At 35.9% G+C, this 144,179-nt stretch overlaps 1 protein-coding gene across 6 annotated transcripts; it reads right to left on the bottom strand.

The window, feature by feature from the left end:
- Window positions 1–38,562: 38,562 nt before the first annotated feature.
- Tnip3 (TNFAIP3 interacting protein 3) lies at window positions 38,563–101,478 on the bottom strand. 6 transcript variants are annotated; one of them, XM_021236444.2, is made up of 14 exons: window positions 101,325–101,385; window positions 95,834–95,954; window positions 91,482–91,567; window positions 72,740–72,826; window positions 70,140–70,220; window positions 68,458–68,523; window positions 67,042–67,182; window positions 64,468–64,596; window positions 59,678–59,797; window positions 56,468–56,593; window positions 51,882–51,932; window positions 50,911–51,009; window positions 48,083–48,143; window positions 38,566–39,942 (listed from the first exon to the last, which is right to left on the bottom strand). In XM_021236444.2, the coding sequence occupies exons 4-14, from the start codon at window positions 72,803–72,805 to the stop codon at window positions 39,911–39,913; spliced, it is 972 nt and encodes a 323-aa protein (XP_021092103.1). In that variant the 5' UTR covers window positions 72,806–72,826; window positions 91,482–91,567; window positions 95,834–95,954; window positions 101,325–101,385; the 3' UTR covers window positions 38,566–39,910. The 6 variants fall into 6 exon arrangements, with proteins under 6 accessions (XP_087049376.1, XP_021092103.1, XP_087049373.1 ...); XM_087193247.1 differs by lacking the exon at window positions 91,482–91,567 and having other exon boundaries at window positions 101,325–101,478; XM_087193249.1 differs by lacking the exons at window positions 91,482–91,567; window positions 95,834–95,954; window positions 101,325–101,385 and adding an exon at window positions 84,044–84,194.
- Between the last annotated feature and the right edge of the window lie 42,701 nt (window positions 101,479–144,179).

Raw genomic sequence — 144,179 nt, forward strand, 5'->3', positions numbered from 1 at the left:
ATCCCCTGCACACTTGTAACTTCAACTTCCAGGTTGTAACAATTTCACATTTTCCTTTTGAGCTCTATCCCAGAGCTTGTGACTCCCTTCACAGTTGCTACCAGTGTGGGTTCTTAGTGTTCTCGTTTTGTTTTTTAGTTCTTTGATACTGGTTATATTAAATTTTCTCTTTTAAATAATAGGTATGGATTCTGTCCTGATGGATACATATTATTTTCTTTTTTTCCGTTAATTTTATTGGTACATTTTAGGTAAACAATATGATGACATTCATTATTGGGAATTTGTACCTTGACATGATATATCTTGGTTCTTATTTTTTCCCCATTCCCCTGCCCTCCTACATATTATTTTTTGTATGAAATACATTTAAATTTTTAGGGTTGGTTCCATTATTATGGAAGAAATTTTGTTAATAAAATGCTTAAAGAGTTTACCAAATAATTAAAGAAGATTTAATGCTAAGCTTTCCCAACATCTTCCAGAAAACAAGAGGATGGAACACTCCAAAATCATTTTATAAGTCCAACATTCCCCTGATATTCAAGCCTGACAATCACACTCCAAGAAAAGGAAATTACAGGCAATAACCCTAATGAACATACATGAAAAATTCTCAACAAAACACTAGCAAATTCAACAGCACACTGAAAGGATCATACACCATGATGAAGAGGGATTTATCCTTGGAATGTACATTCCCTGGCATGTATGAATAAGCAGATCAGTAATCACATTAACAGAATGGGTTATAAAACCCATGAGAGTTTTAATAGATGCAAAAAAGTTTTGATAAAATTCAATATCATTTTTTATAAAAAAATTTCTCAACAAGTTAGATATAGATATAATGAACATAGCTCAATATAATCAATGACCATTTGTAACAAACCCACAGCTAACATTATGTACAATATTAAAAAGCTGGAAGCTTGTTCTCTAAGATCAAGAACAAAACAAAGATGCTTATTCTCAATATTACTTATATGTAAGACTGTGTTGGAAGTTCTAGCCAGAGCAATTAAGAAGGAAAAATAAATAAATGGCATATAAATCAGAAAAGAAAGTGTTTTATTCTCTCTGTTTGAATACTTGATTTTATACACAAAAAAATCCAAAGACTCCACTAAAAACTGTTAGAACTAATAAACAAATTCATTAAAGTTTCAAAATACAAAATCAGTAGCATTTCTACCCACTAACAACAAACTATCCAAAAATAAAGAAAACAATACCACTTATAATTGCTGCAAAAACTAAAACAAAAGCAAAATAAAAACAGACAAATGAAAACACTCCCCCCTAAAAAAACTAGAAATAAATTTAATCAATTATGTGAAAAATCTATATACTGAAAAACCATAAGATATGAATTAGGCAAATAGAAAAAGAAACTAATAAATGGAAAGATATCCTATGCTCATGGGATTGGAAGAATTCATATTTTTAAGATATATATACTGCCCAAAGTGACTTACAGATTTCATGGAATTTCTATCAAAATTCCTACAACAAAAAAATAGAAAAAACTGCCAGAAATAGGAAAAACAACTATCCTAACATTCATATGACACCACAAAAACTACTGAAAACCAAGAACAAAGCTAGAAATATATTACCTGGTTTCAAAATATACAACAAAGCTACAGTAATCAAAGCAAACTGGTCTGTTATAAAGACACACAAATAGTTATAACACAATGAAAAGCCTAGAAATAAATTCATTCAATGAGTGAAATAAATTTATCTGTGGCAAAAATGCCAAGAATAAGATGGCCTGTTCAATAAACAGTTTTGGGAATATTGGGTATCCATACACAGAAGAATGAAATCAGACTCTTAACCATACCACATACAAAGATAAACTCAAAATGGATTAAAAAGTTGTATGTGAGTTCTGAAGCCGTAGAACTACAAGAAAAACACATAGGGAAAATATTCTTGACATAAGTTTGGGAAATGAATTTTTTTGGATGTAACCCAAAAAGTGGAGGGCAAAAAATAAAATCAGACAAATGAGATTGCATCAAACTAAATGTTTTCTGCATAGCAATGGAAGCAACCAAAAAATTGTAGAAACAGCCTATGGAAAGGGAGAAAATATTCACAAACCATATGTCTGATGAGTTAATCTTCAAAATACACAAAGAATGCAAATAATGCAATAGCAAGAAAATAAATAACTTGATTAAAGAGTATATAAAGGACTTGAAGACATTTCTCAAAGAAAGGTGCTCAAATGGCCAATAAGTGAAAAAAAATTAACATCATTAATTATCAGGGAAATGTAAATCTAATCCACAATGAGATGTTACCTCAAACTAGTTAAAATGGCTATATTTAAAAAGACAAAGGATAAATTTTTGGCAAGAATGTAGAGCAAATGAAACCCTTTTTCACTGTTGAAGGAACATAAATAAGTACAACTTTTATAGAAAAATTGTATGGAAGTTCCTCAAAAATTAAAAATAGAACTATAATATATGTATTGGATGCAAATCCAAAGGAAATGAAATCAATAGGTCAAAGAGATGTAGCACTCCCATGTTCAGTTCAGCATTATTCTCAATAGCCAATATATAATCAAATTCAGTGTCCATTGATAGATTTAAAAAATGTGAACTGAACACACACAATGAAATACTATGCAGGCATTGAAAATAAAAGTAAATTCTGTCATTTACAACACTGATGGGCCTGGAGAACATTATGCTAAGTGAAATAAGTCAAACACAGAAAGACAAATATGGCATGATCTTATTTATATGTGGAATCTAAAAAAGTTGAACTCACAGAAAAAAAGAATGGAAGCTGGGCACACATCTGTAATCCCAGCATTTGGGAGGCTTAAGCAGGGAGGTTGCTGTGAGTTTCAAGCTAGCATGGGCTACATAGTGTTTTCGACCAGCTTGGAATACATAGTGAGACCCTGTCTCAAAAAACCCAATGTAAATAAAAAATAAAAATAAAATTTTTAAAAAGAAAAAAGAATGGGATTGTGGTTACCAGGGAGTGTAGGTATGGTGGGAGAGTGGGTGGAGGATACGTTGGTTAAAGGACGCAAAGTTCCAATTAAATAGGGTGAATAAGTTCTGGGGATCTGCTGTTTAGAATGGTGGTTACAGGAAATAATGATGTATTTTGTACTTGAATGTTGCTAAGAGATTTGGTCTTAAATATTCATACCAAAAAGAAAAAGTATATGAGATGATGGGTATGTTATTTAGCGTCATTTAATGATTTTACAATGTCTATACATATATCAAATCATCATTTTATACATGGTAAATATATACAATTTTTATTTGTTAATTATACCTTGATAAAGCTGTGGTAAAATCTGATTATAAAGTAACCGAGGTGATAAAATAGTAACACAGAGTTAATCTTCATCAATTTAAGTGTAGTCTTAGATATTTAGGATGTATCTACCTGAAGGTTCTAAATAATATCACCTTTTAAAAAATGTTGTGCTTACAACACTTATTTGAAGCACTTTCAAGACTTGGTAATACTAAAATCACATATTAAACATTAAAGTAGACTTTTCACCACATGGTTTGGAAGAGCTTCGTAATATTGCCATTTTTAGTTAATCTGCCCAATATTCTCATTAATATGATGGGAAGTAAATATCACACATATAAACCAGACAAAGATTTAGTTGATTTCAAGATACTTCTTTCAAGCAGAGAAAGCAGAAAATCCAGATATATCATTTAAGTCCAAATAAATTAAGAACAGGCATGTGGAAGAAAAATATTTACTTCCAGTGACTGCGGCTTCAGTGGAATGTGTGAGAATAGGGACCATTTAGTTATTAAGGTTCCGAGTAGAAGATGCAGCATCACTGGACCTCCTGGAGCCCTGCGTTCCCTGAGGGGGATTATGGCTGAGAATGATGGCTTTCTCAGACCTGGGACAGAGTCTCCAATTGAGTGATTCTTACTCTTAATCGTAAACATAGTTAACAGTGCAAGCAGGCCAACTGTAGGTGTCAGCCGTGGGTGTTGCTGACTTCAAAGGTGTGAAGTAGAGCCTTAGGCTGGAGGAAAGTGTGGAAGGGGCAAATGGAAAGTTTTATAAAAAGTTACATAACAGCTTGCATATACATAGAAAATCTGTGAAGGACAAATAAGAAAGGATTACATCTGTTGTCCCTAGGGAACATACCCGAGGGGCTGAGGCACCAGCATGGGACACAGTTGCCTTTCACTGTCTATCGACTTTTGCAATTACACTTTTTGAATTCTGTACAATCAACTAAAACTTAGGTTAAAAACAAGATCTCCTGCCTTCAATCTCAGTGTTCTTTCCATCATATCCTGCTTCTTTGGGTGTGATGAGGACCACGAAACAGATTGAGTAGAAAGAAAAACCTACTTATTCAAGAGATGCCATGCTGTGTGCTATACAGCTTTATAGGTCTGGTAAAAAGATAGCAATTGCTGCCACAGAAATGTGCAGATCAAAATATAGACCCAAAACTCCATGCTACATGAATTAAACAAATATATAATAAATAATGATAGTCCAGGCCTTAATTCTTTATATGCATTATTTGGTATATTTACTAGGATTACCTGGAATAGATAGGTATTATGACAGTTTTGAAGATGGAAAAATTGAGGTACATATAACCATATAACCAATGGATTAGGTTAAAAAAACAATAAGGCTCTGCTTGCTTTCAAGTTGTTTTGCCCAATGCCCATTGTTTTTAAAAGGCACCAGGCTGGTTGCTCAAGTGGTAGCATGAGTGACTAAGAGAGCAGCAGCTTTCCCCAAAACAGAGATGTGCATCATGGGGTCCAAAGGAGAGAGGAAGGGGGGAGACAAGACAAGTATTATGAAGATTCTATTTCAGATGAACATTGTTAAAGTTGTCCAAGAAAAATGTCATAAAGGTTCGAAGGAGCAAGTAATCTTGGCCACCTTTAGATGAGTGAGTCTTGGCTTCATAAAAAAACTAGGATGTAAAACAGACACAGAAGAACTACTAGGGACTCATAATGTAGAATAGATGTATGCAAATGTTTTTATGACTGTCTGGTATCTGTAGCATAAATTATAGTTTAAAAAATACTTGTCCATTGCCTTCTCTGATCAAATATTTAAGTCACAGGGTCATTTTGGGCATTGCCAAGATTCTTATTTCTAAATCCCCTGGGGTGAGGGGCAGTGCAAAAAAAGGAAATGATCCCCCATAATTTGCTGAATGAATGAATGTGAGGTGACAGGAAGGAAAGAAAGAAAACATGAGAGGTCTATTCCTATTCCCCAATGTTCTATCATTTTGTCTTGGCTGAGCTCCATCTTATTATAATGATCATTTAGTGCTTGAGTGTGATTAAAAAGCTCAACACGATTAAGTCACATAGGAATGCCAAAATAACATTTCAGTTTTCTGTACCAGCCAGCTCGAAGTTCAAGGGGAATATTAGGTTGGTTGAATGGCAGGATCCAGAACTCAAGCTAGCATAGATCCTCTTTCCTCAGTCAGAAAGATTTCCAAACTCTGCTCCCCAGGTATTTAGATCCTTAGAAATGCATTGAGGATTCTAAAAACAGCAAAGATTTAAATTACCTGAAAGATCCACTCATTGATTATATCTGTTTTAAACACTGAGGTTTCAGATAATATTTCCTTAATATATTTTTTCTATTTACAGTATCAGGTTTAAAATGTACATTATTGAAATACATTCTAGTTACAAGACAGAAATTCTGAGCCAGTTGGAGCATGTTTCATGCACACTACAAACATGGATATGTGAGTTGGTCAGCAATGACATCCTCCATCTTCTGCTACTTAGGTACTGAGTACTCTCTGATTAAGCCACACAGCTAATTTATTTCTGTTATGTGGTTAACTATTTTGGGCAATTAAAAAAGATTCTATTTTATGTGAATCTGTAAACTGAACTGAAAAATTTCCTTCAATTTGTGAATGCTTAGAATTGTTCGGCACAAAATAAAGTGATTTCTCCAATATTTCAATATAATATATGTTAAATAAATTCTCCAATATAAATGTCACGATGTGTAAATACATAAGAGGGATGAATATACATACTTTGCTCTGAATAATCCATTTATTCTTACCTTTGTAAAAGACTAGAAGATGACCTGAATATGGTAATTTGGGTAGACTTGTCCATCTATGTATATATGAAAATATAATTTGATAGAGTTGTTCTTCTGTTCTGTAATGTGACTTATGTACATGATCATGTTACTGATGTGCTTAGATATTATTGTTATTTTATAGGCACATGGCAAAAACCCCCCATATCTAAACACCATTGAAGGCCTTTTTCTGCCCAATGTGGTAAGCTTGATTACTTTTAAAAACTAATCATATATTATATATATTATTGAGCACCCAACTTTTCAACAGTTTTGCTATATACTAGACACTGTATTAAAGACTGTGGTTATGGCTGTGTGTCAGATAGATACAGTCCCTGTATACTAATTCATGAGAATACAGGTGCATAAACAGGCAGAATCAATTAAGTATGATTTATAAAGTGTGGGACGCTACTGAAGATACATAAGATGAATACTGGATACAAGTGTGGTAAGTTAGTGATATTCTGGAGGGTGACACTTGTAAATCCTGGGTCATAGTAGATGAGAAGGAGTTGGCCTTGTGTAGGATTTGAGAGGTGGAGGTAAGAGTGATTAAGACATAGAAAACAGCATATGTCAAGACCCATGGGTGGAACAGTCCATGGGATATTGAGGAAACTCAAAGAAGTTAAAAGAAGTAGAAGGTTGAGTTTGAAGAGTGTGTGACCATGTGAGACCAGAAGAGTGAGGAGCATTCAGTTTATGAACACTGTTATAAAATGGATTTTGCCCTACAAGTTATTAGAGTGATTGAAATATTTAACCAGGGGAATAATCTGAATTGCATTTGTCCAGTGTATTTTACCTTCAGGGTGGAAAATGGATTACCAGAAAGCAAGGGCTAGAACCCAGGTAAAGAATTACAATTGTCTTAACCAGAGTAATAGGAAAGAGGTTGGCCAGGAAGGAGCATATTCAAAAGCTTTGCAGATGTTTGCTTAAAATATGTAGACTAAGGGAAAGGAACAATTAATAGAAGATACTCTGGTTTCTTATTTGGGAAACATGATGAATAGTATTACCTTTCAATGCAATGAGGAGCAAAATATTAGCACCAGATTTGGATGGAGGGAAGGAATGTGATGAAGTAGTTTGGTTTAAGACACAATTGTACTTTAGATGCATACAGACTATCCCAAAACAAATTACTAGTTGGCTGTATTATATGGGTATAAAGATCATGAGAGAAGTTTAGGGTGAAGATAAAACAGAGGTACAAATATCATCAGCCTAATGGTATCTGAAGCCATGGATTATGAAAAAATGTGTGAAGATGTCCAAAGACAGAACACTGACCAACTCCATATTTTAAGAGAGGATTTTGAACATAAGATGTCCAGGAAAATCACAGAAGCTGAAGGGAAGAGGGTAATTTAAAGAGGAAAAAATTGGTATTTGTTGATGTAGAGAAGTCAGATAAGGTGAGGTCTGAGAAATGCCCATTAGATTTAGCAAGCAAGTCATTGGTGTCCCTTGTGGGAAGAGTTTCTCTTGAGTGCTGCGGATGGAAGCCAGATTGCATGAGTTGAAAACTGAGTGCAAACTGGGACTGTGGTGACAGCTGTGTAGAAAACCATTTCAAGAAGTTTGGCTATTAAGAGGATAAAAGAGATAGGGTGAGAGTTGAAAAAGTATATCAGGTCAAAAATGTATTAGGAGACATCTGAACATGTTTATCTGTGAATGGAAAAAGCCAATAAAGATAAGAGAACAGTGGGAGGAGGTCCCTCAGGGGAGAGGAAGGGGGATAAAGGATCTGATGCACTGGTGAGCCTCAGCCTTTCCCAGGAAGATGCAGCCCCTGCACATCACAGAGGGAAGGAGTGATCATGGGCCAGGAAGACACAGGTTGGGTAACTGAGGCAGTGTAATAGGATACCATCCCCCTTTCAATCTGAGGAGAAAGAGAAAACATGCAAAAAATTCTATTACTCAGTAGAAACTGATAAATGTCATAAAGACATATAAGTCAAAGGCACTGAATGGTAGATTAAAGATTGGAAATGCTTCTGTTTGGTGATGGAGTAGAATCTTATCAAAGAGATGAAATCTGAGATTTGTCTAGAAATATGTGGAGAGCTTGGAGATATAGGTCTTATAGTCCTTTATAGTAAAAAGAATAGTTTCAGCAAAAGGAAAGTATCACTAAAGTAAAGGTGGTGGTTAGGGAATGGTGGATAGGTAAGATTTGAATGAAATGTGATTTGTGGGATCATAGGTAGTACATCTCAAAATCTAAGACTGAGCTGTTATTGAGGAATGCCATGTATGTCAGATCAAGGAGTTTGGATTTGTTCTCAGCACAGAGTAGGAAGTTATGAACTTTTTCTTAATATTTAAAAAGTGAAACATTTGGAAATTAGAAAGATATAACAACATCCAAAAATAAAGACACAGAAAATGTAAGCATTTGTTAGATGTTGACTAATGAATGAAGGGGTAATTGGATGGAGAAACAAAAAAGGAACACAAACTGTCATTCTCACACTGGAAGCAAAGGCTTACATTGTCTGGGGTTTACCATCTAAGGGATGTGAGCAGCCAACATCACGTGGAAGCAGTTCCATGTGTTCTGTTTAGGCCACACATCAGCACTGTGTTCTCATTTCTATAACAAACTGGTCAACGGTCCTCTAGTAGACTAATATAGTCGTCTAGCTTTAAGACTGGAAAATCGATTTCTAGACTTTTCAAAGTACAAAGATTTTAAAGTAAAATTTGCAGAGTGTGAATGAATTTTGTACTTGATATTAAATCAAAACCTAATGTTTGAAATTTCATTTTTACAATTGACCTAAAGAAAAATGTTACATTTCTATGTGGACCTTAGTTTATTTGCAAAACTGTGCTAAGTAAATAGTGAAGGAAGACAATTTCTCTCAAAACTTTATATAGAACCTGTTGTTCAATCGTGAGAACTCTGTAAAGGAACTTCAAATAAATTTAATTTTAAAGTTTTCTCTAGGCTTTTATAGAGCAAGAAAAACAAAAAAAGAGCCACAGCATTTTTAATGACATCATGGTGAACCATACTTGCTTTTTCAAATGCATACCACTGGACTTTCCAATTATTACCTCAAAGAATGTGCGGAGAGGCTGACAGACTTCTCCTTATCAGTTGTTGAAAGTGTTCATTTATGGGGCAATATGTGGAGGAAGCATGTCATTAAGTTGAAGGTTTGAAGCTTCTGACTAAAATGCTTTTATATTGTAGTATAAATTTGCTTCCTCAGTATTATATTAGCAAAAGATATTGTTAATATTTAATTCCAAAGTCACATAATTATAAAATATAAAATGCCATAAGAGGTATGTAAATACTTATACATATATTAGTCATAATCACTATAGTAAAAAATAAAAAAAATTACTAAAGAATTTGTGTTAAGTATACTAAACTAATGAAGAAATTTGTATACTCATGACAGCAATTGCAAATAAGAATGGAATGCGGTTTGCAACTCTACTATGTCATGTGCATTAGATAATAGTAAAATATGCACTTTAAATAGAGTTGTGTGTACTGAGAAAGAATGTGTGAAAACACAATGATATTGTTTCTTTGAGAACTTGACAGAAATGTGGAAAGATATTCATATTTAATCTTTGTGTATATTTTTCCACAATTGAGTTTTTTATTTAATCTTTTTTCCAGACATTTTATGTTTAGGGTTTTATTTAAACTTCTGTGAATTTTTATTTCTGCCTCATTAAGCAAAGGATTTTGATTTTAAAACATTTTTTAAAGTAAAGTACTTTTATTAAAACTATGAAACATACAAAAGGTTTAGAAGACTCAGCAACTAAAACAGTTTAACTAAAGTCTTAATAGTGAGCCAAAGACTTTCAGAATATAGTCAAATGACATGCACTTGAAATGTTAATGTCATTTATATAGAATGAAAAAATTAGGAAAGAGAAGAAAAGAGAATTATTTATCACTTTTTATGATGTAAATTTCATTGGGAAATTTTTTGTAATAGGTCGTCATTGTCTTTTTCTTTTGAAACAATAGTTCCATCTAGTGGACATTTTAATTAGAACAAAACTTTGACTAAATGTTTAAGTTTTTTTTCTTTTACCAAAAGTTACATTAAAGGAAAAGAAAAAAACAAAATAGCAGAGATAATTTGTTTAAAATATGAAATTTACAATAAACAAGACAAATCAAATTAATAAACTGAAAGAACAAAGAAAAGTATTTGCCTGAAAAATTAAACACTTTCATACATTTAGGAATGGACTAGAAATTTGGTAAAATTTTGGCTAAAAAATTTGTAAAAACATTGGTGAAAATTTATTACATAGAGTCAAGGTAGATAGTTCAGGCCCTGGAGTCTGTCATCAGAAGCAAAATACAACTTGTTTTTAAAATATAGTTGGTACAAAAACTTTCAAAAAACTGACTAGTAGAGATTACTCACTCATATATTCATTTTAGCATGAGGATTTACTGGGCTTCAATCAGGTACTGGTTTTTTTTCTAACACCTGGTGGTACTAACAACTTCTTATGTTGTATAATTCAAGAGGGATCACTTATTAATAAAGAGGTAGTAGTCTAAAATGAGCCACTAAAGAGATCAAGAAAAACTTGACTTCTGATAATGGTTCTAATTTGCAACACAATAGCAAAATAGACAATCAATTCAGATGTTTAATTCAAATAATAGGCATCATGATGATTCTAAAATATTAACATTGTTGGATTTTTAAATTGATTTTGTTGAGTGCTGGTCCTAACTACATTACCTCTAAAAGAATACTGAAGTCCGACAATATAAGTTGCTGAACACTAAAGTAACCCTGAAATAACAGTTTTTATTGTTAGCCTACTTATCATGAACTTAAAACCCAAAACTTCTATGAAATAGATCTAGAATTAATTTTATTTCAGAAGACCAAATGGTCGATTGGAATGTCTTTGAGTTTTATTTTGGTTCAAAATCAAAATGGTTAAGCTCTTAGCAAATGTTTACAGATGTATAGATTGGGTTTTCAGCTGCAAGAGTGTTTGGATTGCAGCAAGATGTTTCTGGGTCTCTTCCTCTTCCACGCCTGAGTGGTGACTGGGTGGGCTGGCAGTACACAAACCAAGCCCGTGCATAGTCCTAGTTTACATCTGTACCCTGGCATCTCTGTATCTCTTTTGCACAACTTCAGGTCAATTTCAGGGCTTCCCAGTGATATTTCTGTGTTTAGGCTTATGAGCTAAAATCTCTCCAAGGATTCCCATATACCTTTTGGGTAACAAAATACCATTTTGCAATTATAAAACTGTAGTTGGTTCATATGATTCTTGAACATCTTCTATATAAGCTTCAAAAGTTAAGAATTCTTATCCTCTCACTGGATGAACATACCATTTAAGTCCTTTTATGCATATGAGCTACAAAGCAATTTAGACATGAAGGATCTTAAATTCAGAAAACATGTTACCTAATGATTTTTCTCCACGGTAGAATGTACAACATAGATCTGAAGGTAAATCTGATAGAACAGACCTTTGGAGAGTAAAATGTCAAAGAGGTAATAAATTGAAGGATGCCATTTTGATCGATGTAAGCAGTTGGAATAAAACTCTTATGAGCTGTCAGGGGAAAAAAATAAAAACCCAAACATGGGTGACAATGGGATGGTGAAAGCAGCTTGATTGTATTTAAATATCTAGTGGCTGAAATGTGTGGCATTTTGGAATGATAGAAATGAATAGCAATGATTATTCTCTTGCTGTCAGACATGATGCTACCTTCCCCACTGCTCTCTCACCCATGTGCATAGCATTAATGCCACAATAACTATTATCAAACCATTTAATGGATGGAGAAGCTGAAGAGCAGAAGAGTTAAATTGCTTACTCAAGTTCACACAGAACACAGAAGGCAGAAATGGTGCTGGCTGCTGACTTCAAATCTGAGGATGTTCTATTTCACCAGCAAAACTGTTCTTTTAACTTTTAGAAGAAATGCTTATATTTAAAACACATAAAAAGATGCTCTATGGAAAGTAGCTCAAAAACATTGAACTATTCTGTATAGTAGAGCTTTACTGTTCAACACAGTCTGTTCATTCTAGCCACAAGGTGGGAAAAATCCAAGTGTACATCAACAGATGGTCAAACAAAATGAAGTACTTACATGTGGTGGAATATTATTCAGTCTTCAAAAGGAGTGATCTTTTTTATTTTTACTTCATTTGTTAAGTTATTTATTATCTGCCTCTCCCACAAGATTGTAAAGTTCATAATGACTCGCTCATCATTGTACACAAGTATACAATAAAAAGTACCTTGAATAAATAAAAAGTTTGTGAAAAACACATAATCATTTTCTAATTTTAGTAGGAAAATAATGATATATAACCTGCACATAAGGGCAAATTTCTAACCTCTTAAGGACAGGTTTAATCTGTGTTTCTGATTATATGTAGACCTAGAAACAAACACAAACACAGCCCTTGACAAATCACAATAAATTTTTAAATTGAACCATGAGAACACAAAACATCCAAAGAAAAAGAAATAACATGTTGCTTAAGATAAATAATGAGATATCTTTTCTGAGCATGGGTATTTGAAATGATCGGAATCTTGTACAAAGCAGTCCATAGCCCTCTGTGCAGCTGCCTAGCCCATGCAGTGACTTCTCTCTTCTTTGCCTCTTTGCCTGCTTGCCTGCATTCCTTCTTTACTTCCTTCCATGTGAATTGAGCCTCTATTGCTGCCTAATCACTGTGCTGGGAACTAGAAGATTGTAGCCCAGAAACAGCTCCTATGCGCAAGAGGTGTAGCGTAAGTCATGGAGAAAGCCAGGAAATTGAATGATTTCATGCTGTGTATTAACCTCATTGCACAGCAGCATGGAATCCTGTCAGGACACAGAGCGGGTACAGCCCACAAAGATGGAGGCTGGGGAAAAGCTGTTTGCAAGGAGAGGATGTTTGATCTTATTCAAAGGAATTCATTTAGTCACCCAATCAAAAAACATTTACTGAGGACCTATTATGTGCCAGATGCTCTTCTAGGAGGTACCAGAATCATCGGGATGATTTGATTAAACAGACTGCTGCTTGCTGTCCACTTCTTTAGACAGATCAACAAATAATGGGGCTTGGGGGTGGGCAAGCAGCCCCATGGATCAGGTTGTGCAGCATTGGCATGAGACAATAGCATTGGGCCAGGTTGCGGTGTGCAAGGGGGGCTGGAAATTCAGCCCAGACTGCCTCTGTCAAGCGTTGAGAGCTGCATCAGCCTAAAGGATGGACCACCTACCCATGTGGTCTACCCAGAGGGGCTATTTTGTAAAACTGCTGTATGAGTGTGTCTTTCTATCACTGTTCTGCCAAGAGGGACCTTGTCACTTATACAAAGGCTCAAAGTATGGCAGAGATTGGAAGATAACATTGCAGGGGGATTGGTGGACAACTGGAGATGGCTCAGTATGTTCAAGACAAATAAGTGATGGTAAAGATATGGCTGCGCACCAGTCAGCCTGACTGCTGATCTCTTCAGTGCAGCAACTTTGGTATTTTCCTACATATAGAGTTAAACTTTTCCACTTACAGTGGAGGGGATGGTCCTTATCTCATCCTGTCACTGTGAACAGCTCCTCAACTTGCTTATTTATAAACCCAGTGATGCTATCAGGTATTAAATAGATGCCAGAAAGAGGCAAAAGTAAGGGACTCAAAAGATGGTATACATAAACTAATAAAATAATGGCTTGGGTAGAAGATAGTGAATGAGGGAGAAGACCACACAGGACCAAAAGCCTCACAAAGATGACTGAAGGCCATTAGTGGTCCAAATATGTACTTTGGGATTAATGTGAAAGATGAAAAGAAATTGCCAGCACGTCAAGTTAGTAGATAATAGAAAATATTTGAATGTCTATATTTAGAGTTGACCTAAGAGGATTAAAAAATGTGTGCTTGAGAAGGAAGCTGATTAAGAAAGGCCGCAGTGTGCTAGGACAAGTTAACATTCTGAACAAGAGCTTTAGCTTTGGTAATGAAGAAAATGAAATACTTTGACTGAGGATGTAGCTCAGTGGTAGAGCCCTTGCCCGGTGAGGGCAAGATATTGGATTTGATTCCAACCAACACACACACACGCACACATGCCCATTTATACACAGAAAAATCTTATGGATTATGATTCTTATTTTTAGCAATATTTTATTTAAAATAAGCACAACCTGTTGATTATTTTATGGGAACAATGCTTATTGTATGCATCTATGGTGTTTTCATTCACTTCTTACTCTATAATCATTTACTCTTTTTTTTAACAGGGTTTCCCTTCAGAGAATCTGATGAAGGTGTTAAAATGGATATAAATATGAACAAGAAAATACTGACATGTCAGCATTTTTGTAGTAAAGAGAAAAGATTTTTAAAGGGTATTTAATATCTTTTATATCATATTGATTATACTATGTGTTTGAATTGTGATTAAAACAACACACAGCACATGAGAGATTGTTTAGTGAACACTATGGTGCTTTACTAAGACTTTGAGTAGTATAATGTGCCATACAGCCTCAGAGGGATTACTAAACAGATCAGTAGACCTCCTCTCTTGAGTTCCTGATTCAAATTCTGGGGATGTAGACTGAGAACTTTCATTTCTAACAAGTTCCCATGTGATGGTGATGCTTCTGGGCCGGGGGCCACACTTGGAGAAGAGTTTGTACCGATAACATCTTTTCTTACAATGAGGAAATGAGCTTTTAAAAGGTAAATCTTAAGCTTTTGGACATACAAAGCGTAGTGGCACAGCCACTGAGTTAATGTATGCCCTTCTTTGCTGCTCAAAGATTGACAATTTTGCTCACCAAAGATCCCATACACTAAATGACAAGTGTGATACAGTAGCATTTCAGAAATTCCCCTCAATAGAAGAAGGTTGATCATAATGTTAGGCAAAGCTGATATGATAAGGCCAAACAAATAGAGGATGTGAAAAACATAGACAAGTCTGAGTTTTCTGTTAAATGTTAACAAGATAACCAGATTCTCCACAGATAAATTTGAGGGCATGTGCACACTCTAATCATGAATCAGAGAAAAATTTGTGCTACTTATGTCTTTGAACATGGCACTCTGCATTTGAAGAACACTCTCAGTTGGAAATAGGGACAGAAAGAATAGAAAGAATAGAGGTCCTGGTGTTGTCTGCAAGCAGGTCTGGGAACCCATATGGACCTTTCTCAAATCAAAAGAGCTACCACTGTGATGCAGCAAGTTACCTCTCACCCATGCATTATTTGAACAATTATTTCAGCCCTTATAGATTAAGTGGTTTATTTAGTCCCAAATAAATCACTGAAATAATTGGAAATGGAAATTGCTCTTGTGCTCCATCTTCCCTTCTTTGACTGCTGAGCATACACTTTCAGTAAACAGGTTTCACCCAATGATACGATAAATGATTCAGGACTTCAGTGAAGTGCACTCATATTAGTTTAGGGGGTTCCAGTATTTATCTGTGAATGTCCAAGTTTTTCATTACTCTATATTATTCATGGATTGATATATTCATATGTAACTTTCAGTTTGCAAGCTAATTTGAGAGACCAGTAGGTGATGGGGTCTTATTTTAAATGGGAAAAATTTGGTATAACACTGTTGGGTCTGAAAATAAAATCATGTGGACACTGAATAAGTACCATAGGAAAACATTACAGTCTTATTAGAAATGCTATTGGAAGTAGCTGTGGAGAGAGGGTGGAGCTTGGTTCCTTTAAGAGGAAGGTTGGGACTATTGAGTTAGCTCTCAGCTTCTCTCATTAAAAGAGACTTAAATGAAGACTCCTGACTGCGAAGGGGAGGCCAGCCAGGCTGGGTGAAGGAGGAGGCTTCTGCTAACAAGCCTGGTATGGGGGCTTACACAGAAAACTAGCACAATCGACTTCCTTTGTTGTTTCTACATGGACTGATGTATGGGGGAGAAGGCCCTGATGTGTTAGTTAGGGATATTCCTAGAAAAGGAACCAGATGGTAAAATAAAGACTAGCTGAGATCAATGTGGCATAGTCTATGTAGCACCCTTTAGTATGGCTCTGTCTTACTGGGAGAAGAGAAATCTGTTTGTTCCCCTTCCAGTTGTATGCTATGCTTGTGCCTTGTGAGTGTCTTGAATGTGCCCATATAAATGCAAAAGGCAAAGACCAATGTAGAGCATTATTTAACTGTACACACAAAGAGACCTCAATTAGCCCTCTTTCCATGATGTCAGTATTTTCATGGTGCCATTCTGTACTCTGCATATGGGGTAGAAGTAGGTAACCACAAAACCCCGATGAACTGGTCAGGAAAGAAACATACTAGTCTCTTTAGTCAAGCAGATAGTGTTCTTTTAAGCACTTTTTGAGCTCAACACCTTATGTTCTTAGGGCCTGAGTATTTAGGGCTTTTCAAACATGGAGGATTTCCTTGTTCCTCAGCTTATTGCCTACTATTTAACCTTTAGAGAGTGTGCTCATCAATGAGTGCAAGGAAAACATCATATTCAGTCTGGATAGTCATTATTGCAGGACTATTCTGATGAGTAAAGTTTGAGGAAATTACGCATAGATTTGACTCCCCTTTTTTAGACCAAATATCTTAAGCTGCAGAACCAACAATATTGAATTTGGCAAAATGATGCAGGATAAAATTCTTGGGGTTGGGGGGCAGAAATGACATAAAGAGTGATAGAGATTGGCAGAGTCCATCTTTATTACCTCAGGATTTTTGTTGCTTTGAAGAGATACCTAAAAGTTTTGTTTAGTGCATCAAAGCAACACAGCTGATTTTTCAGAATATCTATTATCAATCTTAAGAATGTATTGACGCTTCAATTTTTAAAAATAAGAATTCCTGCCTTATATTTGGCATTTGTAAAGTAGCTTTTCTCTCTGTCAGTGCTAGAAGTTTAGTGATCTGATGTAGATTCATTTGTAAGGCCCCAGTGGTCTTGGATTTGGTTTTGCTGGGTAGTTTTGTGTCTAACTATCCAGGGCATTTCCTTCCTACTTCTGTTTCAGTGAGTTTCTATGAAAAACCTGTTGTCAAGTTTGCTAATTTAAGTTGAACAACCCTAAACACTTGTTTTGTCAGTCTTAGGAATTTTATTTTCGAAAAAAACATACTGAGTCATAGCAGTCATGACAGGTAGAGTGCTTCTCAAGATTCTGGTATCACTACTAACCTGGCTCTAGTCAAGTCTAAGTACCTAAATACCTCTAAAGGAAACTTTGTCATTGTCACTACCACCACTAGAACACTTATCAGGGGATAGGAAAGTTCAGAGCTTTTAGTTCAGAAATAAGGTCTTGAAAAGAATAAAAACAACAAAAATCAATCTCTCTGTCTCTGTTTGTCTCTCGGTCTGTGTCTGTCTGTCTGTCTCTCTCTCTCTTGCTCTCTTTCTCTGAAACTTATGCTAGATAAGTGCTCTATCACTGAGCTACCTCCCCAGCCCCAAACCATACTCTTCTTAAACAACACTTACTCCAACCAAAAGTTCTATAAGAGATATACATACAGCTTTGGTTTTCATACTTCAAAATCTCACATTAAACATCATAATCTTAATGATTCATTTTAAAAATTATTTCCAAAGGCATCAAAAAGACTTTTGAAGGGAATATTTAGAAACAGACGTGTCAAAATTCAGCACGTCAAGAGTACATCATCTTGCCATGTGGTCTATGATAGATTTTGTACAACATGTTTTTGGTTAACTATCTGTCATAGCCTGGCCTAACGAGATTGTGCCCCAGCCTTAAGGGCACACTCTGCTCCATATGTCCTCTGCTGCCCTATGATTCACCTTCCTTACCAATACGGCTTCTGTTGGAAAGGACAACAGTCCCAGCTGGGAAGACTGCCATCAAACCTCTCTTCCCTTTAACATTCACCAGGGTATTTTTAAGACACAAAGGATATTGTTAAGGATTGACTTGTGTCTCCTCAAAATAAAAATTAAAGTCTTATCTCTCTATTAGAGTTTGGCTCATGAATATTCCCAAATCCCATATGCTAAAGGCTTGGTCATCAGCCTGTGGCTCCACTGGGAGGGGGTGTAACTTTTTGGAGGTGAGACCTAGTGGATGGAAGTGAGGTCACTGGAATGTGCCCTTGAAGTGGGACCTTGACTCCTCCTTTTCTTTGCTTCCTGGACATCATGAGGTGAGCAACTCTGCCTGCCACGCACTTCCCACCACGATGTTCTGTCTCACCTCAGGTCCACAACTAGAAGGCCAAGCAATCATGAACTGAAATTGTGAGCCAAAATAAATCTTTCCTAATTTTCAGTTTTTTATCTCAGGTATTTTATCACAGTGACAGAAAGCTGACTAACAATCTAAGGATCTCACGGTATAACCTTTGGATCCAGGGTCACTGCAGATGTCATTAGTTATATTGGGATGAGGTCATCCAGGAATTGGACTGACACCTTGATCTAACATGACTGGAGTCCTCATGAAAGGAGAGATTCAGATATGCCAGAGATCAGGATGATGTTTCTCTGACCCAAGGAATGTTAAAAAAGGCCAGCAAACTACTAGAAGCTAAAGAAGAGATACAGAACAGATTTATGATAGCCTTTAGCAGACTCCTAACTGGTAGATATCTTGGACTCCCAGTTTCCAGAACTGTGAGCCAATAAAGTTATAATTAAGGCACTCAGCCCATCGTACTTGTACTTTAGCAAGCACCAACATGCACATCTGTGCCCAGCAGGACTTCATTGATGCTACATTTCCATTTTCAGGACTTGCTTTGCTGATGGCAGCTGTGGCGTCTTTGGCATCGGGTCTAAACCTGCTGAGGAGTTTCTCAGGTAGTCTTAGGATAGGATATCACCTTTATAGGTGATTTTGTTTTCTACTTTTTCCAGGCCTGTGAGCAACTTTAGGCTGAAGCTGTTTGCAAGGCAGGGACATGGGGGTGTCATTTTTAAAATTCTTTCTACTATCTGAACTTTGATCCAGGATGATGCAGAGGTGCTTAGATTGGGGTGTTCCTGGAGCAGGAGCACAGGCACAGAGCTGGGGAGGCCTGGTGCTTCAGTTCCATTTATTCAGGCATTTAAATAGTCATTACTGTATCCTGAAGTTCTGCCACCAAATTACCTAATCTAAATATATTTTCAGTTTCCAAATAGAGCATATAAAAGTGGAAATTTATATGATATGGGAATTTCTTGACACTTTCTATGTTAGATTCAAAGTATATGAGAACAGATTAACATTAAACCTACTATTGCTACTACTAAGTATAAAATACTACCATATTTATACTATGGTGGTAATGTAGTTTCTGAGACTCTGCTGAAACATGGTTACTGCTAGTAACTATTATATGTAAGTACCTACTACGTGTCAGGCAATTTACATACATTCTTAATTTGTTCAAAACCTCCGGTATAAAGACTCTGTAACTTAAAAAAAGTTTGAGTAAAATTGTTTCAGATTGTGCAAATGGTAAGTGGAGGAGCTCGGATTAATACAAAACCCTGTTTTCCACCATAACTCTTTGTCTATAGTACTTTTTTTTTCTTTCAGAAGCACAGAATTATTTTAAAGTTTTTGGGAACAAGCATACTTTCTTCTTTAAAATTTTTGCAAAGTAGAATAAGGAATAATCTATTACAAAAGGCATTTCTGTGTTTCTAATTTAAGGAAAATGATGGATGTCTTTCCAAAGAATAAATCCTTTATCCATTTTGATTTCACTGATTTTCATGTAGCCTGTTCGTTACAGCATTTATCTACAGAATTTGACTTTTTCTAGATTCCTAATGAAAATCATCTCTATTTTAAATAAAACCATTTTACGTATTTTCTACATTTATGGAACTGATTTTAAAATATACTGATTAGTTTACAGTGAACTAAAGAATTTTCACGTTCTGGTAAATTATATTAAGTGGTGGCACCTACTGACCATGTGTGATATTGCAGTCTACAATCATTCCAAACAAATCCAAAGGCCCTTTGAAAATATTTTAACGAAACAAACTTGGAAAAAGTTACAGTGAAATTAAGCACCAAAATTCATATTCAATTCCATATTTTTTCCTGAACTGTTTATTTGTATATATTTTATAATTTATATTTTAATAGATTCTTCATAAGCCATATGAAATGGAATATCTTGTGTCAGAACAGCATCAAATAAATTTTGATTAAAAAACCCAGTGGATAGTGCTTCTTTAGCAAAATTACTTTCTCGCATTATCAACTTCCAGTTATTGTGAATTAAAATGTTAATTTAAATATAGAATAGCTCCTCCATGACAGGCAAAATTCCTGATGATTTCACAATTTTCTGTAAATTAGTACACCTTTGGACAATTAGTCAGTTTACAGCTATTCTAACTCTTACCTTGGTCGTCATCTATTTTGGATATTACTGTTTGTTAGTGTCATGTGTTAGAAGTTTCCTTCATTTGCAGGAAATTGTACTGCATGCAGCAACGGGTGATGCAAAAGAAACAGACACACTTTCTATGCTTCCCATTGTCTACAGAAATTATTAGCAGCTGTGGGAGGATGCACTGAGGCAGGGTGACTGCAGCTTTGCTTCATTCCCAACACAGTCCTTGGTCTTCCTGTATCCCTGAAGTATCATCGTCCTCATGCAAAACACAGAAGATAATCACTCAAATTTGACAAAATATTACAATGCCAAATGTTATACTAACATTTTATAAGTTACATTTTTTCCTAAAAGAACAACTAGATTTTGAAATATTTTCATGGTATTCCTACTTCTATAAGCTTCTAACAGTATGACAGAAATTTGTCTTTCCCATGAAACAAAATAAAAAAATAATCAGGCAAAAACAAGTTTTTGTTTTAATCAACAGAAGTTGTCAAGAGAGTTTAAAAACTTTCATGTTTAATCCCTGCAAAACATCTACTTTAATCAAATAAAAATGTGATGAATGACTGAAGCAAAATTTTATTAAAAGTGTACAAAATTTAGACCTCAGGGTTGGTTATACTAAATATGAACATGAATAAGGAAACACAGTATCAGTGAACCCCAGTTTTTATAACTGAAAAATGACAAAAACCTTACAGAAATTTGACATTAATTAATGCCAAATATGCAATATTCAGAGTTATTTGGCACACAACTCCTGTTTACTGATTTTTTGAGTAAAGAGATTTCTCTAAGACAGATTTCCTGAGATGTTCTTGGTGGGAAGTAAACAGGAAATATTGGATAAAGATTTTTTTGGTAAGAAATAATAATGTAAGAAGTGTTTTGTTGTGTTCAGCTTTTATTACAGGACTTCTCACATCTTTTCATGTGAGGTGGCAAATTTGTGAGCTGTTTCCAATGTGGTAAAATTTGAAATCACGTTGATAAAAAGAACATAAATAGGGTTAACACAAAAATATCAGATATTATTCCAACAATCTCTGCAGGAGGGAATATAAAGAGTATTTTTTCACTAGTAAGTTTAGATACGATATGCTTGATAAAAGTCCAAACATAGGAAAACATACCACATCACATATCCTCCAGTGACACAAAGGATTCACCTCAAGAGGCTGTCACAGGCTAGAAGGAAACTGTGAAATTAAAAGGAACTAGAAAGGAAGCTCAAGCATTGGGTGGGTGTTAACACAAGCCCTGACTGGACAGACAATGGAAGAAGCCCAGCCCCATGAATGGGTTGGATATACCAAATGGACTGTGGCAGGAAACAAGGGCAGACTAATCTAGAGAGAAGCCCCAGAAACATCCAACAAAAATGACAGTAGTGCTGAAAACCACTGACAAGGGATAAAAGCACACAAATCAAAAGTGCACCCCGATCCAGACAGAATAAACTAAAACATGAGTCTTTGGACATACTCTTTTAAAAAACGAAATTTTAATGATAATGATCATAATACAAAAAACTTCTTGACCAAAACTCTAGGCTAAAAAAAAGAATTATTTGATCTACAAAGGAATAATAGATGAATAACAGCTAATCCTGGACAACTCCATACACAAGAAGATAGTGAAGCAGTACTTACCAATTTTTTTGACATTATCCTTTTATTTTTCATTTCATTTTATAGTTTCAGTCATTTTTTATGTACCAATGTATAAATAATATATTAGGAATATATTTTACATGAATGTCTTAATTCAAAAGGCAATTATGATACCTCATTTCTTGGTAATATATTTATATTTTTAAAAAATACAAAAAAGTGTTACCATATCTAGGATAAGTTAGAATGCATCAGTTGTATAATTCAAGTGGCCTGCTTTTCAGAGTTTATCCTGCAGTTTTTTAAATTCAAAGGCAATTGTAAAGTTAACCATCTAGGAGAATGACAGCTTTTTATATCATATTCTAGTTTTGGGGCAGAGCCAAACTTACATATGTCACCTATGTGGAAGAATTTTGAAATAAAACAATAATTCAGAGTAAAGTCATTTTGGGCATATTCTTTTTTTAAGAGTAGGAAAAATTTATTGAGAGAAAGAAATCTTCTGTCTAAGAGAGACAGAAGTGGGACCAGGAAATGGGTTATGTGTTCACCACACTTCTCAAAGGTGTTTTATGAGACAAAGCCATGAGGTGAGGCGGGTTCAAAGTGGGACAAAACTATAGTCAACTAGTAAGATTGCAAGTACAGTTGGTTAGACAATACTGATCCAATGAAAAATCACAACTAATAAGATTATGACAAGTATAGTTGCTTAGGTAATATTGATTCAATGGGGATCCAGTGGGGAAGCAAGTCATGTAGCAGGCATATAAGGAATGAGCAAGGATTTTTGGTGGTAAGGGGTGGGTCAGGATCTTTCTTGGAAGATCTTGATCCCCAACCCAGTTGATTGATACCTATTTAGAATACCAATCACTGCTATTCATGCTATGTGGGTGTGGTAGTTTCTCCTCTTTTACAATGCTGGCTCTCAGTGAATATGTCTTGATTGTCCTCTATGTTGGCTCTACTTTCCTTCATGTTGGCTCCATTGTCCTCCATGTTGGCTCAATTGTCCTCCACCTTGGCTCTTTGAGGGCTGGCCCTGTCTGCCTACAAGATAACTAATTAACTTACCTATCTACACTATTACCCCCTTTGAAGAAGTACCCCTAACTGCTGTGGGGGGGGGCGGGAAGGGCAAAGACTATTCTGGCTACTTCCAGCTGAAGGTTTAGTTGTGATTAGCAGTTAGAGTTACTCTATAGATGGTCCATCTAAAGGCCCTCAATAGGCGCCAGGCATTGTCATCTTGGGTAGGCATATAGCTTTGAGTTTCTGACCAGTAATCTCGGTAGAAGATCTCCAAAATGATATAGGGGGGATAGATGTAACTCCCAAACCTGTTAGGTATCTGAAGCATAAGTTCATGTTCTCTAAAATTGATTAATGAATTCTAGGAACAATGGAGGTTAAGAGTAGGAAAAATTTATTGAGAGAAAGATACCTTCTCTCTAAGAGAGACAGAGTGGGGACTGGAAAATGGGTTATCCCTCAGGCATATTCTTGATACAAGTATCTACAAGCCATCTTTCATTCCCAAGAGATAATCAAATTGTCAATGAGTTTCAACAGAAGCATCTTAGTTCCTAGTTAGCTATTTCAACTATTAGAAGTACAAATATTCAAAAGATACTTGAAGCTATTTGTTGAAATAACAGAAAATTACTGGTAAGAAGCATATTTCCAAATGTTGTTGTTTTATAATCTGTAAAAATATGTCGTGAGCAATTCTATATAGTTTTGGGGAAAAATCCAAATTTTGATTAGGCCCAGTTTTCCTGCCTACAGGCTGGCTATGGCATGTCAAGACATAACTCCATTTTTGCCTCCAGTTTCAGCTGAAACCTCAATGGTCCCATGATGCTGTGACACTCCAGGGAAGGATTACACCACTTGAAGATATCCTGGTTGAATACCCAGTAGTAAGAGAAAGGTTTCACCTGGGGGAGGGACAAATTCCTAATCAACATAAGTTCCTCATCAACCTAGGATCTCCATCAACATAAGTTTCTCATTGTCCTAGGACTATGGCTGCCTTTTGAGTCATCTGTTACTCCTAAAGTACTGAATAAAGGTATGGCACACTCAGGGTGTCTTCCTCTTTGCTTCCCAGAGCAGCATTGATCAGGCCCAAAGCTCAGCTTCTTCACTAAGTCTCTTTTCCTATCTTTATTCATTAATTTCCCTTGTGCTGTGGTGGCTCACAGGAGACCAGGACTCACTGCAGGGGTTCTGGTAATGTGCCCTTTCCCTGTCCTCTACAAGAATCATTCTATAAAGCTCAGAGTTACTTTAAAACTAAAATTCTACCATGACTACTAAATACTAATCTATTAATTTCTAAGTATAGTATAAGACAGTCAAATGGACACCTGAAGTATTCTATCAAAAATTTGCCAATGAAATAATTGATTATGACAAAACTTTACTCTTGATAATTTTCTGAAAGCTTTTTGTATCAGTAAACATGACATCTGAGTGCATTTTAGATTATTTATAAAAAATATCCATTTGATTGTTAAGAACATTATAAAACATCTAGTAAAATTCAGCAGTAGTCTTTTAGGTATGGCATTTCCATGATCTTGGGTGTGAATTGCTAGAATAAGAAGGTAAACACAGAATATTGTAAGCTTCAAAAAATTATATTTCTACCATCATCACCTAAGCTGGGTCTCATCACCATCTTTTTTAGCTTTATATTTGCCCAGGCATAGGAGTATAAGGAAGTAGACAGAAAGATAGAAGCTGGAGAGATTAGGAGGTGACTGATGAGTTGAGGAAGTGGAAAATCAAAGAACATCCACCATGTAGCCCTCCAAGAGCAAGAACTGAGGCACAACCTCAGTTTAAAAATATCCTCCCTTTATATAGTTAATTTATTTTATTTATTTTATTTTATTTTATTTGGTACTGGGGATCAAACTCACAACCTTGCACTTGTGAGGTGGGTGTAGTGCCACTGAGCCCTTATATAGGTATTTTAAATTCAATCTGGGTAGATGAAAGGAAAGAGGGAAGGAAGGAAGGGGAGGAAAGAAGAGAGGAGAGACAGAGTAGGACATAAAGTGCAGAGATAACAAAAGGGATTCTTCTAAAATATTAGCAGTTTTCTATTAGAAGCGGGATGTGGGATTATGGTTGATTTTTATTTTTTTTATTTCACTGTTGTGAATTTATAAAAGAAACAGGCTTTAAAGAATCAAGAAATATAAAAATCATATAAATTGTTATTTCTGAGGTGATTTTATTCTATAACAAACTCTTTATAGAAAATAAAACAAAATATTTGGCTGATACTGTTTTAATTATCACAGTTTGAAAATATGGAGAGATATATTAGTGGATTGTATCCTGGATACAAAATAGACATATATGTCATTGGCATTTAATTTTAATTGAGCTAGTATTCATATACCTATGTAAATGTATACACCTGCATATATATGTAAATACTGGCATATATTAAATACATATATATACATACACAATTTCCTCCATAAGGTCTGTCCTGATCACCTCTTTTTAAAAGGTAACAGCATCTCCTACACTCTGGATTTTCTGATCCTACTTTGTTTTCCCTGTTGCACTTATCATATTCTATCATAATATACTTATAAATGTATTAATGTGTTATGTTTATTGCTCACTGTTTATCTCACTAGAACATTAGGTCACAGGAGCATGGATCTTTTGAATATTTTATTTACAACTAAATCTGAGGCACACAGAACAATGCCTGGCACATATTAAGTATTCAAGATATATTTGCCAAATCAGTAAATACATACATACACACACACACACACACACACACACATACACACATATGTGATATTGAAATATTCAGTAACATAGAGAATAAGACACATTAAATAATTTAGGGACAAATTTGCTAAATAAGTAATGGCCATTAAGCAGCTATGTTTATGATTAAAAGGACAATTTTGTTGCTTATTGGAAGGAAAAGAGTATGAAGTTTGAGTACAGAGCCACAAAATGGAGAGAAACAGAAGAGAAAATAAAGATAACACCATGATAAAGTTGTAGAAAGGCACACACAGATCTTAGGGATTTCTGTGGAATGTTATGAATACAATCTTTCCCTGTGATGTCAGAAATCTTCAGGACAGGACAGACTGGATGAACCATGAGATAAATCATTGCAGGAACCAGATTACTTGTGGAACCACTAAAGGGCTCTGATTCTTATATCCAAGTTTACACTCCAACTAATAAGAGATTTGGAGGTCATGGGGAGATGGTAAAACAGATGGCAAGCCACTCCAAAGGGGCTGACACCTCCAACAAAAGTCTAAGTTAGTTAGTTACTCAAGGTACATCTGAAGTTCAGAAGTTATTTGATCAAACTCCCAAGTTTAACTTACTGTGCTGCATGAAGAAAGAAAAGAAAAAGAAAAAGAGAGAAGAAAGAAAGAAAAAGAGAGAGAAGAAAGAAAGAAAAGAGAAAGAAAGAAAGGAAAGAAAGAAGAAAGAAAAGAAAGAGAGAGAGAGAAAGAAAGAAAGAAGAAAGAAAGAAAGAAAAAGCAAGCAAGCAAATTTTTCTTGCTCTCCTGGCATAACAGGTGAGCAAGGGAAGCAGACATGTAAACCAAACAGCTCATGAAACGATTTCAGTACACTGCAGGCTGAACTCACAACGCCAGCACAGTTGGTGGCTTAGTGGGAAAGAATAGCGCCTGCCTTGGGCCTAACTTTGAGCTCCTGATTAGACTGGGAAGGAAGCCTCATTTCTCCTGAGAAATGCTCTGGGGTGAGCTCAGTAGTTGTAAATGGTCTCAGAAGCCATAATAAAAAATTTATCCTTTATCCTGCAGGCTGTTGGTTTTCGAATTTTTAGAAAAAAGGCCTTCTTTTTGTCAAATGAACTGAACTGGAGTTTAAATCTACAAGTCAGATGATAGTAGACTTTCTCTCTAAATTAGGCAGAAGACATGAGCACTGCCCTCCCCCTCACCCCGGTGGCTGTTCTGATGACTGCCCAGGGACTTCTGGCCTTACTGCTGGGGGACGTCTGGTGTCTGGCCTTACTGCTGGGCGTCTTCTGGTCTTACTGCATGTGCTCAGAGACACCGGAGCCTCTGCCAGTTATACTGGGTTGCCAATAGGTGGAGCATAAACCATCCTATCCATTGCTGAAATTCTGTTTTCCTTTTCCTTTCCTTTGCTTTTCCTTATTAGTGCATGAGAACTGAATAAGGATTTATTTTTTTTCCCAACATGAATTATACTGCAACACTCTCCTGTTAGACCTGTGTGTGCAGTAGAAATCCTGGAGAGGTCAGCAAGGATGTGATTATAGTATGCACCGAAGAAAACAATTATGTGGAATCAAGACTAATTGTTTAGGGCTTCTAACAGAAAATTAGCCAGTGAAAACCCAACTTAGGAAAATCAGTTAATAAGATTCTTCCAGGAAATTAATTCTCAATAATCAGTGAAACACACAGAGAAACCCCAAGGGTTGGGTTTAGTTTATCAAAACAGTGGATCAGTACCCTTCTAAATCCTGGTCTTCCTTCTGATATTTAAATGGAACTAAGTGGAAGAAGAATAGAGAAATTATTTTCACTTCTGCATGCAACATACCAACCAGTGAAATCCACACAGTCCCAAACATCAAAAGTTCTGTCATGTTGCTGAGCAATTACATATTGGTAAAGTTAATTGGTTTGAGAGCTCATTAACACTTCCTGTAAGAGGCTTAGAATGATGTTTGTCGATGTACTTGGCAGCATATTACACACACAGGATTTGAGACAAAATAGGGGAACATTGAGTTTTATTCTACAAATTTTTTAATTTAAATAAACTTAGTCACCAATGGTGATATCAGAGATCTGCAGTGTTGCATTCAGGATCAGGAAGACAGAGGCAGAGCATATGTGTCATGTTGTGTGTGAGGGTGTATAATATGTGTGATAAATATGGCATGTGAGGTATGTCTGTATAGTGTGTGTGTGGTATGTACATGTATGTGGGATGTGTGCAGTGTGTGTATGCAGATGTGAGGAAATGTATGGAGTGTGCCTGTATTTTAGGTATGTGTATGTATTTGGCATATCTGTGTATGGGGAGTGTATGTGTGTTCCATGGAGTATGTGGGTGTTGATATGTGTTGATAGAGGTGTCATACTTTAGAATCACAAAGACAGGGAGTATAATTTCAGTGTAAAAGCTTTCTTCCTTGGAGCAAAAGACTACTGAGGTAGACATGAAAGAGGTGACAAGATATGCAAGAAAGAAACTAGACAAAAGAAATTATTTCTAAAATAATTGCAAAGTAGAGATTATAGCAAATCTTTTCCTTTGAGCTACTGAATTAGGGCTTAAGCAAGTTTGAGCCAGGGGAAGAAGGAACATAGTGAGACAGGATACATCAGCAATGGATTAAATTTATATCTCTCTAGGGTTTATATCACTGTGATCTCCAGGGAGATGAAAAGAAAAATAGTAGAGTCAAAAAAAAAGGGCAAAGGGACCCTCAAGGTGGGAAGAATATGGGCTGGTAAACATTCTGTCCTCCCCTCCAAATATTTCTTCATTGAACAAGAGAGCACAAAGTTATTGTGTGCTGCCTAGACATTTTTGAAAATAAGTAGGTATTTAAATAATAAAATTGGTCTCAGTAATTGAAAGATCATATGTCTTTTAAATTGATTCCTCTAGTGACCAAGCTATATTAAAGTGCAGATACTGGAAATCAACCACTGAAGCCCATACTTGCATGAGTTAATGCACTTTAACACTAAGTGTATATTTTTATTTTCTTATGTGGTAATCTAAATGAGTTATTTCTCTTAACCCAGGAGGTAACATAAATTCCACACAGTATTTCATATTATTTCTGAGCAAATTGTTTTCTCCTAAGAAATATGCTCCTATAATGCAACTTAATGAAAACCGCAAAGGACCATAAAACCAGGTAGAACTCCCTGAGGTAATCTAAAAGGCATCCAGAAACCTAGGTGGCCTTGATGTAGACTATATTAAATCTTGCTGTGCCAGTGATTCACTGTGAGATGCTGGAGAAATTACGGAATCTCTCTGTGTCCCACAGTAAACATCAGTCACAGGGAATGATTATATCTCTCTTGCTGGTAAGATAATTAAAGTGCATACACTAAAGAAAATCATTGGGAAGCTAGTCTGTGTTCAATAGTATTAGCAATTTAGCCCGAAATATTATTTTGTTTTGAAGGACAATATTGCCCATAATGTAAAACAAAATGAAGATAGAGAGGAGCAGTAGAGGTTGACCTTTCTTCCAAACCTACTAATCTAAGGAAGGATTTCTTCCAAACTCACATGATAACCAGAACCAACTGAATACATTTTTCTCTTCAGGTGGTATCTTTGAGTCAAAAATAAAATACTCTGTGATCACCAAACACCTAAAACATACCTAATTTTACATTTCCTTCCTAAGCAACTCAAGTCATATGACAGCCTCTCCCTTCAAAGGTACCCAGCTATTCCTCACACAGACTTGTGTGTGAAAATGAAGAAAAAGCCACAGCTGAGGGCATGACTGTTAAGATGAGTTGAGGAAGAGAAGTCCCCAGGCACATGTTTTGGGGATGGGTCATAGGTTTATCTGAATATCAGGCCAGTGTTGTCAAAATCTGTCTTCTAGGAATGGCAGTTGGATTCTGAAGATTTCCCACATTTGTAGTCTCCTACTGGGAGCACAGGTGAAATTAAATCTCACTTAACTGGGATTTTCTTCTATTACGTTATCAACTACACAATATTGCCAATGTTTGGCAACTTGCTAATTAATAATAGGATGACTTCAGAGTTGGTACATATTTCATGTTTTACTGCTGCCGAATAGACCTGTAATTGGCCTATCAATGGGGTATTTTTTTTGTATGTACAGTGGGCACAACTTGGTTGGCAAAGTTAATTCACAACTAGAAACAGACATCACAATAATGTTTCCACTACCTGATGAAATGGAAACTAAAATATGCCAGAATGTCTTCATGAAGCTAACTTGTTAACTCTCCTGTTTTTATGATTCACTCATACTGAAGTAATGCATGAAAATGATTTGTCTCTTTGATATATAGCAGCAAAAACAAAGAATTAGGAAATCAGTGTAAGAGAATAATAATTCTTTCACAGGAATTATGTTCCAGGTGGGCAATGACTAGGGCTGAAAATATTTAATTTCCTGTACTCTCTCACCTTCCCCTTACACAAAGCTTCAAGCGTATCTAGAAATTAAAACAAAAATAGTTGAAGCTGGAATTAAGAAGCATACATTTTGGAAATTCAAACTAGATTGTTTCATTAGTGTATCTGGGTAGTTTTATTTTATTGTATATGCAATGGATGCTCCTGGTTTTATCTAAGTGTTTCCAAAAACACAGGTCTCCTTGGATCTCAAACTTCCATTACATATTCATCCTCACAGAGAGGAGCTCAAGTTGGTCCTAGCACAAATCTCGTTAAAAGGATGAACTGATACATTTAAATTTGCTGAATCTTTAGACATCTGTCATGTCATTTTATAATTTATGCAGTAAATTTTAGATGGATTCTATTTTTATTTTAACTGGCTCAAGAAATCAGAATTAGGGAGGCCCCCCATTCTGTTGGTGAGTTCCTGCAGATCCCAGGGAGGAGCTGTGTGGCCTGGGCCAGTGTGGCTGTGGGCAGAAGCCAGCCAGGGTTCTGTTCTAACCTCAGAGGCTCGGGCACACCTGCCCAAGCCAAAGGGCCACACAGAAAGGAGCTGCACGGGCACACGGGCTTCAGCCAGAGGCTCGCCATACCATCAGGCCACAGCCAGGGACCTGCCTGGAGAAGAGCTGAATAAGGACACAAGCAATATCCAGAGGATCGCCCCAATACCATTGATAAGTGCGAGGAGACCCTAGCCAAAATCTGTGCAGACAACAGAAACTGGGGTGCACAGCCCCCAAGCAAAGGCCCTCCCAGACAATAGCTACATAGGGTCCCCAGTGAGAGGCACATCTAGATACCATCCCAAGTGTGCTCAGACCCCAGCCAGAAGGCCACCCAGACAACAGGTCAGCTCAGGGATCTAGAAGGCCACCATTCTGAACCCAGGAATTGGCGTACTGGTGAGCAGCAGAGTAATGGCTGCTCCTTGGCTCATTGAGAATTCAAGACCACAGGGTGAGCAAAAAGTTGTCTCAACAAAGACACAGCAGGCTGCATCTATTGAAATGAGAAGATATGTAATAAGTCCCCAAACCAAACTTTCAGATCACCTAAGGGCACACCAAAGGGCAACGAGATGGAACAATCTGATGCTGAAACACCTGAACTGGCAACAAAAAGAGAAGTGGAAAAAATGAAATCAGAAATAATTTCTCAGATAACAGCAGAGATTGTGCCCATAGTACAAGACATGATTAATTAATCTAGAGCAGACACAGTTAAAAAAAATGGAGGAGCTGGGGAATATGATGGAATCCCAACATAAAAAACAAATGGAATCCATGCAAACAGATTTCCAGGAGATTAAAAACTCCATTGAAAGTTTATGCAGCAGAATGAGCGAATGTGAGGATAGAATTTCAGATATAGAAGATAGGATTGCAATTATTGACCAGGAAAGGAAAAATTTCTTAAAAATAGAAAGGGACCATGAGAAATCCATCCAGCAGCTTCTAGACATTGCAAAGAAGAATAACATCAGAGAGATTGGAGTCAAGGAAGAAACAGGAGAGAGTGCAGATAACATAAAAAAAACTGTTCACAGAAGTGATGGCAGAAAACTTCCCAAGCAGGGGAAAAGAACTTGATATACAGATAAGTGAGACATATAGGACTCCAACTAGCCTTGATCAAAAAAAAAAATCTACACATAGACATATAATAGTTAGGATTCCAGAAACCCAACAAAAGGACAAAATTCTACAAGCAGTGAGAGAAAAGAAACAAATCACATACAAAGGAAAGTTCATCAGAATCACAGCAGACTTCTCAATGCAAACCCACAAGGCAAGAAGAGCTTGGAATGACATATTTCAAGCCATAAAGGAAGACAACCCCCAACCCAGATTGATGTACCCTGCAAAACTATCTTTCAAAATTGATGGAGAAATAAGATACTTTCATGACAAAGAGCACCTTAGGAACTTCACGAATACCAAACCAGCACTCCAAAAAATTTTAAACAAAATACTAGGAAAAGACAATGAGGATCACAACCCCAGGAAGCCCTGCAGAATGACTGTCAGGCATGACAAGAAATTAAACTCAAAGGGAGAGAATCCAAGAAAAAGAAAAAGTCATGACAAGGACAGGTCAATACATATCAATTGTAGTGATCAATGTTAATGGTCTCAATTCACCAAACAAAAGAAACAGAATGGCAGAATGGGTCAAGAAGCAAGATCCAACAATATGCTGCATACAGGAAACACACTTAATTCAAAAGGAAACTCATAGACTGAAAGTTAAAGGGTGGAAAATGATACTCCATGTGACAGGAGCCCCCCAAAAAGCAAAAGCAGCTATCCTCTTGCAGATCAAGTGAATTTCAAAACAAGACTGATTAAGAGACACAAAGAATGACACTATGTCTTTGCAAAGAAAACAATCCAAGAGGAAGAGATGACAATCATAAACATATATGCACCAAACACCAGTGCACCCAACTATATAAAACAAATACTAATGGACATAAAAAATCAAATAAGCACTGATACAATAGTAGTGGAGGACCTCAATACCCCACTGTCACAAATAGATGGATCAACTAGACTAAAAATAAGTAATGAAATACTAGAACTCAATCGAACTCTTGAACAAATGAACTTAACAGATGTTTACAGAGTCTTCCACCCCACAAAATCAGAATACACATTCTTCTCAGCTGCACATGGGTCATTCTCCAAAATAGACCACATACTCTCACATAGAACATGTTTAAGTAAGTGCAAAGGAATTGAAGTTATCCCCTGTATATTATCAGACCATAGTGCGATGAAATTGGAGATCCATAGCAAAAGAAACAAAAAATTTCATAAACACATGGAAATTGAACAACACACTTCTGAATAACCAATGAGTCACAGAGGAAATTAAAGAAGAAATCAGACAGTTCCTTCAATTAAATGACAATGACAATACAACATATCGGAACCTATGGGACACAATGAAAGCAATCTTATCATACTAAATGGTCAAAAACTGAAATCCTTCACACTAAAATCTGGAACAAGACAAGGATGTCCACTATCACCACTCTTGTTCAATATAGTTCTGGAAACATTAGTCACGGCAATTAGAAAAGAGAAAGAAATAAAAGGAATAAAGATAGGTAATGAAGAAGTCAAATTGTCATTATTTGCAGATGACATGATACTCTATATAGAAGACCCCAAGAACTCCACCAAAAGTCTTCTAGACTTAATAACCAAATTCAGTCAAATAGCTGGTTACAAGGTCAACACACAAAAATCAGTAGCTTTCCTCTACATGAATGGCAGATTCACTGAGAGAGAAATAGGGCAAGCAATTCCTTTCACAACAGCATCCAAAAAACTGAAATACCTAGGAATCAACCGTAGAAAAGCAATCAAAGACCTCTTCTATGATAACTATGGCACTCTGAAAAGAGAGATTGAAGATGATATCAGAAAATGGACAGACATCTCCTGCTCCAGGGTAGGAAGGATTAATATAGTGAAAATGGCCATACTTCCAAAACTGCTATATAGATTTAATGCAATTCCACTTGAGATCCCAGCAGCATACATCATGGACCTGGAGAAAATAATCCAAAAATTGATTTGGAACAAGAAGAGACCCAGAATAGCAAAAGCAATTCTAGGTAACAGAGACATGGCAGGGGGTATCACAATCCCCACCCTGCAACTATACTACAAAGCTACTGTGATAAAACCAGCATGGTACCAGCAAAGAAACAGACCTGAGGACCAGCGGAACAGATTAGAAGATGCAGAAACAACGCCAGACACACTCAGCCATCTCTTCTTCAGTAAAGGAGCCAAACACCCTCACTGGAGGAAAGATAGCTTCTTTAATAAATGGTGCTGGAAAAATTGGGTTTCAACTTGCCAAAGATTAGAACTAGACCTATATCTCTCGCCATGCACTAAACCAAAATCAAAATGGATTAAAGATCTAAATATTAAAATAGAAACGCTGAACCAGTTGGAACAGAGAACCCTTGAAGACATCTGTGTAGGAAAAGATTTTATGAACAAAACCTCAGTTGCCTGTGAACTAGAACAAACAATCAATAAGTGGGATCTCTTCTTATTAAAAGGCTTCTGCACAGCAAGAGAAACCACCAGCAGTGTGAAGAGACAACCCACAATGTGGGAAAAAACCTTCATCTGCTCTTCCTCAGACAAAAGTCTACTTATCTCGAATCTGTAAAGAACTTTAAAAGATCAGACCTCCCATATTTAAGAACCAATCCAAAAATGGGCATCTGAAATGAACAGACATTTCTCAGACAAAGAAGTAGAAATAGCAAATAAATACATGAAGAAATGTTCAACATCACTGGTCATTTGAGAGATGCAAATGAAAACAAAGCTGAGATTCCACTTCACTCCAGAAAAAATGGCTGCTATCATGAAATGAACCAATAACAAATGCTGGCAGGGCTGTGGGGAAAGAGGAACCCTGCTCCACTGTTGGTAGGAGTGTAGACTGGTGCAAGCACTGTGGAAATCACTATGGAGATACCTCAAAGAACTAGGATTCGAAGTCCCATTTGACCTCGCTATTCCCCTGCTGGGTATCTTCCCCAAAGAATTAAAAGAATCATACCGCAGTGATATATGTGCACCCATGTTCATAGCAGCACAGTTTTAATAGCTAAAACTTGGAAACAGCCCAAATGCCCATCAACTGGAGACTGGAGAAAGAAAATGTGGGTTTTTTTTTTTTATAAAATGGAGTACTACTCAGCCATTAAAAATGAGAAATTAGAGACATTTATAGCTAAGTGGATGCACATTGAGGCAATACTCTTTAAGTGAAATAAATAGGACACACATGTATAAATACAGAATAGTTTCTCTGGTGTGAGAAACTGAAAGTGTAAATAAGGACTAAATGTATAATAGGCCATGTGAAATTGGAAGAAAAGGGGCAAAGGGGAAGGAAGTGGGAGGGCTAGCGGAAAGGATAGAAGAGAATGGGATTAATATGAGAAAATGGAAAACTAGGAACAAAATCTTTGTAAATAGGGAGGACTGGAGGGGTTGAAGGGAGGGCTGGGCAAGGGTGACAAATAAGAACCGAGAGAGACTATGTAAAGGTGCAAATTTCCAATGATGAATGTCATTATATTGTATACCTAAAATGTACCAATGATTAGAATGAATAATGGATAATGTAAAATAGGAAGAAAAGGTCCAAAGGGGTAGGGGTAGTGGGAGGGGCAGGGGAAAGGAAAGAAGGTAAAGGAAAAATGCTGAGAAATGGAAAAAATGGAAATAAAGTCTTTGTAAATAGGGAAGAGTGGAGGGTGTGAAGGGAGGGCTAGGAATGGGGAAAAAATAAGAACCAAGATGCATTATGTAAAGGTACAATTCCCAATGAGAAATGTAATTGTGTTGTATACCAACAATGTACCAATAAAAGAATTTAATTTAAAAAAAAAAGAAATTGAAAGGGAAGCAATACTCCCAAATTCATTCCTAGAAGCAAGCATCACCCTGATCCCCAAAGCAGAGAAAGACCCAACTGAAAAAGAGAACTATAGGACAATCTCACTAATGAGCATAGACGCAAAAATCCTAAATAAGATACTGGCAAATAGAATGCAGATCATCAAGGAGATCATTAAGAAAATCAGACACCCTGACAAAGTGGGATGTATCCCAGGGATGCAGGGATGGTTCAACATATGCAAATCAATAAACATAATACACTATATTAAAAGAACCATGGACAATACCATATGATCATTTCAAGAGATGCAGAAAATGCATTTGACAAAATCCAACATGTATTTACGATAAAAATGCTAAAAAAAAATTGGAATAGATGAACTCTACCTCAGTATGATAAAAGCAATCTATGAAAAACCAACAGCCAATATCATACTAAATTATCAAAAACTGAAATCCTTCACAGTAAAATCAGGAACAAGACAAGGATGTCCGCTATCACCACTCCTGTTCCATATAGTTTTGGAAACATTAGTCACAGCAATTAGACAAGAGATAGAAATAAAAAGAATAAAGATAGGAAACAAGGAAATCAAATTGTCATTATTTGCAGATGACATGATACTCCACATAGAAGACCCTAAGAACTCCACCAAAAGTCTTCTAGACTTAATAATGAAATTCAGTAATGTAGCTCGATAGAAGGTCAACACACAAAAATTGACAGCTTTTTTTTTTTTTTGGTACTGGGGCTCAAACTTGGGTCCTTGCACCTGTGCAGCAGGCGGCGAAACCACTGAGCTAAATCCCCAGCCCTAGCTTTTCTGTAAAGAAAATATAGACTCACTGAGAGAAAAATGGGACAATCAATTCCTTTCACAATAGCCTCCAAAAACTTGAAATATCTATGAATCAACCTAACAAAATAAATTAAAGGCCTCTTCTCTGAAAAATATAGCACTCTGAAAAAAGAGATTGAGGAGGATATCAGAAAATGGAAAGACATCTGTTGCTGCTGAACAGGAAGAATCAACATAGTGAAAATGGCCATCCTTCCAAAATCGCTATATAGATTCAATACAATCCCAATTGAAATCCCAGCAGCATACTTCACAGACCTGGAGAAAACAATCCAAAAATTCATTTGGAACAAGAAGATACCTAGAATAGCAAAAGCAATTCTAGGCAATAAAGACAAGGTAGGGGGTATCACAACTCTCAACTTGAAACTATACTACAAAGCTACTGTGATAAAAACAGCATGGTACCAGCAAAGAAACAGACCTGAGGACCAGTGGAACAGATTAGAAGATGCAGAAACAATGCCAGACACACTCAGCCACCTCATCTTTGACAAAGAAGCCAAACACCCTCACTGGAGGAAAGATAGCCTCTTTAATAAATGGTGCTGGAAAAACTGAGTTTCAACTTGCCAAAGATTAAAACTAGACCTATATCTCTCACCATGCACTAAACTAAAATCAAAAGGGATTAAATATCTAAATTTAAAAATAGAAATGCTGAATCGGCTGGAACAGAGGTTAGGTAAAACTGTTGAAGACATTGGGGTATGAAAAGACTTTATGAACAAAACCTCAGTTGCCCGTGAACTAGCACAAACAACAAGTGGGATATCTTTTTACTAAAAGGCTTCTGCACAGCAAGAGAAACCACCAGCAGTGTGAAGAGACAACCCCCAATGTGGGAAAAAATTTTCACCAGTGGTCCCTCAGACAAAAGTCTACTATCTCAAATCTATAAAGAACTTAAAACAATCAGACCTCCCAAATTTAAAGACCCAATCCAAAAATGGGCATCTGAAATGAACAGGCATTTCTCAGACTAAGAAGTAGAAATAGTAAACAAACATATGAAAAAATGTTCAACATCACTTGCATTCAAGAGATGCAAATGAAAACAACGCTGAGATTCCACCTCACTCCAGAAAGAATGGCTGCCATCATGAAATCAACCAATAACAAATGCTGGTGGGGCTGTGGGGAAAGAGGAACACTACTCCACTGCTGGTGGGAGTGTAGACTGGTGCAAGCCCTGTGGAAATCACTATGGAGATACCTCAAAGAACAAGGGCTAGAAGTCCCATTTGACCCCACTATTCCCCTGCTGGGTATCTTCCCCAAAGAATTAAAAGAATCATACCACAGTGATATATGTGTGCCCATGTTCATAGCAGTGCAGTTTGTAATAGCTAAAACTTGGAAGCAGCCCAAATGCCAATCAACTGGAGACTGGATAAAGAAAACGTGTTTTTTTTTATAAAATGGTGTACTACTCAGCCATTAAAAAAAATGAGAAATTAGAGACATTTATAGCTAAATGGATGCACATTGAGTCCATCCTCTTAAGTTAAATAAGTAGGACATACATGTGTAAATACCGAATAGTTTCTCTAATGTGAGAAACTGAAAGTGTAAATAAGGACTAAAAAGTATAATAGATAATGTGAAATAGGAAGAAAAGGTGCAAAGGGGAAAGGGAAATGGGAGCTGTTGGGGAAAAGAAAGAAGGGAATGGAATTAATATGAGAAAATGAAAAAATGGAAACAAAGTCTTTGTAGCTAGAGAGGGTGGAGGGGTTGAGGGGAGGGGAGGGGAATGAGGAAAGAATAAGAACGAAGATGGATTATGTAAAGGTGCAAATTTCCAATGATGAATGTCATTATATTGTATACCTTACATATACCAATATAATTAATAAAAAAGTATTAAAAAATCAGAATTATACTTTTCATTAATAATTGTTTAATCCAAAGGAATGACAAGCAGAGAGTTAATCATAAATCAATCACTGTCTCTCTCTCTCTACATATATATATATATATATGAAGAGAGAGAGAGAGGAGAAACAGAGAGACATGAAAAATGTATATATACTTCAGGAAAAGAAAAATAGAATGATATTTTTTAAACAGATGATGTTACCTTTGTATGGGGGACCCTAGAGGATGTTGTGTATCACAGAATATCCACTACACTCCTGACCTATAGAAAAGAAACTGACAATGCATGTGCAGCAATCTCAATGATAAAGGTCACTCAAGCAGCAGCTGGCCATACTAATAAATGTCTGGAAGCTAATGGCCACTGGTTCGAGCACCTTGTGTAATTTTAGAGGACAAAGGTAACTTGTATTAATCTCAGGATGTCTCCATAAATTTAGTATTAAAATATTTATAAAAGTTTTTATTTTCCTGAAGTGTGTATATATTTTTAGAGGACTCAGTATATATATGTGTGTGTGTATATATGTATATATATCTATATATAGATATATATATGGAGATAGAGAGGGAGAGATCTGTATATGTGTGTGTGTGTATGTGTGTGTGTATATATATATATATATATATATCTGCACTACTTCTATAACTATATGTGGACACAGCAAAGCTATCACCTTCCCATTTCATTTTCAGATGAAATAGATTATGTTCTTTATTTTTCATAATCTATTTCATCTGAAAGTGAAATAGACTCACAGTTTTTCATCTTATTAAATCTGTCTAAAGCATAGTTTCAAGTTTACTATTTTATTCAGTTTGAATCACTCATTTAATTTTAGGGAGTACAGTATATACAGCTCTTCAGTTCTATCTTTAGCTTCATACAGGCCAAGGATGAACACAGTATCTAGTCAAAATGGCTGAAGAACTGAGACCCTAGGGAAAAAATGGAATTAATGTAAAAAATTTAGAACTACAGAAAGTTTTGCCTTTGGAATATATACAACATACAATATCACTCTGCCAAAAACTGAGCTGCTGACATCATGGAATCATTTTGGTAAGTTCAACAATCCAACAGCAGTAAGTTGAAGACAGTTTCAAGCTGTCAAATCCCATTTGGAGGAAACTGGAAGTTGTATTTAGTTGTATATAACTGGCTCCTCAGGGTCATCTTGGTTGACGATCTTGGTTGATGATCTTGGTTGTCAGAAGTCTGTCCATGCCTCTGTCCACGCCAAGGGGAAACACTATCAGGCACACATAATGGGGCAGAAACTGATGATCAACTGTGGCAGAAACAAGCCGCAATGAGGATATGAAGCAGGCCTTCAGCCAAGCGCATCCTCAGCTCACCAGTCTCCTCTGTGGTGTAGCTCCTACTGACTGACTTTCTTTTCTGAGGAGAAATCTATGAAAAACAGCAGGAAAAGGTTTCAAATTAAAAATTAAAATTTCATTTCTCTTCTTCTAAGATTAGGGCTATCATAAATTTCTATGCTGGCCCAAAAGAAAAGATATTTTATTCATGAACTCCCACAAGTTTACACTGAGAAATCAAGAGGTGGGAAATGGAGAGTTATTATTTTAAGCATTGACATATGCTTACCATTTTGTGAAATCAGTTGTGGCTTAGTTCTAATCATGCCCAAAGAAGAATGTTTTCATTCTGACTAGGATTCCAGTGGCTTGGGCATTTCCTCATGAAAGTCAGTCATTTCTATTGCTATTAGACTCAGCACTTACCCCAGAGAAAGATCATTTGCCAAATGAACACAAGACTGAAGGTTAAAATATGGCACTGGATATATTGTTAAAGCCATCCAGAAGATCACTGTTCTTAAGTTGGGTTAGCATATCATGAAGACTAGTAAGAAAAACCTGATGTAGATCAGAATAGATTGCCACAAATGAATATTACAAGGAAGACAAAAATCAAAGAGGTTTACATGCAACAGAAAAAAAATTACAAAAATTAAAAATATCAAGAAAGTGTTTTTATTATAGCTTAAAACATGTTTTACATTTGCTGCCTTGCATTTATCATATTAAAATATGCCAAACTTACATTTGTTAAAAACAACAACAAAAAAATCCAAAAGGGAGACAGTAAGTTACTTGTGAGCATTAAACTAAAAAGATATTTAAGGTCGAGACACAGTTCAACCACATAGAACTTGCCTATCACGTGAAAGGTCCTGGGCTTAATCTTCCTTTCTGACCACACACCCACACACACAGACACACACACACACACACACACACACACACACACACACACAGAGAAAAAGAAGAAAAATGAAGTCAAAAGTTTAACTCATAGATCTATCAATCTGAAGTTAATACTAAGCCAATTAACAATAATGTTGCCAGGGATTTATTTTTAAATATTTTGAAAAATAACTCTTTTGTTATTTGTTCAGTGCTTTTGTGAAAAAGGTTAGAACCAAGGTCATCATCATTGTGTTTTAGATGGAGAGAGGCTATAGCCCATGACATAACTCATGGAAGAATGGAAATTTCAACCAAAAGATAGGTTTTGCAGAGTTCCGCATACAGTGAAGGTAGAAGCCTCCCCTGTTCTAAGGCTTGGGTCCAGCTTACAAAGGTGAGGGAAAGAAAGGTCACCAGGGAATCACAGGTGCTCACTATGCTAGAAGAGGCAGTTTTGTCTTACTGGCTAGTGAAAAGTCCACTCACAATTTCTGTCCCTGAGTATTTATTACATGTTCCATTCTGTGCTTTCATGTTCACAAGAGTGGAAATTAAACAGTGTGGTGCTGAAGTGATCTGAAAAAGATCCTGAGACTTTGGTGATGGAGGCCCTGTCTTGACTCCCACCAAGGCCTGGCTGAATCTGAAGCTCAGTGGGCAGCAGGAGGGGAGGGTGTGCCCAAGGGCCCTTTGTTCTCTGTGGGACACCCTTCCTACCACTTGGATGCTTAGGGAGGAACAGGAAGCAATAAATGTTCTTTAGGCAAATAAATATCCTTTCCAGTTGGGATGCAATAACACATGTCTTGCATTCTTGCCCATAGAATTAATGTAATATTTACTTTGTGAAATTGTGACTATTCTAGATCTATTATGTGCATCTTTTCATTTAGACTCTATTTTCTATCTATCTATCTATCTATCTATCTATCTATCTATCTTTATCCATCTCTGTCTATATATAGTTATTAATAAGGATGTTTAATGTTTGCTCACAAATTCATGTTTGAATAGGAACATCATCACCTGTATATTCACATATATATATAAGTATGCTTTTATACTTTATTTTATCTTCCCTTAGCAAAGTCATTGGTCTTACTGATAAGCTGACTTTTACAGCATTATTATATGGATCAGGAAGCATTTCTCCTAAAATTCTCTTTTCAAAATCTTGAAACAGGCATATTATTATCTGTCTCTAATTTTCTATATTAGCCACTGGTAAAATACTTATAAAAATACATTTTGTAAAAGAAAAAATACTCTTAATAATTGGTCCATCTGTATTAAACATTATGCTAAGTACAATCCTAGATTTCCTGTTTCTTACATCTTATTAGTAGTTTTTATTATTTACAGTGGTTTCTGTATTTTTTTCCTACAGATAAGTGATGAAAAATATCCAACCAATCCAGCCATTTTACTAACATGACAATTTTCTGTAGTGATGAGATATAAAAAGTTATAAAAAGACACAAACTGAAAAATAAAGATATTGGTTTTAATTAAAGACAAGACCATTAGAATTTACTTGAATAAAACACCTGGAAACTTGTTGCTATTCTATTTTACTTAATATGTAACACTGATAGTTTGTACTGCTTAGTGGCTATGATGTGGCCTTTGAAGTCACACTGCCTCTGTTTGTCTATGTCCTAACCAAAAACTATGATGATATTATACATACACAGAGAATCTAAAATTATGTCTGGCATATTGTTAGTGTTATAGGTTAAATTATCTCTCCCCTCAAAGGTATATTGAGTATCCTAAAAACCTGGATCCTATGAATATGAATTGTTTTGAAATACAGTAGGGTCTTTGCAGATGTAATCAGGTTAAGATAAAGTCATACTAAATTAGAGTGGGCCCTAATCCAACATGAATGGTGAACTAACAAGAAAAGAAAAATTTGGAGACAGACCCAAGGGAAGACGATCATGTGAAGATGAAGGTGGGAAATGTAGCTGTGCTGCCATAAGCCATGGGTTACCTGGAGCTACCAGAGCTGAGAAAGGCTAGGAAAGAATCTCCTTCAGAGGTCTTCGGAGGGAACACAACCCCGCCAACACCTTGAGTTCTAACTTCTTGCCTCCGGAGTTGTGAGGAATAACTTTCTGCTCTTTTATGTCACTTAGTTTCTAGCACTATGTTATGGCAGTTCTAAGAAACAAAGTTAATCTGTATTCAGATATAATTAATTTGTCACTATTAGACATCAGTAAAGGCCAATTACAATATTTGGGTTTTGATCATCTGTATTGTAAAGAAGTAATTATTATTGTTTATAACACAATCTCATCTGTTTATCTTTCATGCCCTTCCAAATAAGTAAGAATTAAGCTTAAGCTCATTAGATAAAGTTCAACTCTGCACCATATGAAAAATTTGGAATGTGTAGAAGGGATTGGTCTACAATGCATTCGGGAATCATCGCGTTTTACATTTCAAAGAAGAAAAAACAAACATGTTTTCAAGGCTATACTAAGTCTACTCTGCTATAACTGTTTTGAAAACATGGAAATCATTTTATAACCCATTCTGTTAACACATGAAATGAGATTAAAATGTCCTTTGTAAAATCACGTTTCTAAATTCCCTACAATGAATGTAATTATTAAGCACTGGAAACATGTTACTAAGAAAAATTAAAAATAAAAATAGAAAAATAAAATTTAAAAGGCTATTTCATTCTTTTTAATGAGAAAGCCAAGTAAGTCTCAAATGCCTTAAAAACTTCATTTAAAAACATTTTTTTCCTTCTGTTTTGGAAATAAAACCTAGGACTTCTGTTCTGAGTTATATTCTCAGCTCTTTTTTTTTTTTTTTTTTTTAAACGGGATCTTGCTAAATCATTAAGTTAATGAGGATAGGCTTGAACTTGTGAGCTTCCTGCCTCAGCTGCCCAGAATTCTGAGATCATAGCCCTGTACCACTATAACAGCTGCTGAAAATCTTTGATTTTTTTTTTTTTTTGAAAGAAGAGTCAATTTTCACTGTGTCTGTCAAACTCCTTAAAGTAACAACAGACAGCTACTGAGATCAAAATTGGAATTAGCTGACCAGAGGGCTATTGTGTGTTGTACACAATACTCTTTGGCCAGGAATTCTTCAGTGGGTCCCCGTACTTCAGAGGACTGTGCTCTGGCCCTCCTCCAGCTGAACCCCTCCTCATGGGATGAACATTCTCCCTCCAGAATAGGCTTCTGGCAGCCAAATGGGTCTCTTGCTCAGATGGCCCTGGCCCTGTTTCCAGGACACGGACTGGTCTTTCTTGAGGCCTGAGTCTGTGCAGGGGTGCAGTTTGCATGGCAGTGAAGGGTATAAGGAGGAAGCTAGAATGTGCCAGCTGGATTATCCTCAAGTCTACACTCAAGAGCCCAAACAGTGAGAAGGAGGGAACAAGGGGAGGGGGCAGCAGAAGGCCCAGGCTTAGGTCTCCCTAGGCCACTATGTTCTAGCAAAGAGCTGGCTTTGCAACTGAGCATTCCAAGTTTACTCTACTATATTTATCAAGATAAAAGGACAGATTATATTTGAAGAGTTTCTAAGCTTGATTCATAAACATTACACATATCATATGCAGCTCTCTGTTTATTCTTCCACCAGGCTCCAGGAGTGTTAGAAGAAGACCTAGTGGTATTATTGAAATTTAAGCACTCATTACTTGCTGTATTTTTAAAATGCATGAAGCTACTTCTCTATAAACATTCAATGATAGAAAACAGAGCTACTATTTCAGACTTAATGGTCACAAGAGAAATAATTATAACAGAAGATATTAAGACAAAACTATGATGTGATGCATTTGTTAGAGTTCCAAAAGGTAAACTTGTGAATAATCAGGAAAATTACCAAAACAGAACTAGATGATTTACTAGACACAAAACACTAATTAATATTCACTTAAATATCCACATTTCTAACATAACTACCACATGATCTAAGCAGCTCATTTCCAGGAGGATAGCTAAAGGAAATGAAATCAACGTATGAAAGCGATACCTGGTCTTCCATGTTTATTGCAACACTATCCATAATAGCAAAGATATGGAATCAATCTTAGCAATCAACAGATGAATAGACAAAGAAAATGTGATCTACATACATGATGGAATATTATTAAGCCTTAAGAAAAATGAAATCCTGTCATTTGCAGCAAAGTGGATAGAACTGAAGGATATTATGTTAACTGAAATGAGGCAGACACAGAACAACAAATACCATAAAATGAAAAAAGTTTATCTCAAAGTAGAAGAGAGCAGAATAGTAAGTACTAGAAGCTATGAAGGGAAGGGGCATAGAGGAAAGTTGGATAATGGGTATCAAGACACAGCAAGAGGAAGTTCTACTGCTCTACAGCACAGGAGGATGATTACAACTTGCAGTAAACTATTATATATTTTATGAAGAACTAGAAGAGAAGACCTCAAAGACTCCAAACATATAGTAATGATAAGGAGATGGAAATGTTAATTACCCTGATTTGATCAGTACTCGCTATAAAATGTGAACTGAACTATCACACTGTACCTCATAATTTTATATAATTATGTGGTAATTTTTAAAAATTTAAAAATAAATAAATATTCACATTTTTAAAAAAGGACATTTCTTTAATATAAGTAAAATGAGTATTAGAAGAAAGAAATGTTAATTTTGAGAAATAATTTCTGTTTATAGATGATCAAATATAAGCTCTAATATTTTCATGTATGTTTCCCTTTATTGTTTTAATTTTGGTATTTTCAGCCTAAAACATGGTATATTGATGAGAAATATATCTTGAATAATAGATAAATATGTCATATAGTAAAATAATGATATCATTTCAAAATTGTTTGCAAAATTAAAAACTGTAAACCTGTGATTTCTTAATAATCATTACTATAAAATGAATTCCGAGTAATTGAGACAAACCTACAGATGAAAAATGTTCCAATTAAATGAGCTAAAACATGGCAGGAATCAGTACCGCAGTGAAATAATAGCACTTGAATCACTGTGATTCCAGTTATTGCCAATTCTTATGACCTGGCTTGAGCTGTAAATTACCAGCAGCCAGGGAGCAAAAAAGAAGCAAAAGGAGTCCCAGATAGATTTTTGAGTAAGGAATTTCTTTCTTTGGTGGTTCCCTACTTGTGATGGGCTCTTTCTTTGAGGCAGACAAGTCACAGTCACCTGAAGGGCAGTGTTGGTATGGAGAAAGACAGGTTTCTAATCCCAACACCACTATCAGGTTCCACCATTGCTACCCATTCACAGATTAGGGCAAGATGCATTAATTACACACCTACTCTTATGTGTCTTTTATCTGTGATATACTACATGGCAGGTGAGTAACACAAATAGCATATATTATGAGTTTGTAAAATAAAATTATTGAGGATTAAATGTTAGTCAGATAATCATCCCTTTCTCACTTTTACATCTACAATTTTTGAAGTGTTTAATAAAATGAGAGAAGTCAGTTTTCAAAGGCACTGTAGGATGTGTTTCAAAGCACAGGGTTTGGAATCCTAAATATTAAAGACTCCAATCCCAGTGCTAAATTTTACTGTGGACCTTCAGTATGTTACTAAATTCTCCAAACTTCAGTTTCCTCACATGTAAAATAATCCTATTTTATAACATTGCTGTGAATATTAAAATAAATGTTGTTTTAAAAATACTTGTAACATTATACTTGTAGGTACTCTTACTCAGTATTCTTATCACAAAGCTTATATTTCCTTAAGTAGACAATAGTCAGTAGATCTCAAATTCTCACTACAAAATTTCATTTTTGCATTTTAATTTAATTTCTGAAGCACAATTTATTTTTACTTTATAGAATTATTAGATTCTGTACCATTAGTTCAGGCAGAATTCAGTATTGATATATAAATGGCCTGATAATATTACTGAAATTTCTACTGCATAATTGTAATCTCTACTAAACTGCAAATCAGGGAGAAAATACCCTCAATATTCATTTCAGACCAATAGAAAATTAGAAGTTATAATTGGGTGGCAATTCAAGTATTATACAATAATGCATTTTAAAACATAGACATTAAACTATAATCATTCTAGTTAATAGTATGCCTTTCTAATAAATATTTTCCATTATGGTTAGGACCCCAAAACATCATTAAAACCAGTTTATATTTGTAGTAGAAAGGAAAGAAAATGGAAAGTCTGATAGTTCTCTGATAAATACCTGGATATTTTCTTATAGAATTCTCACTTTTTATATTTCTTCTCTAAGATTCTTCTCTAAGCTATGGCCTTTCTCATTATCACTGTTGCTATGTGCATTGCACAACACCAGGAGGCTTCCTTCATTAGACTACAATGAAGAGAACCTTTTAAACGTGTGAAGTTCACAACCTACAAAACATGTGACAATCCTGGTTCCCCCCTTCCATATCATAATAGATTCCTTGCATTTAAAACTAAAATGATATGATCTCAGCTCTGAATTGAATGTGACCAAACTTCAAATATGACCTGCAGTTAGAGTAGAGTTCATCTTGAGGAATATTCAAATCCCTGGAGACTAACAAGGTAGATTCACAGGTGTGTGTCATAGGAGACTTTAGCATGTAACAAACATTGCTAACTTTTGGATACAAGTGATGACAGCAGAAATGGGATTCTGTTTATATCTTAGTTTATGCAGCCCACTCCTGGGTGGCCTCATGAGATTGCAGAAAGTAGTAGTAGGAAGTTTGGCAGATTCTGGAAAGAAGGAGGAGAATGGTAAACCAAAGAAAAATAAGATCAAAAAGTACTCTCAGTTGTGAATATTTTACAGGTGACTTTAGTTTTTCCCAGTGTAATTTGAGGTGGATGTTCTGGGCAAATCTGGCCTAAATGAAGAAGAGCTCTGTCTTGGAGTCTGACATTTAGTCACAAGAGAACACAATTCTGAGCCTTTGGTTTCCTCTGTCTGTCTGCCAGTGACATTTAAAACATCTGTCTAGAGAACTCAACCTGGAATAGTGGATGTGCATCTGTCCTTTGTAGTGGAATCACAAAGGTTTGTTGTTGTTGTTATAATACAGTTCTGCTTAAAGTTTTTATTTCTAACCCCAGATGGAATTCTGACTCTGAGACTGGAATAGGAACAGAAGCCAGAGTTGAGATTTATCCATTTATGCATTTGAACATTTTCTGTGTCTTAAGGAGTTCAATTTAACCCCAGGTCCATCAAATTAGAGTTGTGTGTGCAACACAAATTTACAGTAAATCCTTTCCGGGTATGAATGAATGTATGCTGAGTAAACACCCTAAAAAGATTCCATTAAAATGTAAACATGAAAGAATGCTCAATACAGCTGTGGTCTTACCATTTGCCTTGTGTTGTACATCTGGCGGAAGCTGGTCAAGAGCATACCACTGGTAGTCTGGCTGTGTGGAACAATAAATCATTATTATAACAATATGAACTTCAAACAAAGCATAGTGGCACATTAAAAATATAATTATGCTATGAGGCTTTTATTAAACAGGCAACATACAAGTAATTTCTACTAATCCTGTTGTCTATCTTCCTTTTCCCACTGACTTACCACCATCTCTCCCTACCCACTCCTCAATTCACTGTGTGTGGCTAGAATTTCTGTGATTTGGCAGTTGCAGTGTTTTCTTTCTTTTTTTTTTTTTTGAGACAGATGTGGTTTTGGATTTCTGCAGAAGTATAAACACTACTGAAGCCCATAAATAACACAAAGCATCTTACCATCAACAAATGCTGTTTGTAAAATCCTTACACTGGAGGCAATAAGAAGACCAGAAAAACAATACAAATTTATTGTTTTCTATGGCTCAGGGAAGAAGTCTAGCTATTATGTGAACATGATGTATAGAGGTTCAGCATGGTGAGGCATGACAAATTTCTTTCTTTGTACTGTTCCTTGGCAGAAACCCTTCTCTAAATTCCTTAGTTTAGACTTAAAGGAAAGACTTCTTTTGTAATTTTCCTCCAGGTTTATACATATTAAGATAAAAACAGCTCGATATTGAATATCAGAGAACAAGAACAAATTGCATTGAATAAATAATAAGTTCTAGACCTAAATGATCAAGATAGCTCCAAGGCTACCATCTTGGCGCTTAGCCCCTTGGAGCAATCTTAGCTTTCCCCACCCACAAAACCAGTCTGTCTTGTTATTTCAAGTACTCACCCTGCTTCCAACATCCCCACAAGACACAGAGAATACAGACCTTTGGTCCAATTATTTAATCATCTCCTATAAATAACACAACAATGAGCCAGTAGGAAGCACTTTTTAAGGCTGCCAGACCATGACAAGAAGTCTAAATGTTCGGTTAACTGACAAGACATTGAGAAATGCTTCATTCAGTATAGTCTGACCCCACTTCACCTCAGCTCAGACACCTAGCTGCTCAGCTCCTTAGGGCCCACAAAAGAGCTAGAGGAGGAAATGATCTCACCTCTGTTTTTTTATCTTCTCTTTATTTTAGATGTCTCAAATAACACATTGGATAAATGACGTGAGCTCCACTTTTATATTCCAGGAAACTTGCCAAAAGAAGGTAAATACACTGTAATTTTACTAACAGTGTGGTATGTGGTTTAATTCAGGCTTAGATGTAGGTAAGCAATACAAAATATTCTTTTAAATTAACTTTGAGGTTTTGTTACTGAGATTTTGCTGAGTGGAATACTGCTTTTAAATGTAGGCTATTATACATACCTTGGAATTCTTTTCCTAAGATAGACCTTTATTTGGTGTTAATTTTATGTGATCTAGACTTTCTTGCCTTTTCTCAGTGAAAGAAAAATTTTGTGAGCCATTCTATGTGAATTCTTTCCTTTTTTTCATTAATAAAGATTTCACAGGAAGTCTATCTCCTAGACAAATTTAAATGACTGCTCAGTTTTATGCTTAATCTTTCACAACAATATTTCTCCAATTCCTCAACCTGTAGGAGCTAAGTAAGTAAATTTCCATCTCTTTCTGTTTGCTCAAATCTTTGCTCAAATCAAATTTACTTCTGCATCCTTTAAAAATATTTTTAAAGAAATAATAGCTATGTTGAGGATTCCAGAAAGTTCCTGATAAGGACTGAAAAGCCAGAAAACAGCTAAAGAATACAGGAAATAGAGGAAGGAAAGCAACCAGCAAATGGCAACAGCAAGAAAATAAATTCTCAGCAGAATGCTGTGCCATACCAGGGTCAAGTAAGAGATGCTCATTAAATCTTGACGTCTCTGCCACCCAAAGAGTCATTATCTCCCCTGTGGGAAACAGGCTTGATGTCACACTCAGATATGGAATGTAAGAGTTTCAGGCAACCCAGAGAATCATGTTTTTTATAAGTGGAGTTTTTAAAATCCCAGTTAAAAATCTTCTATTTTTGGTGTAATTAGAAGTATAGGTAATAAAATCTAAGGGATGAGTATTGTTGTTTGAGAAAATTTTAAAAATGCAGAAAAATGTGTATTTTTTCCTAAATAAATGTTCTGCCTATGTAAGCAAAATGGGGAGTAGAGGCCAGCATCCCCATCTTGGGGGAAGGGTAGGAGGAATACTGCTCTTGAGAAAGAAAGGAAGGGTGGTTCAGGTCTGATTTATTCAGGTTGACTGTCCAAATCAATTCCACTCACAAATAATTGCTCAACTGTTCATTTTATTTTGCCTGGGTACACACAGCTATAGAGAACAACTTAAGTGGGTCACTTTATTTTGTGTCTTTAAAAAAAGTCCTTTCAATTGGAAAATGTCAAAAACTATTTTGCACATATGCAATGATATTCACAGTAGTTCAGTATAAATACAACTGAAGAAAGCATTTCATTTCTTTGTTTTGCTAAATCCTCTTTGCTTCTCTTTATACATACAAATATCCTTTGGGTAGAGTCAAACATGACCTTGGAAATGATCCATACAAAATGTTATGTTTGTTCAAGGAATTATAGCTCAATTTGCTATCTGTTAGTTAATTTATTCATATCTATGTGGCCCATGGATTCAATGCCACAAGGATAATTACAGTATACATGGACCACTGGAACTTTGCAAATTGGAGACAGACAAAATAGAGACTCTTTCTATAGACAATATTATGTGCCAAAATTCCAGAGATGCATATAATTTCTACTAAAAGAGAAAACCAAGAGCTTATTGCTAAAATGGGAACTCTTACTTACTGGATGCTCCCATTGATCCTGCACAGCCTCGGGGCCTGTTGGTTTCCACAGATCCTGCAGGTGGAATACTAAGCCACAGTTGCAGCTTGGGAGATATACCTGGGGAGAACAATGCTGTCAGTTCACCGGAAGTGGCTGAAATTGGGAAGTCACACTGACACTTGCTTTTTACAACAAAGTTTGGTTTAAACCCTAAGGTTTTGCTTTTTATGCCATAATTCCAACTAATAAAAAAAGTCAATAGGGACTAGGGATTGATACCAATGAGGCTTAAAGGCTATATCTTACCTAAGATTACACTACAATTAACTCTTCAATTTGAAGAAATTAGAAACACTTGAAAAGTACATACAGTTAACTGTGTTTCTGAGTCAGGTTCATAGAGGGTCCTCATTAAACACAATCTATACATTGAGCCATAAAGCAAGTTTTATTAAACTCCAGCCAGAGACATAATTAAGGTCTAAGCAGGAAGTTATGAATTAAGATAAATAATATTTATTTTTAAAGCTACTAGAGAACTAGCAAGATGGAATAATTCAGTGCCCAAGAAGAGATTTTATTTTCTAAAAAGAGACAAAAGTCTGTGGTGTAGTTTTTCACAGTAAATGGTGTAAGAAACTGTAAGAAGTACCAAGGAAATGTATTTCCCAGGTGTGGGTGGGTTTCTGAAGAAATCTTCATTTGAGTAAACACCCACTAAGGCTGGCTTTTTTGGTACCACGCTTTTCACAGCATATGTTTTTCATGAATGTTAGGGCTAAAAAGCTTTCGTGGTTCCCAAGCACAATCCATCCATTCATATTTTAGTGGATAATGAAAAGCATGGGTTTTCCTAGGCCATCTGTAGCAGAGCTTGAATGTGCTTTAATGGGGACCATGAAAAATATTGTACATGGGGAAAATGTGTGAGTAAAACTTAAAATTGCCATTTTAACCAAGACAATGGGGCACAGGTAAGGGTAACATACCTGTTTTAGTTGCTTTTCTAGTTTTTCTTTCTCCATTTGATAAGCTTTTATCTACAAGGGGAAAAAACATTTGTTTATCAGGAAGAGTTCAAGTCACTGGTTTCAAAACTAATCTTGACCCAGGTGTCAGTGACCTACTCTGAAGGAATTGATAGCAGTCATGCCAAGAATCACATCTTGTTTCCTCAAGATATGCATTGATTCCATCTTAAAATTCTCAAGTGAAATTTATAAAGCTGCATAGTCTTATATTGTTATTCCAATCTGTTGAGCCCATTATAATTCTTAGCCTTGGATTGGTCTTATCTTGATACACATGTAGAAAAACCTTCTGTGGATCACTCAATGTAATTAGAATTGGACAGCCTGACATTCAAAGGCTTCCACCATAAGGTTAGAAGATGTATATACAGTTAATACAAGGCGGACACTGATCTGCATACTTTATGCACAGTAAATTCTTGAAGCTCCCCAAAGGCCTTATGTGGTACTTTATATTATCACCCCACTCAATAGATGAGAACACTGAGACATGAGATGCTGAATAAGTTGTTCAAAGTCACACTGCTCTGCTTTCTGTCTTCTCACTATTTAAAGCCCAATTTTATCTTAGCAGGGTCACCTAGACTAGGTTTTCTCCACACCTGATACTCCTAGAGAGAGTATCAGGTGTGGCTTTGCTTTGACTCTATAGTCATACCATTGTCAATCCTATACTCCATGTTCTACATCCCTATAAGGTATGGTTACATGCATGTGTCCTGCAAGATAATTTCCAGGTCTCACCCATCAGAACTAGTCCCTCTTCCCCTCATCCTTTCATTTAACCTTGTATATTTACTATGTGACTTTTTAGCCCAGTATATACTATGTATAATCAATTCTTGATATGTGTAGTAAATATGATCTATAAAGTAATCACAAACATTGAACAAGTGCTCCCAGGAGAAATTCAAGGTTAGGCTCCTGTGAGCCTCTAGTTACAACATTTTTTTCAACTGATTGGTATATAACCTTGTTTTATGTGCATTAATGTTTAAAGATATGTTATTTAATATATATTGTTGATTTATTAATGCTAAACTCATAGTCAATAGACACATAACTTGTACCTATACAAAATTCACTTAACACACTTGTTTACTCTGTATGGCACATCTCAGCCATCTTACTTTCAGGAACCCTAGACAGCACTTTAGCACTAGGTATGAGATTATTTTAAACAGTGAAATCACACACACACAAAAGCAAAAAAAACAAAAACATGGCCCTAAACAGACCAAAAAAGGACACATTATAGTGTATGAACTGAAACAAGTCGATCAGGGGAGGGGCAGGGGAGGAAGAAGGGGTAAAGGGATCGAAAATGATCAAGATATTTTATATGCGCGTATCAGCTTCCCAAACAAGTATCACTATTCTTTATTGCAAACATACAGTAATTAAAGAATATAAGAAGGCAGAACACTGCCTTGTTTGACTTCAGCTATGAACATGTGTCAGGTGATTCAAGTTTGCTATTGTACTGTTTATGCTTGTGAATGCACCACACAATGATTTGGGGAGTAGACAAATTCACAAATATAGAATTTTCAAATGATAGAGATAGCCTATATATGTCTTTTTGGTACATTATGAATATTTTAATTGCAAGGACCAATTTTTTAATTTCCTCAAAGCACATGGCAGAATAATTTTCAGAATGAAAAGATCAAAGTTAGATTGCAAGGAACTGAAAGTGGCACACTAATTTTACAACTAAATGGAACTGCTAAACATGATCCCTTTGATGGACTACAATTATGAAATGCTTTTGAGCCATAATTTGGGGTTTTTTTTTAACTAAAATAAGGTTATTTACTTAAAAATGATACATTGGATATAATCTGTATATAGAACAAAGAAGTTAATGGTAAACTGAGTAAGGCACCCTTTAAAGCTGATGCTGGCAAAATATATTTAGTGTGATATGTATCAAAGATCTGGATTTTTGGTGTTTTATATTTGTATAATAAAACTGCTTGTTTTTACCCTTTTTAATGCCTATGTAGTTTCCCTAATTAGCTCAATTGATATTTTCATTTTATACAACATATAATACATCTTAGTTTTCAGCGAGAAAGGATAAAGGTCACTAAAAAAAGTTTAAATAATTCTGTGAAGCAGAGGACAGAGCACAGCTAGCATCACCGTGGCATGGTTCACCTTCTGCAAATGCCATATTCACACTTCTCACGGGTGGCCCTGACAGGAGGGTCTACTTGCTGTTGCCCTACACTTAATCTGCTTCTTTTTTTCTTTTGGTTTTTGAGACAAGGTCTCGCTATGTAGTCCAGGCTGGCCTTGAACTCACTATGTAGCCCACACTGGCCTTGAACTCTCAATGATCCTCCTGCCTCAGCCTTCTGAGTCCTGGGATCACAGGTGTGCAGCACCACACCTGGCTTAATCTGGTTCTCGTGACATGTATGCCCTCTTTGCAGTTCCCACCATGACCCTTGAGCTAAGTGTTTTGATAGAGGTTCTCACCCCCTGTGCTACCCCACTTAAGAGACAAAACAGCTGAGAAGACATGAGGTGGTGGTTATCTTTATCCATATTTCATAGGTGAGTGTACTGAGCAAGGTTAAGTAATTTGTTTTGGTTTTAATGAACATTCTAGAGATCATTTAGTCTTTTTCATTTTACTGATGAGGAAAAGGAAGCATAACATCAAATGAATTGCTCAAGGACTGGACACCACCAATGGAGTGTCAAAGGAGGCAGGATTGCAGGGACTTTCCCCTATATTCCTCCTATTTCTAAGTACCCTAAGTATCTTTCACTTCACCACAATGTCTACTTACCCATTGTTATTGGCTTAAAACATCCTAAGTGAAAAAAAAAAATCCTAAGTGATAAAATGAATAGACTCTGGTATATAACTAGTGCCAGAGTAATTTAACGTAAAAATTCATTCAAACTTCAGTTGAACAACATTAATAATGTGCTACTTGACTAAGATAATGTCAGTTCTTTTTATTGTACCATGGCATTTATTCTGCTGTTAATATATATAACATAGATCATCAAGTCAATCTACTATATCTCTATGAATTTTATTATTTTTTTCTCCTGAAGTGAATGATTTTTGAAAAAATTATTGGGTTATCATTATTTTAAAGAAAATTTTTTATAATTCAATGTATCACTAAGATCTGAAGATTGGTCCTTCACTTACAAATATAATTTTGCCATACCATACTTAGAAAATATATTTATTTTGTTGATATTAACAGAAAATTACTTTACAGACAAAAATTACTTGTGGATCATACCTAAAATGTTAAGTGGATAGATACGTGCTTCTGATTAGACTAAAAGTTCTGTAAAGTCAAGACAGTAGCCAGTCTTAGACACCAATTTACATCAATTTGAACTTAATACAGTCGAATGAATAAAATTAAAATATAGCAGAAATAAAATTAGTATTTGTGCACTGGCAACTTTAAACAAGTTAAGGCCACTTTGCATGTAAGAAATAAAAATTGAGAGAGCAAATTCTTCAAGAATAATCAAAACATTTTCCCCACCCATGTTTCATAAATTATTTATTAGGTTGCATAAATTATTTTCGGCAAATTATCTAATTATATTTTTATCCTTCTAATTTTTATTCCTTTATTTTGTTCCTTCTAATTTCTTAAAAAGGAAATGGTTCTGCCCAATAATTTTCCATATAAAACTAAGAATTTCAAGCTAATCCTTGTAAATATATGAGGAAGGGAATTAAATTTAATTTATAATATACTTTTTATGAGAAAGAAGAGATGATTAATAGTTTAAAAAAATTTTTGAAGACCAAAAATCTTCAAGCTAAAGAACTACCATAGCATGTCTCACACAAATTTCCACCTTATTGAAAAGCACCGCATGATTTTGTGAATCAAAAATGTTGTGGTTTATTTTATTTCCTTAAGTCAAAATCATGTTAACTACATTTTCCTTCATTAACATTAGTATTTGCACATCGTGGTGACTTCCTGAACCTAATTTTTATATATCTGATTACACTCAATTTTAGTTTGATTACATTTAATATATTCTGTTCCAGTAAACTGGCTTCCTTGAAACTGCTCTAGTTACATTAAATCTGAAAACAAACTAAAACATCTAAAGTTTCACTAGACAAATACATGACATTCAGAAAACTGTATGTTTTTAAAAGATAGGAACATTCCAAATGGCCCTTCAAAGAAAATGACAAGAATTTAGAAACCACTTCACTGTATTTGAGTAGTAGGTAGTTCAACTCCAGTCTACAAAGATAAATATTATGAAAAAACGATCACAAACTGTACTTTATAAAAGACTTTGGAATCCAATTTCTTGAGTAATTCCTTAATATACTTAAGTTAAAAGAAATTTCCAGTCGTTTTCATTTCTTTACAAGATTGTGCAAGAATGATTTCATAGCAGGTGCTGCCCTCTCAAAAACATCCAACGTCAATTAACAGAAGTTAAAAAGACTTCAATAACATTAAAATGAGAAAGTAAAAATAAAATCCACATGTGTCTGACAAAGATTACTTTGTTTTGACTTATACCTGAGAACTCAGCCTGTTCAACTGGGATTGAGAAGTTTGATTAATCTGCTGTAGCTCTTCTTTCTCCTGACTAAGTCTTTCTCGATCTGAGCGCTCCTTTTTGAAGTCTTCTTCATAGATTTGGACCTAAAATACATTAATTTGTTAGCTTACTTTCCTCTTAGGTCTTTTAAATGATTTCAGAAAGAGTACTATCTGAGCCTTTGCAAGAGGAGGCATTCCTATCTCTGTTCATGACTATTTCTTCATAGTAGGATGGGAAGTACACATGACTACAATTTTATCTTTCACTTTCAAAGTGGAAGTCCTCCAATTTTTCCTCTTCTAAGTGCACATCAGGAATTCAGAAGTGAATAAACAACATGACTATGTTTTAAAAAGAATTCCCTTCACCCACTATTCTGCTGCATCTTCTGTTTGTGACAAATCCTTGCCTAATTTTAAGTGGCACTGCTTTAGAGCAAGTTCCCCTTCCCCAGCACTGGGATCTTATGTATGAATACTGCTGGAAGTTCTCCAAGATGGCTGAATGGCAACAGCTGTTAAGTGAAGCCACCAAACACAGACATGGTAAAACTTCCAGGTATACATTTTAAGTTAAGTACAGAGATAAGAGGCTGATGTGTGTGGAAAAACAAAGCATGCTTATTTAAAGGTATTCACAAGTTTTGTCTTCTATGAGTAATTCTGGAAGTAAGTGATAAAAAGAAACACTGTAAAATATTTTACCAGAATACTTCATAAGCAGTATTCCAAACATTCCAGAAAAGTGACCAAACTGAAAAACAGTTAGTTATTGTTGTTGAGTGATGACTTGGAAACTAGCGTATGGAACTAAAAACAAATGAAACTTAGAAAATAAAACAAAAGATTTCCTCTAAAAGATTTCCTCTAAGACCATGATTTAAATTACTACTTATATCTAAACCTCACAGGGATTGAACCCAGGGTCTCAGTCATGCTAGGCAAGTGTTCAATCACTGAGCACCATCCCAGCCCTTCAGGGCTGGACTGCTGTCTAACACTAATTTCTTGGATTATCATTATTATTATTATTATTACTGATGTACTGAGAACTGAACTAAAGGAACACTCTGCCACCAAGGTATATCCTCAGCTCTTTTTGTTTTTGAGACGGAGTCTTGTTAAATTAGCTAGGGTGGGATTAGAGGTGTCCGTCTGCCACCCCACCCAGCTCACATTGCACTTTTATCAGGAGCAGCTCAACAAATTTTAACTAGAAGTGTATCCATTTAGGTCAATAATAATAATAGAACAAAATGCAAAGGCAAGAAAAGAAATTAAGTATTCTGTATAGCTATTGATAGATTTAAATGCTTTAATCGATAGAAGCATTGCAAGAAAACTACTTGCACCCAAGCTGATATTTTTGTTTTATTTTTTAATTGAGAGATGAGGTTCAATTTCAAACATAAACTCATGTTGTGTCAACAATTACCCGCAGTATTTTTAGCAGGAGAAGCCCATCTGATCAGAATTGAACACTCTAACTGTGAGCCATGTCATCACTGTGTTCAGGTAGGGGCCAAGATTCTAACTCAGTTTCTTTGTAAATTCATAGCTTCCAGTGTTTCATGTGGGACTTGGTGGTGTAATAATTGTAGGTGCCTGATTAGGAACATGCGCAGTTAGGATGTATATGCAGAAAGTTAGCAAAGAGTCATTCCAGAACTAAGGAGATGAATTTTGGTCGACTCTGGGTGATTATGGAAAAACGACACCAGCCACTGTCTATACCAGACTCAAGCTAAGGAATGACTGTACCTCCATGTGTCAGAGCAGCTGTCCCATGGGGTTTACATTATGTGAGCACCAAAGATGATTCAAGTGTCTGAACATAGGCAGTGCCCTCACCCCGCAGAGAATCCTGGCTAGCACCAACAGTACTTCAGGGGTTGAGAATTTGACAGAGCTTTAACAATCTAAGAATTACCCTTATTCTCTCCATGGGTTTATTTTAAGTCATTTACATAATCCTAATGTAATGAAGCAATTATTCAAATGTGATTGCTGGGAGAGAAAACTCAACTTTACCACCAAGTGCTCTAAGTTGTTTAGCTCTATTTGCAAATAGTCTACTTCCTATGAACTTATAACAATAAAATAAGTTAACAATAACACAATTGCTCAATTAGTCTGTGTATTACAATGAGACTCAGGGCAAAATTAGCCAACAAATCTCACTGAGAAAGATCAGAAAAATAATACTTTCCAGCCCTTTATTCTGTGACACTCTCTGCTTCATGGCTAATATGTTATTGTCAATTTGTACTTCAGGGATTGTGATTCCTCTATGTAGCTTATGTTTGTTGATATTACCATGGACTGTTCTAGTCTTTTACCTAATTGGTTTTTTAGTCTCTCAGAACAAAAGAAATGCATGGCTGGTCCCTCAGGAAGGAAAACTCCAGCTGGTAGAACTAAATTTAGTATAAGTGGTTGAGGTAGTGCTATATCCTCACAGTCCTATGCTGATAAATGTAGAAACTGTAGATAGCACATCCTAGTACTTGCTGTCCTCTTGGCAATAGTAAGTGGGGTCTGGTGAACAGAGAGGAGGAAGCTGTTGTACATAGACAAATTGTTGGTGGTACATACATGTGTGTGGGTAGCTGAGCATATCTGACTCTTCAGTGATTATAATCACTGCAAAATATTTTTTTTAAAGCTGCACTTATTGTTGAGGCCAGCAGCTAGGAGATGACTGCCCCCCTTCTACTACTTTCTGTAAAGAGTTTTGGTAGCTGTGTTTTCAAAATAAATTATGCCTACGTGAAGTTCTGTAGTCTCAGTGCCAACAGAATCTCATCCAAAGGTTAAGTAGTATCCCCCTCTTCTAACTGTGAGATTTTGGACAAGCCATTTAACTCAAGTCCTTCTTTTATGAACTATGGGAACAAAGTAGCTGATCTCTATTCTTCCTATCAAGCTTTAAGATTAGAAAATTCTAATTAAAAGCAATGTGGATCTTATTCCAAGATACATCATGTACAGGTACAAGCACCCAATGATAAATGTAAATGTATTGTATACCTAAAATGCACCAATAAAAGAATTTAAGCAAAAAAAAAAAAGCAATGTGGAAACCTATGAAATACTTTGAATAGTAAGACATTCAAACATGGACAAAGAGGCATGAACAATGGGCCCAGTGTTCTCTTCATGATCATGCCACTTCCAACTTCTCACCTGCTGTTTGAGGACTTCTATTTCCGTTATCATCTCTGCATGGTTGCACTTGACTTTAGATTTCCCAGCACAGTCCTCAAAAAATGAAGAACTCTCAATTTTCAAGACATCCTGAAGGGCCTATGTTATAAAATGAACACACTATTAATCTGAGAGGTGCCACGCCCTATGAATTCCTCTGTAACTGCTACAGTTGTCTCAAGTACACCCACAAGGTAGCATTTCATTTCCAATGCTGCTTATGTAACCGGGTAGCTTTCTTCTCTCTGAATTTCTTCATATGTATATTTTCAGAATTTCTGTCTTTTCTCCATGATGATGCTTATGTTACTCATCCTTCATTATTATATGGGAGGCTTTAATGTTGGACTCCCCTCCACCTGGCTAACTAAAGAAAAAAAAAGTATGTATAACCCCTTTGCAGTTTCTCTGCTTCAGTGAAATACATATTCTGTCAATGATGCTCAAACTATGAGGAGGATCAAAAGGATCAAGTATTCCCATCCCTGAGCATTGAACCCAGAGATACTGAATCAGCACACCTGAGAACAGGGCCCAGGAATATGCATTTTGCAAAAGCTATTGTTGTTGGTCCTAAGTAATGTTTTGAGTAATATTCTGTTATGTAACCATACCATGCCCCCACCGTGAGAGAGGGAAATTCATAGATACCTGAATTCATGCAGATTCACTCACTCCCTCTCTCTCTCTCTCTCCCTCCCCCCCCCTCTTTCTCTCTCGCCATTCACTTGCTGTCCTCCTTCAGGATAGCATGCCCTGGCCTAGCCACAGTTGTCTTTACTCCCTGTTAAAAAATCTAGGAACTCATTACAGGGCAGGATGACATGCACTAAAACCTGGAGTTTTTACTGTGGGGTGAAAAAAACCAAAGAAATTCAGAGAGAAATATATTTGTCAACAAGATTATCATCCTTACTCATTAACCCTTTATGTTCTTATATAACCTATTCTTAGATCTTATGAAAGACACTGCTTCCATTTTGAGACCTTTGCATCTAGGAATGATGGGCCATGCCTATAATCCCAGCACTCTGGGAGGCTAAGGCAGGAGGATCACAAGTACAAGCCCAGCCTGGGCAACTTAGCAACTTAGTAAGATTCTGTCCAAAAAAAAAAAAACAGGCTGCAAATGTAGCTCAGAGCAAAGGCTCTAGGATCAATCCCAAGTACTAAAAAAATGGAAAATTTTAGTTCATTATGACTTCAATAAAAATTACATTTACATATTGTGACACAATATTTCTCATCCTCCTGTGGCTTTAGAGACACAATATGATGACTTGCTTATTAAGTAAATGAGTCCTTCATACAAGTAGAAAAGGTTCATTTTCAGTCCTAAGAAGAATTTACTTCCTCTGTGACTATTTCCTTGTAAGTACTTCAGTGGTGTCCATTTGATGACATCAGTAATAGTTCATTCCTTTGCATTACTATACAATATGGTCATAAAAGCCAGAGAGGAAAAGCATATCTGTGGTTGTGAGTATGTGTTGTCAGACTGGGAGTTTCCTAATATAATATCTTACAATCTACAGATACTGTCTGGCCTGACAGAAGTATCATTTTCAGGAAGTTGTGTGAGAAACAAGAATTTTCTTCTTCCTCCAGTAAGAATTTAGAGGAAGAACAAAAATATTTTAATAATTTATGTCTTGTCAGATTTGTGTGTGTGTGTGCACACGCATGCACACGCACGTGTCCTAGGAGTCAAACCCAGGACCTCATGTATATGAAGCAAGAATTCTACTTGAGGAACACCACCAACCTTGATGGAATTTGTGTAAAGATACGTAGTTCTAGGAAATATCAGAATAGTGAATTTTAAATAAAAAGTGTATGAATAGTAGTAGAGAGAATCTAGGGTGGGGTGAGCCAGAGCGATGCTGCCAATCTATATGTCATCCCATGTCCTACACCCATGGCTAGACTTTTTCTGTAGATCTTGTTATTTGAATGTTCTGGTCTACCTTTCATATGATTCAGCATTTCAGAAATTTTCATATTAGTCATATATGAAATGTGAGTCTAGTAGACATGTACTCCATCTTGGGGTTTTCAGATTTCCTCGAGCAAACCCCTATAACTCTAGAATAAGCTATTTACCATCAATACTGACATACTGAACACATCCATTCATCTCACAATGGTGGGATTTAGACAAATTAATTTTGCCCATGGATGGCCCTGGCTGTACAGCCTCAGAGAATTTTCACTTTGGTTAAACATCTGGCTTCTCTGTAGGAACTTGATAAAGACAGAACCCTTGGGTAATGTCTTCAAAGCAAATATTGAATTGAGTACACATCATTTTGTAAACTTCTAAAAAACATATGTTAATTACTAAGCTGATATAAATTTCTGCCCAGTGAAGGGGTCAGCAGGCAGCCAACTTGCACAAGTAGGGAATGCACAAGGTTTCATGCTGTGAGGCGTGGTGTGCACAATCAGCCACCTATATCAAAATTTTCAGTAACTTCTATTTATCATCATCATAAGAAAGAAAACTGTCATAAAATAGAAGAATAATAACTTTTTACACTTCATTAGGTCCAAACACAATATGCTTAATTAGAAAGAAAAATCTCTTTACACAATCATAACTTAACATTTATGTTTTTAAGTGACAGTTTAAGGTGTAGATGAGTGGGATGAATCTTTCTGGCTTTCAGCACCCTTTTATTTTTTTCTCATTACTTAAAAGTAGAGTATTATGTATTATCTTAATGTATGATGGTCAAAAAATGAATCTCAGGTACAAAATCGGCTATGGAACATATTGCGTACTAGCTATTTAAACTCATGAATTTATCCTTTTAGCCCACTCAACAAATATTTAAGAACATACTGTGAGAAAGCCCTTGTTCTCAGAACAAGGGTACAACAGTGAATGACACAGAAAAAACTCAGGGCCATATCATGCGTGTTACCATTGTGAGTCTCATCCTCCACAAAAACACATATTATATTTTGAAATTACACAGTTATAAAAATGAATATATAATTTATGAAAACCTGTTTTCAAGTTAAAAGTTTACCTTTTCTTCTGATTTTAAGAGAACCAAGAAATATTCATGGCTTCCTAAATATACTGTAGGCCTTGAACACTGTGCCTAGGGCACTAGTAGAAATTTCTAGCATGCAAAGTTCCTACTCTCAGGGAGCTTACAATCAAAGTAAGAGGCAGAAAACAGACAGGATAATACATATGAGACATGCACATATATTAGGTAGTAATAGGTTCCAAGGAAAAATTAATTTAGGATATAGGAGGAGTAGAGCAGGTAATTTTAATTAGGAGATCCAGAAAAGACCTCTTTGAGAAGGTGATATTTGTACAAAGGCATAAATTTTACTCCACTTAATTTTTCTTGAGATCTTATGATTAAAATCACCAGAATTATAAAATTACTATTATTCTAATTTTTGAAAATTCTATTAACTGTATATACAGATGCAACAGAAGTGATGCATGATGAGCAATAAAACAATTTTTGCCTGTTCTAGATAGTCATTATATCCTGGTGCCTCCATTTAGAGAAATGAGGTAGAGAATGTTGGAAAACTTAATATGGTATCAAAATTGGAGGGCTTTCAAATATAATTCCAATTATCCTTAGTTTTCCTAACTTATCTGTGGAAGACATTCCAAGAATATCAGGAAAAAATATATTTTCCCTGGGATTTTATGTCTGAACATTTTCTTTCACTCTGAGAGGGTAAAATACATTGTTTATGCAGCCTCCTTTTTTCCGTCTTCTCTTGAATGACTTGTGCCACAGGCAGACCTAATATAGCAACACATTTGTAAATCATCTATCTTGTCAACAAACAAGCACATACTTGACACTTTGGAGATTCTTAAATGACGCTTCTGAGCACAAATTGACTACAACCACTCAATCCAAAAATCTAAGGATTGAACACATTTTAAAGATCAATCACCTACTTCTGCTGTAAGAGATAATTTTTGTTACTTTGACCATGAAATCTCTAGTTAGAGATGCGTTTCTCCATCAAACCACCTGCTACAACATTCCCATGTTCCACACATGGCTTGGCTTTTAGAAAAAAAAATAAACAAAAAAGAACTTGTATTTCTTCCTAGAAAATTAGTCTCTAAAACATCCCTACACACACACATACACACACACACACACACACACACAAGTGTCATCTTTTTGCAGCAATTCATAGTTCCTTTTTTGCAAAGCTAAGTTGGAGCCAAGGTATTAAACCATTCCATGTCCTGAAAGCCCTGACTTTTCTTCCCCTGACCCCCATCAAAGGAGTGTTTTAGGGTTGCTGTGGGGAGAGCTTCATTGCAGCCTTGAGTTTGGCATTAAGTGTGCTCCCATGTATTGGGCATCACATCTGCTCCACAGTGACTATTTTAAAGAAAAGTTTGTTTCCTCAATTGCAACTGACCAAAAGTTATGTTATTGTGCAGACACCCACTTGCTTTATGTGGTTCTTCAAACTACAAAAAAAGAAATGTCCTTACTCTCTTCCATAATTTCTCCTCCTTTCTGTTTTTCATGAGGAACCTTTTCAGGAACATGAATTCCCTGAAGCTTCCTTGACCAAGTATGGCTGGAAGCTGCAATCCTGACTGGTAAAAGTTAGACCATCCTGTGCTTGAAGTTACATTCTGTGCAAACTGTGAGGCTGGGAGCCACATGCAGCTTGATTTTGTCACGACTCTCAGGGGAAATGTTCTGGTCTACAGGAAGCTTTTGCTCTGATTTCCCATGCTTGACCGAGCCCCGTACCTTATTGAGTCGTTTTATTTCACATTCATAATGTTCCCTCTTCTTATTTGCAAGAGCATTTTTTTCCTTCAAAATCTTATTCTCTTTCTTCAATTCCTGTATTTCTTCATTTAAGTTTTCCTTTTCCTTCTGAAGTGAAGAACAAGATGAAAATCAATAAAAGCCAAAGGAGATGATACTAATAATCCTTATACATCAGCTGCTGGGGCCCATGGAGGGGTCATACTGCTGAAATACAGGACAAATGGGCCCTGCCAGATTTTCTCTTAACATTCATTTGAGCAATATTCTTTGAGGGGAGGACAGAGTTAGGATTGAAGATATCTTTCTTGCATAAAACCTTAGTGCTACCTCCTAGAATTTTGGGGATCCCAAAAAAGATATCAAAACCTCCAATCCTTGCTTTCAATGGTCAAATAAATGGATCTGCTGAATAATCCAGTACTGTTGCTGAATGATGAACATGTAGCTCAGCAAAATAAGTTGAAAATCCTAAAGTGAAAAAATTTGTTGTTGCAACAAAATAATACTAAATATTTCAAAACCCATTCCTGTATATTTCTGTACTGGTCCAAGGGAATACATTTTAGACAGATAAGACCCTTCTCTAAAGATAATTACTCAGAGCACAGGATTACTGTGATTATTATTTTTAAAGATGAAGATCATAGGGTGGGGATTTAGCTCAGTGGTTCTGCCCCCTGCCTCGCAAGCTCAAGGTCCCAAGTTTGATCCCCGGTACCAAAAAAAAAAGTCTAATGTTTTAAATAATTGAGGGTTAGTTTCTGGATACTAACAGGCTCTGGACTCAGGCTTTTATATGTTACTTATCTCTTAATTTTATGTAGTAGACAGTTAACTTTTTTGTGGAGTAAATTGGATTCTTAATGAGAATATGGCCTAGTAAAATAAATATTGCAGAATATAGGTAACTCAAGATGAGAAAATAGCTAGTATATGTATTAAAGTACATTATTTTATTCATTAGTATTTCCCAAGGTAATCTACTTTAGACAATCATTTTCTTTAAACATGGAAATTTCCTTATTTGCACTTATTTAAATGAAATGGGTTTATACACTTGGAAAATGAACCAATCATTCTCTTATTTAGCATAATTCAAGAGAAAATTACTTCAACAGGAAAATGATTCCAATTGCTGGAGGGAAAAATTACTAAGATTCCTCATCAGGATGTAATTGGAACAGGAAGTGACTAACACAGAGCAGAAAGGGAACCTGCTGATCCCTCTTTTCCTGACTCATTATGACAAAGTCCTCCTCAGCCAGGTAGGCAAACCTGGACTGGCATTGTCTGCTCATGTTAGATGTAGCCTTAAGCCTCTTAAACATTGTGTATGTTTTAAAACATTGCCAATGCCCCACAATAGTGGTGATAAAACTTCACCAGAGAATGTTCTGAAAAGAACTTACTGTTCTTTTCTATTGTGCCTAAAAGAAAGACACCTTTAGAGTTTGCTGTTTCCTTCTCATTTTCTATGATAGCCATGAAGTCCAATCACTGAAAGTAAAATCAGGAAAAAAACAGAATCCATTTTAGGAGAAACTTGTCATCTCGACTGTCTCTGCCTAATTCTTAGTAGGGATTGAGAAAGCCTTAGAATCTGAAGATGAGACTCAAGGTCCATCTTCATGGTACTGCTTTATCAATGTTGCCAAGCCTTGTAGCCTTCTTTATACCTCACCTTTCTCATTTACCCCTGCTTAGAACTAGGGATTGAACTCAGGGAGTTCTTATTTTATTCAATATTGAGACTGGGTCTCATTAAATTGTCCATGCTGGCCTTGGATTTGTGATCCTCCTCCCTCAGCCTCTGAGGAGCTGGGATTACAGGTGAGTGCTGTTTAGCATGGCGGCTTTCTCATCTTCATCTGGCAAACATATCTACCTCCAATGTGGGCTGACAATGTTAAAGGAGATAAAGATGGTGACATGATTTTTAAAATGTTTTATTTTTATGAGTACAAAAATAATACCGCCCAGGCACAGCAGTGCGTACCTGTAATTCCAGTTAGAGGATCACAAGCTTGAGGTTAGCCTGAGCAATTTAGGCAGACTTTGTCTCAAAAGAAAAAGAAAAATGACTGGGGATGCAGCTCAGAGGTAAAGTGTGAAAGAGTTTGATCAGCAGTACAAGAAAAAAAGAAACAAACATTTGTAAAATTCTGTAAACTGGAAAGCCATTATACAATGTATTGCACTCCTATTATAGCCACTAGTAATCAAAACAACACAGGTGAAAAGAGAAAAAATTTTTCTCCGAGACTGAAATGCCTTAGAAAGATATTCCCTAATCCATGGACTACTTCCCTCTCCTGGTAGACATGGCAAACATGGCTATTGTACAATACAGGAAGACAGCAGTCCAGTCGGTCATCTCCCTCCTCATTCCTGAGAAGTGGTCCTATTGATGGTGCTTGAAGACTTGCATAACCCACACCCTCACACATTGGTTGCTGCTCACCAGTGAGCTGAGGTTAACAAACGGTCGGTTTTCGGCAGGAAACCGCCCCCAATTTTCACTCAGGTCCTTTTTGTGGAGGCCCCGCCCACCTCTAGCTGTGGCTCCCTGGTCTGGTCACGTGGCCTGGTGTCCACCTTCTGACTCTGCGGCTGCTCCTGCTGCTGTCGCTCCTTCTCCAGGGTGCCCCAGACCCTTTCTGCAGCGACCAGTTTCATTTTCAGCTCTGCGACCTGAGGGAGTCGGTCATAGACAGTGGCAGACACCTGTTCTGAGGCCCACATCCCCCCAGGGATTTACCCCAGGTTACAAACTTGTCCCTCTCCAAAGAAGTTCTATGTTCCAACGCCCACACCACAGACAAGGAGACTTGGATTTTAAAAAGAAGTTTGGTCAATCGCGAAAAGCAGCACCTTACATGGAAATAGCCTCTGGATCTGTCCCCCACCACCCTTAGGAGGGAATGAAGACCTAGGTCCCAGACTGGTGGTCTCTTCTGTGTCACCTACTCTGAGCTCTCAGGAGGGACCTTGGCTGATCAGGAGAAGGCAGTGGGGGATCAGGGCCTAGGGAGTACAGCCTGCACCTGGAAAAGCAGGCCCAGCCTGTAACCTCTCAGTAACCCGCAGCACTTGGCCTCCTACGAGATGCCAAATTAGACTTCAGGTCCAGTGGAAGAAGCTCTTCTAAACATCTGTTTTCAAAACCCTGCCTGCAAGCAGTTCAGGAAAGCAGCTTGAGCATTCTTTGAATATCTGTCTTTAAAATGTGCATACATACAGCAGGGTACCCTGACATTGCCTAGAGCAGTGGGAATGTTATTTTGGACTTTCTAAATTTAATACTTCTGAGTATCAAAATGGGGAACAATGCCCTTGGATTACTCGCTTGTGGTTAAGTTTCTTAATTCTGAATCTAGGAGAATTTACTTTTTCTTTTTGAAAATAAAATACTTTTAAATTATAAACTGACCTTTACCTATTAAAGGAGATTTTCTCCATAAATTTCTTTCTACCAAAGTAAAGACTTCTTCCAGTGCCTTTATTTGGGGAGAGGGGTTTCTCCCTCACTTTCACTGTGAGCACTGTTTGTTTCTTTGTGGAAAAGAGCTGATGTGATATAATTAAAGAATTACAGGCTTGGCCTTTCATAACACAACATGGACTTCAAACTGTCCTGAACCTCAGCTATAACCCATGTATTTATGGCTGCTAGTAACAAAGAGTAGGCCAGGACACTACATAAGGTAGGATAAATGTGGATAGGAACTCTTGAGACATCTCTAGAGGCTATTTTTAGCACATTTCCTTACTGATGCTCAAGACAATTCAGAGACACTACCCATTAATCTTCAGCACCAAGAGGCCAGTAACGCACTCATCACCTCCCCATGACCCCTCATTTTTCAACAGTTGGGTATCCACAAGTCTCTTTCAGCTGAAATCAATGAAAGCCTTCACATACTTGGTCCCACCAGGAGTGCCAAAACCCCAAATAGAAGTTTTTACCTTTCTTTCATACAACTCTTTCATATTTTTAAATTGCTGATCCCATTGCTGATTAACTTCCAGGAGCTGAAATTAGTAAAATTTGATGAATTAATAAAAGATTTCTGCCAATTTGGAAATTTGGGCAACCCGCAATTACTTTTTGAGGTTGCTGAAATTTTGGACCATAAGAGGACACAGTATTCCTTCCAATAAGTTCTAGTTGGGCTTGGATGATTTAACCAGACACTTTCTCACCTTTTCATAACTTTTTAACATATGAAAAACTGTTAAGAATTAGGTATACCTTGACAAGTCAGCTGAACAGTTGATCAGCCACTTTAACTTCTCTTAATTATTCAAATTTCCGTCTTCTTTGCTTAATGTAACTAGAACTTATAAAAATTGTAAATATGGGTAGTTTTTGTAAGATTTATTAATGAATTGTTACTGATTTATGAAAAGGTCTTTTCTCAAACCTTTATATATTTTTCTATGTGCTTAAACTGACTTACAATGAAATGTATAGCTTTAAAAGAAATTCATATTAAAGTCTATTAACTGATAATCATTTGCTTGCAATAATGTCCTTCAAAGATTAACACATTATCTATGATACATACTCAATGAATGGCTATGACAGTTTTGAAAGTATAGATTTTCAAGGAATAATAGTTTTACCACAAGACAATATTTAGTGCAAACACTTTAAAAGGTTTTAAAACTATCTTCTAATTAGGTGAAACAATACTATGACCTGTTTTCATTTTTTGTAGGAGAACTTTTTAGTTTTCTATGTTAAGAGAAATTATGGCACTTAGCAATATGGGACAGACACCAAGAATATCGTCAGAGTGATCAAAAAATTACAAAACAAAACACCTAATCCAGAATAGCAGTTGCATATTAGGTAATTCTTATGGTGGAAATAGATGTGGTATTTAGAATACAGCTACATAATATCATTGTATAAAGATACCTTATCTGTTGGCATTTTGAGGATTTAACTTTCTTTTGCTATACTAACATTACTCTGCTACTGTTTGGTAATTTCCCAGAAGGGCACTATCTTCTATGCAGTATCAAAGAGGAGTAGAAAGTGTCATAGAAAAGAACACAAAGGATACAGTACATAGAATGGGTGAGAAAAGGAATTACAAAATTGATACCATATGGAATGCTAAAACTGTTACACTTTTCACTTTCTCCTTTGTCTAGAAAAGAGATTCTGATATTCATTAAACACAGAAAATAAAAACAGCATAATTAACAATATCTGTTAGTTCTCAATAACATTTTAGAATTAAACATATTTTTAGGACAGTGCTCCTTATTCCCTGTGTATTAAGATGCCAAATTCATGAAGTCATACTATCTAAATCAGTCCTACTGAATGTCTTTAACAGTTTGAGTTTCAAGATATGTCAATTTGCAGTGTTTCTTGAAGGACAGAGTTAATAAACTCAAATGGTCCATGTGGGAAGCATCGAACTTTTGAGAAAGATGGGATTATAATTATCAGATTTATGACTTTTTAAATTCAGCATTGCACAAATACTGATTAAAAAACATTTCCTTTCAAGATAACACATCCCAGTATCCTAGAGATAAATATTATTACTTAATAACAAAAATAAAAGATACCGAAGGATGTTTTATTCTTAGCATTAATCATATGTGGATAATTATTATTTCTAAATTACCTCTTTTCTCTGTTTTTCCAAGCATCTTATCTTGTGTTCAAGAGTACTTGTCAAATTCTTTCTTCTTGATGACTGAGCACACTTAAAAAAAAAAGATTGAGATAAAATAATCCACAAAATAAACAAGAGAAATACTGTCCTTCATAAGCCCCATACATTTAGTCAACTCTTATAATGTGTCAAAAAGTATCTGATTCTGGGGCTGGAGATGTGGAGCTTACTGGTAGAATATGTGCCTATCCTTCAAAAGACTCTAGATTTCATCCCCAGTAAAACACACACACACACAATCCGATTCTACTAGTAACAATCCTCACTCAATAAGTCCTTCATAGCGACTTTTTAATGTATCAGCTTCATATTATATTTACGATTCCTTTATAGAATTTAGTTACCAAAATAACTCTCCAATAAATTATAAATGTATCTGTGTGATGAACAAGCCAGAAATTATAATTTCATGAATTTTAATCTCAATCTTTTTTTGACAAAAGACAAGAAAATAATGGCATATAGAAATCAGGTAAGTTTCTGAGGACATCTCAAATGCGGCAAATTGATTATACAACTGCACAACTGTTACTAAGGTTGTCAATAGAAACATCAATGATCATGACATAAATATACAAATGGGCATAGGTTATCTGGTACTATGTAATTATAACAAGTTTAGACACATAATAAATTATTGGCATAATGAAAAGGTTAATCATTTTTCTTTTCAATTACATTTTTTTCAGGGATGGGAGTATTTATTTAAAGAAAGCACAAAAGCTCTGGAAACTAACTACCACCTGGCTAAATCTACCGGCAACACTCACTCCATTTCCTCTATTGTAACACAATAGTTTTACAATCTCATTTCTGAGTCATACAAATAATACAGTGAACTGAGTGATGGGGCAGGCCCTAAATTTGTATTTAGTTTCAGGCTTCACAGTTACTGTGGACCATGCAATTGCTTAAAGGCATTTGTGAACCAGAAATATTTTCATGTATGGTGGTCTTTGCCAGAAATGTTTTGAGGGAACAGCTCTTTTACAATCGTTGTGTGATTTCAAGGATTTTTTTATTAGAAATAATTTATAAAATTGTACTTTTCTTTCTCTACTTATTCATGTCTCAAGTATTTTAGAGTGTGATCTTTTACACCTATATAGATATTGCTCTTAGTTTTCCTATTTGAGATCTGAATTTCAGGAAAGGGAGCCAAGACGTCTCTATTTTAAACAAATGTTCTAGATAATCACAATTTCTACTGAAGTTCGGTATCCTCCTAGCCTAGATCATGCTTAGAAATGTGAGGTTTGGGTCCTCAAAAAGCCCTTAATTCTATCTGGATTGTAGACAAAAATATATGGCAGCAAACATCTGTATGCACTTGGCTTCTGGAAATCCAGATGCAGAGCAATAAGTCAGTTTTTGTTGTTGTTGTTGTTGTTGTTGCTGCTGCTGTTGTTTGCCCCCACAAATAATTTTTCCTGAAAAAAATGTAAAATGCTTTGACACATAATTTTCACTGAAAAATGAGAATTCTTGAAAAGCTAGATACTGAATCTTCAACAGAATTTATTTGTAATTGTAGGAGTACTAATTTCTGAAACTTGGGAGTAATACATGGAGGACACGGAGAGGGAGAAAAGGACAGAAAACATGATGAATATGAATAGTTCATAAGCTACAGACCTATCACCTAGTGTTTCTCTGGAAATTAATTAGCATTTTAACAATGGTTTATGTTCCTCAGGTGTGTATTAAAATATAGCAAAGTCAATGAAATAAAAACATTTTGGGGGAACTTTGCTTTGCTTTTTGTCGCTAAAAAATGCATCCAATATTGTAATTAATACAAAGATTTTTAGGCATTGAGTTCCAGTAAGGGCCTGTGTACAGAACATTTACTCCTTACAAGTAATTCTCTATAATTATATTCTATAAAATATAATCTATATTCAATGCAGGTGAGCATCTGGGCATTTCTTTCTCTACTCTAACATCCAGGTCAACCTCTCACATATTCAAGTTCTGACAGAATAAAATTAAATATCTAAATTTTAAATGAACAAAGAGTTCCACTTAGTTTCTCATTTTACTTTGGTTATCTCTTTTTTAAAAAATAAACACTTTAATTACTTGGTAAATAAACAGTAACTAATTGGTTACTAATTACTTAATTCATATAGTATTCTTTCAGTAACTGAACAAAAGCTACAGTATCAACTGAAATATATATTTTACTATAAAATGATTACTAAATGTTTTATTTACAACCACACAATATAGTATTCTTTTTAGTTTTTTATATTGTACCACATTCTTCTAAATTAAGAGCAAAATATGGAACACACTGAACTGGCAAGCTGAAAGGAGTTTGAACAGATTTAATCCTATCAATTTGTAGAAGAAAGATAATCCAGTGGGTTTGAAGGCAATGCAATAGTCACTCAGATACTATTTTTTTATGCCTAATAACATTGCCTGTAAATATAGAGCAGAACTTAGTTAACAAATTAGCCATTCTACTCTTATTAATCACTGCACAATTAGAAATTTTATCAGTGCTAGACATGGCCAATTCAACCCCAGAATGTGTTTCTTACCTCTATATGCTCGGTAGAACTTTGTGCAATATTCACTCCAGCTGTCCCTTCTGCCAAATGTGCCATGGAAGCTTTTTCTCTGAAAGTCTTGGAAAGCAAAAAGAAAAAGAGGTTGGGGGGTGGGGATCTCTTATGGTATCTTTTAGAGTGAGACCAATCATACACAATTTGAAAACCGTAATCCACCATTAACTCATATTAGAAAATAAAAATGGTAATTTTTCATTGAAAATGAGCAGAGGTGACTCTATGTGAATTACACAGAATAAACTTATAGCGCAGAAACCGTGATTTTAACTTTTCTTTTCCAAGCAGGGATTTCCCAGGATGTCTCAAGTAGGCAGGCTGTGACTAAGACCTGGGGCAGATTAGCCTTGCTATGATATGTAAATTGTCATTCTTCCTTTACTGGCATTTCTCCCCCTGGAGGAGGAAGTTACTACCACAGAAAGCCTGGGCAAACCAAGTCTTCCTCAGTAGCCTGTTACAAAGGCATTATATTTCTCACAGCAATTTGGTAACTGTTGCTTTTTTGACAACTTGAATTCTTGTTTCCCTATAGGTGTAATTTTCTGGCAATGTGTTCTAAATATGAGTTTAGCTGTGTAAAACTTAATGAGTCATACATATTTCTACGAATGCTACTAATTCCTATGGAATTAAAGGCAAAATGATTCATTACTGGGCCAGGGATTTAGCTCAGTGGTTCCGCCGCTTGCCCCACAAATGGAAGGACTCGAGTTCAATCCCGGGTACCAAAAAAAAAAAAAAAAAAGATTCATTACTCTCCAAAACGGGAATTTGAAAATCTAATCCTCTGTAGACTAAAAGTTAAACTTAATTCTCAAATGTAGGACTGTCTATTTCATAGGTCTTTCAGATTTTCACCAAGTCATTTGAAATTAAAGCTTTATTCCCTCTAACATTTTACCTTTAATAGTAGACTCTTGTTATTTTAAGGCTTTCAGGTAATGCAGCACTAGATAAGTCAACCAAATAAAAGCTTGGAAATGACAACTAACTTGAAGCTACACAAATGGACCACCATTTTTGAACTTAGAGGAGTGGGAGCAAAAGAAAAGGCAAGGAATATAAAAATAGAAAATAATGTGTTGCTGAAAGGAAAAAAGAAATTGTGATTAATCACTTAACTTCGACTTGCCTATGACATATCTGTCTACACATAGAATAAAGCCTAAAACTCCTGAAATGCAAACTCATTTAAAGGAAATGAACGAGTGTGCAAGACTTGGTCCTCCCTCTTTTCTTTAATGTTTCTCACCATCTCCTTCTTTGTGCTCCTGCCATACTGAATTCCTCCAGGCCTTTAGTGAATCCTCCTGGCTTCCCTCCTGTACTTTTGAAAGCACCATATTCTTAGGCCTTCCTTCTAAGCCAGGGACCAGCAAAACCTAGCTAGTTCCTCTCCTGTACTATGTCACCAAGCATCACAATTGTTCAGGAGTGTGCTCCTGTGTTCATCTCTGTTTCCACACTATCCTGGCACAGAACTGGTGTTCAGCACCTTTTGCTGAATGAATAAGTTGATAAATATTTTATCTAACTACTGCACAACAAATTCATGGACTTTTTTCGAGTTTGTATGTATTTATTTCCTGCTATTTTCCCGGTCTGCTTTGAAGATATGTGTGAGAGAAAGGAAGAGATGTTGCCTTAAGGCAATACCCAAAAAAGACAGATGGGAATCCAATCATTCATTCAGAGTTCTAAAAGTAAAAGTTATGACTCAGATGTGCTCTGATGTTAGAGGATAGAAGCAGAGATTTCCTGGAGAAATTTTTCAGATAATTTGTCAACTAAAATCTGCTATTAGAAAAAAAAAAGAAATAAAATTTATGTAAAACTTTTCCTCCAACACCCCCCCCACTCACAGAGTAGATATAAAGTTATATAGTTCAAAGTTCTTATAAATCCAGTGGATGTGATAACATTGACCTGGAAAAGTGGATTAAAAGAATGTTTTCTTGCCAAGGAAATATTATCCCTATCCATTGTCTCCCAGGCTTCTGTCAAGGTCCCCTGATGCATATTAATTGCTAGGTGTGATGGCTTCTATTAAGTGGAAATCCTTTCATTCCCCATCACAATTCCCTCCCTTGCCTCTTCTGCTACGTAGATTAACAATAAACAGATTTCTTATAAGCTCAAGAAAGCCATGTGATTATTTACAAGTAAACAATAACTCTTCTGGAGAACCCAAGATTGGTTTGAAAGAAATGGGACTCAATAGGCCAGCCCGAGGACTGCATTGGATGTTTTCTGTTACCCATGTCTTATTTGCCTCGCCTCCGCCCTCTCACAGGTGTTATATATTTCCAGTGTCTGGCTTTTAGTCAGACAGAGAAATTGGTTCAGAAGAAATCTCATAAAAACTTAACAACTTTCAGAGAAGCAGAGGTGTCCCTCCATGTTTCCAAGGCTGTTTTGAAGATTTCTGATTAGCAAATATTATGCAGAAGAAAAACATAACAAAACAAATATGATACAGGAAAAGAACAAGGAACTACCAGTCATTGATCTGTAACTGTCATCTGAGTTGGCAGGAATTCTATGAAAATTAGTCTACAAGGAGAGCAGCAGTGTGGGTCTATCATGCATATAGGTATTCTTTGGCAGGTAAAAGAAATAAGGATGTTTTAAAACATCTTTTTAGGGTGAAGTTTGGAAAATTCTTTTCTTCCCAAATCTATGTCAATGAATTTTTAAATAAATGTACTATCTAGGTTAAAGTCAGAGGATCAAGCTATGACAAAAAGATCTTGCCTTAGAGTTAGACAACCTGTATTCATGTCTCAGCTCTTCTACTCAGGACTTGTGACTTTGGCCAAGATGACTGGGCAGTCTAAGGCTCAACTTACACATTTATACAATGGGATAGTGGTAGTATCTTCCTTTTAGGGTGGGTTGTGTCTGCTATAATACTTTAAATATTAATAAATTTTGAACTTTAAATAGGATCACTAATCAAATTGCATGACAAAAGAAAAATCTATTCATAATTTAAACATCAGCCATGCACATGGCATCAAGTGAATTCAAGGAAAATACAGAACAATTCCTGCTTACAATGAAATTTATACACACAATTCCCTGTTTTTAGACAGGCCAAACCAATATAGTCAAAATGGTCATATTTCCAAAATTGATATACAGATTTAATGTAATCTGAATCAAAATAAAAGTAGTATTCCTCACAGAACTGGAGAAAACAATCCTAAAATTCATATGGAACCAGAAGAGACCCAGAATAGCAGAAGCAATCCTGGGTAACAAGAACAAAGCAGGACATATCACAGTCCTGGACTTGAAGTTATATTACAAAGCTACTATGATAAAAACTGTATGATGCTAACACAAAAACAGACACAAAGATCAATGGAACAGAGTAGAGGATGCAGAAAGAACTGCAAGTGCGTTCAACTCTTTTATCTTTGACAAAAAGGCCAGAAACATACACAGGAGGAAAGATAGTCTCTTGGGGTCTGGGGATTTAGTTTAGTGGTTCTGTCGCCTGCCTCACAAGCACAAGGTCCTGAGTTTGACCCCCAGTACCAAAATAAATAAATAAATAAATAAATAAATAAATAAAGTTGGAAAAAATGGCTATCCACTTGCAAAATATTGAGTCTAGAGCCGTATCTTTCTCCATGTACTAAACTAAAATCAAAATGGATCAAATAACTAAATGTTAAAACAAAAACACTTAATCTTATGGAAGATAAAGTAGGTAAAACTCTTGAAGATGTAGGCATAGGCAAGGACTTTCTAAACAAAACCCTGGTTGCACAGGAAATAATACTGAGAATCAACAAATGGAATCATATCAAATTAAAATGTTACACATAGCAACAAAAACAAAACAAAATAAAACAATAACCAATGGAGTGAAAAGAAAGCCTACAGAATGGAAATTTTTTTGCCAGCTATTACTCAGACAGAGGACTAAAATGTAGACTATATAAAGAACTCAAAAATATTAGAAACCCCAAAATAAAAAACCCAATTAAAAACTGAGCAAGTGAAGTAAATGGGATTTTGATAGATGAAGTACAAATGGCCAAAAAATTCTGAAGAAATGCTGGACATCCCTGACCATTAGAGAAATACAAATTAAATCAACACTGAGATTCTGTCTTACCCTAGAAAGAATGGCCATCATCAAGAAATCAAATAAAAACAAATGCTGGAGAGACTATGGAGAAAAAGGAAATCTTCTATATCATTGGTGGGAATATAAACTAATACAACCATTATGAAAACCAGTATGTAGATTCCTCACAGATCTAAAACTAGAAATTCCATTTGACCCAGGTCTTGAATTAAAGGTATCATAGTAACAGTGATACATGTATACACATGTTTATAGCAGCACAGTTCATAATAGTTAAATTGTGGAAGAGGCCTTTATGGGCATTAACAGATGAAAGGATAAAGAAAATGTAGTATTTATACATAAGGGAGTACTACTCTGCTATAAAGAAAGGTAAACTTGAGTCTTTTGTAGGAAAATGAATGCACCTTGAGACTATAATGTTAAGTGAAATAAATCAGACTCGCAAACTTAATATAGCATGAGAAATCCAAAATATAAAGAACAAAATAAAAGATAGCTAGGTGTTATTTACAGGTACCAACTTCATACTAATAATGTAAACATTATGTACTGTAAATATGAACTAAAATTTTTAAAAGAAAGAAATGCATACACACATATGTAAATTTATATATACATACATAACACACACGTTTACATGTATGTACACACCCACATGCATATGCATGCACACTCATATGTATTTATGTGTATATATGTATATATATAAAAACAAATGGGCAATAAGTGAAAAACAACAAATAAGTGATAAAGACAATAAAAAAAAGCTCATTCTAAAGCTTTAATAGTTACGGAAAGAGTTGGAATTTCTAACAGACTTTGAAGGGTAGATAGGCTTTTGATGAATGGTGACAGCTGAAATGTCATGCTATACAGGGAGTAAATTAAAAAAACAGACTAGGGATGGAAAAGCCTAAGTATGAAAGGTTCTAACAAGCCAGTTTAACTAGTGTAGGGCTCGTGTGGTGTGCTAGGGTTAATTTCAGTGAAAGGATAAAACCCTTTAAATTTCAGATTATAATTTTGACTTTATAGTGTCTTCATGGGGAGCTACTGAAGAAATATGAGCAAAAGAATGACATGATAAAATGGCTTTTTAGTAAAAACAAGCCTGGAGTTGTTCATCATGTATTAAACAGGAGAGGCTAGCAAGTGCAATACCAGTTATAAGATTTTTTTTTTTTCCAGTACCAGGAATCAAACTCAGGACCTTGCACTTGCGTGGCAGGCGTTGGAACCACTGAACTAAATCCCCAGCCCCACCAGTTAATAGATTCTAACAAAAGGGTTACCCAATTATTCAACACATTACGGCAATGTAAATATATAACAACCAGCTCACTCTGGCACTGAAAATGACCACAGTCTGAACTCCATCCTTCATTGTTATTTGCCTATTTGTCACCTCTACAGAGATGCTCCATAGTCACCTCCCCTGCCTATCTAAAACCCGTTTATTTCTCTACAAAGCTTGTCTTCCCTATCAAAATATATTACAATTTTAATCCTCTAGGCCGAAAACCTTGGCAATCATCTTTGACTCTGCTTTTCATATCAAAATCTGTATCAAATTTATCTGAATATTTTATTGACTTTAAAAATGTCGCCAGAAAGAACCAACTGCCATTGCCACAAGAGCCATGAGATTTCTTAGTTTAATAAGTAGCAAAATGAAATAAACATGCCTTTTATAACTTATTAAAAATAATAGCTTTAATGTTTACTTCCTGATTTTATTTACAGGAACATTTTAGGGGCATGCCCAGCAGTAACTGATCTGTGGCTCGTTGTCAAATCCTACTTTCATCACTTACTGTTGATGTGATCTTGGGGAAGATGTTCGGCTGACCCAGCACCATCATCCTCTCTTAGCTGGATACAGAAGTAACCTAGAGCTTGCCATTCTTGTTCCTCTCCAGCATTATCAATGAAGTAGCCATTGTGTGGCTTTTCAATGTCATTTCATGCCCTTTCTGTTTAGGGTGTATCAGTGGCTACCAATCTTACTCAGAGTGAAAGCAGAACCCTTACAGTGACCCACATGGTCCTGCACAATCTACCCCATGTCTCTCTAGTTTCTTCCTCAGTCTCCTTCCATTTCCTCACTCTGCCCCATATCCTGGCCACACTGCTGTCCTTTGAATCTATTCTCTGCCCAGAACTATCTTTTCCTCGACATCCACATGGTTTAGCCCCTCACTTTCAATAGCTGATGGTGTAAATGTCACCTGTTTATTGAGAACTTGGGCTTCTGGCTTAAGTCACTCTCCTTCCCAGTACATTCTATCCAGCATTTCTGCTTTATTTTTGCATACATTGACTAGACTATACAATTTTCTTCTTTGTTTATTATCTCCCATCACTAAAATGTAAACTTCATGATATCAATTTCTGTGTTGTCCTCATATTTCTTGAGCTTAAAATAACACACACTGTTTTCATGTCTGCATGCAAGATTCATACACACACACACACACACACACACATACACACACACACACACCCTCTCCCTTTCCAAAAATCAATTTTACAATGTACTTAAAGCAGACATCATGTCAAAAACTTATAAGAGACCTAGAGATCACAAACTGCAACTTCTTTGCTTCCAAAGTAGCAAATCACCTCTCTTTGGTCCCTGGAACTCAGAAATCAACAGTCTGTGTCCCAGATTTTATAGCTTCACGGGTGATGTGTGCTTCTGTCCCTGCAGCCGAAGGCCTCTGGAATAATTATTCCCATGCAGTACAGAAATGTTGCTCACAGTGTGTTTTGATTATACACATCTAGTTTTTAGTACACATCAGATAGAGTATAAGACAAATTGGCTTTTGCTGACTAGTCTATAGTCTTTTTGAAACTGCAGACTTTACGAAACTTTCCCTGACTGAAGATTTACCAGTGCACCACAACAGAGCTAAAGTTCCTTTGCAAGGAACCCTTGGTTCTTCAGAGCAGAGTTAGTTATTTCTTCCTTTGTGATCTTGCTGTGCTTTGTGAAGCATCAACTCTAGCACTTATCACAAAGCAGTCGTTAGTTTTATGCATCTTTCTCCCAGACAGGCTATAAAATTCTTGAAGGTGGGGTCAATAGTTAACATTTTAGCCTTGGAAACTAATATAGTATCTTCAGAGTACAGAGTAGTGGTGTAATATATTTTTTATTGAAAGCATCTGTTTATGTATGAGTCTCCATTAAGAAATCATAACACGCTTCCAATTCTCAGAACACAGCCTACGACGAAGAATGACCAAAGGCATACCCTAATTTATATTTTGTCTACAAACCAGAAATGATCAAGTAGGTGTCTCAACACATTTTTAAGGAGCTATTCTGATTCAGTGTATTTTCTTTTTATTCATTTTATAGATGAATACTTCACCCATTCCATTTTGGTTATGGATCAATATTATTTTGCCTCTGTACAAAACCTTAGGGAGAAAGCATTGTATCTTCTCCATTCATATAAGGTGTTTTTGCTGGAAGTATGGAGTACATGTCTTTGATCTGTTGAGAAGGTTCTGTTCTACTTCTAGTCTCCTGATAGCTTTTACCATGAACAGCTGTAGAATTTAGTCCAATACTTTTTCTGCAACTACTGACAGGATCATATGGCTTTTTCCTTTTCTCTGTTAAAATGATGACTTCTGGGGGTGAATCTTCCAATGCTGAACCAACACTGCCATCCCTATAAGAAAATCACTTTCTCCATACTGCCAGATCTGACTTCTAACAGTTTGCTTTGTTAAACAAATTTCTATCTATATTCATACTTTTTTCTTCTATTATCTTTATCCAGTTTTAGTATTAGCACAATGTTGATTTCCTAAAATGAGGGGAGAAGTATTCTTTCTTTTTTCTGCTTTAAATGTTTGATATAATTTATCAGTTAAAATGTATACAAGCCTGTTGTTGTCATATAGGTAGGTTTTCAAGCTAGGAATATTCTTTCTTTAATAGGTGCTATTCAAATTTTATATTTCCTCTAGAGTTAGTTTCATTAATTTGTCTTCCAAGGTACTTCTTAGAACTTGTCAAATTTATTTCAAAAAATATTTTTGTAATATGCTTTCTGTAACCTTTTAAATTCTGTAAAATCTGTCGTAATGTCTCCTAGATCTTGATATTGTAGTTCAAAAAATGTATAATTGATATTGTGTAATAGGAAGTAAAGGTCTAAAGGAAGAGGGGAAGTGGGAGGGGTAGGGGAAAGGAAAAAAGGGAAAAGAAAAAATATGAGAAAAGGAAAAAAATGGAAATAAAGCATAAATAAGGAAGGGTGGAGGGAGTGAAGGGAAGGCAGGGGAATGGGGAAAAAATAAGAACCAAGATATGTCATGTAAAGGTACAAGATCCGAATGATGAATGTAACTGTATTTTATATCTAAAATGTACTAATAAACTTAATGGAAAAAAATAAAGTGGATTGATGTCTAATAAATAATTATAATTCCATGGCAGAATTTTTCAAGTGAAAATTGAGGCCTCCAATAATATTTCCTACATTTGCACATTGCTTTAAACATCTTATGCGTCAAATTAATATCTTGAAATATTAACTGATGACCGCTCCCTTAAAGCATACACTTTATTTAGAACTAATTCTTTATCTGTTCAGGAAGCTCCATATTTTGCCTTGAGTTTAACAGTGAAAAAAAAGGGGAAAAATCAGCCCCTGTTAAACTCTTGAGTTTCAAAACAGATTTTCTAAATTCTAGAGATATCTTTTTTTTGGGTACCAGGATCGAACTTGGGACCTTGTGCTTGCAAGGCAGGTGGTGGCACCACTGAGCTAAATCCCCAGCCCTTCTAGAGATATCTTGAAAACCAAAACTTTGACTTGCAAAAGCTAGTGTTTAGAAAACATTTTTTTTAATTTTAAAAAGACTAATAGTTGTGCAATTTATTTAGATATGCTTCAAAAAATCACATGGGTTGATGAAAATGGGCAAATTGATGCATAGATACATGATAAACATGTAAAATGTTAATGACAGAATTTAGTTGATGGGCATATGGGTATGCACCATAAAATCTTTTCAGTTTTGCTGTATATCTGAGATTTTCACAATAAAGTGTTAAAGAAAAAAGCTGAGTCAGGGCAAAAAAAAATTATATCACAAACAACTGATAAAAATTTATATCATAAGCAACTGGTAAATGATGTCACTATAACCTATCCTTGCCACTTCTACCGTCTTCCCCAGAAGAATAAATAAAGGTTTTATGGCCTGGGGAAATGAAAAAAATCAGGGAAAAATAGTAATAAATGTTGGTTAGTCTCCATGAAGAGAAAGACTTACGCTCCTTCTTCTAGTGACTTATCCATCATCTATCAAGCTGCCTAGCTTGAACATCAAAGAGTAGAAAGAGCTTTAACCTTATTCCCAGGGTTGAGTCTGGGGAAGGCACAAGTCTTGGGGAGAATTTCCCTATACCACCACTGCACACAGCTGCAACATGAGATGGTAGCATGGCTAGGTAGAGAAGTCTCTGAACAGTTCAATCTTAGAGTGGCATGGAAGCAAAGCTAGAAATTTTCTGCGTTCCTAAGAAAGATGAAAAATTCTTAACTGAGGTTCAAGGGATTTAAGAAGGCTGCATGGTAAAATAAAGGAGGATATAGTATAGTGTTTACCACACTTACCTAAGGATAGGCAAGCACCAGATATCGCCCCTGAGAATACAGGCCAATGAAAAGTCCAAAGAGGCAGGATACATCAGTGCTAACGGCAATATACAATGGTGGATTATTGCATCCATGATGCCTCTACCCTAAAGTTGCTAGAAAAATACAGGATGCCTAGATAAATTGAAATTTCAGATAGATTCCACCTTTTTTTTGATGTGTCCCATGCAATATCAGTTGTTTATCTGAAATCCAAACTTTAATGGGCATCCTGTATTTTTATTTGCTGCTTCTGACAACCCTACTCTACCCAGATCATTTCATAATGTTTGCTCCACAGAACCTGCATGTCATTAGGAGGAGGAGGAGGGAGAAGAAATTCCAAATGTGACTACAATGAAAATAAAATTACCCAAGAAAACATCAAAATAATTGAGATTTCCTACAGTCAGCCAGATTAAAATATTTTCTAAGGGTTGAGATGGAGGTTTTAGATTGAAAATAAATTCAGTTTAGAAAACAAAACTATAATTTTGTACAAATCAGTTCTGAGCTTTGAAATATTGTATTTGCTTCAACTTTAATTCCATAACACCCCTGTGAGGTGCTGGAAAAGGCATCTTTGATGTTAATGAGGATGAAGTTTAAGTTCATAGATGTTAAATAATTTGTCCAAAACCACTAAATCCACACCAAAACTCATTTAATACCCCTTGTTTATTCCTTCAACAAACCTGGACAGATATAACAGCCAAGAAATTATTGAACAAGACATCATTCTCTTTAACACAGGAACCTGAGTCATTAAAAATATAATTTAGGAAATTCACGGGACTTGAACTTTATTGAAGGGTAGGTATGAAATTGATACAGGGGGGATAAGATGTAACTCCCAAACCTGCTAGATATTCAAAAAGCTAGTTTGTGTTCTCTAAAATTGAAGAATGAATTCTAGGAACAACGGAGGTTAAGAGTAGAAAAAATTTATTGGGAGAAAGAAAGCTTCTGCCTAAGAGAGACAGAAGGGGAACTGGAAAGTGGGTTGCCCACTCATCCCACTTTTCAAAGATGTTTTATACACCAAAACCATGTGGTGAGGTGGGTACAAAGTGGGACAAAACTATAAGACCCAATGGAGATTTACAAGGTGGCCTGAGGTGGGACAAAAACATGACCAACCAATAGGATTACAAGTACAGTCACCCAGGCAATATAGATTAAATAGGGATCAAATAGGAAGACAAATCACATACAAGGAATTTCCCATTTAGAATATCAATCACTGCTATCTATCTCTAGGGGAAGTACTACTTCTTTTCCTTTTTATAACGCTAACCAGTAAATGTGCCTCAATTGTTCTCTGTGTTAGCTCCTTGCTGTGTTGGCTCCTAGAGGGCTGGTCCCTTCTAATGGCACACAACACATCTAATTAACTTACCTATCTGGAATAAAATGGCTTGACTTTTGAAATCATATAAAACAAAAATCTGTTAGTTGTACTGGTAATTTTCCCATTGATGAAACACAATACCCAACACTCACAAATTAAAGGAGGACAGGTTTATCTGGCTCATGGTTTCCAGTGGGATTCAGTCCGTGGTTGGCTGCCTCCAAGGCAGACACGGCATGGTGGAAGGGTATAGAAAAGAAATGCTCCTCACTTCATGGTAGTCAGGAATCAGAAAGAGAAGGGAGGAGCTGATGATAAGAATACACACTTTCAGGTGAAACTTACAGTGACCTACCCTTCAGACCAGGCCACACCCCTGAACATGTGACCTTTGGGAGACAGTTTAATCTACACCATAACATTCTTCCTCTGGAACCCAAAGGACTCTTGTTCATCTTATTATGCAAAATTCATTTAGTCTATCTCTAAGAGTCACCAAAATCTTAACAATTCTAGCATTGCTGAAAAGTCTAAGATCTCCTCTGAGATTCAAAGCAAATTCTTAGCTGTGAGCCCCTTGAAACTCCAAAAGAAAATTAAACACTGCTGACATACAAAGATGCAGGGTAAACATTCCCATTCCGAAAAGGAGAAATAACAGAATAAAAATTAATTGAACCAAAACCCATTAGGTCAAACATTAAATCCCATAGCTTTGTGTCCACCACTAGGGAAAGGTTGTGTCAATGTGAGCTCCAAAAGGCTTGAGTAGCCAGCTGTAGCCCACATGGCTTCGCTGGTTCCGCTCACTGCCTACAGGTTTCCTCAGGAGATGTTACACATTCCTGGCTTCTCTAGCTTCCTGTGACTCCTCTCTGAATGTTCAGATTCACTCTCACACCTTGACTCAATGCACTCTCAGGCCTGTTCTCTTAGGCCTTCTTTAAATCTAGATGAAAACTTCTATGACTCCATAAATCTTGCATTTCATATGCCGAAAACATTGCGACATATGGATGATGCCAAGGTCTGCTGTCAGATTCAGCAGTAACCTGGGCCACTGGACCATTGCAGCAGGGGCATCTGAGTATCTCGGTAGCTGAACTCTGGCCCTAGGTGGCCCTGAATGAGCTTAGCTCCCTGGTGCTCTCTTCTCCAAGCAAAGTCTTTCAAAGTTGTTTACTTTTTTATTCCACTGAACCTGAAAAGGATTGGTTTTAACAATTTCTGGGGAGGTTTAATACTACTTTCCTATTGTCCTAATGCAAAGTTCTTGGCTTCTTTCTAATGCTAATCTTCTCAGCAAGCATTTCCCTTGGGCTCTAACTTTTCAGGCACTTCCCTTCTGGTGAAACTGCAGAACTTTTCAAATCATTCACCTTTGGTCTCCCTTCATCCCCTTCTCACTGTAGATTTGCCTAAAAGCAGCCAGCAGTACATAAACCACAGCCTGAACATTGAACTGCTTTGAAATTCCTTCCACTAGATCAGTTAGTCCACCTTCTTTCAATTTAGCTTCACATAAAGTCTTAGTACACAGGAAAAATATAGACAAGCTTTTTGCCAGAGTGTAACACACACTGTCTCTAGGCCAATTGCCAATAGAGTTCTTATTCCCAAATGAAACCTCGTGAACCTGGTGGCCTTTGAAGCAAAGGTGTTAACCAGAACCCCCCCCCCCCAATAGCCTGCACCTGAACTTTACCCCCTTTCCTCCCTGGACTGCTTATTCAAAGTGATAAGTTAACCAGCACCTAGTTTACCTTGTGGTTAAGAACAAAGGACAGGACATATCGTGTCTTGTGGTTAGGAACAAAGGACAGGACATGTTATATTGTGGCCCTAACCATAAAGATAGGAATTTCCTGCCTGATCCCCAAAATTGGCTCTAACTTGCAGTCTGCTTCTGTACCCCTGTGCTTGCTCAAAAATGAGATCATGACACTTTTCCCTTTTAAAAACTGGGCTTCCCTGCTTGATCGGTACCAAGGAAGATGGGAGCAAGAGCTTGTCCTTGGTTGCTGACTATTAAAAAGGACTCCTTTAATTTGGACATTTTCATGGTGTGATTTTTTTTTTTCACTGAGACAGCTATAACAGCCTTTACTTCCACACTCCCATCAGTATTCTGTCCTTCTAAGTGCCAACCAGAATCTTAACATTCATTCTAAGGCTTCTCTAGCTACCTTTTCCAAAACCATTCCAACCTCCTGCAAACAGTTCCAAAAGCTTCTGAACCATATGGTCAGGCATAGCAACAGCAACAACCCCATTCTTAGTATCAGTGACACCACTCCCAGTACTGATTTTCTGTATTTGTCACTTTCCCATTGGTGGGACAAAATAACCATCACCTGCAACTTAAAAGTAGAGAGGTTTATATGGTTCATATTTTCTAGTAGAATTCAGCTGACGGTTGGCCAGCTCCAGGGCAGAAGGAGTATGATGGAATAGCATAGTGAAAGAAAACTGTCCATCTCATGGCAGCCAGAAAGCAGAGAGAGAAGGGAGAAGGCAGAGACAAGAATACGCCCTTCCAGGTTATGCTGCCAGTTACGTACCTCCTCTGACCAGGCATCCCCTACCTGTGAACATGAGGCTTTTGGGAGATTTTAGGTCTAAACCATAACATCAGTTCTACTACTTCTTGCCTGGAGATTAATTTCTTTTGCCAAAGACTAGTGATCAAAAAAGAGAAAAATAGCCTTCAAAAATTATAATCCTATTTTTGAATTTCAAAACAAAAATTTTCTCTCTGGGGAGGATAAATCTCTGATCATTTGATAACAACACAGATCACTTTGTTTTTCTCTTGTTCTTTGCTCATGTGTTGATTTTAACTTCATTCTTATAATACTTATTGATTATGAACTGTGAATCAGATAACTCTGCCAAGTCCTACAACATAAAGATGAGCAAGACATATATGTCTCTTACTTATTTTCTGGTTTTCATCCCACTAATGATGGAATCCTTTCTGTATCATCTTTGTCAAATGATTGTCCAGATTAGCTTAGATACCACTGGGGAAAGAAAACTAAGTTCTTCTTAAGGCAATATGTTTCAAAACATGCCTATAGATGAAGATACTATTTTTAAGTGACAAAAAGTGTAATTATAAAATTAATAAAGAACATGTACACATAAGACAATATGTATCAGAAACTTTCAATGAGGACTTTAAACGCATCAAGAGTGTTTTTTTTCTAAGAGAGCTTGATTCAAAAGAAAATCTCCTAATAACTGCAAACATTTGCTAACTCAATTTTTGTCATGCTAATGATTGAAACCAGAGTCATGCACATGCTAGACAAGTGTTTGATAACTGAGCTACATTCACATCCCTGATAACACATTTTTAATAACTAAAGAAAATGTACTTTCAAAAGTAATTTGTATAGCTATCTTCTTCATTGTAAAAAAAATTTGTCTCATATTTTTGCAACCTATTCCAGAATTCCATAGGAAAAGATAGTTGTGTATGGTGGTACCTTGGTTCATGAACTTAATTTGTTCCACAATTCTGGGGAAGATGGACATGTTCACGTTCATGTGGAGAAAATGGCTGTAGTTGTGTGGGTCACCCAATGTGAAATTCACAAATGGAAGCAAAATTTTCCTGAATGCTTTGGTTTGTGAACTGAATTGTTAATGAACTGAAGTGTTCATAAACCGAGGCATTTTTGTACTTTGTAGGCTATACCTTTCTCTCCCCACAAAGACAAAGCAAGATAAAAAGAGTTTTATAATGTATTTCATATGGAGGGTGGATGTTAGAATGGTATATTTTCGGTGAGAGCTGAAAGTGTCCATTTTGCTAGTCCCTTTTCAATACTCATAAAAAATTGCTTTCAATGAAACTAGAAATACAAGGACTTATTGAGGCATTAAATTGCAAAACTCAGCTTTAGTTTGGAAGTCTCTTTGAGAGGTTCACATCCTGTTACGATGCTAAATTGATTAAGAAATTAATGTGTTTGCTAAAAAACACAAACATGTTCTTTATGGTATCTCTCCTACTAAATATTTTGCTGCCTTGATACTGTCACAAGTTAACAAAATCAGGCTCAAGCTATTCTTCTTGCAAAAAAAAGGAGGACACAGCCAAATTTAGTTACAGAAGGCATACAAGTCTGACCAAAGACAAAGGTTGAGTGATAACAACAAAGGAAAGATAATATCTTTTGTCCCACGCTTTTAATCAATTGAAACCCTGAGACTTTCAATTCTCTTTCTTCTCTTTATATGGTCCTGGATGCCTTATATTCTTTTAATTAACTTTTATAATGTCCACAAAGATGCCTCTTGTTACTTCAAGTCTTGATGGGTTCCTCTACAACCACTGAGTTGTCATTCTTCTCCCTGGGCCATCCTAGTAACCTTAACTAGGGTCCTCAGGACTATTCTTTTTAATGAGCCAAAGGGAATATTCTTCCACTTGTTGTTTATATTTCCCCCCAAAATTTATCTTTTGGGCTTTTCTATAACTCTCTCTTTTGTGGAACTTGGAGAAAATTCTCCCAGCAATGGAACTGACAACTTTTATGTAAGACAGAAACCATCTTACTCAAAAGTGTCTGTTACCTATTAACAAGGAAGAAGCCTTGGTTTATTTTTCAGTTGTTTCACTTCTCCAGCCCTGTAGAAAATCTTCTGTCCACTAAGTAATGCTTCCAAAAAGTTAGGGTGAGTTTTGTTTCCCTTATTTTTTAAGAGTTTTATATCTTTGTCTTAGGGTTCATTCTTAGCTTATGAACCTATGTCTTTGTTTTTTTGCAATGCCCAGTGGTATTCTGTGTTATGAAACAAGAGTTTAAGCTGGACATGCAAAGCAAGACCTCCTTATCTGGACATATAGCTGATATTCCTGTTCATTGGAAGTCTTTTGAAATCCCTAAGATGAATGGAAGGAGAAATATGCCACAGATTAAGCACAGGATCAATCTCACACTATGGTGATATTTTAGGGAACAATCTGGTTTCTTTACCTAACCTGTTTAACACTGAGGTTTTTAAAACCGCCTTAGAATCAGAAGATTGAAAACTAATAGCCATACATCAAGAATAACAGAATAGAGCTGGGGATGTAGCTCAGTGGTGCCACACCTGCCTGGAAAGTGCAGGATTCTGAGTTCGAACCTTAGTACCAGAGTGGGGGCGGGGAGAATAACAGAATGAACATAGCTCATTTAAATAACTTCACTCAGTTTCCCTGCAGCCAGCTGCAAAGGACACACAATGAAGCACCCAAGCTAAGAGAGACCATCATGTTACCTAAGAACTCAGAGCCAGAACTTTTCTAAGCTAGCTACTCAAATGATGCTAAAGAAAGGTACATAGATCCTTATGCAACAACTCAACAGTTTTTTCTAACAGAAAACAAAAGTGGATCAAAAACAGTCTACAGCTACATTTGCTGAAATTAGATAATAAGATTCAAAGAGGAAGTTAGTAATAGTATGAGAATAGAAGTTAAGAAAATTTTGAGACTCAAACATCCTATTTTGTTGATGATGAGCAGAATGTTGAATTTATTCAGTACTTTGCATTTACTACATGCTTTTTTTGGTATATCCTTTTATTGGTACATTTTAGGTATACAATATAATGACATTCATCATTGGAGATATACACCTTTACATACTCTCTTGGTTCTTATTTTGTCCCCTTCCCCTGCCCTCCCTTCGACCCCTCCATCCCTCCCTATTTACAAAGACTTTGTTTCCTTTTTTTCATTTTCTCATATTAATTCCATTCCCTTCTTTCCTTTGCCCTACCCCTCCCACTTACCCTTCCCCTTTGCCCCTTTTCTTCCTATTTCACATTGTCTATTATACCTTTTAGTCCTTACTTACACTTTCAGTTTCTCACACCAGAGAAACTATTCGGTATTTATACATGTGTGTCCTATTTATTTCACTTAAGAGTATCGCCTCAATGTGTATCCATTTAGCAATAAATGTCTCTAATTTCTCATTTTTGATGGCTGAGTAGTATGCCATTTTATAAAAATACTACATTTTCTTTATCCAGTCTCCAGTTGATGGGCATTTGGGCTGTTGCTTTTACATTTTAATTTACTTTATTATTATTTAATTAATTTTCTTTATTATTCTTACAACCCATTTTACAAATGAGAAAATAAGATTTTGATCATCAAAATGCAATTTTGATTAAAATTCAAATATTTTGCTTTGATTACCTAATTATATTTTGATAAAGAATAAAGCTAATGTAAGTTTCTAAAAAGGAACTAAAGGAAGAGAAATGAGATTGTTTTGTTTCAATGATGTGAAAACAAAAATGTGGATTAACTTTCTGTAGTTGGCCAAAGGTTTTTCCCTCATAATCTTTTCTTATATTTGGATTTACTTTATTTTTATTTATCTTTATTTATGTACACATGTGCAGTACGTAATGTTTACATATTGGTACATAAACACAACACATCTTAATTCCTTTTATCATCCCTTTTCCTCCCTTCTAACCCCCCTCCCCATTCCTTGATCCCCTTCTCATCTGAAAAAGACCTACCTCTTTACTTCTTATTTCTTTTATTTTAGTCTTTATCTATATTTTGGGTTTTATATATGAGAAACCATGCAGTATTTAAACTTGTGAATCTGATTTATTTCATTTAACGTTATGGTCTCAAGGTACATACATTTTCCCACAAAAGACTCAAATTTAAATTTCTTGACACCAGAATAGTGCTCCACTGCATGTAAATACAACATTTTCTCCATCCATTCATCTATTGATGGACATATAGGCTGCTTCCAAGTTTTACCCTTCATTATCTTTTGAAGTCTTGAGTTTATGTTACTCTCCAAACTATCCAACCTCTCCTCTATACTTTTTACTAGGGAAGAATATCCAGATCTACAATTTGTCTCCAGCCACTAGGAATTTCTCCATCAACTTGTAAATGAAGCTATTTAAAATAAAAATGTTGTAACTGCTTGAAAGTTAAAATAAAAAAACAAAACCCAAATATAGAACAGAGTTCTTAAGCAAATTTATCTCTATTGGATTCTCTTAAAATTTGAGTTCTTTGCCTTCCTATTCTCAGGTTGTATCCTTGGATTTCTTTATCCAAGAAACACTTTTATGCCTCCTATCCATTTCTTCTGTATGTCAGGACATTCTCTTGCTGGTTCATATATTAACATTTCCATAGCAGTGGGATATACCTTAGTTTAATGTAACTTTCATTTAATGTACATTTTTAGAATCTTAAAATCAGTCTCACTTTGGCAATTATTTTTCCTTTGCCTACAGGACTTTAAATGACCTTTGTTCACTAACTTTCTACTTCAACTCTCCTATAATAATAAAGTATATTTTCATGCTGGTGGAGTTCTTCCTGTTCATCTAATGCTTTTCCATTTCCTCAGAGCAGTGAATCAGATTATTAATTTCTTTTCTAGCATTTCTCCCTCTTTACTTATTCTTGGCAATAGTAGTTGGTGAAAAGGAAACTTGATGTATGTCTCAGGCCTTTCACTGAATTATCTTTTACTGGGCTACACCCTTCCCCTCACATAAAGTCATGAAGAGTTAATATCTAGCTACTGGAAGGGAGCCTACCTTATCATTCTTATGCTGATTTCATTCAGTGGGAAAATCAGAGATACTCTTTGCAGTTCCTTGGTCATCAGCTCACTCTCATCTTACTGAAACAGAAATCTTGTTAACTTTTTATCCAGTTCCATCAGTATCTTAGCAAGAATGTAAAAAAGGTTTTTGTTTTGTTCTCAGTATTGCATTTCTTTCTACAGAGTGCTATTGTGTAAGTGATAATTCAGCAAATTTTGCTGTGAACGAAGCTGTGTTTACTACTTGAATCTAATATTTGAAGATACCTTCTGAGGACAAATGAAGAAGATACACCAGTGGCAGAGTGGGATGAAGAATAGAATAGAAACTTCCTGGGAGCTGTTCTGGGGGACTACCTGAGCAGAGGGCAAAGCCACAGTGGTTTGATCCATGGATGGTGCTTTAGACCCAGAGGGGAGGGACTGCTCACATGATAGCATTGTTCCTGACATCTATGAAATTTGGTCAAGATCCCGCTGACTTTTATTCAAGGGAGGGGAAACTAAAAGGAGGAAGTAGAGGTCAGTGGTTCTAGTTATTTGGACAGACTTAAGTTTAGGTCCAGAATCTAAAAGCTATTAGCTATAAGATATGAGAAAATAATTTAGCCTCACTGAACCATAATTTCTCCATCTATGGAGAGCTAAGAATTAAATGGCCTAATGTAGAGAAATGGTGTGAAAAGTGCTGGCTCAGAGTAGGCATTCAATAGGCAGTAACTAAAACCCAAAAACTGAGGAACTAAAAGTACTGTGACATATGTTTCTGGGAAAAATTGGAAGTACATGATTACATTAGAAACCTGTGTAGCTAAAGTTGGGGGGGAAAGTTTCTCCATGCCAATGGTGGGAGCACTAGTGTTAGTTGCCTTTGGGGCCCCAAAGGACATGTCCTACTTGGCACAATTGGCATGTTTGCAAAGGGTACCCAACAATGCTCCTGAGAGTGGTACAGCAGACATCCAGAAGCAGCAGTGACAAGTGAATATCTGAAAACCATCATCATCAGTGGGACACTTTAGGAGACCAGAATAGGAGAAACCAAATGGGAGCTTCCATACAAGAACTGAGAGATGGATTTACAAGTGTAATGTACATTCAATTTTCCCCTGCAGACTCTGAGAATTATTTGTAGAGGGATTCTAGGGATAAATTGATTGTAAATCTGGTTTTACTGTGATTCAAGAGGCTAAAAAACTGTTCATTATCATTGTCTTCTAGAAAAAAAACTACCTTCATATAATTTATATTCCACCCTCAAGAAGCCCATGATTGGTAGAGAAAACAAGCACATGCATAAATGTTACAAAACTGAAGAAATCAAGCCTATGAGCAATGTATAAGGAAGAGAGGGATGTAGGATGAAACAGAGAAACTTAATGCTGTTATGGACAAGAGAAAGTGGTGAAAGGTACCATGAAAGGTTTGAATATACATAAAAATTCAGCCAATGAGTAAGGAGGCATGAGTTTTCATCAAGAGCAATTAGTAAATGAAAGGCATAGCACATGAAACTTCATGGTCTGCTGAAGGATTATGGGGTGCCTAGAACAGCAAGTACCTTTAGAGAAGTGAAAGAATGTCTAGAAGACAGCATGGCACTGTAAGAAAAATATGCACATGGTCATTTCATATCCAGAGATTAGCACTTTATGACTTTGTGAATTTTAAGCAACATTTAGAATTTCTATAAACCTTTATTTTTTATCTAGGAAATGAGAGGAAAGACAGCCTTATTTAAGTGTTGCTATAGATATCAAACAAACTATAAACAGCTTTTATAGTGGAAGCTCAGCAAATATTAGACCCTTAGAGTCTTAGGGACGAGGGTAAAGGAAAGATGGCATGATTCTAAGAATGGTAGTACTTGGGGTTGTACAGCCTGGTCCCTTTAGGAATCCAGGATCACACCCAAATTAACTGCCATAGGAGTGTGTTGGAGTGGAGGGCTGAACAAACAGATACAGAGAAAGATAGGGAATTCACTTTAAAAATACTGACTGAAATTGAAGTGTGTGTAGAAAAGAACTTCTAGTTTATGAAGAACACATACCAGAGAGCATCCACATATATCTCAGTTTAATAAGTCAACGACTATGACCAGATCCTGAATAACACTAATAGAACAGGGAGGAGATATACAGGAACCCAGTGAAGGTGAGAGAAGAAAATGCCAGAAAGTAAGGGAGGGAGATTTGGGGATTAATGTCAATGGAGTAGATATTTTAAGGAAGTTGAAATAGTGAGTAGTGCCAAATGCAAATGAAAGGGTGAATAAAGATAAGATCCAAGGTCACGACTGGATTTATCAATTTAGAATTTATTAGTGGTGTGATAGGGGAGAGAAAGTATGGGAAGAGGTGATCAATAAGATCAGGTATGATGTGTAAGAATGAGTTAGAACATTACTCATAATGTATGTGGGATCTCACATAGATTTCAAGAGGAGGAGAGTTATATATTGTACTAGCTCGGTTCATGAATGTTTCTCTTTGCAAATAATTTGGTTTGAAAACAGAACCATTCAGTAAAATTTTGTTTCGATTCTGCAACTCTGCATTGGGTGTCAAACATGCAGCCATCTTCCTCGCAGAAACACAGATGCGACCATCTTTCCCAGAATCGTGGAACTAATTAAGTTCATGAACTGAGGCACCACTGTATATGTTAAGCTGATACAAGGTGATAAACATTTTGAAAATATAGGAGCTCCAAGCCTGTTTAGTGATAGGTCTTCTCATAAAGTTGTGCTTTTCACTCGGTTGGGTCCTCCCAGCTACCCAGCTATTCATTTCAGTTTTACTCAACTCTTCAGACTCTCTGTTTCCTAATGGGCATTTCATATTTTCCCACATTTCCTTAAACTTTAGATCTCTCAGTGGATGTCTTTGCCTCATATTTCACGAGAAAAATAGAAAGCATCAGCTAAGACTCTGCTGTCTTTTGCTCGGAAGTATGGGGTATAGGAGAATGAAGACATTCATCAATGAATTGATGCGAGAGGTGTGACACAAATTTCCTTTAAGTCCCCAAATTGACAGCAGTTGTTACCACAAAGACAGTGATATGGGTTCAGAAAAAGTTATCATGCAAGGAAGGATCCAAAGGACATAATGAAGTGAAAGAGGAAAGGAGGCCAGACATGAGTTGAAGATGGTAACCACAGAACCTGAGGAACATGAAGTCTGGGAGAAGATTAAAATGATGCAATTAAATTTCTTTCTGGGGTTAGATAAAATGTAACAGCAGAAATGCACACATTTCCATGAGGGAATGATCTTCTATATGAATGTTAGAGGCTTATATATGAGGGCTTGGAATTGAGGTATAAAGATTAGAAAGGAGGGGGGAAAGAACCTTTATAGATCCCTGCAAAGCCAATAGTAAACATTCATTGGTACTTTTGAAAATAAAGTCAGTATTTTCAGAAAGAGTGAGATTTAAAGGGAAAAGTGCTTCAATGCAGCATGTGGGAAATAATGTGTTTACTACATGAATGAAAGAAAGGTAAGGAGTGTATCTACAACATCTTATTAAGTGAAATGGAATCCTAACAAAACGTGTGTGTGTGTGTGTGTGTGTGAGAGAGAGAGAGGGAGAGGGGGAGAGAGAGAGAGAGAGAGAGAGAGAGAGAGAGAGAGAGAGATTCCAATGCTGAGATGCTTTCTAGATGTGATGTATCTATTTTAGAAGCAGATCTGTGTTTAATACGGCCTGAGACTTACACAATTCTGAGATTTTCTGTAGGAGAAAAATATACAAATTTACTGTTGCAAATTTCTTACAAGAGTAAATATTTATTTAAGATCCCAACCTCCATTAGCACCACAGTAAATGTCTGTGTGATTTTATAGTCTTCTCTGTGTTAATCCATATAAATATTCTACAATGAGCATAAACTACTTTAGAAATAAGAACTAGTGTTATTTTAAAGTTGAAGAATGATTTAATTTTTTATACTAGCTGCACTCCCAAATCTATTCACATTAGATTTGTTGTAATGACCACGACATGAGTTGTGCTGACTTTAGTAATTTAGGTTGTTTCCTCCATGAAGAGTCATCATTGTATAAAGTATCCGTTTTAAAGCAGGATCTCTTCTTCACTTTCCTGTAGCCACCCCCATCTGCACACTTTGATCTGGAAGGTGCCTTCTGCTGAAGGATTTGTTTAGCAACAGGAAGTGACTGCGTAAGAAAGATTTATACTGGTTCACTTTATCCTGTCAGCCATCAAGGAAGTAGATGACTGACTGTAAATGATCTGGGGACTGTCCCCATAAATTCTTCTTGTTGAACAAACTGTTGAACAGGTATTGAGATGAAGTAAGAAGGATTTTCTTACCTTTGGAGAACATGAAAATCTGTGACTTGGTGTGGCCTCCATCGTGACTCCTTTTGGATTACGAGAAGCACTTCTTTCAATCAGATCCCGGATTTTATTGTCCAGCTCTATGCTTTCACACCTGACCAGGGGCCATGGGAAAGACACTTGTGACAAAGGTAATTAAAATTATTCAAGGGCACACTGAGTTTATCAATAACATGGAAGTGTTATTGGTGTATCTCTTTAGAATCTCCTAAACTCTAATTTCATTTTCTATTCATTAGTCTATGCCACAAGAGCTCATTAAGATTATTAAAGTTTAATTTTCACTTACTTGCACATCGATACAAAATGATTCAGTAATATTCATAGTCTGATAGCAATGATAAGAACTGAGTGCTCAGTAAACCACATGTTTTAAAACATTTTTAATACAACAAACTGTGCAGTAAAGATACTCCTCTTTCAATGATCTACCTGTTAACTGTTTGGACTTATGACACCACTTTGGACTCGTGTTTTTTTTTGTACAGTTCTGTATATCTTGTTGATAGAGTCTCAATGTCTTTTTTTTTTTTTGCACAGTACACCTTTTTTATACAGTACTGCAATTTTTGCTGATTATTTTATGTTCTGTTATACATTACAGCACTGGATGTAAGAGTTATAAAAATAAAAGTGAAGTAATCAAACTGAGTTTCCTTTGCCCATTTTTTTGTTCTGAATATTATATTGTACATACTGTACAATTCCTTTTACTGCGCAATGCATTTAACAGTCTAGCTGCAGGAACGGAATGTGGTTGTTAAAAGAGAAGTGCCCACAGCTTACTGTATTTTCGGCACATTCACTAAGCACACTGTGCAAAAAACCACAACACTCATGAAAAGACAAATGCCTTTAAACTACGTATTATTTCTATAATGTCTGATACTGGGGAAAAATAAGCTATCTCATGTGAGGTTGCTTACTTTGCCTCAAAAACCAAAAAATATATGTTTTGCTGGTTTTGATGTAGAGGGGAGTGATTTGGAGCATGGTCTTTATGAGACCTGTTGATCACACAGACAGAACAACTGTGCCAAAGGGCCAGAAAAATTAATCAGTGCACTCTTTTTATTGTGCTCACTTCGGAGGACTATTTGCTTCCAACAGTTCCCCAAGTGATAATAAAGCTGATTCATTTGAAGTTAAATAAATTCTCAGACATAAACAAACTCTTTAGAAGTGATGTTACCTTTGAAACTATTTGATATGTAGAAATGTCTCATATCATATGGGTGCACATTCTTCTCAAGTGTTTTATATATATATTTTCAAACCACAGTAAACAATTGAATGATTCATTATCACTGTTATTCTTGGCTCTGTCTTTAAGTGTTTAATTTTTGTCTTACTGCCTTGGCTAGTAAGCTCCTTTATGACATACTTTATATGTCTTTCTATCCTCCAAGGTATTTACTGCTGAAGCAGACAGAGCAGCGTCTCCATTAATGGGTCGGGGATTTAGCTCAGTGGTTCCACCTCCTGCCTAGCAAGTGCAAGGTCCCTAGTTTGATCCCTGGTACCAAAAAAAAAAAAAAAAAAAAAAAAGAATGAGATAAAACATTAATGCCTGTTTCACTGTCAAGAATATTTGGTATTGGGGCTGGGGATTTAGCTCAGTGACACTGTGCCTGCTTCACAAATGCAAGGTCCTGAGTTCAATCCCTGGTACCAAAAAAATAAAAAGAATATTTAGTATTTCCAATGATTTTCACAGAGTCAAGCAGGTTCATGGCTCTGTAATATCTTGTTAGTAGTATTTTAGTTTCATTGGCCCCCTGCAATGACCTGCAGAAGCTCCTTCATTAATGAGCCAAAATCGCACATTCAAGAGATAGCTTCCAGCAATATCAACTGTGAGCATTGTAGTCTTGAAGAATTTGTGGAAGCTAAGATGCCAGGAAAGGTCATGTGAGCAAATATAAAATAAATGCTTTATTAATTTGCTAAAGATCATGTTTGGATTACATCTGTTTTGCAATCATGGTTATTGATGAGCACTTTCTATGTCATTGCTATATTGCAAAATATCCTGGATATTATGAATAATATTCACCCCTGCCTTTTCTGACACCTGAGGGACCAATATTGCCTGAACCTAGCTGATGTGATGATTTGTTGGTGGCTAATGTGTTTTATTTTTAAAGTTATTAGACAGCATTTGTTCTTAAGAAAAACAAATCATTTTCATCAAACTGTTTTGATAATATGATGTCTAATACAGATATTCTTCATTTAGCAACCCCACCTCCTTAGCAAGTGTTCAGACTTACAACCTATTTTCGGACAACTCTGTACATTTTCTGATGGAATCTCAATTTCTTTCCTTTTTTTTTGGTTCTGGGGATCGAACTCAGGTCCTTGAACTTGCGAGGCCGGCAGCAGAACCACTAAGCTAAATCCCAGGCCCTCAATTTCATTTTTTGTACAGTGTACCTTGTTTATATAGTACTGTAATTTTTGTTGATTATACTTCACAGTATTGTTCTGTAGTTTTATGTTCTGTTATACATTACAGCACTGATGTAAGTTATACAAATAAAAGCAAAGTCATTAAGTTGGAGTTTCCTTTGACCATTTCTTTGTTCTGAATATTATAATATACATACTGTATATTATATACATAAATTATATACTCATTTAGTGACCAATTCATTTAACAGTCTAGTCACAGGAGTGGAACTCAGTTATTAAATGAGGAGTGTCTGTGGTCACTGTTGTGCAAACTGGAGTTTAGGAAGTTTATTAACTTGTGTGAAATCAAACTGCAAAACATTAGCAGGATCAAACTCAGTCCTGTATGACAGCCTATTTCAACCATATTTTTGTGTATCTCCATTAACCTCTGAATAAATTCTTAAGCAATTACCTGCCATTAAATATAAATATTACATGATAGCTGAAGAGTATTGGAAGCTACCTGATGGAAAATCTAGTCCCAGAGCTGCGTTTATCTGAGAACCAGTGTGAACTGTGCACAGTCACATGACCAGTAACTGATAACATTGAGATTTAAACCAGACCTTCGAACTCAAGTTCATTTTTTTTCCATTATACTATGTTAGCATAAGGAAGAATTTTTCTTTTTTTGTTGTTTTTGGTTTTTTTTTGGTACCAGGGATCGAACTTGGGACCTTGTGCTTGCGAGGCAGGCACCGGAACCACTGAGCTAAATCCCCGGCCCTAAGGAAGAATTTTTCTTATTAAAAACAATTCAAAAAATCCACCAATACTGTGTGTGACTTTCTTGGAATATGTGTGTGTGTGTTTGTATTTTTTTGCCTGCCTTAATATTTCTCACTAAAATAAACACCTTGGATTGTGGATGAGTTCTTGCAGGAGGATTTTGCAAAGTTGCCTCCAAAAGAAATAAGCATGAAATGGAAAATCTCAGCTGTCTGTCATGGCCCGCACGTGAGTTGTCTGCCTAACCCTGTGCCCTCTTTGTCAGGGGTTCGCAGTGCATGCTTGGACAGCCATGCTTGCTGAAACCACATGATCTTGCTTATAACTCTAGGATCAGGGAAATGAATGACCCTAGTCAGGCCAGTGCAAGTCCCCAGTGAGGTTCTGTGTGCAAAGGATGGTGAGAAAGAAGCAGAAGTGTAGAGAAATACAGAGCTGAGATACGGAGGAAGGCTCTCCAATTTCTAGTCCAGAATCTGCCCTTTCCAAACTGTGGCTGTTTCCTACTCATAGATTCTGTGAGGTACTGCATGTCTTTGTAATACATTATCTTTCTTTTTTAAAATAATAAAGGTAGTTTTGCTTGTTTTTTGTCATTTTTAATAAGAATTCCACAAAATGTATCTTTAGCTTCATATTTATTGTTTCTTGCAGGCTGTGAAATGTCTGCACCATCAAGTCGCTTGTATGATCCTCATAAAATACAGGTTACTGGGTCTACAGTAAATCTGTCATGGCCTAATGTACTATAAATCCATGGCATTGAATTTCAATCCATCTTCAAAGTTTCTCTAAGGAGAATCATAGAATTTTTTTAGCAACTGCATACTTCAGGTTAATTAAAGTCCTAAGTAGCAATAGAATTGGGCTAGACTGAGTGTTTATCCCCTGATGTAGTTTTCTGACCTATTCTCAACCAGATTTGCCTCCCAAGGCCACAATAACTTGTGGTAGTACATACTCAATAGCAAATGTGGTTCTGAGCACTTCAGATCACAGACAGGATCACGCTGAGATGACCCACTATGGTCTCCACCTGCTCAAGTAATCTGGTTCCTTTAGTTCAGTGGTGGTAAACCTATGGCATGTGTGTTATTGTGTTTTTCTTTTATGACAAAGGATGCTAACATATGAGTTGTTCTTCTAAACTAGAACCTCATTATTCAGGTTTAATTCCAGTGTTGGCACTTTGGGTAAATAAGTGGGTTTTGAGTTGCAGTCTGGCACTGGGACTCTAAAGGTTTTCCATCACTGCCTTACTGTTTTCCCAATATCTTCAGCTCCCTTCCTTCTTGCTCTTCCCTCTGGGAGCACTTGCCCTATTACAGTTGTGAGGGATACCAAGCACAGGACCCTTCCTAGCACTTTGGCCTCTACTGCTATTTCTGCAGAACTTGCTTCTCCATTTCCTTCAGGTCCTGGCTCAAATGTCATTTTATCCAGAATGCATCTGAGGACTAGCCTACCTGAACTAGTTCTCTCAATCCCAAAATGCTGTCCCTTGATTCTACTTTATTTTCTTCTTGTTGTGTTTTAAAATCTTATTTGTTTAATATTCCCTTCCCTCACTTCCATATATACTCCATATATATCACATGAATGTAGAAGGCTTTTGTTTTATATTCCTTGCTCTGTCCCCTAGTGCATAATAGGAACACCACTAATATTTGTTATTGAATAGTGTAACTCCATGAAGAGGCTTGCTTCAAAACACCTAAACATTAATTCAAACATAACTGTAAAATTAGATGTTATCTAAAATATATGCAAATGGCCTCAAACTCAAAACTGATAAAGGTGGAACACAAATAATCAAGAAAGGAAACACTAAGGGCATCTTGAGAATGGAAACTCAAGCTCAGTCATTACTGCCTTTATTGCTATCTTGTTCTTTTGTACTTGAATTATACGTATTCTTCAATATTCAGCAACAATCGAGTGTCTACTGCTGTACAGTACTGACTTTTTACAGAAATTATTGCATGCAGTGATTGTTCTGACACTGTTTCAACAGGAATGGTGAACAGACAAATGGGCCAACAGTTATTCTTTCCTGTTCATGTGGACAAGTGTGTGAAGGTTTTGCCTCAGAGCTGGAACCCTGATCCCTCTGATTCAAGCATGGGTCAGCAGGTATCCCTGAGCCCACAGACTATGGGTTCCTGGGCTTGGTGCAGAATGAGGTTCAATGTGATCACAGTTTCATTGGTGTTGGACATTACAAGAAGAGAACCATATGGTGGCTACTGGAGCGGGGGTGGGGGTGGGGGTTACTTACCCCAAGGAAAGCAGATCTCAGTGTTGACCACTGTAATAGGGACAGGGATTGAGCACTCAGGAAAGCAGTTGAACTGACTGGGATGGACATGGGCAGGGTGGAGTTCCAGGGATTATACCCTAGTTCGGATTTCAGGCACTTTCTGTTCTCATTGGCATCCTTACTGCCATTGTGATTTCAACTATAATTAGAACACCTGATAATTTACATCTGAAGCTTCCGAAAGAAGCTTTGTGATGCAGCACACTTTTAAAGTTGAACATAGCAGGAATTAGTATACGTCCTTTAATTTCTGCAAAGTCTATTGGCTTGGTTTATAAAAAGAGGAAAGCACCATAATATTGTGATATTGTTAGTGGATTAGTGCTAGCATATGCACATGGCTGCTCTAGATGTTCAGTAATTGATACTACTGTTATCAGGCTAAGGCTTGAAAAAGTTACCAAATGGTCTAACAAATGAGTCTGGAGAACAAATCCATAAACTTAGTAAACAGAAAAATAAATTTAAAAGCACCAAAAAATTAACTTGTTCCAAGAGATCATCAAAAAAATTTAGTAATGCTTTGGATAAAAGGCAACGATATTAACCACACTTTTTATAACATTCTTAGCAAATCTTTTTAGATTATTCTTCAATTATTTTGTGGAAGAAAAACTTTTGCATTCTATTTTTAATTAGTAAAATTCATTATGCTTCATGAATTTCAATTTGACCTAGATTTATTTTACAAAAGAAAGTAGTATTTATCCAGGCTTATTTCTTTCCTATAAAGTTCACAGTCCTGACAATTGAGCAGCAAAACTAATTAAAGTTGGTAAACCCTGATTTTCTCTTTAGATCATTAAATAATTGCATCCAGTATGGTTTAACTATAATATTATTACTTGAAGTTTGCAGTAGAGTGAAAAATGAGAACATCCTACCAAACTTTTAAACACAAATAAATCCTACATGATCTTTGCATTAGTTTTACCAGGATACATATTATTCTCACCTTGGGGTCTCTGCCCTGACTTTGCTCAGCTGGTTAGGTAAAAGTTATGGCTCCAGTGATCTGTGCTCTGGACCCTAAGTCTTCATCATCTTTAGATTTCAGATCAGAAATTGACACCCCATAATGTTAATGGGTAAAGTTTCACTCTGAATCTCATGTCTTTCATTAATCTGTCAGTGGGCTCTCAGTAGTTTTAGTAATTGTCAATACAGTAGGACCATGGAAAGCCATGCTATTTCCAAATACTTTGTTAAATTTTTTCTTTTTGGAAAGCATTACTCCTCCAGTCCTAGAGAAAACAACCTTTGTTGGCAACATTTGTAACTTCTCTATAAAGTTAAATGATAAGACAGGCTTGGGAGATAAGATACAAGGATCCTATGTCACACCTAGACTATCTGTATGGGGCTCCTATTTTTCTAAGTTGTGAATTCTCAAGCAGTGTCCATGAATGGGATTCAGGGGCTCCAAGAATCATCCCAGTCCAAATTAAATACAAAGTCATATGTGTGCTGTGTGCTTGTCTTTTTCTAAAGAGAGAGTCTATAGTGCTACTGATCAAGTTCTTGACCTCCCCTTGCCCAAGAAGCTGAAAAGCATTGACCCAACTTCAATTACTGTTATGAATGACCACCTTAAAATAAAGTCTCACCATGGCTTTCTTTGTCTCAGAGTATGCTTTAATTTCCCCCCTTACGTATGTTTAGAGCCCTTGTACTTTTATAACATATTCAAAGTTCTCCAGCACAGAAGCTCCCCCCAAATTATCTGAAGGATACAGCATTTCTTCGAATGCCAATAATTACTCAAGTTTTACTAGTTAATTAGAGGATAGACACTGCTAAATTTTGAATACTACCTAATAGAACAGATAATCTCATAGGTTATATTTTATTGCCTTTTAGGACAGTTTTTTATATAATCTAACCACCTTGTTCTAACATCCCTTTTTGGTTTTTAAAAATTTCTGCCTATAAACACCCAGCTCAAATGCTCCTTGAATGAGCATTCTTGTATTTCTGGACACCTTATTAATTAATGACTCAATTAACCCTTTGGACATATATATGTTCATCTTATGTTTGTAGGGCAGTCCTTTTCATAGTATCTTATGCACCGTACATTAACACCATGGGAGACTGATATCGTAAAACCACTGACTTTCTAGCTGACAATAGTGATGTGTGGTGAGCATGCAACTCAAAACCAGCATATGAGTTTTATGGTTACACAGTACGGTTACTTCATTAGTACTGGCAAGTAGTGTAAATTCCTGAAGAAAATAGTTACACCCAATAGACATAACAGACAACCGCAATCTGGAAAGTTAACTTAAAGAACATTCAATTCATCGCCTATGTTCAGATGACACAGAGATGGGGCTGAGCAGGGCAAAGTGACAGATAGCAAAGCCAGTGCAAGAACTTGGGATATTAGTGCTTTTCCTTCCTCCACACACTCACCCACCTCTGATGTCCACATTTCCTTCCAACCCACTGCTAAAGTCACATTTTCTGCTTTGATCTTATGTCATAAGCCATGTTTTTTTTTTTTCAGGAAAGATTCTAGAGAACAAAGCATATTTTCAAATATGAGACAAAGGAAAAATTGATAGTAGGTTGTTCTATAATGGAAATATTTCCAGATGTTCAAAGACCAAGGACTATAACCAACCTCTCATGACTCAGAATGAGAAATATTGTACAAAAGTCTGTAATCAAACTGCTAGTTTTGGGTTTTATTTTTTGTTTTTAATTCTCTAAATATGTTCCTGGCTATTTGGGGCAGAAACAAATTACTTGATAAAGAAAGTAGTCTATGTATGTGTTTTAGATGATTAAGTCATGATTTTTTTTTATATTAGAAACTGGAAACATTAACATTTGTGGATTGAGAAAGTAGTAGGAGTAGGGTTTGCTCAGAGAATTTCTAAAATAGCATTGTTTTCAGGCAAGAACAATTATTCCTAAAGTTTTACCCAAGGTTATGTGGTTTAATAATTTAAATAAATGTCTAAAAGCTGTATTTACATGTTTGACACAAAAGCCCAGAGGATAGGGAGAGATTTCTTGTAAATTTGGAACGTGCTGTTGCCCTCTATCTGCATCCTTGACTGGATTCCGGTTTATTTCCTCTTTGATGTGCCAGATCCCTGTACTGATGCCGCACACCCAAGCCAAATCTCTTGTGACTGAGTCCAGGAAGACTGCTGGAGCCAAAGAGCCAGACTGGCACAGAGGCTGTGTGGCTGCAGGTGCTCTCTCCAGGGAGGGCTCTAGGCTCATCTGTGGTTGGAAACACTGCATTGTCTTAATGGTGCCTCTAGAGGGCACTCTGCATTCAATTCAGGTAGAAAATCATTTCTGATGTTGCTTACCCTATTCCTCAGGGTTTTCATTTTCGATTTTGAGTTCAAGCAGGCAGAGGTGGGCAAGAAAGGAGGACAGGAGGGAGATAATGTGTGATATTATGTGAGTCATAATTATAGCTCATTTTTTTGTTTTAGTTTAAATTACTAATAAAAATGTTTTTGTTTTCTTTTAAAAATATAGAATGCTTCACAAATTTGTATTTCCTCCTTGTGCAAGGGCCACGTGATCTAATTTTAATAGATGTGCTGCTAACATCCTAATTAGTAGAATTTCATAGGGTTTTCTCTTTTTAAAAAAACATCTCATAACACTAATGGTAGGGATCTAACAAAAAGTGATATGCACATTATCAGCTAGCTGAAAGAATTGGGAACTTGCCATCAGAGTTCAGAAAAGACTTTAAGTTGTCATATTAAGTTGCTTTTATTAAAGATTATAATAATCCATATTCATTCTTTTCTTCCACTATGTTCATATGGATACAAATTAATGAACCTCGAATTTGTTTTTGTGCCATAATTAGTAAGTACACAAAGAGCTGATCAAATATGAGACATCTTCAAAATCAAAATAAATAAAAACATAAAATTCATTATATAAAATATTAATTGTTCATTTCTACTGATAAAAAATTTAAACATAGAGATAAGGAGAAGCTTTTCTTTATATTGGAATGCCTACCAATAAATGTAGAGGAAATTATGATATTAGAAAAATCACTATTTGGTAACCATTATAGTAATAATTCAAATAAGAAATGAGTGCTAAAACTAATGTCTGGAATTCTGATGAAGAATGTGGTAGTTATGTAATTTTATATACTCTTCCCAAATACTTAGTGATTATTAAAGTCCATACCAAAGCTGTTACTAAGTAACTTTACATTGCATAATCTTGGCAGGCATCACCTCAAACAAATAATCAAGCTAAAATCATTTGTAATGAGAAAAATCCAAACTGTAACCATACACAGTCATAGGATGCATTTTAAAAAGTAGTTTCATATCTGTAGTACTTTTGTTCAAATCAAAACCTGAATATAATTATGAGGAAACATTAGCCAAAAGTAAGTTGAGAGACATTCTAGAGTGTCAGGTCATGAAAAGACTGAGGGACAGTCCCAGACTCCAAAAGTTTAAAAATCATGAGAGGAAAATGCAGTGTATGATCCTGGATTGAATCCTTTCCTCCAATCCTGCTGGAATGAAGGGAAGTTAATGGGTTAACTGGAAAAATTTGAATACAACTTGAGGATTAGATGGTAGTTCTTTGTCAATATCCACCTTCTAATTTGATGATTTTCTGTGGTTATGTTGGAGAATGCTCTTGTTTGTAGAAAATGTACAGAGAATCATCCAGTATAACTTGGTTCCATGTGGCTGAGGAAAACAATTCTTTGTACAGTCCTTAGATACTTCTAGTATGAGGTAATTTTAAAAGTGAAAGTAAAAATATTGCACTTAAAATATTAAATTTAAAAATATGATCTGATTTGAAACAAATTATCTTGTGCTCAGTGAAGGAATCATTTTATAAAATGAAATTAATATTTCATTATGTAACAGGAACTCAGATGCAGGCAGATAAATCTTCCTTGAGATTTGTGAAATTAATCCAAACAAAACAACTAAGATGATTTAGTGTTTTATTTTTTAAAGGATGTTGAAGAAGAGAATTTTATGTGAACTAAATCACTTTCATGTTCTTTCCTAAACAAAGGATTTCACAAAATGAAATGATATATTACCAGCCCAGTATTTGAAGTTGGAATTGTAAAATAATGCAAAGTAAACAAGCAAAATTTCCAACTTGAAGTGTCTCCGTCTTTGCTGTGTCCAGTGGGTGACATTTCACCTCTCTGTGGATTTCTCATAATGGGAGGCTCTGCCGAAATCCTCAGATTATAAAAGTCTGCCTTTGGAAATGTGGATCAAAGTTAACACTAATGCACCACGGATCAAATCGCAGAAAAAATTTTTTCATTTAACTCAAAAACATTTCTTTAAACTCTCTTTATGTAAGGCTCATTAACTTTCAAACTCCACTGCCTGTATCCTCATAATTTAAATTGGATTCCTGATTAAAAAATAATGTGCATAAAATAGTTTTTTATTTAATTAAATATTTTTCTTAAAAATACAATGTTATGAGCATTGACATGAGAGAATATCATATGATTTAAAATGAAATTTTATCAGCGTTTTACTTTTTGAAGCAAAAGCTATCAAGCTAATTATGGTCTGGACCATGTCTTCTTATTTTTGAGTATAGGTAATGAACCATTTCTTCCTAAGTGAAATGTTAAAAAACTGCATTCTCTATTTTCTTATAAAATATCAAACCATTGACTTCACATGGGAAGTATCAAGGATTCTAACTATGACGGAAGTCAGCTACGGAAAAGAGTTAGGAAAATTTTCTTTATATATCTTTATAGGATTGACATAAAAGTAACTAATATTTGTAGAAATATAGCTATGCAAAGGCTAGACAAGAAATTCCTGAAACTACATAAGTTAGGATATTTCACAGCAAATAGAGTCTTAAACATAACTGGTGTTTTAGAGATAATCTACAAAAACCAAATAGCACTCTGTAGTAAAAACAAGGATGAGTGGATAGGTAAAGTGACTTTTTTTTTTTATTAAGTGATGACAGGATGGATGGGAAATAGTAGCATTCTCTTGAAGAAATGGCATTCACCTTGTTTAGGTGATGCTTGTTGAAATGTGGGTCAGGCTAGTCATGGTGAGGGCAGCATTTGTGAAGCCAGACACTGCCCTAAACAGGATATGTTTTGTCTCCTTCAATCTGTAAAAGGTTCTCCTGAAGGAGGAACTGCCTCATCAGTATTACAGATGAGAAATTGATAAAGGGATTAAGTAACCTGCCCAAGCTCTTAACCTCTACATTTCACCTAGGAATAAATGAACCATTTTTAATATATAGAAGCAAATAGACAAGGTTTACAGTACCTTGTTTATTAGATTTTGTATCTAAAAATAATGCGGTGAAGAAAGTCCATTTTAAACTTGTGTTTGTAGATTGATGAAAGAAGTAGGACACATCACCTAGTGATAATAGTAGAGGTAATTAGCTCTTTTTTCTGTAACAAATATAGGTGTTTTTTTTTTTAAGAAAAGAAATGGAAGTATACAATTTCTGGTTCCAAACAGCTAAAAGTCAGGATTTGGTACTGGAAGTAACTGGATGTAGCCAACTGTGTAATAGAGATCATAACAATTAAATTTGGAATTCCATTTAGATTTTGAAAACCCAAGAATCTGTCACACTTATTTTTAACAAAATTATAAACTACTTGAAATATAAAATATACAGTTTTAAAAGGTGAAAAATATTAATAGTTTTTAAAAGTATGAATTCATGACAAAAACAAGTCTATCAGGCAAAGCAAAGTCTCAACAAATGCTGAATAAATAAACAGGAAAAACGCTTACTTTAATCTTATGTATAAAGATTGTAATCATAATTGTTATAATGCTATGATTCCAGTATAGATTATAGAAATACAATTTTAGTGTAGAAAATTTGAAAAAAAATCCATAGTAGATTTGCTCCAATTTTCTATATACTATATATATATGTATGTATGTATGTTTTGAAAAATCGGGATAAGAGCCATAAAACATTTTCTATGTTTTCTGGTGAATTCATGATCAGAACACTAAAAATTTTTCCTTTTGGAAATAGTATTATTCTTATTTTACCTATGAATTCCTTTATTAAGGAATCCTCTATATAAAGGATCTATGGGTAGAATAAAATTCCCTCTAAAGCATTAAAAAACACCACAGATAGACTTGATTAATATGAGGCTTAATAACATTTAAAGGCACAATGTATTTAAGTATACCAAAGATAGCACAAAACAACTTGAAAGCAGAGGGGCTATTTATGACTACAATGTAAAAATTGTACTCCAAAACAATGATCAGATGGCTGTTGAGTTAAGAAACCAAATTTTCAACTTTATTGTTAAAGATTTTGGGTGTTCTTACAGCAATGGTCTCCTGACAACACTTAAGACTAAACTCAAGGGCACATAAATCTATTCTAACCCTAGCTAGTGAGCTAAATATAGAAAAAACCTGGACTCACCCAAGAACTCTGAAGGAATTTAAAGCCAAATGTAAGAATCTTGCTCAAAATATATTAGATACAGTATTCTGAGAGAGAAATGAGGATTGTTGATGTTATTCTTGTTAATGAGGAGAGCCCTACAAGAAAGCCAAAGACTTTATCAGTGAGCAATGGAAATTTCATTCTATAGGTTCACTACCATAAAGTAATTTGAGATGTTGTATCAGTCAACTTCCCATTGCTGGCAGATACATCATGGCAGGAGGGCACCTGCTAACAATTTGGGGCCAGGAAGCAAGGCAAACAAGGAAGGATGAGAGAGGAAGGGGCCAGGGGTCGGATATAATCTCTATCTCATAGCTCTATTTCTCACCCATACCACTGGAAAATGTGCTTTATTAATTTCCAGGGTGTCTCTCAAGAATATCAAGCTCACAGTTAGGATAACTCACATCTGTGAAAAAAAGTTTTAGTAAGGATAAATTTTGCTTGATACATGTAATATACCTTCACTAAGAATATAGGCAAAGGCAATTTTAAAACAATGACTGGATTAGGGATGTAGTTCAGTGTATACACTTGTTTAGCAACATATACAAGGCCTTGGATTCAATTCTCAGCATTGCAAAAAATATAAATAAAAATAAAAATTTAAGTATACATGAAAATGTTTTTTCTTGTGTTTAAAAATAGATTATAGAAAAGAACTAAAGGGTATAGGTAAAAAATATACTTCTGGATGAACACAAATGTTTGTTTTTTCTTGGAAATCTGGACTACCAGAATTTTCATTCAGGTGTTTTATAAGTGACTGGAATGATAAAGTAAATAATGACACTTTTAAGTTGTTTAAAACCAAAAAGAATAAACTACAGGAAGATTACATAAGCTTATGAGAATAGGCTGAAAAGTAGTATGTAACTTTCATTGTAAAGAATTGCATTCAGAGAAAAAATAACTTAAAAGATATGAGTTTGATATATACAGCCTAAATTTTCATTTACTAATAGGCTTACAGGCATTGAAGGTGTGCCAATCATAGTACTACAGAGTAAATTTTTTAAAATGTGTGATTTTATTGATCATTCTATAAATAATTATTTCACACTGATTTCGGGCCATATTTCTTGGTGGTTGGCATAGTGAACACAACAGAAAAAAATAAGCCAGGTCTTGAGGAGCTTAAATTTCATTATTTCTGTTGAAAACAGTAAAAACTGCAACACTACCCTGCCCCTGAACAAACATACAGTGAATTTGTGGTCAAATCCCTTAGTAAATGCAGCGTGGAAGATCTAGTGGAGGCCAAAGAAATTCATTAAAAAGATGCACTGACTGTAAAATGTAAAGAGTAGCATATCTGTTTCTAAAATATTAAGTAGATTCAAGATAGTGTTGACCAAGTCATGAGAAATAGTCCTCTTAAAGGTGATTGCGGCCTGAGCTGTGACTCCACAGGAGCAGCCACTGTGTTATGGCAGAATACATGCATGTAGCTCTGAGGTATTTAAACTTCTAAAATAGACATGAAGAACCAGGGAGGCTAATAAGAAAGAGTTTGTGTTTAACATGTAAACCTCTTAAAGAGAGCTTTTGGAATAGATCCTCTCTGATGGCCAGAGATGCAAAATTACAAAATATTAATAGGAAGTGCAGTGAAATTCTAAAACTGAACAACACACAGATCAAGAAAACACAGAGGAACATAGCAGGTCCAGTTGAAAGTAGTGGGCCCCAGTAAGAGAGAGGAGATAGTTCAAAAACAGAAGGCAAAAACAAAAATGTAATATTTATATATTTATATTACCTACAATGTATTGAGCTTAAAGATACAAGTATAAAGCTCGTTGTTAAGACAGTAATTTTCATTTTAAAATACAAGAATTCAGGAAGAGGGCTCTAAGAAGCCTCTTATTGCTCATATATACATCTGACTGGCCAAGGTGGATGTGCAGGACAGACAAGGGCTCCAAAATGTTTGGGTATGAGTAGGGGTCAAGGGATTGGAAGAAGTGGCAACTGGTAACCACTGATTAAAGATTTCAACTGATGAGAAGATGGGAAATGTGAGATTAGGTTTATCATTGAACTGATTTTTATCTCCTAATTTCCCCCACACTCAATTGAAACTGATTGTGTGGGCCAAGCTGTAATGGCTAGAGAAGAATGTTCCAGAGAAAAGAAAACCAATCATGTAACATCCAAATTAATATATGCAGAGGTGTAGTGTCCTTTGGATACCCTCTGGTAAGAAAGGAAGCTTAATCTCTTTGAGGTGACATCAGAGTAGCTGACTTATCAGGGAGGCTAACTGTGCAGCTGTGTGGGTTCTCTAGCAGAGTATGTGGCTTAGTGGGAACAGCTGAGATCCTGCTCCATTTCCACTTGTCCAGAGCAGAGCACTCAGGTGGGGCTGCACACACCCAGGAGAAGGGGCACCTGTATACTTCAATGCCAGGAAGGCACAATATAAACAAATGATACCCTGGGAACTGTCCCCACTCAGAACCACTGTCAGAGGCAGAAACTTTGACTGGCAGTAATGGGATGGCATTTGGCATTTCCTCCTTTGTATGTTCTGACCTTGCAAACACTCACTGGGTCACTTGGCTGCCCCTAGATGGACATGGGCATGATAAAGAAATTCCTCTTGCCTATGTTCTTGCCTTAACAGGGAATAGCAACCTCATCTAAGAATGCTGAGCAATGGGTTCACCCAGAACCACTGTAGAAGAGATTTTACAAAGAAGATGCTACAAAACTCTCAAATTCCCTTTTGTATAATCTTAAATTAAGAAGAGGAATATTTCCAGTCCAAGATTTCTCAAAAACTTGATAATAGGGCCCTCCACAGTCTTAATTTAGACCCAATTTCTCAAAACTGTACCTAGTTAGAACTTGTTGGGCTGAAGGGGTTTTCCACACTTCTGAGCAACGTTTTTCATCTTTACACAGACTTTTGGCAGTTGGCAGCTGTTGGGGCTCTGTCAGTCTCTGGGTGCATGAAGAAACCTTTGAGCACACATGCACTGGCCAGCAGGTTCCTGCGGTGCTTTTGGAAACCACCAGAGAGCTGCTTGTTAGAAAACCTCCTTTTTCTATGACAGAACAACTCAGTTCAAGGAGACCTGTGGCTGACACTTCCAGAGTTATCGATTTACTGATCAGGGTATTACTGCCAGCAATCAGGCATCTTAGCTATCCTCTCTTCAACAGATTTTATTGTTTATGTTTTCATTTCTTCAGAAAGCTTCTTTTTCTTCTTAACCCAGCCTACTTGGCCATTTCAGATCTTCTGCTCAGGGTGTATTAAAAGAACAAATACAACTGTACTAAAAAATAAGTTATCATGGATGGAACTAAACCCAGAGGAAAGAACCATAAAGTGAAACTGACTCTTTGGATCTCCTAGATGAGAGTGAAAAGTAAAGGTCACTTTTTGGTAAGTGACTATGACTTGTTAAAAGTGGAACTGTGTGCTGGGGAAAGGGTAGGAGTTTAAGGTCAAGGGGGAAATTTGGTGGCTGCAGTAACTAATGGTTAATTTGTGAATGGACTCTAATGAATCTGGATGAGTAGGGGCAGGAAAGAAAGATTTGAGGTGTGAGGAAAGTCCAGAAAACATGTGAATCAAATGTTCCACCAAAGTGACCAACTGGGCAGCCATATTGAACCTTTATTGAGTGGTAGAAAGGAGCTCAGGAGGCCTCACCACAGAACCATGGGGCTATTTCACACAAGATGGCTTGTGGTCCCTGGCAGAGCAGCGGGATCCAGAGCAGAACATGGGGTTAGTAGGCATTCTTTCCTGTCGTGCGTGTTTAAAACTAGTCTCTAAACATTATTTCATGTCTCAGAAAACAAGCCCCCCAAAAAATCCAAAGGAAAAAGTAGGGTTTCTAAGAAAAAAGACATAATTATGGTTCTTCACTATGAGAATCATGATTTTTGACTTAGGCAGACTCAGACCTACAATGTCTGTAACCACATCACTGCTTATTCAAGTTTCATATCTGCAGGTTCCTTTCCCAAACCCATGTCATCATGCAGAGATTCCTGGACTTGGGATCAGGATATAAGAATATCTCTGCCACTAACTAGACTTGGACAAATATCTAGATCTTTAATTTATATATCATTTATTCAGTGATCATATACCAAAAACCTGTGATATGTGTCTCAATCTCACTTTCCTTATCAATAGATTAGAGGAACTACTCTAGATAAACTCTATTGTTGAAATCATATGATTGATTTTAAGTGTCACATTTTTTGGAAGATTGAGATAAAAATCTAAGGCATCTCATAGGGTGCATGAAGTTATTATTTACTTTTTGAGTAATAGGGCCATGTATTTTCAAATAGTATCCTGTTGCATTTTTCCCTTGTTGAATATCTTTATAAAATATACCAATTTTAACAAGAAAATGTTAGTAAACATAAAAATAAGGTGTCAATCTCTTTATTCTTCCTACAGTTCCACTACACTGCCATAATTAGTACCAATGACAAACTGCCATATTTTTCTCTGTACTTATACAAATATAAATATTTGTGTATATGGATATTTATTTCCTCTCTTTTAAAAATATGTAGTCTGGCCAGGCATAGTAGTGCATGCCTGTAATCTCAGCACTCTGAGAGGCAGAGAGGGAGGAGGATCACAAATTCAAATCCAGTCTGGCCAACATAGTGACTTAGCAAGACCCTGTCTCAGCATAAAATTAAAAAGTTGGGATTGTCAGTGTAAAGACCCTATGGGTATAGATATAGATAGCTATAACATATATTATTCATATATTTGCATAGATATTTGACATTTAATGATTGAGTTATGATTCTGAGATGAGGCTGTTGAATAAGTAGGTCACTAAATGAGGAATTGTGTATAGTATGTTCATTACAATATTCAGAACAAAGAACTGGTCAAAGGAAACTACAACTTGATGACTTTGTTTTTAAATATATAACACATGCAGTACTGTAATGTGTAACAAAACATAAAACTGTAGTACTGAACTATACAATACAATCAGCAAAAATTACAGGAGTGCATAAAAAAAGTGTATTATACAAAAAAGACACTGAGGCTCTATCAACAAGATATACAGAACTGTACAAGAGAAAACAGGTTATAAGTCTGAGCAGTAGGTTGTCGGTTTAGACAGTGTACTTTGGCCCTAAGTCTGAACAGTTGCTAAACAGATAAGTTGTCAAAGGAGGAATGTCTGTTCATGATGCTGCTGTTACGTTACTTTTCTCTGATCACTCTTCCAAGTTCATTCATATAGCTTTAGTTAATATTTCAAATTGTGAACAGAGTAAATTTATTGGATCTTTTTCCAATGAAATACCAAATTTTTTCTTTTAATGTAATCACAATCAGTGCATGAAACATATTCCTGTTTATACATATTTTTACATACTAATATTTTATTGGTTCTCCAAAATTGGATTTCTGGAACAAAAAATATCAACCTTAAAACTTTTAATAATGCTTACTAGGTTATTTCCAAATTGGCTGCAATTTTCATTTATTTATACCAGCTGTGTGCAAGCATTATTTTTCTACAGCTGAAGTAAGCACTAGATGTTATTAATGTTTTTCTCCACAATGTGTGCTCCAGGTTATATTTTCCTAGTTACTTGTGACATTGATCATATTTCACTATATTTATTTATTTATCTTATTTTTTTATTGATAATTTTCTAGTTTATTTTTACTTGGACCAGGTTCATTTAAAATCTTCATTAATGCAAATATAATTAATCATATTACATATGCATACATATATGCAACTATCATTGATAAATGATAAGCGTGAATATATGAAGTTATACATCTCTACATATTTATACATACACATGTGACTTAAGTACTAATATAGGATTATCAAACAGCTTCACATTTACCTACAGTAGAGTATCCCAGCCTGCACAGTTCAGGATATAAATTTTAATATTTTACACTGCCTGTATTTTAAAACTGACTTTGTATTTGAGTGTATATTATCTATAAAAAGTATTTCACAGGAATTAATAATGCATAAAATGCTAAGTTACTGATTAAAATATGTTCCTTGACTATAATAATCCCATACAAACGTATGCTGGGGCTGGGGATGTAGCTCAGAAGTAGAGTGCCTGCTTAGCAAAAACAAGGCCTTGGGTTTAATTATCTGTACCATACACACAAAAACCCCCAGAAATCAAAAACCTTCCATGCTTGTTCTCCTTTTGGGACACAGAAAAACAAACAAACAAACAAAGAAAAACTCCACCTCATTAAAAAATTTAACCACTGTTAGCTTAAGTAATTTGCTGAGCAAGATGAATGAACAGTATCAGTGGACATAGTCTCTAGTTCTATCATTATCAGGAACAAAGAGAGCACACACTTAGTCAAGCCATCGAGACCAGCTAGGAGAAGAACCACAGACTTCCGTTTCACAGTGGCTCTGTGTGCCAGGCCAGGAGTGGGCAAGTAGGGAGCGGTGATCTGAGAAGCACAGATCAGGCTAAGGGCCAAATGCCTCAGGTTCTGGTCCAGGTTCTGTCACATAGCCTTGAAGCCTCAATTTTTTGTGCATGTGCACAATTTGAAGAGAGTATTCTTGATCATCTCTCTGTTCTTCTTGATTCTGTTTCTAATACTGTTTTACACAAAAGCAGTATCAATACAGCTGAAATTTTGTATTCCTTATCCACTACATTTATTATACATTTGCTTGTTTTTTTTCTATAATTGTCAGCTTGGGCTCTAGATTGACTTCTTTGTGGTTATTTTTCCCCCATTTTATTTACAGTAGTTCTTTGTCTAGTTAGCATTTTAACAGGTAATAAGTATGACAGAAAAAATAGAGAGCAATATAAATTGGAACAGGTTGATGGAGTACAGTTGGGGAGACAAGGATGTGATTTCAAATGGGGCCATCAAAGATGAGATTCATTGAAAGACGACATGTAAACGTGGCTTGTAGAAGGTATAGGAATGACATAGTCATAATGTTAGGCAGAAAGTTAGCTGTTAGGAAACCAGATACATGGCGCGGGGTGGCGGGGCAGCGTTTGAAAAGCAAAGAAATTTTTTCTTCCTCTTCTTAATCATTAGCTATAGATAAGTTCCCCACAGGCTTGTGGTTTCAAAGCTCAGGAGAATGTAACTCCTCTAAGTATATTGATAGTATACTGAGAAAGACCAAGGCTCATATAAAATTCAGGCTATTGTTAAGGGGTTGGAAAAAACTCTGGGTCTCAAAACCAACAAGTGGAGACATTCATGTAAGGAGCATATAGGGACCTACTTCTCTCTGAAGTAGGTAAACACAGTCCTTTCTGTTTGTACAGGAACAATAACATAGAAGTCACTGTAGGAATGGGGAAAGAACCAGAATCCCAGGTCCTTACCTGCTGACCATTAAAAACATGATTTATGTTTTCTCCTCCTGGGACGACCAGGGACTTAAAAGAATTTTTTTTTTGCTATGGACCTTAACACTTCACTTGGGCCTACATATGCACAATAGGTAACAAAAGGTTTGGCTTTTATTTTGTATCCTTTATTGCTATAAAATTTGCATCAAATGTCTTCTCATCTCTACACGTAATTATGTTAATCATGTTGGGACTATTGGTCTAAAAACTGCACAAGCAAGGTTGATTAGCCCCGAATTTACATAATCTCACCTCCTTCAAGATTGAAGACAATAGGGTAAGCAATTTCCAGGGACATCCCATAGCGCTTGAGAAGTCTCCAGTCATTGTCCTGAATCTACTTGTCAATTCTGAAACTGTGACACCAGGACTGAGATACTACGACACTACACCTGAGACAGCCACAAGCTAATTCTTGAAAGTCGGCCTTCTGCTTTTGTTGGGTGGACTGGTCTGAACCACGATATCAAAGTGTGCCTCCTTCAGCTATCTAAGCTGGAGTTCTTTCCTGTCTTCCCTCTAACTTTCCAATTAAAACTTTTTTTCCATAAATTTGTGCTTTAGTTCTTTTTAATTTCTCTAATTAGTAAAAAGAAGGACCCAAGTTTGGTGACAGGATGAGTCATGTGGCTTGCTGGGGGAACAGTATTTCCTGACTAGGGATCCAGTACAAAGACCCTCAGGGTAAGCGTGACCCTAGGATCAAAATGTAACAGCAAAGAGAAAAATATGACTGGAGTGAAAGAAGCTGGATGGTAGTTGACAGCAGATTCTGCAAGAGAGGTGAAGGGAAGCCAGTTGAAGATGGGCTTGCAGACACTGTGAAGCCTCTGGTTTTTACTTTGAGTAGATGGGGGTTTTGACCCAAAGAGTGATATGACATGACTTAGTATAGACACATTGCTGTGGTTGCTAAATTTACAAAAGCCTGTAGAAAAAAAGGTAAAATTTTCAAGACCATTTAGGAAGCTATAAATTACCAGAAATGGAGTGACTTGGACAAAGTGGTAGTGAGAGATGTGGAGAGAAAAGGTTGGATTTGGGGTAGAATTTGAAGTTAATACAAAGGGAAAGAGAGAGAGAGAGAAACAGCTAAAAATACATCTTTTAGACTAAGCATTTGGAAAAAATGAAGTTGTCCTTTATTGAGATAAGGAACAGTGAAGAAGAAGGAGAAAATTTGGGATAGTCAGATGATAATGGTTTGTTTTGTGGGTTTGTGGTTATCTTTGACCTTAACTCAATAAGGAAGCTATTGTTATTCCTTAATCCTTGGATAAATTACATATAATGATGATCAACTTGTTCTTTAAAATGATCTAGAAATCATTCATTATTGACAGAGGCATTTTATTATAGGACACTTCTCAGTGTTCTATTTTTTTGGTACTGGGGATCGAACTCAGGACCTTGCATTTGTGAGGCAGGCAGAGGCACCACTGAGCTAAATCTCCAGCAGTGTTCTGACTGTTTAAGTAGAGATTTATTTAAAGGTGTTGAAATGTTAGATCTGGATACCTCCTGGGTTTCCCCTTCCCCCCTTGTGCTAAGGTCTTGAGGGTACAGAGCTGTCTAGTTTTGTATTTATGAGAGTTGTTCCTTGACCTTTGTATTCAAAAGAAAAATAAATGTAACTATTGACTGCAAAGGGCAAAGTGTTAAAAAAAAAAAAGGAGATGGTCAGGTAGAGGAAAATCTCACTGGAAAAGAACAGTCATGGAAGGTCATTTGTGAAAACATGGGATTTGTGGTCTAGGCTTTTTGAAATTTTGTTTGCTGCTGCTATTGTTGATTACTTGAAATTAAAGAAGAAAGATAAAGGGATTCTGATAGTTCAGTGTATTTTTCAGAAGTGTAGAGAAAAATGGCCTCAAGATCTGTAAGAAACACTGATCAGTGATGATGTGTTTTCACTGAGAACACAGAGCCTATTAAGCTTGGGCAGGGGAACAGAAACTCCTAAATCAAAAAAACCCAAAAAACAATTAAGTCCTAGAAAGAAAAAAAATATCTGTTAAACTTAAATCTATTCAAGTTTAGTAGAAACCAGGATGTAGAATGAGTAATTTACAATAGTTAAATGTCAATGAATGCTGCAACTAATCCTATGTCCATGCTATTTATCTTTAAAACTTACTCTGTACAAATTCCAGCAATTTGGTGGTTTTTAAATGTTCTATTTAACACTGGTTTTTTTTTGTATTAAATTCTTTTATTGGTACATTGTAGGTATACAACACAATTACATTTCTCATTGGGAATTGTACCTTTATATAATGCATCTTGGTTCTTATTTTTTCCCCATTCCTAGCCCTCCCTTCACACCCTCCACCCTTCCCTATTTACAAAGACTTTATTTCCATTTTTTCCATTTCTCATCATTTTTTCCTTTCCCTTCTTTCCTTTCCCCTGTGCCTCCCACTACACCTACCCCTTTGGACCTATTTAACACTGTTTTAACACTGAGTTAAGGTGCTGTGAATAAAAGCAACAACAGCAGGCCTGCAGAGTTTGGGCATGGTCAACCACACAGAAAGGAAGGTAATTTAGATAAGAAGGCCAAAAATTGGATGTTAATATAAAAAAAAAATGTACTTGGTCTTTGTCCCTGGTTCCTAGCACAAAACTTCTATTACCCTTGGAATTTCTTAAGTGATAGAAATATCTTTAGTTGTTTACAACTGGTCCCTTTTGACTATACCTAAGTTTTTGGTAATGGGGTGACTTATGGTGAGGCTCTTATGAAGCCTCAGGATGGAATCTGGTCACAAGAAAGACAAACTGTAATTAGAGAGATGGAAATTGCCTCCCCAACCCACACCCCCTAGGGAAGGCAGGTGGCAGGAGGTGGGTATAAAAACTCTTCAATAAGGAGAGTCAGAGAGCTTGCAGGCAGGTGACATACTGATCTGCTTAGAAGGTGGCATGTGTGAAAGGGCAGGGAAGCTCTGTGCCATGCCTTTCCTGTACCTTGTCTTCCTTTCATTTGTTCCTGAGTTGTGTCCTTTATACTAAACTACTAAGCAAGTGTTTTTCTGAGTTATGTAAATTGTTCTAGCGAATTACCAAGCTTAAGGAAGGGTTGTGGGAACCCCTAGATTTATGTTGAGTTGATCAAGAGTATGGATGTTTACTTGGATTTCTGACTCATCTTGACTGGGGACAGTCTTGTGGGACTCAACTTTAACCTGTAGGGTTTGCATTAATTCCTGATGGAGTCAGAATTGAGTGGAACTGTTGGACACTCAGTTGCTACTGGAGAATTGGTGTGAAAAACAGTCTACATAGCTACTGTCAGAAAAACAATGTAACACTGTGTATAACTAGCGCTATAGGAACAAAGCAGGCAGCATTATACATAAAAAGAAGAGTGAACTCTGAGGAAATTTTTTTAAAGCTCCAGGTTAGTCTTGTAAACTCACACCAATAAAGGATGACAAAGATCATATGTAACTGAAACTCTGAAAAAAAGCATTCATGGAAAAGTATTTTTTTATCTTGAGACAAGATCTCACCAAGTTTTCCAGGCTGACCTTAAACTTGTGATCCTCTTGCCACAGATTGAAATTTGAGATATTTTCAGGGCAAGTAATTTTCTATAGTATAATCTAAGTTGGTTATTTTAAATACATGTACATGATGAATACTCTATTCATTGGTGCCTAACCAAACTTCCTCCATATATCCTTTAAAATCCTTACAGATCACTCTATGTGATGTCCACCTGTTATCCCAGCAATTGGGAATCTTAGGTAGGTGAATCAAGAGTTCCAGGAAATCCTTTTGAGACGCTGTCTCCAAAAGAACATAAATACAAGGATAACAGCAACAGCAACAATTAGCAAAACCCAAAATGCTTTCAGAGCAACAAGAAAAGCAAATAAAATCCTTAATAGGCACTGGTAAGTGTCTTACTCTGCTTGAGCTGCCATAAGGGAACACCATAGACTGGATATCTTCCACAACAGAAATTTATTTTTCACAGTTCTGGGGGTAAGAAATTCTAAGATCATGGTGCCAGCAAGTAGGTTTTATCCTACTGGAAAACCTTTTTCTTGCTTTGCAGACAGCTGGCATCTCACCCAGTACTAGTAGGGAATGTTAGTGAGGTCTGTGTTATCTATTCTAAAACAACAATCTTCATAAAGGCCATTATCTCCAAATACCATAACACTGAAGTTAGAAGTTCAACATATGAATTTGAGCATCACAATTAAGGGCATAGAAACAGAAGGCAGAAATACTTCAAATTTCAATCCCAAGCCAAAAGAACCAAGTTTGGAAATCATGCCAGAGCAGGATCCATTGAAGACTGGGTTACAAAGAGGAAAAAACTGTGCATCTAATGGTGATGAACAATAATAAAACCTCCTCCAGAAAAAAAAAAGATCTTGGCATTTGAACAGGAGAATTAAAGAATCAACTATTTATTCTTCCTTTCCTATGACACCTTGGATTTTCTTCAGAATTCATCTCAGTTTGATGAGTAGGTATGGATATAGATAAAATAAGATTGCCTGTGTATTAAAAGAAAGATGCTGTGGTGGGGTTCATAATAGTCTCCTGGCTTTTGCATTTGTTTGAAAATATTCATAACAAAAATATTTTTTTAAGAATATAATAAATCCTGGGGGTGTTGAGAAAGTCCTATTCTGAGTAGGAACTAAAAACTGACTCCTGAGACTGAAAGACCAAGTATGAAGACTAAAGTTTGCTTTCAAGAACTGTGAAGGATCTAGGACTTTACCCTACATTCAGCCTAACAATTTCACTTATCAATGTTTCCCGGATATGATGAAGAAAATGAGACTCCTATGTCAGAGACAATGGACTTTATTTCTCAGAGCAATAGCAGTAGCTAGACAATCAGAATTTGTGGATTAAATTAGGCTACTTGTCAAGACAAATTCTCACAATAAGGTGCCAAGAGGTCCCAAGGGCACTTGCAATGTGGCAAGTTTCCTTACAGGAAAGGAACCCAGTACTTAGGAAAGCTGGATGTTATTTAGAGTAAATATGTCTACTTTTCCTATAAAAAGGACATGCTAGCTTCCAAAACTGTAAGCCATGGTTCCCTTTATTCCAGAAGGAGACATTATTTTAATTATCTATGGATGCTTATTTTAGAAACCACTTTGAAAAGATAGTTCAGGGCAAAGAAGTCAGTGATTATGTTCAAAAGACACACAAATGTGAGAGATTTTTGGCAGATTGTCTTCCAAGGTCACCTTGGAAGGTCATCACTGTGAAGGATGGGAACATGGAAAAAGAAAGCACCCTAGAGAGAAAATATAATAAGATACAATAAGCAAGCTGCAAAATCAAGTCTTACAAAAGCAAAAGCATAAGATACATCAATCTGAAAAAAACACCAACTATTACAGAAAAATCATTTATGTATATCATCAAAGAAAGGTATTACTGAACTAAGCAAATTAGTAAGACATCTTCGCCATATACACAAATACCTATCTCTAGTCCCAGAACATATACTTCAAAATTGCTATAAAAGGATATGTAGCACCCACAAAAACTATAAGAAAATAAAAGTAGATAATTAAAGGATTTCAGCTAATAAGAATATTCTTCAAGACATCAAACATGAAACAAGGAAAACTATAGTACACCCTTTGCAATAAGCATTAAACAGCCCTAAATAAGCATTTTTAGATATAAAATACCATCTTAAATCATCAAAACACAAAGAGTGAAATTTAAAATAAGTTAAAATTGCAGAAGCAACAAAAGCAAAAATGGACAAGTGGGATTACATCAAACTTAAAGGCTTCTGCACAGCAAAGAAAATAATCAACAGAGTCAAGAGGACAGAAGAAAATCATTCCAAACTATACATCTGTGAAGGTATTAATACCCACAATGCATAAAGAACTCAAAAAACTTATAACAAGAAGAAAGAACCTCATTAAACATGGCCAAAGATTTAAATAGACATTTCTCAAAAGAAGATACACAAATGACTCTCAGGTATATGAAAAGAAAATCTGCTTAAAATCATTAGTCATCAGGGAAATGCAAATCTTAACCAGAATGATGTATTACTCCATGTCAGTCAGAGTGGCTGTTAACAAAAGGCAATACATGACAAATGTTGGAGAAGACATGGAGGAAAGAGAAGCCCTGTACAGTTAATGGAAAATAGAACAGCCATTATGGAAAGTAGTATGGAGGTTCCTGAAAAAACAACAACAACGACAGCAAAATAGAACTGCCATACAATTCGGCAAAGTCACTATTGAGCTTATCCCTAAAGAAAATGAAACGTTATGTCAAAGGGGAATCTGTATGCCCATGTTTATTATAGCACTGATCACAATAGCCAAGATAGGGAATCAACCTGAGTGTCCATCAGTGATGAACAGACAAAAAATGTAATATATATATATATATATATATATATATATATATATATATATTCTATGTACAGAATAAAATACTATTCAGCCATTAAATGGTATTAAATCCTGGCTTACATCAAGAAATGTAAATGGATTTAGTTCAACTATTTAATGAACAGGTTTTTCAGTGTTACTGACAAAGTCAAACCCAAATCTGTCACAAATAAAAGTGACACAACAAAACCAAGTGAATCAGAGAGGCTAAAAATAAGGACTAAGGTATGACAGACAAATGCAAAGAACAAGCAGCAAGAGTTGAGAAAAGCAAAGTAGAATTGAGATGCAAAGAATCAAATGAGACAAGTTCATACTCTGTGAAGTTAATTGAAAATAAATACTCTTGATGATTGTCACTGGCCAATAACTCATATATTTCAACAATATCAAACCTTAGAAAAATACCTAAGCACCAAGTTTCATTTATAAAATAATTCTTAAAGTTAATCTTGATTTACTCTGTTTTAATAATAAGCAGATAAGCATTATGCCATTAAGGTAGACATAACATATAGATTTAACATCTCTTCTTTCTCTGCCGAGGTTCCAAGGAATAAATTTTTTAGACCATTTTAACCCACAAGGACAAAGAGAATTGGGAGGGGGACAACAGTGGGATGAGATTTTTTTCAACTAACTTTTGGCTAAAGAAAAGCAGAAGTTTAATTGATTTACTGGAACAGAGGAAGTTAAAACCTATGTCATGAGAGAAAGAAACCACTTATGGTTCAGGGTACTGCCCAATACACAAGTAATTTCTTTGCTCAAATAAATTCTGTTTAAAAATGAAGAGGTGGAGGAAACATTCTATTTTATGTAATGAAGAGTTGCCCAATTCTAGATTTGAAAATAAAGCCAATAACCTAAAGAATCTCTGAAAAGGTAAGCACCTGAGAAGACTGAAGAAACAGTTAAAAACAAGGGGATTGATTCAACTCTCTGATTTTGGAGCATCTGAATTCCTACCATCTCTTTTCTCATGAACTCATGCAGTCAAGCAGCTATCCTTTATACCACAGGTGTACCCAGGAACTGATTCTGCTGGCAAGTAGAAACCATGAGCAGCTGGATTCAGGGAGAAGGTGCTCAAAGGAGTACTGAGTGAAAGTGATGGGTTGCCTACACAGCTGACTGCAACAGTCTAAAATCTCCTCCCTCACTTTTACTGTACATACCTATGACCATGGCTAGAAATTGCAAAAAACTTGAAAGCCAAAAAAGATCCACAGATCAGATGTTCTAAGGTGGTAAAGAAAGTTCTAGGTAAAAAGGGCTACACTGCAGGCCAAACAACCCAGATTGGAGAAAAGAACAGAGCTCTGGAAGTGAGGATGTTAGAGAAAAAAATTACCAGTAGAATGAATTTAAGAGAAAATCCTATCAAACAGCTTGTTTTATTCAATGGGTAGGGCATTTAGAAAGTCAATAAATTGAAGAATGATGTTCAATTTCAGTAAAAGATAGCAGTCATTGTTGGGGAAGATATTTTGTTCAGAATGAAGCCTGTGGTCCAGCAGTGAATAATATTTAGAACAAAAACAATATTTTAAAAATTCAATCTTTTCTCCCTGGAGGAAAGGTGCATTGGTGTTATATTTTGCATTGGGAAATGCATATCAGAAGCCTTCAGGGTTTCTATACCTTCAGTCAGCACTTCCACTTCTAGACTTTTACTCTAAGAAAACAAAAGTGAATGTATCCAAAGATTTAAATATAAATATTTGTTGCAGCAGTATTTCTAAGAGCAAAGGACAGAATTCAATGTAAGTATCTCAGAGAATTGGTTAAATAAATATTGATTCAAGTAGATAACTGGAAAAATGTTCATAGCATACCTACTAAAAAATTTCAAGATAGAATCATTTTAAAAGAAATGAATAATTTTATTATGGTCTCATTTTTTAAGAAGAGAGAAAAAAATTGAGAGAGAAACCTGAAAAATTCTATCAGTTATCTTGGAAGGATTATGCAATACTTTTATTTTCAATCCTCTTGTCTATATTTTGTAAACCCTAAAATCTTCTGCATAAATATAGCACCTTTTAAGGTTGCCGTACACACAGAAAGAACTGACATATAATTTATGTTCTAATTTTATAATTAAAAAATAAAACAACTTTCAAAAGAGAAAGATAAAAAGGCTAAGGTAGAAAGGAAGGAGGTTAATTTGTGATGATCAGAGAAGTACTCTGTTAGAAGAACAGGGCAACCATATGTGTAAGTTAGTCCCCACTTACCCATTCATTCAGTCAACATTTTCAGAGCACTTAGCAAGTGTCGTTCACTGTGATTGGCTCTTTTCCTATTAGAGCAGCTAACCAACTGACAAATAGGATGTGAACTCAATTTGAAATAAGCAAGAAACAAACACTAAAGTTTACTTTTTTATATTGCCTGTAACCTACCCTAAATTTAGATGTGAATGTGAAAAGACTTTCCAATTGTGTAAGACATTACACAAGATGTAAGGTCTGATTATAAAGACTACCACATCCCTTTCGGTGTCATAGTCAAGGTTAACAATAGGGATGGAATAGGGTGCAAAACTAAGTCTGTGGTCAATGTTTATATTTAACTTCCAGTTTGTATGTCAGGATACAACCTACTGTAAAAAGAAAGAAAGAAAGAAAGAAAGAAAGAAAGAAAGAAAGAAAGAAAGAAAGAAAGAAAGAAAGAAAGGGAGAGAGAAAGGAAAGAAAGAGGGAGGGGGAGGAAGGGAGAGAAAGAGAGAGAGAGAGAAAGAAAGAAAGAGAAAGAAAGAAAGAAAGAAAGAGAAAGAAAGAAAGAAAGAAAGAAAGAAAGAAAGAAAGAAAGAAAGAAAGAGAGCAGCTCCCAGTGTAACGGTGAGGCTGCCAAGTTCAAGTTGGCAGGAGGCCAAGGAGCCAAATTCAAGCCAGCAGTAGATGCACAGAGTGTTAAAGACAGAAAAAAATCAGGTTTCAGCCTCACAGCCAGAGACCAACCTGAACTCCAGTGAAACTAAAGGTGCAGGTTTGCTGGGACCATCCACTACTCTGCCATAAAGCTATGGGTGGGTTGCTGGAATTAATCAACACAGATCTTGACTCTGTCTGACCACTTTGTCTACTAGTGTCCTTGGAGTGGACATTTTTTTTCTTTTCTTTTGATTCTTTTCTTGATTGTTCTTGTTTTTATGAGTGTAAAAAAGGTTTCTAGTTTTTTTGTTCCTCTTTTTAATACATTCTTCATGGCCATTAGCACTGCTCAATTTGTTCTCATCCTTATGATTGACAATTCACACTGGAATCAAAGGTGAATTCATGGGAGTAGAAGTGCAATATTGTTAGACAAGTCTTCTTGTAAGGGGCCTCAAGCATTGCTTCAATATCAATATCGTCTGCCAGTTTCTCTAAACACCTGTGTGGGCTTTCAGATGCCTGTAGTGCTCAGATTCAGAAAGTTGGCTGCTGTTCTTGCTTCTAGTTTTATTGTAATTGTTTTTCAGTTCTTGTTTTTATTTATTTTTTCTTATCTTTCCCTCCTGTCTTTTTCACCCATTTCCCAAAGTTTCCATAATCTTCCTCCAGCCTTGCTTCTAATTTCTTTCTCCTCTTTTCTTTCTCTATTTTCTCCACTAACCCCTTTTAAATTTTCTCCCCTGAGGGTAGAATCACCATACTGAGGGATTATTTACTGTATACAATTTTCTGGTTTGTTTTAGAATTTGTTATATAACCATGAATCTAGTTCATTCAGTTAAAGGTGGCAAATTAATAGCTACTGTGGTTTGTCATTTTCTTGGCTGTGTTTGATGCTACTGTTATAGCTGATTGTACCACTTCAATCAAGATGACATAATTGTTCTAATCAGTTGTTCTTCCTAGTATGCCAAGACTGATTGTCTAAGGGTCATAAACAATTCCATAGGCTGGTGCAAAATAACTAAGGGCTGGGCAAAGTAGAAAGCAACTTCTCATCCTCAATAAATTGAAGAAGTAAGATCTTGCAAAAGACTCAAAACCCAAAAGGCAGTTACACCTGGAAGACATCTCTGAGTAATCATTTCCTAAGGGTTCTAAATACTAGCAACAAAGCTACTCTCCATAAACAATTTACTAGCATCAATCTGGGTATTAAATTAAAAAAAAAAAAGAAAAAGAAAATCAGAAGACACTTAAGCAACATGTAAACCCAGACTTCCAGCTAACTTGAAGCAAACCTAGGGACAATAATATGTAACAAGTTGAAAACCACCAACCTACACTCTCTGAAGTGGTAACAGCAGAAGTAACAAAGCAGAATGAATGAGGCTCTAGAAAAAATCAACTCAGAAATCATATCTCAGATAACTACAGAAATGATGACCACAGTAAAAGACATGCTTAGTGACCCTAGAGCAGATACAGATTAAAAAAATTAAAAGAATTTAGGAAAATGATAGAAACCATGAATGCCCAACATAGGAAAGAAATGAAATCCATGAAACAGATCCAAGCAGGTATCCAGGAGATTAAAAACTCTGTTGAAAATATACACAGCAAAATGAGCCAATGTGAGGACATAATATCGATACAGAAGACAAGACTGTGGTTAATGATCATGAAAAGAAAGATTTGTTTAAAAATAGCAAAGCATCAAGAAAAATCAATCCAAGAGCTGCTAGACGATGCAAAGAAGAATAACATAAGATTGATCAGAGTCAAAGAAAAAGCAGGAGATAGCACAAAGGACATTAAAAACAAGTTCATGGAAGTAATGGCAGAAAACTTCCCAAGCAGAGAAGAAAATTTGACACACAGATAAGGGAGGTATACAAAATTCCAATTGGCCATGATAAAAAAGATCTACACCAAGACATATAATAGTCAAGATTCCAGAAATTCAACACAAGATTAGAATACTAAAAGCTGTTAAAGAAACAAATCACTTATAAAGGAAAGCCCATCAGAATTGCAACAGACTTCTCAACACAAACCTTCCAGTCAAGGAGAGCTTGGAATGAAGTATTTCAAGCCCTAAAAGAAAACAACCTCCAACCCAGATTAATGTATCCCATAAAATTATCTTTTAAAATTGAGAAAGAATTAAGATACTTCCATGAGAAAGAACACCTGAGGAAAATCGTAACCACCAAACCAGGACTCCAAAAATGTTCTGAGGAACATTCTAGAAAGACATAACAAGGATTACAACTCCATGAACCCCAATAGAATGGATCCACCAGGCAAGGCTAGCAATTAAATGCAGGGGAAATAAAGGAAACCAGCAACATGAAAATAACATGATAAGGAAAAATTAATACGTATCAGTTATAACCGTCAATTTAAATGGTTTCAATTCACCAATCCAAAGAAATAGACTGGCAGAATAGATGAAATAAGATCCAACAATATGCTGCAACAAGAAACAGATTTATTCTACAAAGAAATTCATAAACTAAAAATCAAAGGAAAACAATTCATCATGTGATAGGAACACAGAAAAAAGCACAGGTAGTTGTTCTATCTGCAGACAAAGAAGATTTCAAGTCAAGATTTATTAAGAGAGACAAAGAAGGTCACTACATTCTTGTAAAGTGAAGAGATAACAATTATATATATTCATCAAATACATGTTCATCCACAATATAAAACAAATATTAATGGACATAAACAATTAAATAAGTACTAATACATTTGTAATGGGGGAACTCAATACTGCACTGTCACAAATAGACAGAGCAACTAGAAAAAATATAAACAATGAAATATCAGAACTAAACCAAACTTTTGAACAAATGGACTTAGTCAATGTCTACATAGTGTTTCACCCCACAACACTAAACATTCTTCTCAGCTATTTTCCAAAATAGAACACATACTAGCTCATAGAACATGCTTAAGTAAATGCAAAGGAATTGAAAGTATCTCATGCATATTATCAGACTATAACACATTGCATTTGGAAATCAATGGCAAAGAAAGCACAAGAACTTCATAAATACATGGAAATTAATACCCTCCTGAATAACCCATGAGTCACAGATAAAATTAAAGAAGAAATTAGACAGTTTCTACAGTTAAAAAATAATGCCAATACAATATACTGGAATTTATGGAATGCAATGAAAGCAGTCCCATGAGGGAAATTTATACCAGTGAACTCCCATATCAGGAAAACAGGGCAAGCTAAAATAAGCAACCTAACTGAACATCAAGCTTTTAGAAAATGAAGAGCAAGTAAAGTCCAAACTTGTATGAAGGAGGAAATTATAAAGATAAGAGCAGAAATTAATGGACTGGAGACTAAGAAAACAATACAAAGAATTAATGAATCACAGAGTTGGTTCTTTGAAGGTTTAATAAAATTCACAAAGCCTTAGTCAACCTTATCAAAAAAAAAAGGAAAGGAAAGAATCAAATTTATGCAATTAACAATGAAAAAGGGTAAAATCACAACAGATCCTGCAGAAATCCAGGAAATCATCAATATCTCCTTTGAGAAACTGTATTCTAATAAGATAGAAAACAGAAGAAATGAACAGATTCCTAGATACATAGGAATTACCAAAGCTCAATAAAAAAGATACAAAAATTCTAAATAAACCAATATCAGTCAATGAAATTAAAGATGTAACTAAAAATCTACCAACAAAGAAAACCCCAGGCTTTGATGGATATACTGCTGATTCTACAAGAAATTTAGTGAAGATTTTATGCCTATACTTCACAAATATATTAATGAAATTTGAAAGGGAAGCAATACTCCCAAATTCATTCCTGGAAGCAAGCATCACCTTGATACCAAAAGCAGAGAAAGATCCAACCAAAAAAGAGAACTATAGGTCAATCTCCCTAATGAACACAGACATAAAAATCCTCAATAAGACACTGGCAAACAGGATGCAGAAGATGATCAAGCAGATCATACATACACCCTGACCAAGTCCGATTTATCCCAGGGATGCAGGAATGGTTCAACATATGCAAATCAATAAATGTAATACACTATATTAACAGAGCCAAGAACAAAAACCATTATGATCACCTCAATAAATGCAGAAAAAGCATTTGACAAAATCCAACCCACATTCATGACAAAAACCATACAGAAAATTGAAATAGAAGGTCTTTATCTCAACCGGGTAAAAGCCACCTATGGAAAACCAACAGCCAATGTCATACTAAATGGTCAAAAACTGAAATCCTTCACACTAAAATCAGGAAGAGGACAAGGATGTTCACTATCACCACTCCTGTTCAACATAGTTCTGGAAACATTAGCAACAGCAGTTAGACAAGAGAAAGATATAAAAGGAACAAGGGTAGGAAAGGAAGAAGTTAAATTTTCATTTTTGTGGATGACATGATGCTCTATATAGAAGACCCCAAAAACTCCACCAAAAGACTTCTAGATATAATAATCAAATTTAGTATCACATCTTGTTACAACATCAACACACAAAAATCAATAGCCTTCCTGTACATGAACAACAGACTCACTGAGAGAGGAATTGGAGAAACAACTCCTTTCACAATAGCATCCAAAAAAATGAAATACGCAGGAATCAATTTAATGAAAGAAATCAAAGACCTCTACTTTGAAAACTACAGGATTCTGCAAAAAAGAGATTGATGAGGATATCAGAAAATGGAAAGACATCCCTTTCTCCTGGGTAGAACCAATATAGTGAAAATGGCCATATTTCCAAAACTGCTATATAGATTTGATGCACTCCCAATTGAAATTCCAGCAGCATATTTTACAGAGTGTGAGAAAGCAATGCAAAAATTCATTTGGAACCAGAAGAGACCCAGAATAGCAAAGGCAATTCTAGGCAACAAAGACAAGGTAGGGTGTATCACAATTCCCAACTTGAAGCTATACTACAAAGTTACTGTGATAAAAACACTATGTTACTGGCAAAGAAACAGACATGAGGATCAGTGGAACAGATTAGAAGATGCAGAAACAACTCCAGATATACTCAGATACCTCATCTTTGACAAAGGAGCTGAACATCCTCACTGGAGGAAAGATAGCCACTTTAATTAATGGTGCTGTAAAAATTGAATTTCAACTTGTCAAAGATTAAAACTAGAGCTATATCTCTCAGCACGAACTAAACTAAAATTGAAATGGGTTAAAGATCTAAATATCAAAACAGAAACACTAAACTGGCTGGAAGAGAGGTTAGGTCGAACTCTTGAAGACATTGGTGTAGGAAAACATTTCATGAACAAAACCACAGGTGCATGTGAACTAGCACAAGGAATCAACAACTGGGATCTTTTCTTATTAAAAAGATTCTGCACAGCAAGAGAAACCATCAACTGAGTGAAGAGACAACCCACAAAATGGGAAAAAATTTTAACAGCTGTTCCTTAGACAAAGGTCTATTATCTAGAATGTATAAAGAACTTAAAAAAATCAGACCTCCCAAATTTAAAGACCCAATCCAAAAATGGGCACCTGAAATCAACAGACATTTCTCAGACAAAGAAGTAGAAATAGCAAATCAACATAAGAAATAATATTCAACATCACCGGTCATTCAAGAGATGCAAATGAAAACAATGCTGAGATTCCACTTCACTCTAGAAAGAATGGCTGTTATCAAGAAATCAACCAATAACAAATGTTGGCATGGTTGTGTGGAAAAAGGAATCTTTCTCCATTGTTGGTGGGAGTGTAGACTGGTGCAACCACTGTGGAAATCAATATGGCAATATCTCAAAAAACTAAGATTAGAGGTCCCATTTGACCCAGCTATTCCCCTACTGGTTATCTCCCCAAAAGAATTAAAAGAATCATACCACAGTGATATATGTGCACCCATGTTCATAGCAGCACAGTTTGTAACAGCTAAAACTTGAAAACAGCCCGATTAAGAAGACTGGATAAAGAAGGTGTGGTTTTTTTTTTTTATAAAATGGAGTACTACTCAGCCATAAAGAATGAGAAATTAGAGACATTTATAGCTAAATGGATGCACATTGAGTCTATACTCTTAAGTGAAATAAATAGGACACACGTGTAAATATCAAATAGTTTCTCTGGTTTGAGAAACTGAAAGTGCAAATAAGGATGAAAATGTAGAATGCAATAATGTGAAATAGGAAGAAAAGGGCTAAAGGGGAAGGGGAAGTGTGAGACGTAGGGGAAAGGAAAGAAGAGAAAGGAATAAATATGAGAAAAGGAAAAAAAAAAAAGAAACCTAAAGTGTAAATAAGGACCAAAATATACAATAGATATTGGCAATTGGAAAGAAAATCTTCAAATGAGTCAGTCAACAAGGGAGAGGGAAGGGCTAAAGGAAAGAAGGGACAAGAAAAAAGAATAGATGAGAAAAATTGATACGTTTTTGTAAATATAGAGGGGGCGAGGGGTTGAAGGGAGGGGAGGGAAATGGGAAAAAAAGAAGCAAGATATATCATGTACAGGTATAAATTCCCTCTGTTGGGTATTACCATTATGCATATCTAAAATATACCAATAAAATAAAAAGAGAAAAAAATAAAGTGTGATATAGTACAGAGAAAATGAAAACAAGAAAATTAAATCACCAAACAGCTTAAATCTTAAAATAAATTTTATTTTGTTTTTTAACATGTTAGCATTTTCTGTCACAATTAAAAACAGTCATCTAGCACTGCATAGAGAGAATAAAGGAACTCTAATGGTAAGAACAATGAGAATGGCTGGGTTTGGCAAGCAGAAAATTTTGGCTTACAATTATTTCCTAGATGTAAAATGGAAAACTGGTTCTCTTATTCAGTTGGCTGGGAAAAGGAGGGATTTAAAGTGATTTTAGTAAATATAATACTATCTACTATAGCAGTATATTCAGAACACGACAGGGTAGCTAGAGTCTTATGCCAATATAGAAGGTAACAATTGATATAAATTGCTAAAAGCAAGAAATAAAAATGTATTTAAAATAAATTTTTGACATATCATGTTTGAACAGAGATGTATCTCAGGCAGAAGCCCACCAGAGATGAAAAACCCAATTCACTGAGAGTATCAAATTTAAAATTTCAATTTTTGTGAAGGAATAAAACAGAAAAAATCCAAACAAAAAGTAAATTGAATTTGCCAAACTTGCATCCCTTCATCACTCCCCCCATTATTTCTTCAGTGAGTGTATTCACATAACTTCCTGTCAGAGAAGCACAGAAAGAATTGTGAATTTGGTATTTCCATATTGCCCTGAAAACCTGAATTTTGCTAATGCAATGTTTCTCATCATGAACTTTCTCAAGTTCATCCTGTAGGAACTGAGTGTACTGCCATGGCAGGTCTGTGTATTTAATTACCAAGTTGGAGGAGATGGCTTCATGATAAACTCTGAAGCCTTCCACAAAAAGAGAGTGACTCTTATAGTTGCTACCTAGAAAGAACAGACAACCCATTCAGTTGGCTCTATGGTGTCTGTGGGCTGCCTGTGGCCTAGTGTAGACCTTCAGGCGGTCTCCATGCCTCCACAGCTTTCCTCTAAGTTGAGCGATTTCCTCTGAGGTCAGAGCTAATCAGCTTCCAGTATCCAGACACAAAACTTTCTCACTGAAAAGTAATACCAGTCCTTTACAGGTAAATAATAAGTCAATTCTTGGGAAAATTCCAAATTGGTATTTTTTTGAACATCTCCTGTATACTTCCTAGCCCATGTAAGAACTTTCCAAGTGATTGTCATGTAGAATCCAAGAGTTTAAGCAAACATAAATTACAGAGCAAAAAGCATATTATAGATAACGTCTTGGGTATTTTGTAGAAGCTAAGACTCAGAAAATGGAAAGTTGTTTATCCCATGCAAATGGCTATTCTGAAATGTGCTTTATAGAGCCAGGCAGAAATCACAAGTTTTGCCAAGTCCCTTTGTCTTAAATCTTTGTGAACTTAACTATTCACTGAAAGTTAATTTCATTTGATACATTGCACATAAACACATGGTTGAAAGGCTACATACGTTGTTAGCTTGGAAAGAAGAGAAATTTAATTAGCCCTATGTCCAGAAAATCAATGTGATTTTGATGTTAGTTGGACGAAATGTAATTTCAGAAAAACTGACAAATGTGTATTACAAATAAATACATGAGTAAAATTTGTGAAAAAATTATTACATGATCTATGATGTTTTGTGGTTAAAAGTGCTTCTTCAGCTCTTCAAAAGTGATTCTTTTCTACCTAACAAAACATGGACAGAAAATAATATTCAGGGTTGTCCACCTTTGTGAAAATGTCTATAACAGAATTAACACATCTACAATGTAAACAGGAAGGTTATAAGAGGTCGTTATTCTGCTTTTCCTGTATAGTTTAATTCCAGGAAGGTAAGAAGGGAGTTAAAAACAAAAAGGCCAAAAGTATTGTGAAAATGCTGATGATATCATAAAAGAGATGATTTTAGTTTTCGCTTACCACATACATTGTCCTGTTCCAACTAAAACATCTGCCTGTCACCCTATAAACATCCTTACACCTCTCCACTTCTCTTCTATGAGGAAAAAAAAAGAAAAAAGAAAAAAGGAGCTTTATGAGACTTTTAATAGCCAGCAGCTGTTTGGCTGCTAAATACCACATCTGGAAGGGAATGTGGTAATTCACATGGAAAACAAAAACAAAAACTATTGTTTAATTTTCTTAAAGTATACCAGTTTTTATGGACAGATATTTGAATGATTTGAATATGGAGAAAGACAGAAGAGCTCTTGAAGTGCATCTGAAAACCAACATATCTTTCCCAGAAAGTAACACATAACTGATGAACAGCTGGTATTTGGTCATATTTAATACTAGGTTCTAGGCTGAAGGACTGCTATAGCGAACATGCCAAAAAAGGGCTCTTCGTGAGAACTTCATTTCATGCTTCTGAGATGAGCCCTACTTTAGGCTAAAATGAACCTTCTTTGCTAGGTTATAACTAATATTCTGAATGCATAATCCATTTTAAAAAGACACTAAAACTAAATATTACATTTGCTTTACAAAAATTAAAATGAGGAACTGGCATTGTGAAAAAAAAGCTGAGCCCAGGATTGAAACATGTTGAGTGGGGCTGCTTTTAAAACATTATGCTTCGAGGCTAGGTGAAAAGGGGACAGAAAGTGTATACAACATTATATTTTGATAATTTTCCTTGCTGAAAATCAGAGTTATTTTCTTTGCCCCTTTACTTTTCCTTTGAAATGAAGCTTGATATAAGAACCATTATAATGATATGTAATATTTCAAGAGATGGCACATTTTACCCTGGCAGAAATTAAGATGGTTCCACTAGAAAGGACTCAATTCAGGAGAGATGAGGGCAAGGTGACACAGATGCTCACAGTTCTGTTCCTGTGCTTTTTGCTCACATCCCTCTCCTTTCTTTCCTATTCTCCTGAGACAAAGACTTAGCAGCAAGCAGCAAATGCCTTACCTTTACTCTTCTTTCTGGACCCCCAATCACATACACTCTAGAGATTGCTTGAAAATGACTTCTGCATTTTAAAAATTACTATCAAATTACCTACACAAATTACCTCCTACAGAAGTACATATTTGTAACCACTGTAAACAAAACAAAATAAAGCAGTGTTAACTACTAAATTCTGTGCAATTGTCATCATTGGTAAATAGAAAGACTCTAAGTTAATATGCATATAAATGACTTGTGGGTGTGTGTTGGATGAGAATATGCCCTACTTTTTGGGAAGGGTACTAACCTTCTTTTTTTTTTGTACCAGGGATCAAACTCAGGACCTTGTGCTTGTGAGGCAGGCAAGGTGCCACTGAGCTAAATCCCTGGCCTATCCCCTACTTTTTGTAGAAACACTGGGGTTTTCCTCCCTCTGTTCCTCCCTTCCTTCCTCTCTTTCTTTCTGTTCTTCTTTCTTTTATTTTTTTGTTTTTAATATTTGAAATATTTCAGAGGTTGTCTTTATAACTAATTAATCCTCAGATTACTCCTGTGATATAAATTTTTATTTTATAACATTTGATACAAATTTATGGGAAGTAGATCAGAATTTATTATAAACCCACTGCTGTATGTTGAGTCTTTCCCTTGAGGTAGATAAAATTTATTGAGGAGGCAAGACTTTTATACACAGTACAATTACCAAAAAAGAGTAGCTCACAATAAAATGCTAAATTTTCTATAATAAAAGGCTAAAATATTTATTATGGATAATGAGTGGCAGTGATTCAGAGAAAAGGGAGAGATAAATATTTTTATATGTATTCCAGCTTCTAATCTTCCCGTCATCACTCATTTTTAAACATGATTGCTATTGTCAATCCCTGTTGAAAATTTATAGTCATCATCTTCATACCAAACATATACATTGGGCCTTTCTGATGCAAATCTTCTCAGAGATGGAGAACTTGACAATGTCCCTGTATCCACAGGATGTGAGAACACTTATGGGAGACCAGCACTGATTTAAGAACTAGTCCTAGAATTTCCTTAAACTATATTTCACTTCAAAGGTACTACTGAAAAAAAAAAAAAAAAAGAATCTTTACCAACAGAGAAACTATGGCCTGGCTAATAAATCCTCAGCTCTTTAGTCTCTCACTCAAGACATGGGGTTTCCATTTCCTTTTGTATTACAGATAAGAGGCAGAAGCAAAATGAATGGTTTACTGATCCCAATATGAGTGCTCCAATTCCCAACACTACATTTGTGCATGCTGCCTTCAGCCTTGAACATGCTTTCTGTCTTTCTCCCTATCTTCTCACTGACAGAACTTTTGTCTTATACTTCTGTCTGCATTGCTATTGTTATATCTAGAAATCTCATTTTCCTCAGGTTTCCCAGAGTGGTTAATCTGTACCTCTTATATAAGGCAAAGCATTCTGCCATATATTACACTTCAGTATGTGAGTGGCTTTTTATGTCTAAACTGCAAGTAGTTTAAGAGAGGGTCTGTTCTCATTCATCTTTTGCAAGTGGCTTGCATAACTCTTGCACATAGCAAGTCAAAAGATAACTTTCTGGGCCAATGTACAGAGTGAGAACTAAGAAAAACCTTGAAAGGTTGACGGTTGATAGAATGAGGAAAGTGACTGAGGAAGGGATTTTTCCCCCAGAACTGGAGATCTAGAAACTGCGCTGAGCTACACCCCTGTCCTTTTTTTTTTTTTTTCACCATTTTGAGACAGTTTCTTTAAGTCATTAAATTGCCCAGATTAGGCTTGAACTTGTGATCCTCCTACCTCAGCCTCATAAGGATGAATTTTTGTTGTTGTTGTTGTTGCTATTAGTAAACTCTTCACCCTACACTAGAGTTAAGGATTAAAGAAGTAGATGAATAAAGGTACTGCTTCTCCTTATTAGTGAAATAGAACTGTTTCCTAAAAGCAAATTTGTTTAGTTGAAGAGAAATTGTCCCATATACCAAAGTTTGTCAGTGGAAATTTACTAAATACCTTAAAAATCAAATAACTTCTATCACCTACCATGATTCTTGCCCCTTGGAGAGCTATGAAAGCAAATGTGTTCAAACAGTCCACACTGGTACCGCTATCTTTTTTCTTATCTACTGTATGAGTCCATCCAGAGAGGTTGCCTTCTACTCTGAATAGACTCACCTTCTTTGGCAGCAGAAGTGCTCTAATTAGCATGTTACCATTTGAGCCACATAATATCTAAAATGCTGTTATTACCTTTCAGAATCTTCAGGCTGATTGGTGAACATTACCAATTTCTGGTTGTGTTTCTCTTTTTTGTTTATGAGCCTTCCACATGGAATCTAAAAGAAAAAAAAATATATAAAGGACACTAGGTTCAGACGTGTCTCAAGGGATGATCACTGTGTCAGTCAGCTAAGGAGAAAAGCACCTGCTAAATGGATTTTTCATCAAAAGTCATGTTTTTATTCTCATGTCTTTTTTTCATCCCTGCCAGTTATGAGAAGACAGACCACAAACTTGCCTTCTGCCTAGTTTCAAAGTTAGAACACTGGATATAAACATAGGTTCAGGCTTCTAGGTAAGGATGATTCTTGTGACAGGGAGAAATTATCCAGAAGCACGTGGAAGAAAGCTGGACATTCCAACATACAAGGAATAAATTGTTAAAGTTGGAAGACTGACATGTTTGTAGCTCAATTAGCCACAGTCCAGCAATGAGCTCCAAGGACTGTGTAATAACCCAATAACAGCAAGATACTCTTTCTCAGAAAGCTATTTATCCCAGATTTTTCTCCAGTGGAAATTAGTAATTATTTCTATGATTTTTCAGAATAACAGGACATTATAACAATTAAAAGAAAACCAAAGGGGGGAAACTATGCTTAAGACACAGAACTTTTATTTCCTATTTTTTCTATTTAATATTAATTGGAATTTAAGTACCAAACAGTGCTCAGACATTACACAGACAGCATAGTACCTCAGGAGGTTTATAGTGGAGACATGAGGCTGACGAAGAAGACTTGTGTATATTTTAAAAGCCAACTCCTGCAGGCAATTGACACATTTTAAATGCATCTGGAAACTAGTAATTGTTGTGATCCCATTAGAAAACTTAGGGAGTTAAGTCTATGGGACACATGAAGCCAGCTTGTCTGAGTTTTATGTTTCTGTGTAAAAACAACCAACAAAAAAGTTTGGTAAAACGTTCCAAGAAGGATTCAATTCAGCTACTGGCAAGCTGTCTGAACATAGTGTGAGAGGGTGGCTTTTTTGTTTCATTTTGTTTTCAGCTTCTGACAGCTGTTTAAAAGTCATCTGTTACCACCATGGTAGCCAGTTACCAGATGAAAGCAAATGGCTTCCAGGACTGGTGTAGGAATTGGACCACCAACTAGTACAGCTGTCTTTTAACTATGTAAAGTTGTGAAACCACCTCGCTTCTTTATGTGGCACTCTGGAACTATCACACAAATCTGCAGATGCACGGGAGAGGTAGGCAAGTGATGCACCATCTGATAAAGAGAGACAGGCAAGATATTTCATTTGTTCATGGATTCCTCTGGAAAGCATACTACCATCATTTTATAAGAAAAGGAACAGAAGTTCAGAGAGGACAAATGGCTTGGCTAATCAATGACTGACCTATGATTTGATGCCAATGCCTTTGATTCCTAGTCTTTAATTTTCTCTTGTTGTTCCATAATTGAACATTGTACAGATTAATTTTTTTTAAAAATGAGATTGACTTTGGTACTAATTTTAAAAAGTAATATAAAGCATTTTATTTTGTTTTGCTTTAGGTGCAGGGTTGGTTTGGCTATATTGCCCTGGCTGTTCTCAAACTCTAGGCTCAAACAGTCCTCTTGCTACAACCTCCCTAGTGCTGGGACTTTATATCTGTTTTTCTATCCAGGAAGTAAAAATATCAACTAATGAAAACTCAATATTCCAGACATAATTATAATGTACATCATTTTATCTATTTCTACCTGAATTCCTTTCATGTCCATAGAGGTGTTTTTCCAACTGAATAGCAACAACAGAGACAATCAGAAAAAAGATACTCAGCAATATAAGGGCATGTCTTTCAAATGGAAGGAAAAATATAAAATCAAGCCAAGCCTAAAAAGATACCTGACCTCCTCATTTTTGTTTTTTATTTACTCCTAGAGAAAATAAACAAGTTTAGAAGTCTCATAGAACTTTATAAACATTTGTGTGCCTCTCTAAACTTTATCTCTACTAATCAGAAGGCCAGATGACGGTGACATTTAACCATAATATAAGGAATTCTGCTGAAAGTCTTTTCCCTGTTTTTCAGTGATAAAAAAAGAAAGAAAAATAAATAAATAAGACAGAATCCTTCTAGTGGAGAGGTTATGAACTTTGTGGATTTTTATTAGCTGGTTTGGAGACTAGGGGACAGGCAGCCATCAAACACCTGATACAACAAGCCAGGAGACATCATAGTCAGAACTCCCGCCAATTCTAGGAGAACACTGCAACGCTGCAGTTATCTTTGATCATGGTCCATTAATTTCCCATATAATGTAATTCAAAACATTTTTACCTTGTTAAATATTTTAAATATGTGAAACAGAACCTAATGGGACAACTCAGTTGGACATATAACATGGTGAACTTTCACAAAAGCATGTGAATGTTAGTACAAAGAGAAAGAAAATCTAGATAGGGTGCTTGAGCCCTCCTAATCATCATTCACTCAAGAAGGAATTCTCAGATATTTCATTACTTAAAATACAGCTAGTTGAGTTTCAGTTTAGTTGTGGCACACAGGTTTGCCTCCCACACTCTTTACACCTACAGCAGGAGAGCAGGACAGTGATGAAAAGTAGCTCACCAGGGAGACGCTGAAGCAGGACTGCTCCACCAGTGGTTCAACTGGAGAGATTGTAACCTTTCTGTGCCTTTGTTTCCTCTTCTATCAGGTGAGGATAACAATAGTACCTGCCTCACAGGACTATGATGGGGCTTCAGTATATCTGTGTAAAATTTGTACAGTAGTGCCTGGCATCTTAAAAATTAAACATATTTATGGGATACAGTGTGACATTTCACTATGTGTATACAATCTGTAATGAGCAAATTAAAACTGTAGTTGTGAATGGATGTCACTGTAAGGGATGTAAGCATAGGAGGGCAGAAGCAACTGATGTGATCAGTGCACCATCTTGACTCATGGTCATGTGGCAAGAGCTTGGTATATGCAGGTTGGCATAAAGTATTATTTCTAAGGTACTTTTTGACTCTAAGCTTTTATGACTGTAAGATTTCAAGTAAAGATATAGGCATTTGCTTCAAAGAATTTATTATCCCATTGAGTAAATAGGATGACAAACCCTGGAAGCCAAAAACTAAGGGTTCTTAATTTCATATTCCCAGGAAGCAGCAGGGTACCCAACTCATAGCAAAAACATTACATTTAAGAATATAAGAGTGGGGCTGGGGATTTAGCTCAGTGGTTCTGCCACCTGCCTCGAAAGCTCAAGGTCCTGAGTTCGATCCCTGGTACCAAAAAAAAAAAAAAAGAATATAAGAATGAAGGGATGGCATCTAATTATACAAGAGAGAAGGTAGTAAAACAAAAGATAAGTGGCAGTGACCTTTAAGAATTTGAAAATAATAAGACATTATGGTCAATAGTGTTTGCACAGATATTTTAACAGATTATTTAACGTTTAACGGATTAATGTTTTATTTTTCCCCTTTTTATATCAATGAAATTTGAAAACAAAGGAATTAAAATTTCATTGAAAATTGTCATACATTTCTATTTTGCTTGGGAAGACAAGTATAAAACACACATTTTAGAACCAAAAGAAATACCATTAAAGACCATAGAAGGATGAATACCCAAGTGGCTGTCAAGCTAAAAACAAACACATTTCTTTGTTTCCATCACTTGATTATTTTCTTCTTTCTCTTTCTCTCCTCATCCACACCTTCCTTTTTACAAAGAATGCCTATATTGCTAAAAAAAAAAAAGTACCTGTCATTTTCTGTAGAACTTAACCAAAAGATCCTTTGAATTCTTGGATGCATTTCAGTACACCAGTGAAAAATCATAAGCTGATTGATTGTTTAAGCAGAAGTTTACACAATCCATGTTGCAAAATAACCCAACATTAGAGGATAAACTCACATTTGGAAGTAAACCAAATTTTATGAGCTTTTTGCCATTTGTGGTGACAGCTTTTAATGCACTCAGATTTCAAATGTCAGACTCAAGGACTGGGGTGTCTTACCAGTCAGTCACAGTCTGCAACAATTACTTTCACAGACCTTGAAAATATCATGTTACAAGATGCTAAAGAATTCTACTATTGTACAAATTTGTTATGTTTATCATGTTTGTGTTATAATATTGGAATGCCAAAATATAGTCAAAGGCTTGACACCTCTACTTAAAACAGAAGGTATTAGAAGCTGACAAGTGATCTTTATGTACATAAAATATGCTTCCCTCTGGGGTATACAATTTAGAGCTCATAATGCTTACCTAGAAACTCTATTTTACTTCCGTATCTGCCTTTACTAAATTCAAAATTAAAAGTTAACCAAGTTCAATATATTTTGGAAGGAATGTCCTTGGTAAGTAATAAAACATCCTCAAAATTTTATCCTTATATCTGTATATGATAAATAGAGATTCTATAAGATATGTACATGTACATCCACACACATATACATAAAAACACTTATAGCTGATTTTTAAAATGATATTTTGGCATCTAAGAATATGTAAAAACTTACTGATCACACAAAACCTACAGGTAGTAAGTTAATTAAAAAGTTAGGTAAAATCAGGAGTCATGAGGAGTAATACGTTGATACCATGTTAATATGCGTACATCATTTATCAAGCCCTCTTTTCCAAGAAGGGATCTACCAATGGCTATCTCCAACCTCCAGAAACATTTGCCTTGTTCATTTCCTCAAAGACTCCGTACTACCGCCAGTTGTAATCTTTGAACTCACTGTTCCTTTTCCTTTTATTGCTCTTCCCCTCAAAAATAAATCTTCTCTTGCTTTCTGTGTTGTATAAGTTCCTTTAATATATACTCTTATGCCTATTTGTACTTTCTATTCACAGTACTTATTGTAACTGTAATTTCTCTATTGGGGAGAGGTTGTGATTATTTGCTTCAGTTCATTATTGTCCACTAGGCTGTAAATTCTGTGTGATTGTGCGCATTTTGTTCACAGCTGCTCTGGGCCACAATAAATATTCCATGTATTCTAGTTTTAGTTTCTTCATGAAAGAACTTTAAGACACAGGGCCAGAGGTTTAGCTCAGTGGTTCTGGCGCCTGCCTAGCAAGCGCAAGGTCCCGAGTTCAATCCCCGGTCCAAAAAAAAAAAAAAAAAGAACTTTAAGACACAATACACTCTGAAACAGAATGCTTTAAGATTTTTGCATTTTTCAGTCTTTTATATTTGCTTCACCCCCATCCAACTTAAATTTGGTAACTGATTTCACTACTTTCCATGTACTAAAATTAGCTTGTATAGAAGCAATTCTTTTACCTTTTTGCACATACGGATCACGAGCTTATACACATTTCACTTAATTTATATAATTGCAAGGGAAAAATAAATTCATAAGTAGATTGGGAGAACAAAGCTGATTCTTGATAATTGTACCAGTCAACTTTTAGAGGTGGAAATAAGTGAATAATTTCAGTTGTGAGCATTCGGCCTGGCTGAAGTGCCAGTCACACACTATACAGAGTGGAAAGCTTCATTACTCCATGCTGAGAGTTAGTTGAGTGGAGGCTGGAGAAAGAGCAGCAGTTTGTCACCAGTGGGAAAATGCCTGCAGAGTCAGGAAACTAACATAAAATGATGACGATAGGTGGTGATATAGCCTGTGGTGATAAAGTAAGTGAATGTCTTTTCTGAAAGCATTAAAATTCATTTTTTAAAGCAAAGTGAAGGAATAAAGCATAATACTCTTAAACTCCTGTATACTTGTAGGGCTTTTTTAAATTTTCAAAGCATTAAGGTATTTGTTGTCACTATGTGGATGATAATGAACGTGTTTTAAATCCTTGCTGTTATTGACAGAAAAGAAATGTGAAGGAGAATTTGCATATTTTGTTTCTACATATTTGTTTCTGGCCCAATTCTTTTTTTTTCCCCTTAAATTCTTTTATTGGTATATTTTAGGTATATGATATGTTTACATTTATTATTGGGTGCTTGTATCTGTATGTGATGTATCTTGGTTTTCATTTTTTCCCCATTATCTTTGTGCCCCTCACCCCCTCCACCCTTCCCTATTTACATAGACTTCGTTTCCATTTTTTTTCTTTTTTTTTCCTTTCCCTTCTTTCCTATCCCCTTCCCCTCCCACCATCCCTACCCCTTTGGACCATTTCCTATTTCAAAGCATCAATTATTCATTGTTAAACCTTTTAATCCTTATTTACACTTTCAGTTTCTCACACTAGAGAAACTATTTGGTATTTACACATGTGTGTCCTATTTATTTCACTTAAGAGTATGGCCTCAATATGCATCCATTTAGCTATAAATGACTCAAGTTTCTTATTCTTTATGGGTGACTAGTACTCTGTTTTATAAAAAACCGCATCTTTATCCAGTTTCCAGTTGATGGGCACTTGGGCTGCTTCCAAGCTTTAACCATTACAAACTGTGCCGCTATGAACATGGGTGCACATATATCACTGTGGTATGATTCTTTTAATTCTTTTGGGAAAATACCCAGCAGGGGAATGAATAGCTGGGTCAAATGGGACCTCTAGTTCTAGTTCTTTGAGGTATCTCCACACAGATTTCCATAGTGGTTGCACCAGTTTGCACTCCCACCAACAATGGAGAAGGGTTCCTTTCTCCTCACACCCCTGCCAGCATTTGTAATTGGTTGATTTCTTGATAGCAGCTATTCTTTCTGTGGTGAGATGGAATCTCAGTGTTGTTTTCATCTGCATCTCTTGAATGACCAGTGATGTTGAACAGTTTTTCATATATTTATTTGCAGCTTTTACTTCTTTGTCTGAGAAATGTGTGTTCATTTCAGATGCCCATTTTTGAATTGGGTCTTTGAATTTAGAGGGCTTGATTCTTTTCAGTTCTTTATATATTCTAGATAGTGGTCCTTTGTCTGAGGTATACCTGATAAAATTTTTTTCCCACATTGTAGGTTGTCTCT

This window comes from Heterocephalus glaber, unplaced genomic scaffold (genome assembly GCF_053883595.1).
Source record: "Heterocephalus glaber isolate CG9 unplaced genomic scaffold, H.glaber_assembly_v1.0 deba00001586, whole genome shotgun sequence".
Lineage (NCBI taxonomy): Eukaryota > Metazoa > Chordata > Mammalia > Rodentia > Bathyergidae > Heterocephalus > Heterocephalus glaber.

Excerpts from the sequence above, each read along its gene's own strand:
- Tnip3 (XM_087193248.1), bottom strand. The coding sequence starts at position 72,928 with ATGGTGGATTACGGTTTTCAAATTGTGTATGATTGGTCTCACTCTAAA. Across the intron at positions 56,594-59,677 it reads TAGAAGTCCTCAAACAGCAG|GTCCAAATCTATGAAGAAGA; the intron begins GTGAGAAGTTGG and ends AATGTATTTTAG. Across the intron at positions 48,144-50,910 it reads AGGATCAATGGGAGCATCCA|CCAGACTACCAGTGGTATGC; the intron begins GTAAGTAAGAGT and ends TGTTCCACACAG.